This window comes from Salarias fasciatus, chromosome 23 (genome assembly GCF_902148845.1).
Source record: "Salarias fasciatus chromosome 23, fSalaFa1.1, whole genome shotgun sequence".
In the NCBI taxonomy this organism is placed as follows: domain Eukaryota; kingdom Metazoa; phylum Chordata; class Actinopteri; order Blenniiformes; family Blenniidae; genus Salarias; species Salarias fasciatus.
The window spans coordinates 2,899,647-3,015,507 of record NC_043766.1 but is presented as its reverse complement, the minus strand read 5'-3'; the positions used below and the strand labels follow the sequence as shown (position 1 = coordinate 3,015,507).

General features: G+C 44.0%; 3 protein-coding genes, 2 non-coding genes and 1 pseudogene across 5 annotated transcripts; 2 read left to right on the top strand and 4 right to left on the bottom strand.

Moving 5' to 3' along the window:
* The first annotated feature begins 569 nt into the window (after positions 1–569).
* Positions 570–18,767, top strand: slco2a1 (solute carrier organic anion transporter family, member 2A1). Its single transcript, XM_030082849.1, has 14 exons — positions 570–752; positions 9,278–9,415; positions 11,205–11,367; positions 11,876–12,088; positions 13,106–13,204; positions 13,288–13,427; positions 14,623–14,695; positions 14,802–14,966; positions 15,152–15,356; positions 15,500–15,647; positions 16,605–16,768; positions 16,942–17,006; positions 17,731–17,851; positions 17,959–18,767. The coding sequence occupies exons 1-14, from the start codon at positions 693–695 to the stop codon at positions 18,077–18,079; spliced, it is 1,875 nt and encodes a 624-aa protein (XP_029938709.1). The 5' UTR covers positions 570–692; the 3' UTR covers positions 18,080–18,767.
* A 1,956-nt stretch (positions 18,768–20,723) lies between these two features.
* rab6ba (RAB6B, member RAS oncogene family a) lies at positions 20,724–71,500 on the top strand. The gene is made up of 8 exons (XM_030082862.1): positions 20,724–20,879; positions 47,461–47,519; positions 58,554–58,607; positions 58,861–58,966; positions 59,871–59,982; positions 64,735–64,828; positions 66,569–66,635; positions 71,065–71,500. The coding sequence occupies exons 1-8, from the start codon at positions 20,810–20,812 to the stop codon at positions 71,127–71,129; spliced, it is 627 nt and encodes a 208-aa protein (XP_029938722.1). The 5' UTR covers positions 20,724–20,809; the 3' UTR covers positions 71,130–71,500.
* Positions 71,501–75,465: 3,965 nt separating this feature from the next.
* Positions 75,466–77,134, bottom strand: LOC115381465 (E3 ubiquitin-protein ligase SH3RF2). Its single transcript, XM_030082863.1, has 4 exons — positions 77,070–77,134; positions 76,112–76,572; positions 75,862–75,966; positions 75,466–75,778 (listed from the first exon to the last, which is right to left on the bottom strand). The coding sequence occupies exons 2-4, from the start codon at positions 76,459–76,461 to the stop codon at positions 75,733–75,735; spliced, it is 501 nt and encodes a 166-aa protein (XP_029938723.1). The 5' UTR covers positions 76,462–76,572; positions 77,070–77,134; the 3' UTR covers positions 75,466–75,732.
* Positions 77,135–77,385: 251 nt separating this feature from the next.
* Positions 77,386–77,457, bottom strand: trnap-ugg (transfer RNA proline (anticodon UGG)). Its single transcript has one exon. It is a non-coding gene; the product is annotated as a tRNA-Pro (tRNA).
* A 329-nt stretch (positions 77,458–77,786) lies between these two features.
* On the bottom strand, positions 77,787–77,858 carry trnap-cgg (transfer RNA proline (anticodon CGG)). The gene has a single exon. It is a non-coding gene; the product is annotated as a tRNA-Pro (tRNA).
* Positions 77,859–103,572: 25,714 nt separating this feature from the next.
* Positions 103,573–112,828, bottom strand: LOC115381977 (kinetochore protein Nuf2-like; annotated as a pseudogene).
* Positions 112,829–115,861: the final 3,033 nt, after the last annotated feature.

Sequence of the window (115,861 nt, the reverse complement as noted above, 5' to 3'; positions counted from 1 at the left end):
TCAAGGCCCTATCAGTGAGATGGACCCTCGAGGATGGATGGATGGATGGATGGATGGATGTCTGTCATCCTGGTATTTCATTATCATTAATCTGAGAATAAATATCTCATATCACATTGATTTCATAGCATGATAAAACCCAGAAGACTGTATAGTGTCACAGTAATGCTATATGTTTATTTGCTTATCATCTGATCGCTCTCCAGAGGTGGTTGTATCCAGCTCATCCGTCCATTCATCGATGAGGCTGGAGGGGAGGAAAACACTCCGATCGAGAGAGCAGGCAGTGAAAAATGTGCGGTGGGGGATAACTGGGTCTTGTGGAGTTTAAATGAGCAGGTTCGTCCATTAGCCGGAGCCTCTGCGGGCTCATTATCCCGCAGTGCTGCATACCGCACCTAATGAAGCGTTCAGGCGGCGCGAGCGGCGGGACGGGGCCGCGGGGCGCGCGCCGGCCGCCTGACTCAGCCGCGGTGACAGCCAGGTGAACACGGCGTCCGCAGGTGAGTGGGTGACTCAGCCCGTCCCTTCCCATCAAATCAAAACATTCGCGCGTGGAGCTGTGGGCTGAGTCCAATTACATCACGGCCGGCCCGCCTTAAAGCGCGCGCAGCGGCTCGCCGGCCCAGCACACGCGCCCCGGTGCGCCCCAGACCTGCACGCGGAGCCACGACGCCACACGGGCCGGACTCATGGACCTGACCGGGCACAAAGACACGAAGCGGACCGGCACGGCGCGGTACGGCATCAAGGTGAGGCCAGAACCCGACCTGCAGCGCGCGGCGCTCACCTGCAACCGCGAGACTATTCTGACTTCTGGATGATTTGGAGATTAAAAGGTCACTTTGGAGAAAAACTGCAGAGCTCAGACTTTAATCTCAGAGCTCCTGGAAAAAAACAACCAAAAAACTGTCTTTATAGACTCTTTGATGCAGAGAAAACCAAATGTTTCAGAGATGAACCTGGAAATGTGTAGAAGTTTGTTCCCCCTGTTTAATCAATGCAAAGCTCCTTGATTTAGGCTCTCACTTCACTGATGAAGAAGATTTACAAATTAAATTTGGCTCCTTTTTTAGGAGTTTAATGTCATTTAATTAATGCATAATTTTCAAATATTCAGGCGATGCTTTATTTCAAATAATATTCTTTCTTTCTCTCTTTAAAATATATTTATTGAAAAACCTTAAAACTCTAAATTATCCTCAGTGTTATTGGATATTATTATTTTTAGATAATTTTTAGGTCATCTATCGGAACATTTCTCTTATTAGGAATAGGAAGCTTCCTTGAAGACCTGCAGAAGGTACATATATATCACTTACTCCACATTAGTTAGCCCACTCAGTCAGAAAAAGTAATGTCATAATTGCAGAATACTTTTATTTTTTGGTTCTGGTGTCATTCTTGGAAAACGAAATGGTGTTTATGTTCAGATGTGTCAAGCACAATAGTTTCATAATTCCACTTAAGATATACTTTACCTGTCTCTGTACCTGCACCGTTTTTAATTAACTCATTATTGTTTTGAGATTACAGAAGGAAATGTGGACTTTGCCAAGGCCTGAATATGTAAATGTAGCCGTTTCAGTGGCCACAGGAGTGAAAATACAAGTAAATCAGGAAGATCTGGATAAATCTGACACACGATGATTCACAATAACACCCATGAAATGTGCCAAATATGGACATAGATGATCAGCCAGTCATTCCTGAACCGAATGTGCTTTTCAGCAACATGGAAGCACCTCAGGTAAAGCTGTTACTCAATACAAGACAAAAACATATAATTACAAGGAAGCAGCGTCATTTGCAGAACTGGGAAAGTAATCACATGCTAATGTGTGTGAGAGAAATTAACAGCAGAGGTGTGTACCTCCCAAACAACCTGTTTACCTTCAGATTCATTTACTGGCCTCGTCTGTGCAGCTCTGGGAGTTTTTATTGATCTTGGAGTGTTGACAGCTTCTCTCGATGGTTCCTGACTCAGGTTTGATGGGCTTTGGAGTCGTGGCCGGTTGTGGTTTTGGTTGCGTTTCCTTCAGCTGAGAGCCTCACAGCGCTGACTGGAGGCAGAAATGTCTGCCCGGCCGCTACGTGCCAAGAGCAGCAGTCGTACTTCGCTTGTATGGCAGCCATGCGAGAGAAACAGTTTGTTCCTGGGCTGTGAGTAATAATGAGGCTAAACTCCGCTTGGTTGTTCTCGTAACCTGCCGAGAAACGACACGTCAGATTCAGTGTGTGAACAGAGTGTGACTAACAGGCCCGGACAGAGGGGATGGAACGGGCCTGTGAGTTCGGCGGCGTGCGCCAGGAGGAGGCCTTTCTGGAGCCGTAACCCTCAGAGCGTCTGTGGACGGCCCGGCTCCTGCAGATCGCCTGTCTGGGTTGAAAAGGAGACGGGGTGGAGGATGACCTCAATTGCCAGGCCGTCCCGGGACCTCAGCCTCGGCCCATCCTGCACAGCGGGAGTGCGTCCAGTTTGTTTACACACTGGGAGGAGTTCAGAACAGGCAGAGGGAGCAGCGGGTGGGTTCTCCTCAGTACCAGGATTTCTGGATTCGCCAAGCAGCTTCACACTCAACTCGGCTTCAGCTGCAAATGACTTTCACACCCAGTTAGGTCTGCAAGTCAACAATGGCTTTCCAGGGAGCGTTCCTATCCATCCATCTCCTCTTGACAGTGGTACATGCTGTACAGCGGCCCGGCGTTCTGTTTGCTCGGCTTCAGAAGGACTTTCAGTTTGTTTTTCCCCGCCGCTCTGAAGTTCCCGGCCCCGGCCGCATGCGGGTTACACCATCAGATTGTCTCTGAGGGTATCAGGCACAGGCGGCCCTGCGAGCCAAGTTTTGTGCTCAGGGGCACGTTGTGTTTACATGCCGAGCAGCAGGAGGAGAAATATTTGAGGGATCCACACCTGGCTGCACATCTGACCTGGTGGATCACGCCTGTGGCAGCACCGCCGAGCACAGCAGCTCCAGCCTCTCCTGAGAGCGCTGGAGCAGCCGCTCTCCAACAGCTTAGTTTGTCCCACCTGAGAGAATGTTGAGGTTTAGAAAGTCCAACCTGAGTTGGAGACAGTACTTACAGTACTTCTATTAAAACATCTTTTTTTTCATGATTTTATCCAAAGTTGCAGCATTATAGCTCTGAAACTCATCCTGACAAGGTGCAGAGCTCCTTTATCTCCCATAAACAAGCCAGAGCATGAAGAGTAACACCTGTTTTTCATCAAAGCCAACATAATGCTTATTCCAAACATGAACTTCATGTTTTATACTGTCTAAACTTTATACTTTTTTGTAATTGCACGGCTACAGAGTGGAGTACTCAGGGCCACGTGCAGCCCAGTGGCATCCTGAAGAGGCCAGTCCAGTAGAATAATAAGCCATAATAACAATTCCAACAGTTTCCCTTTGTTTCAGCACAGGTACTTTATGATTCTCAGTGTTATACTGTGCAGCTCTTGACAGTGTTTCTTCTGAAACGAGGACGATCTCGCGCTCTGTTTGGATTTCTTCATTGAGACTGTCTGCCAGACGTCCAGCACTCACTGACACCTCGTTTCAGCTCCAGCAATGCTGTGATCCCCAATCAATGACGAGAAGCAGGTTGTCCCACAGCCTGGTTTACCCTTAAGCCACAGTTTACTGCATCAAAGATTATATTTAGGTTTACATACCATATATATATAAAATGCATATTCATGTACATATCAAACAAAGCAGTTTAGTTATTAATTTGTTTTATTTTTCGTGTACTTGTTCTCTGGTAGAAGGGGTGTGACGTTCACCACTCAACCACATAATTACAAGAAATACAATAACAAGCAGACAAACTTAAATCTTAAGCTCTTTACATTCTCAGCTTTGTTGTTTTCAGACAATAAAGCGAGATTAACTCTGCTGTTATTATGGAAATGTGTCATTAACCTGAGATAACAACCCTCATTAATTATGATTATAATGTGCATGTACGTGTTTGTTCACAGTACTTATGTCGTTGAATATCTTTGATCAAAGTTAGTGAATAAACCTGGTTTTAAATGACGGTTTTAAGTTCTTATGCCTCCATTTAATGAAACAGTGTGAACCTCAGTGGACAAATTACAAATATCATCAACTAAATGTTGGAGTTGATTTCTGTTTGGGACTGGTTTGTCTCCTCAGACCTATATGGCATTTGCCATGAGTGACAGTATCAAGGCGAAAATATATTTTCTTCATTTATTGAAGCTCCAGTCAGGTGGTTCGTTTAGCTTAACTTGACGTAAACAACAACATCCATGAAGTGGTACTGTAACAGTTCACAGCCTCTTAATGACCAGAAAGAAATGAGAGTGAGTTTGTCTTTTTTCTTATGAGGAATACAATCATTTCAAAGTGTCCGTTAACTCTTTTGTTCGAGCGTTGTTGTGCTGGAAACTTCTTTCATGTTTGTCTCACAATAAAGGGTGGTGGCCCAGCGGCTACTGCTTCTTTTAAGTATTCCTGGAGACTTCTTGAATTAAAACCTTTCCTTATTTTTTTCTTTATTTACACAAAGTAGGTCATTGATTTTTGAAGATGTGGATTTCCACACGACAGCACGTGTCCGTGAAGCAAAAGCATTGAAATTCAGTCGTGGACTTCCCTCAATTCTTCCCATCGCAGCAGGGTTCACGGCCCAGACTAAAGAGCTGAGCGTGATCAAAAAGGATAAATATGGACATAAATCAACTGTGCACAGCAGCTTTTCCTGCTAACAAACATCCTATTAAAGCGTCCGTGGAAATCACGGAAATTTCTCCTTGTACAGTCAGTCTGGGGCTTTTTCTTTGTGAGGATCTTATCAGGGTGTCAACACGGTGCAGCATTGCTTCATCCAGAGGAACTGACCTGCTGGATGTTACATTTACACTAATTAGGTGCAAGAAAACACTTTTTACCCTTTCTCAGGCTTTAATGGATTATGTGTTTCCAGCGTCTAAGCCAAAATGTCACAAAGCCACAGGATTGTCCCGGAACTGTGATCCCTTTCTTTAGGATTAAAGTTAGTCTGAAGTTCATAGGAAGCGTTTTGTATTTTTATAAAAATCAGTAACAGAAAAGGATCCCTGCCTGCTCGAGCAGACCATTTGGATAATTGCGGCTTGATAGATTGAAGATGAAGTATTAACGGTTGTGTTAAAAGCACCCATTGTGCAAGCTAGAAAACCATAAAGCCGAGCTTTAACGGGAGTATTAACTGTTCTGAGGCAGACGCAGGACTGATTCTCCCTCAGTCGACCTGGCAGCCGGTAAACAAAGCCCAAAGCCTGGACTGAGCTCTGTTTTCACAGTGAATTCACTCCTAATCTCCACACGTATCTCCAGCCTCAGCGGGGCGTTCAGGCCCCCCCGAGCGCTAAACCTGCCAGTGGCTCCTCTTCCAGAGCGCGGGAGGCCGTCCAACTTCCATCCAACTCAGCTCGAGGTGTGAACAGGCCCAGAGACACACACACACACACACCGAATGCACGTACGCACACAGTATCAGTAGAGAACAGGAAATTGGCCCAGAGGAATTTGCTCTGTTGGAGAAGGAAGAAATACATAACTAATTACTTTACTAAATCATGCCCTGAAACCAGAAGTGGCATGTTGTTACAGTCACTCGTCTTCTGCTCTGTCATTCCGCTGGGCCCACGTTTGAAAACACATTGTTTATTGTGTGTTTGTTTAAAGGTGCATTGAGGAGTTTGCACGTTTTATGCGAAACAGCGCCGCCTGCAGGCTTTGGGCGTAATGCAGCTTAGTGAAAAACTCGTCCCTGTGGCTCGCGTGCACGGAAGAGAGGAACTCCTTCCTCGCTTGTTTAGTAGCGCTCAAGTAAGATTTAAGTGTCTTCTCCCTGGTGGAGTCTGTGTGGAGCTGTGGCAGTGCTAGAAGCCAGTCTGTTCTGACTTTCTGGAAGCTCCTGCTCAGTTGTTGCTCACTAAGCATCTGGCGGAGTAATGGCGGACATAATGAAACCTAACCAGCTGGAGCGCGCATTACGTCATTCCTTTCAGATTCTCCCCAAAAAAATGCTGGTGCCGGACCGGCACTGCAGCTTTCAAGTGACACTTTAGCGCTGTTAGAGGTACTGGTAATGAATATGTCAGGGCACATTGTACACATCATTAAAAATGTGTAACATATTTATGGTGGAAAATAAGTATTTTTAAGGTTGTAAAACTCCTTAATGCACCTTTAAGACAAGTTTCACGTTTACATGACAACAATTTGAAAACATTGTCCATTTAAACAAAAATAGCATTAAAATGAAAATGATGTAGTAACATTGTTATTGTCATCTGCTGAACATGTGCAGAACGAGTGTTTACTACGGCTGTGGTGTGCTGTAGCGGCATTTTAGACAAGTTCTCTTATATGGGGAGGTGAATTTAATTTAGTTGGGAAGACTGGTCGTAATAGTAATCCTCATTTTACTTTACAGAACTCTGGATTTTGTTGTCTGTCCTGATCTGTTTGTGTTGTTGTGTGTCTTTGGCATGATGGACTTTTCTGAATGAATCACGGAATTAAACATATTTATTATAATTGGTGCATTTGTTTCCCTTTTTCACAAATCTGGGTTAAGTGTTCAGCTCTGTTTCCAGGTTGGTAAACCGGCTGCCGGCTCCTATTTAAAGTTACTGGACTGTCCTTAACCTATCCAGCAGTTTTCAGTGCTGCAGAAAGGTTTTTGACCAAAGCACATGTGAACAACACATTAAGATCTTAATGCCTTAAAATAAGAATCTTGTATATCAGGACAGTCCAGCATCCAGTTTTCATGTGGAGTAAAGAACTCACGGTGATGGAAGGACAGGTGGCCAGAGAAACTGCAGCTGTGATCAAGGTGTGTCATTCAGAACAGACTGACGTCACCTGAGACGTGAGTAATGAGAGTCATTCTGTATAATAGGTGGTTATACGCTGCATGACTGCTGTAGCTGTACTTTGGAGGAAACACTTATTCACTCAGGAATCCTCAGCATGTCACCAAACAAAGGTGATGTTCGTAAAAGGAGATGTACAGAGAGTTCAGTCATCCAAACGTTTTAGTACGTCCACCTTCTTCCCGGCTTGCTTTCAACATGGTGTCACACTGAAAGTGGTTTCATGGTGTTTTTAATTCGGAATTGGTTTATTCCGAATTAAGTAATTCCGAATTATATTCATGAGGTTGGAGTTTACATGGAAAAATCAAAGGATTAAATCCTCTCTCACGCCGGGGTCTGAGAAGCGTTCTGATTGGACGGGGCGGCCGTGACGTACTGACGTCTCCCGGAAGTAAACAGTGTTTTTCTCATCTTTCTTCTGGATTAAATTTGACGCTACAGCTTTGAAAATGTCCGTGTTGTTAAGCGCCCGTCGATCCGCTCGTTTAATTATATCCAATTCTTCTAAAACTGACATTGAATAGATCGTCTCCATACGAGTCAAAACGCGGACTGCGGGCCGCCATCTTGGAATATTGCGTCATCACGACGGGGCCTGCGCAGAACGACCAACTTCCACTTGAAGGAGAATAAACCCGCCGGTGTTTTTGGATTTAAAGGTGCTGTAGGCAGGATTTTGCTAGTCAGTGCTAATTTTTCTGTGTTTTCTTTGGATTAAATGTTAGAGTATCCATTGATAATCCTTTAGGAGTGTAGCATAACTGCACTACCGTGAGGGCGCAGCGTTTCCATCTGTCTCTGTTCTGAGCTGAAAAGGAATCTCGACAGCTCCAGGTATCTTTGACCAATCAGAAGAGCCCACAAGGCTCTAACCGTGATTGGTCGAGGGGCGTTCGTCGCACGTTCTTGTGGGAGGGGCTTAACTTGCGTAAGGGCGTGATGTCAGAGAAAACAGGACAGGATTGGCTGTGCTGGGTTTCAAATCGCCATTTTAGATGGGTCAAATCGCCAAGATGGCGGAGATGCCGAATCCTGCCTACAGCACCTTTAAACTTGATTCTGAATGAAGTTTTCAGGCGTTTACATGGTCATTTTAAAGCGGAATTTAGCTTTATTCCAATTTATACAGGAATAAAAAGTCCCATGTAAATGCAGGGAATATGAAGAACAGAATATATCCCCCGGAATGTCCTCCAAATCTTCTCAGAGGACCCAAAGCTGTTCCAGGACCAACTCAGAGGCATCACATCTTTTTCTCAGGTGTTTTTTTTTTTCTGTGAACTTCATGGCTCTCTTATTGAGATTGAATTTTTTTTTTTTTCAAGTGTGATGTAGTCAAGACCAGCAGCAGCGTTAACCAAGGATAGTTACAGACATCCATCAGATAACAGTTTCAGACACATGTCAACATGTCCTGGTCTTACGGCCATCAGTTGAAACATCTGCAGCCTGATGCTCCTTTCTGCAGTGCCTTCAGCCTGCTTTTGAAGAGCAGAACAGCTCAGCTATTCCTGCAGCAGGTTCCAGCCTGCAGCACAAACCTATCTGAATCTCTTTTTCCCATTTCAAGACTTACACTGCAGACAGAAGACATCGTGTCACCCATGTGATCTATTCACAAGCAAAAACCTTAGAGGTCAACATGTTTTGCATGAAAATTGCATAAATAAGAATTGTGTGAATCTAATGATTCTGTCTTGATCGAGCTGCTAACAGAGCCCAGAAATGAGTCTGTCGGTGCTTTCAGGTGTGTTCAGCAGCAAGAGAGATAAAACATGCAGGACAGAGACTCTCCAGAAAGACGATTGGCCACTTTGTGTTGATCCTCAAAGCTAAACCTTAAATCCAATCACTGGGGACTTTCACATGCATGCACATTAAAAATAGCCCTGTCATCAATTAGAGTTATGAATTTATCAGCAACTGGTCTTTGGAAACTTGGGAAAACTAGAAACAGATGGAAAAGGTTTCTTAAAATGAGAGCTTTGACGGTTTGAGAAAGGCGTGTACTTCATGGAAATGTTGAAGCGTCACTGTATCCAGGAATGAATCTGTGTGAAATTGCTCAGAAAGCGATGTCGAGATGTGTGACTGTAACGGCCTCAGTTTCCCATCAAAACCATGCTTTGACTCTGTTTCCTTCAAATTTATTTGCAAACCCCTGAAACTATTCCAGCCTCGCAGGGGGAGTGCTCACTTTTTGAATGTTGTTCCTTATCTTTTCTCAGGTCATCCAAATATCTTCTGCAGCTGTAGTTTTCTCAGGAGGGACACTATAACTTTTTTTCCCTTTCAGCCGATGTGGATTTGCCGCCGTTGGGTTCACCATTCAGCCGGTCCACGTCTTCTCATTTCATTTCCTGTGTGTCCTAGCTGTTCGTCCTGTGTCACGGCCTCCTGCAATTCTCTCAGCTGCTGTACAGCGCCTACTTCAAGAGCACCATCACCACCATCGAGAGGCGCTACGGCCTCAGCAGCTACTCCTCGGGAACCATTTCCTCTCTCAACGAGGTGCGTGCCAGAAACAACATGCCCCTCACACGCTGTGAGATCACGATAGCCTCATTTCGAGGGTGGAAGTGACAAAAGAGGAATTGGAGTACAAGCAACATATCAAAAGCCTGCTTCCTGAGAAGTCAAACGGGGCCGGAGTCGCTTTTGGAACGATTCAACTCCAGCCGCAGGGTCAGCAGCGACGAAGGAATGTTCTCTTCGTGCTCGCCTTGCAGGATGCTCAGCGTTTTAATGCTCAAGTAGGATTTAGAAGCATCACACACAGAAATGGTTTCCTGTAGAAAAACCTTGCATGACCTCAGGTCATGGAATGAAATCCCCGTGCTGACATTTGCTATCTCCTGGCTTTTGGCTTTGCTTCATGAAAACACCAGCGATAACACCAAGCTCGGCCTGAACATTGAAGCTGTGCCTCCGCTCCTCTGTTCGACCCTACTGGAGGCTGCAGTGAGCAAACTGACAGCAAATCAAATACCTGAGGGCGTTTTTAGAAGTTTGTTTTAATGCTAATCGTGCATCATTTCACCCATTTTTCAACACTAGTCAGTCAAAATGTTTGGTGTTGTTTGCCATCTGCTCACTTCTGGAATGTCCGAGCCGTGACGGGCCTGGATGGTCTGATCCAAATTTCCAGACAGCATTGATGACCGAAGAAAAGATGGCTGGCTCAAAGCTTAATACCTCGTCTTACAGTGACAGTATTGATCAATGTCACGTCACATGACACATTTAAACAAAACTGAGCCCACAGGCTTCACCACATTTCAGACACGAGACTGCATGAAAAGATGAAGGTGATTCCTCAGTAAGTGTTAAACTAACCTTCCTCAGTTTCCCCCCAGTGGATGCTGGGAGTTTAAATCTCTAAAGTAGCATTACTTTTAAAGGGATTTTAAAGGAAGAAGAGATGTATGTTCATGTTCGTGTTTTTAAATAGACAATATCTGAAACATGTTACTAAAAGTATCTGTCAGTCCAGAATATCATATTTTCACACGGATCAGGACTAATTCAGCCAGTACACCTTCGTTATTGGTGAGTCCTTCAGTTTTTTTACGGTACACACTCATAACTTGCATCAAATTGTATTATCTATATTCCAGCATAATTCACATTTTGGGTTTTTTTCCATCTGCTTCAAAAGCTGCACATAAGGATCAGAGGCTGTGAAATCCTGGAAGGACCAATCAGTCATATTTTTTAGCAGTGATTTGTGAACCACGTCGATGCTTTGATATTTCTTGTTTGGTGCAACAGAAAACATCTTCATCAGGGATTCAACAATACTATAGCATACTATAGTATACCAAAGTATGAACAGATGAAGACATTACTCTGAGATGGCACAGATGAAAAACCAGAGTCGTACTTGCTTTGCTCACAACCTGTCCGCAGCAGCAGCATATTCTACTTTATGTTTTCACAAGAACAGATTTAAATTGCTTAAATGAGCTTTCATTGTCATATTTCAACTATATTTTATGACGAATGCCATTCTTTCTTCTTTTTTTTGAAATGCTCGTAATGCAATATTTTTATTTATTTATTCAGATATACAAAGTACACCTGCACAGATATTATTACAATGTGTTTCCTAGTTCCTAAAAGACCTGCAAATTGCATTTATTTGAGGTTTTCTACTGGATTCTGCCTCCATATTTGGTTGCCAAACACTCGCGAGTGTTTGACCACCTGCCTGATGCAGTGTGTGTGAGACGATTGATTGGAAAACTGTGTCGGTCCCTCCAGGAGAGAATGATCCCTCTGGTTTCTGTATGTCTCGCAGGTCAGTAACAGTGTGCTGATCGTGTTCGTCAGCTACTTTGGGAGCCGGGTCCATCGCCCTCGTGTGATCGGGGTCGGCGGACTGCTGATGGCCGTCAGCGCCATGATGCTGACCTTACCGCACTTCTTGTCCCAGCGCTACGACTATGACTCCGTCTTGCACAGTAAGCCGTAAATAGGAGGCCTGGCAGCTGCTCTGACAGCTGATGGACCTCAGTCCAGAGCGGGGGACCAACAAACCGACAAATATGTCAAAGCAGTTAATGGGGCTTTACTCCAGAGCCCGATCTCGTAATTTATTACCAGCAAAAAACCCGGAGTGAGGAGTGAAACAAGTGTCCCATGTTTGGCTCTGCAGATGACTGATGTACCGCCGGCGGCGCCTCACCGGTGCGCTCCAGCTGAACTTTGGTATAAATCAGAGGGAAGCTGATAATCTCAGTGCAGTTGCTGAAAGCTACAGAGATTAGATTGACCTCTGGGACGTTTAATTTGCAAAAACAGCCCTCCCCTCCCGTCTTTCATTTTCCCTTGGCAAGGAGCAGGATGTCAGCGTAGGGTCAGAGAAGCTTCAGGAAATTAAAAAAGTGGAACCTCTGCGTTTCCTGTTCTTTGCCTTCATTGTCTTTTTTTTATTTCTTTTTTTCCCCCACCTCGCCATTTCACCGCCAGAGGACGACGGCATTTGCAGACCGCATCGCAACGCGAGTGAGGCGGAGTCCTGCGGCCGCGCCGACACCAGACGACTGGCAGACACCAACAACCTGTGGCTGCTGATGGCCAGCGCCCAGCTGCTGTTTGGCGTGGGCTCCGTTCCCATCCAGCCCTTCGGCATCTCTTACATTGATGACTTTGCTGAGCCTGGCAACTCACCAATTTACATCGGTAAATAACCCAGACACGGCTGCACAAATAAAAGGTCAGGATGTTGCGCTGGGCAGATTTTAAGAGAAGTGGGATTAGGGTTTATTGTTTTAAAGATTAATTCTAGTTTTTGAAAGTTAAATCTCAGGAATTCAGACCCTTAAACTGACACGATCAGACAAATTCATAAACTAGGGACTGAGGCCTGATGATTTCTATGCTCATAGCCATCAGGAAAAAGACTGCATGTGCTTTACCTGAGTTCAGTGGTACAGACGGCTGTGTCCTGCAGACAAAGGGAAAATAATCAGGTGGATAGGTGGGACCTGTTAGTGAGTTCAGGATGGATTGCACAACAATTAAACATCAGAAGTAAGCAGAAAAACGAATTAGAACAAGGATTTGAGCAGGTCAGGCAGGTGGTTGTAATGATATGGCTGAGCGGCGTATCTCAGCTCGCTGGCAGAATGACATAAGAATATTTATCAACTGGTTTCAATATGCGATCGTGAAAAGAAGTTACATAAAGTCTTGGTGTGTAAAAACCTTCAGTAAAACTTGATTTCTTGATTTATTAGCTGCTGCTCGGTATTTGAAATTACCTAACAGGACTGAGAAATCTCCCAAAGATGATCGAACAGTCCAAATAGAAAATAAAAGTTTCCTTCCTTTAGTTTGGCTCAGTGTGACTGAATGAGCTGTGAAAGAGTTATAAAGTGACAGAAACCCAGCTCAAACCAAACGGGGCTGAGCGTCAGATCACTGCTGGACGAGTCTCACAACATTTGCTTTGGAAATTACTTTGAAGCCATTTCCTCTTTCTCTCAGGTCAAACTCAATAACAAAGATTTGATTTACTGCACCTCGTTTAAAACCATGAAATCTGGGAATAAGCTTTGGGTTCTTTTCTCTAGTTGTAACTTCTCATTTAAACAGGCCGAACCTGTCGGAGAAGATGTTTTTATCGCGTTCATCACACTTTGACCTCTAAGTTCAGGTGCCAAAATATAAAATCTGAGGGTTTCATGTCGTCCACAGCCATCCTGTTCGCAGTGTCTGTCTTCGGGCCTGCCATTGGCTTCCTGCTGGGCTCGTTCACGCTTCAGATCTACGTGGACGTGGACCGGATCGGTTTCGGTAAGCTCCGAACCCGCGGGGGCTGAAGCCACGTCCCGCAGACGTCCCACCGTCTGATAAACGCCGTCCGCCGCTGTTTGCAGGAGCCGAACAGGGGCTGAAGCCCAGCGACCCGCGGTGGGTGGGGGCCTGGTGGATGGGCCTCCTCATCACCACCGGCTGCCTGATCCTCACCTCCATACCCTACTTCTTCTTCCCACGCAGAATGCCCCCGGGAGACAACGTGAGTGTCTCACTGAGGTTTTCACACGGCCATTAACAGCCATTAACAATGAGGCTTGCACTTGAGTGTGTTTGTGTTAATCACAGCTAAAAGTCCTGGCTCCACTGCAAGGCCCATGTTTTACTGCCATCTATTGGTTATTTGGCAGCACTGCAATGTTTTCTCTATTGACGTCTCAACAGTATAGTCTCAATACAGTCTCAATATATCAATGATTTCACACCAAAACGTGCACCTATATTGCTATAATAAAAGATATCATTATCAACAGCTGATTATTTTTGGCAATATGTGGTAATTAGTCAATTAATAGTCGACTAATCAGTGTGTTTGACTCGCATCATTTTTCCAAGCTGTAGAATCTGTGCTCATACTTGTGTGAAAATTTGTGCACTTCTCATTTCTCACTTTTCTCAAACGGGAGCGGGAACCAGTGTTGTACAAACTGCAGTTTCTTTCAGAGTTGAAGTGAAAAAGCTCCCGAGGGACACAAAGTGGAGAGAAACGCTCCATTATGTTGCCTGACAGCTCTGAGGGATCTTGAATGAGTGAACTGTGCTGCGTTGAGCTGTCAGCTCAGTCTAATGTTCGCTCGTCGCATGACGGCTGCATAAAGACAGGGCGAGGGGCTTCATTGTAGACGAGGTGGCGTGCAGGGAGAGAGACACGTTTCCTGAAAGAAGGACGGGACTGATGTGATTCACTGCCGCCCCTCCATCCGACTTCAAAATTGGTCATATTATCTGATGAAGGACTTTGGGTTTTTACTCTCTACACTCCAACACAAATATTTGCACTTTCCTGACTCATTACTGTACTTCAGATGGTTGGACTGATTTCCTGTGTTTCACAGCAAAAACATACTAATGTAACATGAGGCTGAAACTTTCAAGGGATTCAAGAGAAGCTTGTATTGAACTTCGTGGAAGGTTTTCATATTTAAAGTCCATATTCTGCATTCATTGTATATTGTTGTAGTTTTCAGTCGTGCTTGATCCGGTTCGCTGTTGTAGGGTAAAATCCCAGCTGACTGTCAGTGGAAGGAAGAGCTCAGCACACACTGAAACACACAATAACACACTCAGATTCACACTCACTGACTGATTTCAGCATGAGGACGTACAGGGAAGGTTAAAATTCTGATACGTAAATACCACTGTGTGCCTTTGCCTAACTTGTGTGTTTGTTAATCCAGGTTACCGGGAGTGAGACTGATTCAAACGACGACTTCAAGAAGCCTGAAATGTCTCTGCTGGATTTCCTGAGAAGTACGTTCTCCTCTATCATGCTGCTCAGGCCGATTGTGTTGTTGTGCGGCTGGTTGATTAAAGGAGAGCATTTCCGCTAACCGGTGCGTGACGCGTGTCTGACCAGTGTTTCCCCGGATGTTCGTCCACCTCCTGCTGAGCCCTCTGTTCCTCATGCTGGTGCTGGCGCAGTGCTGCTTCTCCTCGGTGATTTCGGGTCTGGCTACGTTCCTCAACAAGTTCCTGGAGCGACAGTACAGCGCTTCACCGGTCCGGAGCAGTCTGCTAGTGGGTGGGTGCAGCGGAAATACCCGGAGGGCCTCAGATTTAAAGAAGAGTTTGGTTAATTTCGCCGCTTGGTTAACTTGCTCATTTCAATCACTTTGGTCGATCAGAACTTCTAAGTCTGGTGTGAAAACAGTCGGTCATTCCACAGAACATGAACCAGTGGAATATCTGCTGCTTCGTGTCTTCCAGGCGCTGTGAATCTGCCCGCCGTGGCCGTGGGGATGCTGGCGGGCGGAGTCATCATGAAGAAGGTGGGCCTCTCCCTGAAGGCCATCCCGCGCTTCTCCGTCATCATGCTGACCACCTCCACCCTGCTGTGCATCCCGCTCTTCTTCATGGGCTGCCCCACGCAGAAGGTGGCGGAGGTCAACACCGGCCAGGTCGGACCGTACGGGTGAGCGAGGGCAGGGGGCTCCGAACGGCCGCGGTGTAGAAGGCGGAGGTCTGCGTTCTGTGACACTCAGAAGCAGCGGTCGCTCTCAGCAGGGCGACCGCTGCGCCACACTATTTAATTGCGTTGAACTCCTCTACTCGCAGGCCGCTGTCCAAGTGCTACTCGAACTGCTCCTGTCCCGCCGCTGCCTACAACCCGGTGTGCGGCTCCGACGACATCGAGTACCTGTCTCCGTGCCATGCAGGCTGCACCAACTTCACCAAAGACCCCAACAACACCCACAGGGTGAAGGTGAGCGCCTGATGGGCGGGCGGGTGTGTGTGTGGAGGGCATACTGCCCGTGGGCCCATACGGACATTGTGTCAAGTAAAAGATTCAGTTGTAAAACGACGGCCATCAAGTGAGTTAATCCAAACATGGATTTTTAACTCTGCTAAAACTGTGTTCCTCAGGAAAATATGGATTTTCCACACGAGTCTAAAGAAAATCGCAGTGGGTGATATTCATATTACCAGCTTTCTTTATTTTTAGCTGGTTGTTTATCACAGGCTTTCTGAAAAGGGTTTTACATATGAACATTTTCAATTTTTTAGAATATATTCCAGTTTATAGATTTCTGATTGTGAGATGAAATGACGAGGAGGGAGGCTTCTATAAATGTTTCTGTGAGGGTATAAATATCTTACTGACTGCAAAGTGCTGCAGGGAATGCATGTATAAAACGGCATCATCCATATATTTTATATTTGATTACATGACCTTTGAAATTACCTCCTAATTTCTGTCAGGCCACTCACATATTTTGTGTACCTGCATAATGTGTCTCACTGACAAGTAATTTCCAGATTAAATGCAGTTACAACATTCAGAGTGCAGGCAGTGCTCCTGACGGGACGCCAGCAGCTCGCGGTCGATATCTAATCAATGCTCATTAGTCACACAGCACGCTGAGGTGTTTTCGAGCGGACAAAACCTCAGTGGCTGAACGTGACAGGTTGTGAATAATCCTGCGGTGGGTGGACCGTGTGACTCCTGGTGGAGTATTAGTCAGATTGCCTCAGTGTTTAAACCCACTGTGGAGCAGCGAAGCACACACACACACACACACACACACACACACAAACACACACACAGAAATCAGTGTTTAATTAATTTCTCGCTTTAGATTCACATGTCCAAGCTTGGATGATGAAGGTGGTGAAATGAATAAACAGCTGATTGGAGCGCTTCCTCTCCCTGTGCATGCAGATGTATACAGACTGCAGGTGTATCCCTGGGGGCCAGAGCGAGGCCCGCCCGGGCCCCTGTCCCAACAGCTGCCCTCATCTGCTCGTCCCGGCCATGCTCGTCCTCTCTCTGGCCGCACTCATCGCCTGCCTCACCCACAACCCCATGTACATGATGGTGCTCAGGTGAGGAAGGGCAATGACGCAGACGCTCTTATTGTGAAAATCCAGTAATCGGAGCAGAGCCCAGCAAGTTTGTATGATTTGCTTGTTTTTGTGTTTATTCCCAGCATGTCTTAGGATTATGTGTACAGAAAAAGAAGGAGTGTCTCATTGGTCTTGTCTTGTGGTGATTTCAGATCCGTTCCCTCTGAAGAAAAGTCGTTTGCAGTGGGAATTCAGTTTTTACTCATGAGAGTATTGGGTAAGTCAACACTGAAGTTCTTTTGTGCTGTCTTGAGATAGAAAGTAATTACTATAAAGTTCATAAAGTGTTTCTATATTTCTTGAATTCATTTGTGGATTTTAAAGCCCGTCAATTTTTCAATTAAATTAAAAACAAGCAAATTAATTATTACTTTTGTAATTTTAGGAATTACTCTATGATTTTAGCATCTGTTTTGAAGTTATCACTTCATTTTTTTAGTTGTATTTTGAAGAAATGACTGGGGAAATTTTAGCAAGTGTCTTAAACACTGGTAGAAACGTAAAACAAATTGTTTGCTGGTTCTTGAATTACATGTAAAATTTGAATCATTGTACTTAATAGTTATTTCTCCAATTTGTTTTTCACAGTGAGAATTACATAATAAAGATTAAGAAAATTCATAAAAATGTAATGAAAATCCTAAGAAATTGAGTGAAAGAAAATTGTGTTATTAAATAAATGAATGGGACTCTCATTATAAAGAATTATTATTATGAATATAATGGAATAATAACTAACTTAAATTTGTTCTGATGTTTTTTGAATGAAAAATGCATCTTAAAATTGAAATATGGCGAAGTTTTTCTGCCACAGACAACCTTTTTTTTTACTCTCCTTTCAATCTTTCCTTTTATATTTGGTTAAATGTGAGTGCTTGAAGTATCACGCTTATGTTGGAAGAGTAACGTTTAAAAGCACACTGTTTCTTTGCTCCCGTCAGCCTGGCTTCCTGCTCCGGCTCTCTTCGGGACCGCCATCGATACGTCGTGTATTAGGTCGAAGTATATATGTGGAAAGAAGGCAGGCTGCGCCTACTACGACAACAACACCCTGAGGAATCGGTCAGGACGGGAACGGTTCAGCATATATCAGAAGATGCTCTGGAATGGCCACAGCACCGCTCAGCACTGCTGTGATTCGTCTCACCTTCTCCGCCTTCTCATTGCAGGTACTTGGGCTTACAGGTGGGATATAAGATCATGGGCATCGTCCTGCTCGTCATGCTGGGCTGGAAGGTGCAGCGGACGCAGGAGTACAGTCTGGAAAAGAGGCCCGAGGGACTTCTGTGATCCCGCCAGACTTTCCTTTGATCGGAGCCTCTCAGCGGGTGACTGTCTGAAGAAGACTGAGACTGAGCGATGTACGTCGAACGGAGGCGTCCGTCTTGAGGCCGCCGTCCGCTGACCTCAGTTTGCGTGGGCCCACACCTGCTTCCCTGGTCAGAGTTCAAATGTTCATTTTCCAGAGAGAGACATTCCGAATGTCCTCACGATTGGAATTATCACTTCAAGTTAAAACAGGACGGAAACGACACAGCGTGTGAAATCTCACAGTGGTTTGCATACATCCAAGAAAGTGGCGAGACTCTTTAATCCAACAGCAGTGAATTGTCTTTGTGTGTTGTGCGTTCCCTAAAAGGGAGGACTCTGTTGGGGCTTCTCACTCTCCCAATGGGAACATATTATGTAACTAATTAACTGCATAGCTTAATATTTAAGTTTATTTTTTATAGACGTTTGTCTCATACGCAGAGACATCTTTGATAACTGCGATACTCATTTCATATATGATCACATGTAACACGTTAATTGCAATTCTAATTTTTTTTTTTTGTATATATCAAGTATGTACACTGTTATGGATGAACTCAATGACATGAATTGACCACAGTTTGTGCAATCTCATGTGTCGTGTGGTTGTCAAGTGGAGCACATATATATGTAAGCACTACTGAATATTAAAAGAATATACAGTGGATCAAGTGGGTTTATTTTTCTGTATTTCATGATGCAGTGACAGCTGGATTGATGGATAGACCTGTAACACTGTGACTGAGAGGAGGGCGCTCCACCAACCCAGCCACCGCCGCACACACAGCCTTAGATAAAAGAGTTGGAGCAGCACTTCCGCACTTGTCACTGTTGCAGTGAAAATCTCTATATTTGCACAGGTGTAGGCTTTTGGCTGCACAGCAGTGAACTCTTGTGCAGCAGATAATACCATTTCTTTGATTTTTTTTTTTCTTGTTCTGTAAGATGAGCAGTGAATATATGTGTCTGTAACTAATTAGACGTCTGGAGCAGGTCCAGATCAGTTCCTGCACTTTTTGCTCTCCTGTCTTTGTATTATAAGCTGTTAATGTCTCAGCTGGTAAAAATAACACCACAGTTACCCCACATGCACCGAATGTCACCCACTACAAAGGACCAGATTGTTAAGGAATTTTTTAAAAACTATCATGTAAGAGGACATTTCAAACCATCTAATCAACATGTAATCTGTAACTTTGGTCCAGACAAGAGAACCAGACCATTGTTTTGCATTATCCGACATGTTTTTCGCCATAAGTCCAAAACATGTCAGCACCGGTCAATGCTCTCACCTCGCATATGGCAGAGCTGTCACAGCTTCTACAATAATGCTGAGTTCACTTAAATTGAAATGGCACTTAGAACTTGTCCTGGCATCCCTGGCTACGCACATGACACTTGGTAAAGCACTTGAGTCCTGCTTGCTTGCAACATTTTTTGGAAATGTATCTCCCACAGCACTGGCACTTGGAAGTAGAGGTGGTAGACTTGTATTTGGTGTGGTCATTCACACCTAATTCATAATATCTTTCACACTGTAAAATTTGATGGTTGATTGTACTAGCATTGTATATGAAAATTATGCAAAAATGTGCAATAAACACATCCTATACTTCATAGGATAACACTGGAATTCCAATTTAGGCAAAGGAATCTAGCCTATAATGGAATCTCTACAGGATTCCAATCTGGACCAGGTCCAATCCAGGCTAACCAGAATCAGGATTCCAATCTGGGCCCATGAGAGATTCCATATAGGCCGGCCTAGAATAGAAGTCCATTCTGGACCAGCCTGTTACCAGATCAGGCCAGATTCCAATCTGGGCTTCGACATATGTATGAAGGACAGGCAATAGAGTTGATTCATCTTAGATCACAGTTTGCTTTTTTCAAATTTGCAATAATAGGTAACAGTAATTAATAAAAATAATGGTCTTCATGTAAAGAAAAAAAAACACGGGTAGATTGTGCACCTTGACACATTCAATATAAATGAAAATAGTACATGAGTCCATTTATTTATTAGGATCACCAATCAACCTCACATGCATGTCTTTGGATTGTGGAGGACCGGGAGGAAACCCACACGTACACACACATGCAAACTACACAGAAATCCCGGTATTTGAAACCACGTCCCTCTTGTTGTGAGGCAGGAGCAGAAACCACTGCTGCACGGTGCTCATGCCACCAACCTGTTAATATTAAAAAAAAAAAATACTTATTGAATCTTTATCCAGTCTCCTTTGATCCTTGTTTCCTGTTCATTCTGTGTTCTGTTCAGTGAGCAGTGATGTTTCAACAGAACCCCTCCTCTGGGAATGATAATGTGTCCCTGTTCTCTTCTATTCTACGGATAAAGTTTAACTCGCAGGCTGCCTCGTGCCGCTCTGATTCACATGACGTCATTTTATATCGCGGCTGTCAGGACGCTGCTGCGCATGCGCGCAGAGCTTCAACGAAGGGGGGAAAAAATCCCCCCCCGGCATCACGGACCGGTGCAGGAGAGAGGGAGAGAGAGAGAGAGTGAGAGAGAGAGAGAGAGAGAGAGAGAGAGAGAGAGAGAGACGGGAAGGGGAGCAGCGCCGCCGCCTCTGATCAGCCAGCATCTCCTCCAGCCAGCACCGAGCACGAGTGGGAACTCCCCGGCACCCGCAGCCAGTCCTCCGCGCTCCGTGGCCCCCCCTCCCCGGTTCTTCCTCCTCAAACATGTCCGTGTCCAGCGACTTTGGGAACCCTTTAAGAAAATTCAAACTCGTCTTTCTGGGGGAGCAAAGTGGTGAGCACACGCTTCTATGATTCCGGTCTTCAGAAGTTCGCTTCTCCTGCCTCCCCCCGGGCGGGGGTCACGGTGAACCCGCTGCACCTGCGCGTCCTGGCGGGCAGTAAGTTCACGGCGCCCCCAGTCGGGTCCGCACGGCGCCCCGATGGAGTTCATCCTGCCTCCACTTGCTGAAGCGTGTGGTTTCAGGTGGTGAGAGTGAGGCGTCGTTTAAACCAGATCAGCGGTGTGGGGGGGGGGGGGGGGGGTCTTTGGGTCTGACGGGGCTCCACTGAGGCTTCCCAGCCCTCAGAGCTGGATACCAGGTTACACATCAGATGTCTTCCTCCAGGAGGCTGTGCCACTGCCTCGATGCTGCAACTTGGTGGATTTCCCTGTGCTGAGACACACCCAGGCCGTCAGTGTCGATGAGAGAAGTTCTGTTTCTGTGTTGTTCCAGTCTGCGTGCTCAGGCTCTCCAAGTTCTTGGTATTTATTTGCATGCTGACCTGCTTCGGGAATTGTTAGCCTACTGCTTACTTAGTCTGACATGACATGGGAAACTCGTCCCCCTCCTCTCTGTTTGTATGTGTTTTTAATAAATATCCCCTTCCCTCCATCCCCTTGTTGTTTCAGAGAAGGAGAGCCCTCTGCGATTTCTGCTGTCCTCTAAACAGGACAGCTATGTTTAATGGTCCAATTTAGAGGTCTTGAGAAGCCAAATGAAGCACTTTAGTCATGGGTCAGTCTGCCAGTCGCTCATATTGATCATCCAGTATATGTTTGGGTCAGGCATTAAGTTGAGTAACGGTTCATTTACAGCAGTGGGCTGTAAGTACTGTCTAAATGATGGCACATTTCTACTGTCTGCTAACCAGCCACATATATAACAGCACAATAAAGCGTCCAGACTGCTCTCAGGAGTCCGGAGAATGCTCGCTGACAGCTGGTAGTGTTTGTCATTGAAACTGGGGCTGAAACTGTTATTCGATTCAGTGATCCTGTCAGTGACTGGAAATTGAATGAAAAAGCACCAGTGATGGACTTGTGCAAATATCTACTGCTCTACTCTTTATCATCAGAATTAAAATTTATTTCAGTCAGTCCATCAAAAATGTATTTCTATCGCACCTTTTAGCAACCCATAGTTCGTACAGATTCGAAAGGAGCTCAGTCAGAACTGATGCATGTATCTGGGGCAGGTTGTGCCAGAGTGTGGGAGCAGTCTCAATGAATGTTCGATGAGAGTTCATATCTCGACACTGAGACAACCAGCATCAGCTGGCATTGTGGACATTTTCGTTGGTGTGTTGATCAGTGCTCACCCCTGCAACGGTTCGCGGTTCAGACTGGCCTTATGCCCTGCCTGTTTGGAAGTCACTGGAACCGTACCGGTCCTTTTTCTTTAACCGGTCCCGTCCAGCATGGAAGCAGCAGAATGGAGGTCTGGCTGCTGTTGTGTGCCCGACAGATTTGCTCTTCCAAGAGGAGCTTATAAGCATAAAGCTCCACTTGTTAACATGCTTTCTTACTTTATTCTATTTATTTTGAGTACTGATACATGATATTGCTGGACCTGACAGCGGGACAGAAAGCCAGCAAGCGCACTGATCCCGTTTTACCTTCAGTGCCAGTAAAAGTGTGTGCGGTTGCCTTTATTTGTGATGGACCTACAGTATGTGATTTCACTGACAAAGGTAATGCTTTCTTGTTGCATGTTCATATTAACTATCAGTGAGGCCAACCACACATTTCAATTTCTCTTTTGAGAATATTTGAGGCATTCAATTAGTTAATTAATTATCAGGTTTAAAAAAAAAAAACACTTAAAGACACAGAAACTGGCCTCACAAAGGATCAATATGGAATTAGGATTTTTTTTTCTTTTACTCTTGCAAATATTTGAAAATGATTGTAATTCAAATGCAAAATCTAATCAAGCTAAAGCGTAGGTATTTTTAAGATAAAAGCACTTGTTTGATTACAATCTATTTCATGCCTTTTTAAGGCTTATTTTTCTCTGAAATGTTCCTCTTCCCAACACTTCAGATCACTCCAGCTCCTAAAACTTCTCACATGTTTTGATTCCCTGAACGAGAGTAAATAGCTGCAGCCAACATGAAGCGCAGAAGCAGGAGGGCGTCAGTTGGCTTTTACTCTTGGGCTATTTTGCGATATTAAGTGCTAAGCAATAAGCCCAAGGGGATTTGGCAGCACAAACATAATATCTGGGAGTGTGCTGTATTCACCAGACCACAGAGCTGGCTCAGTGTCGCGACATTTTAATTTATGGTCAAAATGCGGCAGATAAAGACGTCCTCTTTCTTTCCCAGTTAAAACATCACTCTGGATTTATGGGATATAGAATAGCAGGGTACTGCAAACAAAGACATTTTTAGATTTGACTTTATTGTTAACAAAATGACAAATTTATCTCATTGGTTTAAACTAAGGGTTTTTCTATTGCGTTTTGTCGACTTCTGGCATCACAGCAGCACAAGATGCAACGACCACATTGTGAAGGAATATTATGAAAAATTAAATGTGTAAATATCAGATTCCATGCAGTAAAAACAATGTACAGCTCACCCGTTGTACTCGGCAGTGTAATTTCTGAGGGGATGCCGGCCACCAGTCGCACTCTGGATGAGTTATGTTTTCCGGTTTGACACTGTAGGCAGTGGACCGAACGGCTATGAGCGGTGATGGATGACAGTTTTTAAACCTTAAACACAACGGTTCATGTCAGTGATTGTCACAAATGCTTTTATTAGAACTGCACCAGCTCAGTTAACCCACAGTTTGACTCAACTTTGAGTTGTCAAACATAACTTGAACTAAATGGATTTCAAATGTTAATGAATTTCACTTATGTAGCACTTGTCCACCACTTGAGCGGTCCCCAAGGCGCTTTACACCGTCACTCACATTCACCCATACACTCCAGTCACTTCATCATGTGGGGATGGGGATTTGAACCTGCAACCTTCCAATTTTGAAGTAGTTAATTTTGCATGCTTCCATATTCTTTGGGGTATAAATTACTAAAAGCAGCAAAGTGTCTGAGGAGACTCGTAGCTGAAAGGAGTCACAATTCCCATTATAGACATGCATGTAATGAAGACAAAATAATATGTTACAAAAACAACTGACTTTGTCTTTCAGGTCTCTTGTTGTGCCTCCTATAATCCTCTTCTTGTCTGTGGTTTCCAACCCTACTCTGCTTGACTTGGATTGTAAAAGACACTCCTCTGATGTGTTTTGTTCACTCTGCCGACAAAGTAATTTAACCGCTGTGATATGGAGATAAATTTCATGCCCCTCATGACAGAAATAATTCATCAGAAGAAGGTGTTGCGTTGACCAGAGAGGGAGTCGAGGGTCCCAGTGAACTGGTCCCTGCAGCCCTGAATGAGCTCAGTGCTGGTTTGATGTCTATAAATATTGGTTTGCATATTAGAAACATTTCTATTGCCTCCACAAACTGTGTGCATTTGGATCATGACTTCCATGCTCGTTGATATGGAGTGACGCTGCTGAAGTGGGCCGTTGTTTATGGGCTCGGAGGGATGCAAAGCTTTAAATTGAGTTCATGACGACTGAATGATTTCCTTATTCAAAGCCAATAAAGCCTGGTTTGTATTGCGTTAATATTGATCACACGCCCCTGAATCTCCTCTTCCTGATGAAAGTGTTTACATCTTCATCAGTTTTACACTCTTCCCAGGTATTTTTCATATTTCTCTGTCGTTCATGATGCGTGCGTCTGGGTCTTTAATATTTGCCAGATGCGTGTGTACTATATGGACATAAATTAGTTCTAACTGACAATAGGGCTGAATTATTGATGAAGAACATTTCTCATCAGAAAGTCCTTTCTCATCATGAGCACTGTGGGCCTCGTGCAGTTATACTCAACGGTGAGGTGCAGCTTCTTTTTCTTGCATTCTCCTAAATCTTGCATTCACCTCTCATTAGTATCTGGCTTTAAACGAAGCTATCGCCGCGCCTCTTCAGTTTGCTGGGAAATGTAATCGAATGTCTATTCTGTTGCAATGAGGCATTTTTAATGCTTCACATGCTCTAGAACATTTTACATATTGATCTCATGACTCGTAATTAAAGATAGTAGATGACTCTGCTTTTGTTGTTACTGCTGACATCCTATCAGGTGGTTAAAGAAGACCAATAATGCTTCTTTTCAATATTTTTTATATTCTGAAAATCCACTGAAGTTACCATTCATGGACAAGTGATGCAGTGAAGTTTCTGAATACCTGAACAAAAGCATTATTTTTGGACGGTGGGGGGAAGCCAGAGCACTGACACATGCACAGTATTTACCCAGCCATCAAGTCAACTTAGGTGTCTAACTATGATAGTCTTAAAGTGTGTGACAGTTTTAGAATGTTTGATTTGGAGCTGAGTGATCTATTGAAATGTACAATTTATAGAAATTTCCTAACACTCCTATTAAAAAATACAACATTGTTTATATTGATATAGCTTTTTGCATTAAAATATTAGTTTTAAAGGACCTGTATCGTGCTTTTTTAGCTGGTCCAAACCCTATTATTGGTATTAACATGGTAATAGTTTATTTTTGGCGCTAAGGAAAAGTCATTTTGTGTTAAATAATGGATTTTCGGAGGTTAATTCTGAAACTCGGAAGAGAAAACGCTCAGTTTCACTGAAAATCCCGCCTCTCCCCCTGTGGACTTTGACTGACAGCGTACTTCAACCAATCGGAGACACGTTAGCGTCTCTAAAGGTTAGCTTTAGCTTTAGCTTCTCTACACGCAAAGACACGCGAAAACGTCTTTTCCTGTTAGAAACTCACCAAGCGCAGACCCTCCAGACCCTTCAGACCCTTCAGACTCTTGCTCTTGCTTGATTGTTGCTTTCAGACGATGGTTAAAGTTTATCTCCGTAATCGGAGATACAAAAAGCGGCAACGCTGATTGCCGAGGGCCTGCGGGGGGGGGGGGGGGGGGGGGTGTCTCCTCAGTGGAAAATGCGAATCAGCTGCTGCTGGTCAGAGGAGAGTTAGGTTGTCTGCGGGGGTGGGGTGGGAGAAGAGTGGTGGGAGGAGTTCAACTTTTGTGACGTACTTAGGTTTGAAGAGTTTCAAACGAGCTGTTTTCTACCCGAAGGGAGGGGCTGCTGTAGAGAGCAGCAGAAAGAGATTACTCAGACATGCGTGGAAGAAGGCAAATAACATTTTGGGGGTGGTTTTTACACTAATTCAACTTTGGGGCATGCTAAAAACCTTAAAAAAGTGGATTTTGCATGATATAGGTCCTTTAAGAGTTGCTAGGTTTCCCTGTCTTTCATTGGTTGCTCTTGCAAATCATCCAAAGGTGCTTCACAGAGGAGCTGGTGATTTCACCCACCTGGCGTTGAGCAGGAAACACAAAAAATATGTTTGGACCAAAAGTCAAACCCGCCGCTCCGGGGCTGTGCACCTCTGATGGGACGGAGTTTCCTTTATGCTTTATGTGTTTATGGTCAGCTCTGTGCAGGTAGCTGATTCATTGTTGCATTATTAGTGGAAACAGGATTTCAAGAGACGTTTGACTGCGTTTTGCACCAGGATACAAAGTTTATGATTGGGTATGATGTTGAAATTGTTCTTCTTTGGAGGATATCACAATTTCATGCATGTATTGTTTTTTTTTGCATTGAAACATTTGGATTTGTGATGTTTCCTGCATTACTGTGCTGTCATTTCACTGGTCTGACCTCCTGTAATTTCTCCTTGAGTTCGATACAGTTGGCTTAAACTTGACGAACATGGATTTTTTTTTTAATGCATGACACTTTTTTGAATGTTTTCCTTCAGAAACTGCAACACAGTAATGACTTTGATCCAGAAAAATGTATGGTAACATTTTATAGAGAAAAATATATATCGCCATATTGCTCAGCTGTGTTGATGAATCTAACTTTACCACTGTAATGATCAGATATCCAAGGAAACAGTGTTACCTCCAGCAAGGGTTTTGATGCTTTGGGAAATAATATATGATGTCTGTAACATAAGAAGTTTGTTGCGTCTTTGGTAAAATGGTCTTAGGTGTTGATTTTCAAGTGCTGAGTTGTCCAAGTGAAGGTGGAGCAGTGTGACGCCGTTACCGGAGTGAAAGGGGACTTTATTTGTCAGGCGTCCAGACGACAGAAGCGCAGCCTTGTGCTTGATTGGGTTGTCTCCAGCGGTGCTGTGCCTCTCTCTGACACGTCTCCTGTAATTGCAGCCGGTGCCCAGGCGGGCGTGAATCAGTTCTGTCACTATCATTTATTAATGTACACCGCCGGGCTCAAGTACGTCTGAAACAGGGCCATCAGAAAGTGCAGGAGGCTGCTGTTAAAAGAAACAAAGGCCTCCTGATCACCTCAGGTCTAAGAGTTCCTGTGTGCATCAAAAGGCCTAATGGTGGTCTTAAAAACATGTCCATGGAGGGAAAGTCAGTGCATTGTTCTGTTTTTCATAAAAGAATCGGCTAACGTCAGAGAGGTGGGGGCTCCACACTCGGTGGGTGGAAGCAGGCAGAATGCTAAATGAGCTGTCGGGAAGTTTCTCCCCTTGCATACTTTTCTGGGTGTTTTCTACACTCCCTCCTCAAAGAGAGCTGGATCAAGATTAGCTTGAGAAAGCTGAGGGCTTTAAATGTTCCAATTCTGTGCGCCCACGCTCCTGGTGGAAAGGAGCATTTTGCCAATTCGAGCCTTGAAGTAATCAACCAGGTTGTTGTTAGAACAGCTCTGGTTACTGCTCTGCATTCGTGGAGTCACCGGTGTTTTGCCACAGGCAAACTTTCGGTGGACTACAACTTGACGGTCCTCCTGTAAAAGCCAATTGTTTGGAGATAATCCAGGGATGCATGGTTCATTTCTTCTCAAACAGATGGGAATACATTTGGTAGACGCGTCCACATGAGTGTGGGGAGATTTTGCTCACTGAGTCAAAATGCCATCTCTCATTTCTCAGAGCACAGGAGACTACGATCTCACCAAACGACCACTGGCTTCAGCATACTGCTGAATCACCAAACCAGTATGCTTCAAGGCTTCAGCTGTTGGTCACACACCTCCATCAGCACCTCTCCAGGAATCAGCTTTTGAACCAAACGCCATCTGCTGCTGCGTGCTGCTAGCTACAGTGGTGAAAAAAAAGGGAAATTAAGGTTCTTAGGATTAAGGGAGAAAAAGCCCCATTTGAAAAAGTGTTTGCCCCAATGTTTAATGCATAACAAAACCGTGGTTTTGTTATGTATTAACAGCTGACCTTGAAAATGTGAGGGCACAAGGATTCTGCTAACTATTCAGCTACCTCTCCAAAACACTTTAGATGAAGCCCTTTATAGCCTGGTAAAGGCTATAAAGCTCTGGGACTCCAGAGAACCACATTATTCACAAATGTCCAAAACATGGATGGCAGGGGACATGCTCTAAAGAACTGACCTATCAGAACAACAAATGGTCCACGTGAATGAAATATTTAGTCGAATTTATTAAATCATTAAATTACAAACCCTCAAAATTAGTAGAGTCAATTTGTTAGTTATTCAAGTCCTCATGATCCTACCAAGACAGGGAATTCACAGGCACCGTCAACTTCACCGACTCCATTAACCCTCAACAATTATTTAAAAATCTTCAATTAGTTTGAACCTGTCAACTGAAAGTGTTAGTCTCTCAGCTTCCTGAGCTGTGTGCCTGCTGTCCCCACACTCTGCTGAAACTGAAGCCTTGAGTCTGACTGAGCTGACGGTGGTAAATAAACTCGCCTGGCCTTCAGATGGTAGGATTTTTAGAGTAAGAGACAATAGGCTGTCAACCCTATTGGTTTAGAATTTTGGGTCAGTGTGAGCATCCTCTTTGTCGTAACATCTGACAATCTGCATGGAATTTTCAGTTCCACGCAGGTCGATTGTACAAACAAACCAAATCCTTGTTATTCGTGTGGTGTAAAGGCGTCCTTCCCGTCAGCTGTCACTCATGTTTGCCCTAGCTTTAGTGTTTTTAGCACTGGGCAATGCCATGAGATGCTAGCCTGTGTTTTGAATGTGATAGAGAGGCGATACCTGCACGCTCCGTGGTGGAGGCTCATGCTCTCACTCAGATTCACAGAGACAGGACACATGCAGACATGCTGTGCATCCGTCTGTGTCCGAATGACTGCCATGCATGACAGCTGATTTTAAACAGTCTGCATACTGAGAGGGCTGATGCCAGTGCAACAGGAATTATGTTGGGGCGTGCCGACTGTTGCACGTGTGTTCCTTTTGATAAGACCATCTTTTTTGGTCCAAACAGAAAGAAACCAAGGATTTTAACATTTTCCATTTCAGTTAATATTTTTCTGATGCTGTGATTGCAGCCCAACCTTGTGCTGGCATGTTCTTTGGACTGGCCCTGTACAGTCCTTTTCATTTTTCATTGGATCATTGTTTGTTCTTGTAATGAAACCACACACGCATGGACACGGACATGGATAGACCACCAAGATGGACTGGTATTATTTTGACTCTCACCTTAGTGTTTCCTGAAAGAGTTGTTTTCCCCCATTTGTCAAGAAGTAGTAGCATTTTCAATGACCACTACTGTCCTGTAAGCAGATAACCAAAACACAATGGAAGTTTTGCTCTTTCACTTGAAATCTTAAGTGTAAATGGGACCTTAGTGTCTTTGACAGCATCTGGACGGTCAGTTACCTGGCCCCCCGCTCACCTCTTCTTTACATCTGATGACTGAATGTCAGGTCATCTGTTTAAGAAACATAAACTTAAGGAGTGACAGCTGACCTTGAAAATGTGAGCGCACAAGGATTCTGCTAACTATTCAGCTACCTCTCCAAAACACTTTAGATGAATGATAAACTCATTTCCAATATTTCAGTGTTTGGAATTTTAGCCTCCATGTGCTAATAGCATGTTTCTGCTTCATCATGCACAGTTTCCACTGCTCTGAGCACATGACATTGAGAGCATTGAAATAAATAAATAAATCTTGAAATCTGTGTTTTCCAGACTGGATGAAATATTGCACATATTGTTAGGGAGTCCTTTCCGTCCTGCAGGAGTCGGTTTGCAGCAAAGGAATACCAAACAGCGGCGGTGGCGGCGGCTCTGTGTACATATGCTGCACGGCTGAGTGGGCGTGTTCCTACGGGCCCAGAGGAGAGCACAGCCTCACCTCCACACTCTGTCCACAATTAAACAAATCTGTCTGTCTGCACACGCAGCGATGTAGAGAAGCTGTCTGACTCAGTTCCACCCACCAGCATGCAAGGGAAGAGATTTTGAAAGAAGCTTCTTATGACAGAGTTTCACAAAGAACTGGAATGAAACGGCGAGGGTGAGAGCCGATGTATTACAGATGTAACTCCTTTAACCTGTTGTTTTAAAGATCGTCTTAACAAGCGTTCAGGAAATCTTCAACGAGCCTCACGTCATTCAACCGGAGCGAGCGTTTCCAGGCGTTTTGCTCTGAATGGCGTGTCTCAGAAATAGATTTGGGATTGCTTAATGCAAACTCTTTGGAAGGAGAGATTCAGAGAATCCCATTATAGTATGATCCCAGTTGCTCAAACAGAACGGCTCAGTGAATGAAATCCCCTGCTGTGGAGGAAGGCTGTCATTTATCCGGCATGGGATGTGACACTTCACTGAGTTCAGCAGGTCTCTTCATCACTGTTTGCTCTGTGCCCCACATGAGCTCTCGCCACGGGGCTGCCGCAGCCACAGGACAGCTTCCTGGAACCTTCACTGCACCGATGTTTAGAGGTTCTTAGAGACTATGAGCTACAACTATTATATAAGCAACATTCTGACTTTAATCAAAATATTTTGTATTATTTATTTATTTTAAATGTTTCATGACCGACACTCTTTTCAAAGTTAAAGCTTCCTGGTGGATTTTTTTCCCCCCATGTCAATAACTTCCAACTTCATGTTACCTTCTCAATCCATCAAATTGCCACTAAGGAGACCAGGGGATCAGAGATGACCCTGTCCAGCTCATTCCAGCTACTCTCAGGGTGTAATATAAGCCATTTCATAGCCAGCTGAAACATGTAACTTCACCGGGGCGAGGGGTTTCTACTGTCCTGAGATCTTCCCACTTTATCTCTTTACCTAGGATGACTGCTCTCCTCTTCACACAGGATGTTTCTGGCTACTTTGGCAAGAAGTTTCCCTTCAGCTGCTTCTGTTCAGTCTTTTTGTGACTATTTGTTAGGGAAGGAATACAGACTGACTAGTAAACAGTCTTTGCTTTGGAGCTGTGCTGTTTAATTCCACCTTCATTATCAGGGTTCAGAGCTGTTACCGTAATAATGCTGCTGCAGCTGCTGCTAATCCATCGATCAACAAATTCCTTTGCAAGGGTTTCTCTACCCTTATTTGAAAAAGCCCCACCGTCGTTTTGCTTTTGCACAGATTCAGACATGAATACACTCCTGGACATACAAACCGCCTCATATTTGACTCCAGAACCTTAAACCAAAACAGGAGGATTTCAAATGATTGTGTTAAGAGTACAGTGCCATCTACAAAAAAGCGATAGCAACAGAATGTTCCCTTTTGACTCTGATGTGAGTCCAAACAGAAAGCACCGTCACTTCTGAATGTCAGATAGCTGTGGAAGTGACAGCTGCTCTACTTGGACACTGTTTGATTCAGGTGTTGCTGCCAGAGTCTGCCGTCTCGTTGAGAAGCTTGACGTATTGAGGAAACACTCATCTGGGGGATTTATGGAGCCTTGCTGAACATTATTCACTCAACTTTAACATACGTAGGGATTGAAGAAATGAACGACTTGCCGGGGAACGGGCAGCAGACACTCGGCAATGCAGGACCACTGAGACGCTTCGATGAACATCCACAGACTGAGGAACAGCTATTCTTAGAAGCATTTGAGCTTTTTTTTTCTTCCTAAATTTAACGAGTCTTTGCTGTCTTTCTTTTATGAAGACCATCTTTTCACTTTCTTTTGATTAACAGACAAGCATTTACAGGCATTGTTGTTTTTAGTTGTGTTCTACAGGTTTGTGTTTCTTAAAAGGTTCTCCACAGGCCTGATGTGTTTTGGCTTAAAGCGAGCTTTTTTTCTCAAACACAGTATTGGTTGTGTTTTTGCTGTGGATCAGAGATCTACAGGTAAATCGGTTGAGCACAACTTTTAGTCAGCAGTTCCTTGCTTTAGCGTCCGAGTGTTAAGTCTGGGTGTTCTTGCATTGCTGGTTCAGTGTCAACATCGAAATGTGGAGCTTTCCACAAAATTAGATCAAATTCCATTACAATTTAAAGAAGAAAAAACTATCATGTTTGAAGCAGCAGTGAATTTAAGTGTGTGAAAACAAAGCAGAAATTAAATTTTTGGATGACTGTACCTATTTGAGAGCCACTTTCGCAGTGAAGGTGTTCTCTCCAATAAAGACCAACAGATTGGTTGTAATGTCATACTGCCCATAAAAAAAGTCTTATTCCCTGTGTTGGCGTGTTATGGAGTCATATGAATTGTGCTCAGGCTTATTGAAGGAATAAAGATTATATTGAACCGTCTTTTCCTGTGAGCTTGTGTGGACAAACTCCACCCTGGTAAACTAGACTATGGGCTGTGGTCTAGGTTTAGGTTTACACTTTCACTTCTCACACCCAATGTTCTTCTTTCGCTCTACGTTAGATAACATTGGTTCAGTGTTTGGGTTGAGTTTTGTCCTCTGTTGCAGAATAAAAGTGATGCTTGACTGTTCTGCAGTTTAAGTTGTTCGTGAATCAAAAAGTCCTCTTGGACTTTTTACATTATACTGCGTTTCATTTTCCTTTTGCAGGTTTTTCAAAACTCTTTGCTGAAGAGCATCCCTACAGCATGATGCTGCCACTGCCATGCCTTTCAGAGAACTGTCAGTTGTACTGTCTGGTCAAAGAGATCAGTTTTAGTCTCATCAGACTCGTCTTCCAGGTGATTATAGAGGCGCTCCATCATGCTTTCTGCTCAAACTCTAAATTTCTTAAGATTCTTCTTCTCCTTGCTGTAGATCAAGTTTAATTTGCATGCATGCATACTGACCTGGTAGTTTGTTTTTTTTTGTGTAATGGTTTAGCATGCCACTGGAAACAGCCTTATAGTTTGTGAGCTTACACGGTGATAAAATGACCAAAATAAACAAGGAGGAATACAGAAAACGTACTGGTAAGTTTAAAATTAATTGCTGGTGTGTGTAGGGTGAGTGGCAATAATGTGATGCCCTGGTGAGTAATTAATAACATCTAATGGTGTTCAACCCGGGTATGTAGTGTTTACAGTCTCATGTGATTATAGATTAGACCCTATCCTCCAAAGTATGTACGGTAGTACGGTAAACATGCATATACAAACATTTGACCACCAAAAAAAGCTTTTAAAGCTGATTTGAGCTGCTTCCCTCCATGCTGTCTGGATTGGTTTAGGTCATTGACTCTACTGTTATATCATAAAACTTCCCCAATAACACTATCACTATGGAAATATGAAGTCCCGGAGAGTTTATACGCAGCTGAAGGTTTTCAATGCGAAACAAAATGATATTGAAAAAAAAAAAAAAAAAAGATTTCTGCAATATTTAAAAAAACTGCAATTAAAGGTATAAGAGAAAAAAGTGTTTACAAAAGTGAATACATGAATACATACATGTCGGATTATCATGAGTGAATTGTTGGGTGGAGCTTCTTCAGTTCCTTTAATGTGGACAGAACCTATTGTCTTCATTTTTTTTTTTTAACCTGGATCTCATTTGAACATCTTAAATGTGAGTAATGCTTTACGGCATGAGAACCGAGTGGAGACATCTCTGCCTGCTTGGACTTGTGCCAGTGAGCAGAACGCCGAGGTCGAGGCAGTCTGACCCTCCCGGGTTGCCGGAGCACTGTTTAGTGACTCTGGCCGTTTGCCAGGGTCAGAGTAATGGAGCTTGAAGACTCCAGCGGTGTTGACCTGTTCCTATTAGCCACAAGAGCTCGCAGACGTAATGGTTCTGTTTTGAAATGTGTCTGCCTCCGCTGTGAGGAAACGGCTTTATGCAGCTTCTGTAAGCGATTGTGTCAGAACATTTATTTCTCTTATTAACTCTGAACTGCTTGGCGCTCTTGCCTCATTAAAGCACTGCTTACAGAGCCAGACGTTCACTTACTAACTGGGACATTCGATCCTGGTTTGAATGAGCTTATTTATAAATCAATTAAGAAAACATATTAATGATACGTTTACTAGTTTTCCTGGAGAGAACTGATTCATGTGAGTGAAACCATACAGAATTCTTGTGCTGCCCTTGTTTTACTGTTGCAAGCAAAGGAAATTTGATCTCATGTACTTTTTAATGCTACAACATTGGTTCATTAGTCATTCAGTTTTAATCTGTGGCTGATTTACCGTTTCTGAGTCATGTGTTGAAGGGAATATCTATAAAGGTGGAATACACATTTTCTTCCATTTGACTGAACATTTAGAGTAAAACTCCTGCTGTTAACTGAAAGGTAAACTCGCTCTGCCTTTTGCCAGGCACAGTGTTGTGGTTGAAAGCCAGATTTTGTGCATTTTTAAGTTACGGCTTATCAAATGGCATTTGTTGATGGATGCTCGGGGTTTAAGTGAAAACTCTTCAATCAATACACATGAATCATTTCAACTCGTGTGTCTTCACCAATTCTCTCAGGCTTTCCTGCCTCTGCATGCTTCCCGCTGTCATCCAGTCAAAGAAATAAGAAAAACAAGCTGCTCTGTTATTATTGTAATAGACTTTATTCTGTTGTGACACCGAGCGATTAGGCTAGAATTGAAGCTGGGTTTTCTTGCTGTGAGGTTAGATTGCTATCCACTACCTAAACTTTGAGCCCAAACAAAAGTAAAAAAAATCTTTGAAGAAATCTAAAAAAAAAAAAAAAAATACACCTCTTGTCTATTTTGTTGCTGGGCTAAATGCATTATGGGATTACTGTGTGATTATTTGCTCCCGATCACGCAATAGAACCTTTGAAATTATATAAACAAGTTACAGCAGGTCACTGGGTGTTTCCCACTGCCCACATCGACAGCAATGAAGACATTTCACTGCTGATGTGTGTCTCCTGCGAAGGTTATTCTGTTAACACATCTGTGGTCGCTGCAGCAATCGTACTTCAGCCGAGCCACATCAAAGTTGCAGAAGCTGTTAATCACAGTGACATTCAGCCCTTATTTTAATGAGTTTTTCCTGCGTTAAAATATTTCACTCCTCATTTTCCTTTACATCGGAGACGATGAATCTTCTGCACACATTGTTGTGATTATCTCGTAAGCTTTGTACGCTCGGAGTTCGCTTCATTAATTCATTTTGTCATCTCCTCTGGCTGCTAATTTGAGCCCAGTGTAAAATGTAATCCTGCACTTTTTTGTTTTATTCCAAAAGAACACGACTTTATCAAACACAGTGAGCGGAAGTGATAGTTTTTTAAAAGACTGGAACTGAGGGCAGCGGCCCGTTTCTCCGGCTGTTTTCATTTCTCCTGCCTCCAGCCGCAGCTCTGCCTTGTGAGAATGAAATCTAATTTAAACATTAAAACGTCATGTTGGTCCCTCTAAAGCCCTCTGGCTGCGAACAGTAGACATATGACTTCTGTCTCCTCTCCTGAGGCAATCGCAGCCGCCACGAGAGTCGTATATCTCTGAAGAAGGCCTTGCACCTCAGCCGACACGTCATTGTGTTCACCTTGTATGTGTTTGTGTTGGTTTGCCGCCGTTGCTTTTTTGTCGAGTCAAACGCCTCATTACACTGCATAAGAGCTGGGATGGCTTTCTGAGTGCTTTATGCCTCCATGGGAGAATCGGCCTTTGTTGAGTTTGAAAGCATGTTCATAAATTATTCAGAGGTATTGGTAAATGGATGTGTCCTGTTAAGAGTTCATAATGCATCTTTTTCTCCTACAGGTGCAAAAGAAAATATCAATACTGAATGCCGATAACAAAACAGTAACTAAAAGTCACTTTTTTTTCTCTATATTTCTATTTTAGCTGTATTTTCACTGATTTACATGAGTAAGTTAATGACTTAAAGCAATAAAATGAATAAAGACTTGAAAAATAAATTGAATGCTAAGTTTCATAAAATGTTTGGGAGCTTCAGGTGAACCTTTAGGGTGTTTAATGATAGACAGTGAGCTTGTTTGCGCTAACCGCATATGTTTTCAATGCAGTGGCCATTAGCAGCTGACAGAGAATACAGTAGTTTTAATCGGCAGGCCGTTAGCGGATCATTAACAGCTGTCTGATCATGAACTTCAGGATGAGCCACGGAGAAATGCTGACGCCATCTTTACACTCGAGGCAAACAGATTGAGGTCAGCAAAATTATTGCTGCACATATTTCCAGGTGATTTAATTTACCCCAGTTATAGTCTATAAGTGGCTGTGAGGTTTTTTTTTTTTTTTTTTTTTTTTTTAAGGGAAACATTCACAAATCATGGTCCTCCACTAAAAAGCTTTTCACTTTAAAGGAGTGATTTAGTGAAATATCTTTTCTTCAGTGATTGACGGGAGTTAATCAAGCTTATGCTTTACGTTAGATTGCAGTTTTAAATCCATTGATTACTTTTTCCCCCTGTCAAACAATGAATGACACAACCTAGATTTAACCAGGACACTTTTATTTTGAAGTGAAGTCAAAAGATCGCCTCTTTCACCTTGGTTGACAACAAAGGAAGCTGTAGTTCTGTCTGAGCTGCTATGAGATGGGTTCGTTTTGCAGATTATCAGTAATGAAACTTTAAAGGTCACAGTCGGCCTGCATTTTACACCGGTGTGACTCAACTTTGCAGTTAATACATGGATATCTGTCACTTGGGAATTCAACCAGCGATGCTCCGTTTACAGCCACACTCATGCTGTTGCTGCTGCTTCCCTGTTTCAGTGGGACTGATCCTCCTGCTGGATATGTGCTCAGCTGACTCCAAGCCCATTGGCCCCCAAAGACTGATTGATAGATTGTTGTTGTTGTTGTTGTTGTTGTTGTTGTTGTTTTTTGCCTCCAGTTAGTAAAAAGTCCTCATTAAGTGGTTTGTCTCATCTTATCTGCATTGATAAAAACAGAAATCAGTTTTTGTTTGGAGCATTGTTGAGAATGTGATCACTGCTTCAGTCATCAATAAGCTGGTGAGCTTTTCAATAGTGGATGTGGTTTCTGAAAAACTGGAAAAAAAAATCTACTTTTTAAGGCTGCCTTCTGATGCTTGCAGTCCCAAATCATGAGCAGAGTGAAGGAGGTTGTGTTGTGCTTTGATTGGACTCTAGTCCAAAGTAACCCCATAATAACCTTTGAGTTTAAACTTTAAAGTTTTTCTTTGTTGTGGCACAAATGATAAAAATTTCTGTATTTTCTAGAAACAAAACAGTTTCTACTGAAATTGACTACCATCTCAACGTAAAACCAATTTTAATGAAACTTTCTGATTTAAAATACTACAGTGAAATATGCAAAACTTTGCTATAGCTGTTGCATTATGTACGTTTTTACAAACTCCTCCTGACAGTTTGAAGCCAGTGGCAACGTCACCAATATCTTAACATTAACAATGGGAGTATGCTGACGCTCGCATGCACACATGGCCCAGTTGGATTGTTATTACCGTGACTGTAAACTCAAAATGCAAATTTTGCATTTTCTCTTGAAATCAATGTGCAAATGGGGCCTCAGACAAAAGTTAGAGCTTAACCACGTACAAAACCTCACATCTCATCATGTTTTATTCACCAAAGAGCCGTGTTTGGGTCGTCTCCGTCTTGTTATCTTCATAGAGAGGAAACGGGGCGTCAACAAAATTATTTTGTCGTCATGGACTGAATTCTAAGTAATCCTGAACATTTTGCCGATAGCGAGTTCCTAAATCAGAAAGGGCCTCTGGTTGTCTCTGCATCCTTCAGTCTGCTGGGAGGAAAGTGGTTAAAATAGCTATTTTGTACATACACGAGAAGAGTAATTACCAGGCTGAATCAAAGCCACGCGGTGTGTTTTCCTCCTTACAGGGTTACAGACACAAGGCCTGAAATGTTTCTTTGGAAAACTGAACCCAAATCTGCAAGTTTCCATTAAAGCAGACACAATTTGCATTTGCCTCATGGATTAATTATTTACTGCATCGAATTCTTGAGGAGAGGGCTCATTAAATAAGCAATGCAGAATTGCATCGATGACCAAGTAGAGTCCAAGAAGAAAAACAAAGCAGCTTGAACATATTAACCCACCTGCAGCTGCACCCAGCTCGGCCTCTCGTTCTGATCAGCTCTGTGACGTTTCGATGAAGTTGAGTCATACAGCTTTCTGTGCTGCACTTTAGTTGGGTTGTGTTGGTTTCATTTAATATTTACTAATAAAAGACAATAAAACATTACTTAAAAAACAATAATGCCAGTACTGATAATAATAACAATCACATCAGTGGCTGAAGTTCTCTTCTCATAGACTGTTTCATAATAGTAACATTAGTATTAATGTTTTCTCATCCTTACCCATAAATCGAGCAGGTTCGGCATTGAAAGAACTGAAAACTCTTGAAACGTGGAGATTAGGTGCCAGTTTGGCAGTTGCTCGAGGCTGGCTTTTATTTAAGGCCATCCTTGTGTTTGAGGCTGGTGTTTATTTCAGTACGACAGTTATTGGAGATTTCTTCTTTCCTATATAAATAAAACATTTTCTTTCAGTCCGGTCTTACTTAGAGACTGACCTTTTTTTTTTTAAACCAACATTTATCCAAGGTTCAGTGGAGACAGGCTTATTTGTTACCAGCATTTTTAAAAGCCTTCTGCTTATTTAAGATGCTTTAATTTAAGATTTTTTGGAGCCAGCTGATCCTGCTGAGCTTAAAGCACCAGCATCTAACTAATTGGGACTTATATTTTATGTGAAGTTATGTGTCTCCGACATCCTGTGCCAAACCGCAGGGCGTGACTTTGCTTTTTTCCAGGGCTCAGACGTCGCTGGTTCCTGTTTCTTTGTTTATACATGTGTAATCTGTTATCTCGAACTGAAGGGAATTCATTTGGGGGCCTTCTGCTTGTTGGGATTCTCCTGTTTACTGGGACTGTGAATAAACACGTTCCGTGACGCAGGACTCGTTTTCCCTCATCTTCCTCAGGTCTTTCAGGCACTTTCTCCCTCCCTGCTGAGGACAACCATAAATAACTACTTACTTTCCTCTTTTTCTCCGTCCATTGATAAATATTAGATATCTACCTCTCTCCAGCGAGCCTCCCTCTCAACTTGGTGTCGTGCAAAGAATGACGGGCACGGTTTTATTTTTATCCCTGGCCTGGTGTGGGAGCCGGGCCCATGCAGAAAGCGGCGCCATGCTCTGATTGGCTGCCAAACCCCTCCAGGGTTTTCTGTAATGCCATCCGCCGAGTGACCGGCAGAGGTGTTACCTGGCCGTGCGACAGGCGGCTTCAAGGCTAAATGGACAACTTAGTGCATTATTCAGCCTTATGGAGCACGGAACGGGAGCTGCAGGTTTATCATCACATGCAGCAGATGAGAGATTTCTCCGGGCGTGGGAGGCTGAGGCCTCGCTGTGGGAACAGTTATCGTCTCCACTCCCAGAGTTTCACTGCTGCCGCTCCCACCTGCAGCTCTCTGCCTGGCCCCCGGTCCCACTCTTTAAAGGCCTTGGACTTCCTTTAGTAACAGAATTGTTCAGTTGAAAGTGTGAATTCATAGATTCGGCCATAGTGGAATTCTTAATATTGAACTATGGAGCCATTGTGCATTCATTGCTGCTGCCACTAAACTCTTGGCCACATTAGCCCCGGATATCTCACTACTTATGACGCAGCTCTTTTCAAATCCAAGCTCCAGATTCTTTGATTTAAATCAGCTTTTAACATTTAGTATTTTTTAATGTATTTTTCCTTTTTTTTTTAATAAATTCCCTTTGTTAGTATTATAATGCCCTTTTATTTTTGTGCATTTTAATGTGTTCTCCAGCTTTGCTATTCTGTTTATTCTGCTTCTTAGAGTACAGGCTATATTTCATTCTGTTTTTTGGGGGACTTAAAGTGCTTTGAGTAACTATAGATTAGTTGAAAAGGATCACCATTCTGAATTTTGTAATAAGTTTTCACAAAAATAATACACCAGACTTTGTTTTTCATCTTCAACGGACTTCAAATTAAATTCCATCCATCCATCCATCCACCCACCTTGTCGATGGCTGTTCCGTGGTGGACAGGAGAGCACTTCTCAGGGTAATTTTGAGGTTGCACGGTTCACAGATGACATGAAGAAGGTTGTGAGCGACCGGGAGGATGACTCCGATGCGAGTCCAGCTGTGCAAGACCTTTAAGGTGCGGTAAAATATCGCGTTGTGCTCATAAGAGAGGCCGGATGAAGTGTGCGCTGGCTGCGCTCTGCCGTGCCGCGGCGGTGGACTTGCAGCTTGCGTCTCAGCAGGTGCCGTGTCTCTCCCCGTTAATTGGCCCTCATGTTGTGGAGTCACTCTGCAAAGTCTTTGAAGCAACACAGTAAGCAGAGGCTCGGCTTCATTAAAACCAAGGCCGTAACTGCAAATCTGCCACGCTGGAATCCCTGATCCGTGTTTATTAAGACGTCTATGAGGTGGCTTCGTAGCGGTTAGCTCCCTCCGTGTGGTTATGAACTGTATTTGAAGGAATTTGAACCAGTCCTGCCTGCAGCAGCTACGCTTCCTTGCTGCTAATGCTTTGAAACTTAACTAATAATCATTTAATGCTGCTGTGGATTCATATGAAACAATATTTAGCGTCCCATCCTGTTGAAACATCGATCTGTTGGTGTCTGAGTAGAGTTTTATCTGAGTCCTGGGTTTCTGCTGCAGGATTTTCCATTTCATGTTTCCTTTCGGCGAAAGGTGAGAACTTCAGACACTTCGGCTCCTCTGCTGGGAAATCCTTTGTGATGGGTGCAGTGTTTGGTTTGGCATCGTCTTGCTTTGTGCGGTGAAATGTGTCCTCAGACAGTTGTTTCTGGAAGTGTCTTTGAATGCTTTCAGTGATATCCTGACGTTGACCATCACCCAGCTGGAGCCATTTCTGATGCAGAACGAGGATTTCCCTGACTTTTGGAATAATTGGATAACAGATTGAGAGCCTGTCTGCCTTTGAAATGCTTCTTTTATACACAGCCATGTTACTGACCTTTTTGCCCGTTAACCTTTTCAGTTGTGAAGTCTTCCTTCCAGTTGCTTTTCTTTTCTGCCAACTACTTTTCCAGTTGTTTGTTGCAACTGTTCCAACCGCGACGGCGCCTTGATGGATCGCCTGTTATCTGAGTGTGAGCGTAATAAATCACTGTATGTTTTCTTGGCTGTTGATTATCCGCATTGTGGAACGCCTGGAGCCAGTGGTCCAGAGAAGAAACCATCACTTCTGTTGGTGTCAGCAGCTTATTCTCCTTGAAGTCTGTCCAGTTCCTGCACCTGGTTTTCACTCGGTGTGGTTTTATGCTCCTCAACATCAGATGTTTCATCGACGTCCATCCTTCGTCACTCACTGCTGTTATTTTTGTCACATTGTTCCACGTTCCTGTCGTTTGAATTTCTGTCAAGCTACAGTTAAAAGAGAATGTGTTTGTGGTCAAGGCACACTGTTTGCTTTCAGCGGGAGGGTTTTTCTGCCGACAGCCAAGCTGGATCAAAAGCGGTCATCCGGTGGAAACTGGACTTTGTTGCAGGGCCATATTTCTGTACTTGGCCTCTGGGCAGGAAAGCTGTCTCTGTGCTGAATTGTGATGGTTATCACTTATGCCTCATAACAAGAAAACCCAGGTTCAGATTGGAGCTTTCTTGGGTCTGCATGAGTCGCCTCCAGGTCTTCTAGCTAGTCTTCTGCTGTCCAAATTTCTATCCTAAGGGTAAATGTGACTCGTATTAATGTTTATTTAAGGTGCTACAGCTCAGAAAAATATATCTTACATACATCTTACATTCTGCAGCACACAAAATCCATGTTCACCAAGTTTTCTGTGCAGCTACCGTGCAGACAGAAGTGAACCGGTCACCTCAGATGGCACGTTCAGTATCGGCGTCAGCGAGTGTATTTAATCTCTCTGCATCTTTAAATGGAAGATGATGCCGTGAAGTTCACACACAATGCTGCACGACCGCGTTAAAGTTTTATATGGCTTATGTAACCTCATGAATACATCCTCTGTAACCCCTGCCGCGACTGTGCGAGCACCTCGGCGACGCTTCGCCCCGTCACAGAAAGTCAAAGATAATGTCTTGAAGCTTTTTCTAAACGCTGTAAAGAAGCCTCGTAGCAAGTGCCAGTCAAATTAAATCTTCTTTGTGTCCTTTAAGTCAGTGTGTTTAATCAGAACAGTATCAAGAAAAGTTGCGTCCCGCCACAATACAGACAGGCACTAATTAAGGGCAACACAAGAGGAGGACATTAGCATGCTGATTTCCAGGCCCCTCTTTGGGTTGAGGACTTGAATGAGGCGGTCTTTAAAACAGGCCCTCTGGGTCTTCATTAGCAGGGCGGCTGGGGAGAGGCACCCGGCGGCAGTTTGCTCGGATTAGGCTGCTGTTGTGGGACAGCACGCTGTGGAAGGAGGGCAGGTTTTTCCTCCCATCAAGGCGGCGGTTCGCCTAAGTGGATACTTGTACACTTTATCCTGTTCAATTAGAGGGTGGTGGCGAGACAATAGATGCCGGGCGCTGGAGGAAAAGCTGCGTCCACGGACCCAAATGTCACGGTGAGACATTTGCATAGACGGGTTGGGCTTCCGGGGAAAGTTTGTCAAGCGAGCAAACGGGGTGCGAGCAGTAAATGTTGCAGCAGGGGTTTCACGTGGAAGAGACTCAGCTGTTGGTTTTGCACAATTCCACTTCCAAAAAAGACGTGACACCTGAACTGACACCATTCCAGCTATTGCTGAGTTGTAAAAGTATAAATCTGTAGCAATTCTAAAATATCTGGAAGCTTCAAAATTATGTTAGAATCAAGTCTTTCATTGAACTCTGATCTTTTGAAAGATCTACCAGAGATTTTGCTCCCATTGTTGTGTGTTTTCTAGTTGCCATATTGGGTCGCCAGCCGTCCTTTATTCTGTATGTTTTCATTTTTTTTGACAAATAATGGTTTCATTTGATGGCAGTTGGGACATATTGTATGCAACCAATCTCATTAGAATGTCTGTATGAGGCTTTTTAAACGCTGGCGTCTGATCGGACCAATGGTTAGACTGATCGTCTAATTTGTTGCAGTTGTGACCAAAAGGTTTAAGTTGTTTTAGGACTTTTGTTCTTCCATGTTTCAATTTCAATTTCAATCCCATCTTAAAGGCTGCATTTTAATGGGGACAAAGATGAAGAGTTTTTTAGGATGATAAAATCAGAAATTCAGAGCTAATTTTATACTGTAAACACAAATCTGCTCTCCTAATCACTTTCTCGATAGCCTAACAGAAAACTCACTAAATTATTGCAGCTGCGAGCGTAGCCATCTTCCTGTTTCCACCGCAGTTATTACTGACACAGAAACAGACTTGAAGTTATGGACAGAGATAGCCAGAGATGAGATAGCGCTCGCTCAGTGAAACCTTTAAATATCAGGGCAGCGCTGTAGGTTGGACCGCGATGAGTTTTTACCTCAGTTTCTGGAGATAAATCTCAGTTTATGTATGATCTATCCCTCTGAGCTGAATCAACATGTGCAGTGATGAACCCTCCCTCTTTGGCGGAGGCGATTTTGCCCATGCTGCAGTCTTTCCCGGAGCTCAGCCGTGTGAGAGGGAGGAGTGGGGACATGCTGTCTGTCCCCGGAGCGCTCAGCAGTCACACAGAGTGCCGTCTCATGGAGCTGAAGAGGATGACTCAGCCACAGAGCTGGATCAGACCAACGTTCTCTTATGAATACCGAGCGGAATCCATGCTGTGGATGTTGAGCAGTAACAGCTTATTCTCTTCAAATTAGACCTGCTATGGTCACGATTAATTGATTTATCCTCAATATTCCTGTGCTCTTCCAGCATCGCCTTCGCCAACTGCAGTTTTGGAGAGGGACTTTATTCATCTGATAATGTTACTAAGTGGGCACCAGTTCCAGATTTAGTGTCTATATCTTAAAAATAATCCTCCTCCTGAGACAAAATGTTCCTCTGATTGTCCACTTATTGATAAGCATTGAGTCTGCCAACATGTTTTCAGACACGTATGAAGGCAGTATATTCATAGTCGTCTTTATGTGATTTTCAGTAGAACAGTTTTGTGCTCAACCTAGAGTGTATATGTTACGTTCTGCTCCTTTGTCCTGAAAAACTACAGATTATTCAACTTCATGAACTCTAAATGAGATTCTTAGATTTTGTTCTCCGTTTCACTGTCCAGCAGCGAAACATGGTGAAACGGCGATGTCTCCAGAGAGGACTCCCTGTGGTGAGCGGGTGGTCCGTGTTTCCCGCTCTCCATTCTGAAGCTTAGCACATCTCATCTGCTATTATTTTTATGACTGTCTGAAATTGGGCTGTGTCAGAGCTTCAACTGGCATGTGAGTAACAATAACAGATGAAACAGCAAGGGGTGTTAAACAAATCAATACAATTATTTAATGCAGTTATATTTTTTAATGGCGTCTCGGTGCCGAATAAAGCTGCGTGAGTTTTCAATTGATTTTTAGATTTTGGCTCATGAGTTGTTTTATGATACGGCCATGGAGGGCTTCTCAGCTGGGTGTGCGTAACGGTGGCTGAAGAGTACAAGCCTTCTTTATTTTTCCTTGTTGAAGGCTGCCTGAATGTGTTTGAGTTGCACAAAATGTCTTTTCTGTGGATGTTTGAGATCTTCCTTCTGTTTTACTCCCAGAGCAGAAAAACCTGTGTTTGAGGTGAACTGGTCTCCCTCGTGGGTGTAAATGTGAGTTTCTGCGATTCTCTGGGATCGACTCTGTCCAGTTGCAGTATATGAAGAAGTACTGAAGACGGATGGATGGCAGCTTAAAATAGCTTTTAGTTTCACAAATTCTGATGGTCCGGGACTCGAGTGCCCAGTTATGCTGACTTTAAAGTTTAGAAAGCTAATAGGCAAAACGTAGCACCTCTATAAAGGCAGAGTTCCACTCTATCAGTGTCCAATGGGCTTGTAGTAATGGACCTCCACTGGCAGTTAATTTAGCAGGTATCCCACTGAAGTAGATCAGCTGAGCTGAGTAAGGCAGATCATGTATTTAGGAATGAGCATGAGATTATTAGCATAATCAGCAGCTGCAGTATCAGATCCTGCCTGGGAGATATGGTATACAGGCAAGAGCGCAGACACATGTAATTAGTCTCCCTGATTAAAACTGTCTCTGTAAACAATTGCGACCGGCTGCCCGTGTGATAAACTGTGAACAGTAAACGGATTATATTTGCAGAGCGAGCCTCGGGCTGCAGGATCGGGGTACACAGTTACAGTGTGGTTTCTCCTTGTGGGGATGTGAATAGCTGGAGCTCAGTTGTCAAGATTCAACAAAATGACCACGATGTGGCGGACGGCAAGGTCGCTGTCTGATGAGACTGAGCGGCTTTCAGGGATGTGGTCTAGCCGCTCTTTGCGAGCCGTCTGTAGACATGTATGAGGAGGTTGTTATTGATTCCAGCTGTTTTCTGTATTTTCTTTCCTGTGTTCCTCAAAATGATTAAACCTGTCCAAGAAAAATAAATAAATAAAAAAGAAAACTATATACACCATCCCTCAGTAAGTCAATCTATTCTAATCACCCAACATTTTGTCAGGTGATTAATTCTGGCATAAAGTGTCTCATGCCTCTGAAATGATGGATGGAAACGGTTTGAAGCCACACAGCTGGTTTCCAGTCATTTGTCAGTCATGCAACTATTGAATAAGGGAGTTTTCCTACCAGTCAAAGCTCAAGATTGAACTTGTAAGAAGTACCTATGGAAATAAATCCATAAGGCTGCTATTTTAATGCTTGTCATGGACTTTGTATATGTTGTTAAAGAGCTGTATTTAGAGCTGAATTAATAAGTTAATGAAAAACAATTATTCCTTGTGTTTCAGCTGTTTCGCAGTCAGAAATTCAGCTGATGCTTCAGAAACTTAACCTCATCAGACTTCCTGCAATATAAACGATGCACAGACATGTTTTTAAGCCACTTAAAACATGAAGTGAGGAGTTTGTGCAGATGTGAGGCATGTGAAAACCAACCGAGGCTTCAGAATCATTGTTTCTATAATACTGAAGATTCATCATCACTGTAATGGAAAATTATGACAAAAAGCAACAAATATAAACAACTCGAGTTCAGAAGTAAGAAAAATAGTTAATGCGGCAGTTCCTACCGCATTTGCTTCAAAAGTGAAAACAAAATGCATCTCTGTGTCTGTTAGTCTGCTTTGCTCTGTAGTAAAGAGTCTGGACCAGTTGAAGCTCGTAGCTACTGGAAGAAAATAAAGATGCTCCCGAGCCGTTCAGAAAGCTACGAACACCTGCGCTGGTCAACCGTCCTGTAGATCAGCATACGGCCCGTCTGTCAGGAACAGCTTTTACCCTGGAATCGCGCCTGGATACCTCCACACTCGTTTCTCCAGCTGCTTCTGCAGTATTTATGGTCGTCCCTCGTGGCAGCTGTGGCTTTCAGTCTCTGGGCTTTGACAAGCCCACTGTCCACGCCGCTGGTGTGGCCGCTGCGGTGGTTTGATCAGCATGGATGAGGGAGCTTTCTCTCACACTGAAAATACTCCGTTTAAAAAGATTCCACAGTCATTCATAAATATTTACAAGGTGGCAGACTTCTTCAGTGCAGTGGCCCTGAAGGATCCCCGGTAAGCAAAATCCAAAGCACAAATACAAAAACCAAACAGAAACGCTGCAACAGGAATGCAAAAATGCAGCAGTCACAGCTCAAGTGTTGCTGGTATGAACAAGTGATCAATTAATCAACAGAGCGGCCCCTGCAGGTACTCTCAACACTCTCTTTAAACATGTTCACGAGACGTAAATGGTACTGGCGAGTAAAGCAAGTAAGAACTGCAAAACAAAATCTAAGATTCATGAAGCTGGATAACAGATTATGATCTCAGGCTCAAAGATTTAACGTGTTCATTGGTTCATGTTTAGACAAATGATCTTCAAATGGAGATGATTTATGGCTGTGGCTGCTCTCGCTGCGAGAGGGATGCAAGAGAAAAGATGCCTTCAGTGACAGCAAAAGACCTCCAGAATGGTAGGACAGGAAGCTTTCAACAAGCCAGACATCCCTGCATGGGTGTTATTTGCCAAAGAGCGCTCCGATAATGCTTTGACGGGCTACCGGGGAATTGCTTTGTAGACTAGTAAAACTGGATTTTTTTTTTCTTGCGTCGTCCTTTTCTCTGTTTATTCCATGTAGCAGGACAGGGCTGCTGCTGGTTCCAGCTTCAGCAGCAGCCCTGCGATTACATGTGGCCCTAATGCCGCAGCTGACCTCCACGTCACCCCCACACACACTAATGAGCTCCCTGGACAGGGGTGACAGCCTCAGCAGGAAACCACCTCTGCTGCCTTTATTGGTTTTCTGAATGCGGCGTGTGTCTCGCCCGTCATTTAATCGTGTGTTTCCTCTCTCTTTGTCGTGCAGTGGGGAAGACGTCTCTGATCACGCGCTTCATGTACGACAGCTTCGACAACACGTATCAGGTAGGTGCTGCTGCGGTCAAAACAATTATCTTCCGGTGGTTAACGTCTGCGTTCATCTGTTTTCCTGTTCTGCCAAACCCCACCACACACACCATGGGTGTCCAGTGTTTCAACCCTCCTCTCCACAGCAGCCTAAACTCACTCACCGTCCTCAAAACCAAATCTTCTTTGTGCAGCTCGAGCTTCTCCGGGATCCTCGAGAGCATGAGGGCTGTTAAATAAAACCTCCAGCTTTTATTGCTTCATAAGCAGAAAGTATCAACTTACAGAGTAATAAAACAGGGATTAAAAATAAATCTCACAAAGCTGTGTGTGTGTGTGTGTGTGTGTGTGTGTGTGTGTGTGTGTGTGTGTGTGTGTGTGTGTGTGTGTGTGTGTCTTTCATCTCGTTCAGGTCCTTTATGTACTGTGCAGCATTATGAGTCTGTGTACTGTGTGTAAATAAAACAAATTAGTTTTAGAAATCCAGAAAAACTGCATTAGAATAAGAAAGAGAAGACCTGTAAACCTGAAAGGAAACTTTGGATTGTCTGGATGAACTTTGAGTGAGAAATAATGCTAAATTATTCTCTGAATATTGTTTTTCTTCTTATGATAATACCTCCTGTGTAAAAATGAATTACAATATTTTTTTAAAAAGTGTGTATTGGATGTGTGCTTCCAGCAGACCAGTGCAGGTATAAAACTGGCAGGCAGAGTTAATAATGTTGCTCCTCTTGGTTTTCAAACGTGAGACTGAATAACTCCCTCTGTTATTCTGCTCCTCATTTTCAATCATCTGCCGCAACCTCTGAAGAAAGCTTTTTTCCCTCAACACCTCCATCTAACTTGACTCAGCTCCTCTCTCTTCCATAATAATTTAGGATTTGCCGCCATGAGACAAGAGGTACTAAACCTTAAAAGCAGTTTTCCAAAACTGCATAATGAATGATTTGGTTTTATGGAGATCAAATATCTCAAAGTCAGAGTCACAAATAAACACAGCACCAAACTTTTACAGGGATCTATGTGGTGAATCTGTTAGAAATAGCACAACCCACTGCTTTCGTGTCCCCAATTAGCCTGGACTGTGATACTAAAGTACATTTTATAGCTGTGCAGCATCATAAATACACACTCGCTCTGTAGATTATAAAACTGTGTATCTTGCTGTAATTGTTCACAAACATCATATCTCATACAAAGAGATATTTATATTAATTCAAACTGGCCCTGGTTAGATTCACCCATCAAGATAATATTCATGTCGGCAGGTGGAGGCAGGAAGCTGGAATTCCTGTACAAAACAAAGAGTGCAGCTATCTAATCCATTGTGCCAATTGATGCTGATAATAGTTTGTTTTATTAGCATCTTTCACAATATTTCACTGCAGCTCCTTACCTTAAAGCTGTAAAAACCTTCCACTCGGTGACGGATGAGCCTGGAGAATCTGTCACTGCAGCTGAGCACCGCCTGCCTCATCCATCCTCGTCCGTCCTCATCCGTCCTCACCCGCTTCTCCGCCTGTCTGGTCCTCACCTCACGCCCTGCTCCGGTCCGGGTCGGCCCACTGCTCTCCACGACCCACGAGTTTTTCAAAACTGGAGCAGGTGTCGGTTCTGGAGGCGCCGTTATGTTTCACGCTGCTGCCAGCAGGGAAGTGTGTTGAAGGAGTTTGACATTTTGGAGAGAGCCTCTCCTCGCTGTGGTTTATTCCACTCTCATATTTGTCTTTTCAGTAGCTTGTCTTTGTGAACAATCTAATAAAAAAGGGGAACGGTTGCTCGCAGCCTGGTCTGTTCTCCCTGGAGTCCCGCTTCCTGAGTCCAGCTTAGCCATCAGATTTGCTCAAGGCTTCCCCAGATGAAGCTTGTCTGTCAAATGTCGAGTCACAGAGCAAACGAGGGAAAGCTAAAATTGCTAAATGTTTGGATTAACGGGGTTTCTGACTCCTGGTTTGACCTGACGCCACAGATTGATCGCCACAGATTCCCTCTGATTGATCCGTGATTCAGCTTTTGGCCCAGATGTGGTACTTGGATCAACCAGACAAACTGAACTTTTTCCTTTACCATCTACCTCGAAGTCCATATCATCTAACGTCTAACAGTAGAGGACATAAAATACCAATCGATGATACAGGTGAATCTGATGTCAGTTAATCAATCAGTCTGAAACATGATGGTATGGCAGTCATGTGAAACTGATTCTCCTCTTTTATGAGGAACTCAAACTATCTGAAAGTATTTATTTAAAGGCTGAATAAAGCAAAGGCTGCCAGCTTTTGATTAAAACAAAAAAGTTGTTTTTTAATATATAGTAAGTGTTTGATTCATTTTATTTTAAGACTTTATTTATCGTTGATGCAAAGATGAAACACCCAGAAGTTAAAAAGGACTGGCTTTTGTTTATTCAAATTAATTCCCTTGATTATATTGAAGTGAAAACTATCATTTGAAATGAACACACACCTCTAATGTTTCATTTATAATTAAACTATCTCCAGTTATAATATGTTCCATACTGTATTGCCATCAGTTTGTATGGATGAGTCCTGAGATTCATGGCCGGTAAATGTGATAATTTCCCACATTGATTTCACACAATAGCCCACTCCTGAGCGTCTGAAGTGAACGTGGGCATCTGTTGTTGCCTGCAGCCCTTCTCTCTGCGGCTGTAACTCCCAAACCTGAAGCGCAGCAGGATAAATCACGGCTGTGAAACCTTAACCAGAAGTCTGAGTGGCCACTGTATGCAGGGAGGGATGGGGGGGGGGGACGCCATCTTCCAGACAAATGGCTGTCTGCACCGAAGTCGGTGTGACGAGGCCCGGCGGGACAGGGAGCCTCATTCTGCTGTGCCCTCTCCTCGTTATTTATTTATCTATTTTTAACGGGGAAGACAGCGACGTTAAAGCGGACAGATAGCATCTGTTGATTTAATGAAGGCTCCATATGCGGCTCAACAGCAGTCTCTGCCCTGCACCCCTGTCGGGGCAGCAGCCAGCCAGAAATCGGCTAATCAAGTGAATGTATAATTTGGTTGCAAAATAAAAAACACCATTGCACCATTAAATATTAACTCCGGAAAAGCAGTATTTTAATTATGTTCCTGCGGACGCCTCTCTGTTTTCGCCCCTCGCAGCTCGCAGGTTAATGATTTTGTGACGAGCGCCGTGACCTCTGCTTTCTAAACACAGATCAAAAGCTCGCTGTCCTAAGAGGTGTGTGTTTCTCCTGTGTGTGTCTTTCATGCTGCCCTTTTCTGCCCCCGTGTCTGAATGCCATTTCTCCTCAAAACCCGCCTCGCTCGACAGGTAAGAAATGTTTCTGCAGCCTCCTCGAGGTCCCCGAGACCTTTGTGTATTAATTGGCATGCAGCCTGCATTATCGGCGTGTGAGTGTTTATGCCGTGGCTCAGCAGGGGGAAGCTTAATTTGCCCAGCGAGGGTGGAGAAGCGATACGAGCACAGCCTGCAGGAGACATCTGCCCTGATGAGAAGATTTATTAAGCCGTGCTTTCCAGGCTCACACACACACACACACACACACACACACACACACACACACACTCACACACTCACACACACACAGGGATGGCCACCAGTTTGTGTTTTCATGTTGCGTGAAGCCTTTCCAGCAGATGGAGTTCAGTTCTTTCTCGAGACGACCAGCAGTATATTTTAGAAAGCGGAGGCCATCAGGAAGATGAAGCCGAGCGTGGCGGCGGCTTCCGTCAGCAGGAGGACGCCTGTGAGGCGAGCCTCTGAAGCAGCGGTCGCCCATCAAGCAGCTACCCACCCGAAAGAGACAGAGGCGGGCGTCCTCGCCGCCTGGCGGCACATGCTAAAGGGCTCGGAGGCCTCTGGAGGCACGGCGCTTTTGTCAGCCGCAGCGAAGCTGTCAATCAGGCTCGGCTAGCAGACTGTGATCGCATCTGTCCGCCAACCCCCGAATCTCCCGCCGCTTAGCGCAGACCGCTGCTGCAGTCTGATGTCTGGGACAGTTCTGCTCAGCACTTCAGGGAAACCAGGTCTTCATCCTTCCTGCTGCACAATAAAAGTCATTGAGATATTATTGTTGGAATATCGACGTGAACAATTTACATATAACAAAAGATCAGGCTGCACGGTTTCTGCCTCACTGGCAGGCCGGGGTTTTCATGGCCATGTGGCAATTTTTGTGCAATTTTATACTTTTATATGTATATATGATAAAGCATACTATGTCTGCTACAGTATGTATAATATAGCGAATGCATGTTGGAATGAGTGGAAATAACCTGGTTATATGCTGCTACTGTTTCAGTAAACAGGCTTTAAATTTTTGATATGGCAACTTGGACGACAATTTATTTTTTAAGGGAATTTTATTTACCTTTAATGACCTGGAATTGGATGAACAGAAGGTCCCTTACTTCCATTTTGCTGTTGCACCACTTGTTTTTGACATTACAGTCATTTACATTCCTTTGGAAAAACATGAAAGTAAAATTTTCCCTCATTCTTCGTATCGTGGTTCGAACAACCAAAGAAAACACAGATTTAGACGTATTCTTCCTCCATTATCGAGATACAGGGCAGGTTTTTTTCACTGAGTACTCCTGAACTGGAAGTAAGTGGACATCGAGAACAGCGCCACCCAGTGTATGGGAATACGTTGAGTAGTTCTGCATCAATCTCTCAACTCAGATCAACTTCAGTGACAGACTCAGTCAGACTCCGATGAGCGAGTTTGACAGAAAAAATAAAGAATCAAACATCAGAGCAGGACATAATTAATTATTGATTTAATTTTTAAAACTTAAAATAGTTGTTTTTTTAATAAACTAATAAATCATTTACGTATTTAATAGATGACACATTTAAGTAATTATTTAATGATGTATTTATTTAATTTTGGCACTTTCAGCCCTCCATCGTTAACGTGCTTTAACTTCTTGCTTCATGTTGCACAAGTAGCTTTTTATATCTTTTTTTGGACGTCTGTCTAAATCTTCAGCCTGCAGTGGAGAGTCAACAAACCCTCCGTGCTCTGCAGCGTGCCAGTGTAATATTTCCTCAGTGCGTTTGCTCTGGCAGCAGTTGTTTGTGGCATGCTGGAATCGTAATGTTGCACAATCATCCTGAGTGCAGCCTGCTGTCTGATGGAGGAAAACTTGATCACAAACAGATTTGCTACCACTGCTATCAGCAGATTAATCACATTCTGTGTGTTCTGTCAAACACTGTGCTGTGAACAAATGCCAGTGTGCTCGCTGTGACTCAGGGTTTGTTGTTTTAATGGTGTCCCTGCCAGATTGAGGACCTTGAAAGGCCCGGCTGGAGCAGCACTAGCAGCAGCGCTCGGAGAAACAGACCGGCTTTCTGCTCACATTAAAGCAGAAATAGCTCTGGAGAAAGTATATGCAAGGACGTATTGACTTATGGAGCCCCATATCTGCTCATTAATTGGCATACAGACGAGAGCTCAAGAGAAAATTAAAGCTGCAAGCTGCGTTGAACCGGCCCTCGCACTTCTACACACACCACAAACACACCCTTAGACAAAAACTCACCATTGCCATCGGGGTGCCATTACCACACCCTTAGACTAATACGGAGTATTTCCATCACTTTAATCACTTAGCTGTATGTGCTGGTCGAAGGAGTGAACCCCGAGGAGGAGTTCACTCCTGAGTATGAGTTTCTAAGATCCTGCATAAAGCTTGTTGAACTGCAGACTCCTGCGAAGAGAGAAATTCACCATCGTCCCAACCGTCCATCTTCAGCTGATGTCTTATGTTCAGCCCTATAAGAAAAGAGTTCTTCAGCATGTTGTATTTCAGGGGCCGCATGCAGCTTAATTTCATCTGGAGTGAACTGCAGCGGTAAAATAGAGCCATGAAAATGACCTTTACACTTGAACATTTGAGTTTTTCTCTCTTGCGTTGCATAATGTAAATGCTAAAAATGTTAATATTGTTGGTGACAATCTCAACATAAAGCCCAACTTTTAATGAAGCCCTTTGGTGCGAAATACAGTGAAATGCCTGAAAAACTTCTATAACTGTTGCATTATGCATAGTTTTCAACCTCTGCGATCAGGAACAGTGCATCATATTTGAAAAATGGTTTTTAAGAATTGTCGCTCATCAACGTGAAATTTCTTGGCCTTAAATTTAAAAATAGATACTTTAAATTACAATACAATCACATTTCCCAGAATCTCAAATGCATCAAAGAGTCAGACAAACTGCAAACTGTTCTCAACTCTCCCAACATGAAAAATATGGAGGCTGTCACCCAAAAGGTGAGCTAGATTTCCTTTTCCAGTGGCTCCACCGCTGGATTCAGCAGTGTTACATGATAAGTTGTATTGATCACAAATAAAATATGGACACATAGAGACTTTCTTTAAGATTTAATGTGTCAAAATTGATTCTTTTTATGATTATATGCGCAAGAAAAACACAAAGTGTGCAAAAAAAGAATTGCACAAAAAAATGCCGCAGCTGAATAAAGTTCCTTCTGATGAAAACTTTCACACCTCATGTTTCAGTTATTTGCTTACAAACTTATCAGATCATTTTAGGACCCAACAATAGCCCTGGGTTATTATTAACCCACCTCATGTCCTGTGATGGATTTTTGTTATTGGATAAATCTTTCTGCAAACACTTAGCTCATCAAATCTCAAAAGTCAAAATAAGATGGGATCGGACCATGTTCAGGCTTTTTACACTGCACTTCCTGTTTCATGGCGAGACGTCAAAGTATAGTTATGCCCTGCCATTTAGTTAGATAACATAAATTTAAATTTGAATGTAAAATAGCATTATGTCCAGTTGCTGGTGTTAAACACCAGCTTGTAACAGGGTGTATTTATTCATTTATTTGGTGTTTCTGTCTGCGTGGCGTTTTAGTAAACTCATCAGAAACTCGTCAGAAGCGTCACTTTGGCTCAAAACAAACGCAGCCTGGAGTTTTCTGGCAGCGGTGCAGTCAAGGAGCGCATGTCCTCCTTCCTTTCTTTAGTTTCATACAAATGCAGCTACAGCTACAGGATATAATTAACTGTCAACTTATGAGGGATGACAAGTAATCGTCTGCACATCCTTCATTTATAACTCCAGAAAATGACCTAAGATAATGATTATGATAATGGTGCGAACATTAATATTGCTTTTACTGGTCTGACTCTTTTTCTAAGTTTCGTCTTCATCGTCATCATTTCCATAAACGCTTAAATGGCCTGAAAATACATGTTGCTCTCACAATCCAACACACGATAAATACACTTCAGCTTTCAGTGTGCTCCGGGATTTGTACTTCTGAATAACAAAGATCTTGGACCCAGTTTTAACCAGATGCTACTGCGTCATATTTGTTTTCCTTCTGAATGAAGTGGAATACGGTCGAGATCCGTCGGGCTCCCGTTGCATGAAACAGATATAATTTATCGTACGTCGGTCATTCATCTGCAACATGTGCTGTTTATTGCAAATGTGTCTTCCGTGCAGCTGCACCACACACAACACATGTCATCCTTGTCACTACAGCATCCTCTTCTCACTTTTTCTCTCTCTCTTTTTTTTTATACCAACTTCTGTTGTGGAAATAGAATATAAATCACCTCAATATTTGTATTAGAATGTCTATAATGCATAAAAAATGTACCAGGCCTGAACACAGTGATCTGTAAAGAGCATTTTTAGCCCTCGTTGGCAGCGACGCCAGTTTCCAGGGAGGTGTACTCTGTCTTCTAACGAGGTGCGCTTGTTAAAAATTCAGGAAGGATATTAATAATTTCTCTGGATCTAATCTGCTCATGCACAGTTGTCTTTGTGGAATTCTATATTTGAACCAGAGCCTGGATGAACCAAATGCACCTCCCTGCTTCAAACTGCATTAAAGCGACCCAGTCAATAATAATAACAATATGATAATGTAGGAGTTTATGAAGATTTTTCTTTTTGAGTAATTTTAACCTAACAGTGACAGACAGATATAGAGGGATGTTATTGGAAGAAACCTTTGAGGGAGTTCAGTTTGGAGGTGGAGCAGCGCAAAAAAAATACAGATTGGCATTTTTAAACAGCGTCACCTTCATTTAGCTGCTTTATAAAGTGAATTCTCCGTCTGACTCAGCCTCAGGGAGCATAAACCACGTCCTGTCCGGCAGCCAGGCTCTCTGCTCTGGTCCACCGTGCCGGCTGGCATCGTCACGGAAACCGGAGCGTGATCAAGCTGCTGATGCCCAGCCTGGCTCCAGTGGGCCGTGGGCGCCGCGCTGCGCCGCCCCCTGCACTCCGGCTCGGCGTGGAGACACCTGTAGCATGGCGGGCGTTTTCACACCTGTCGCCGTGAGCGGCGGCGCCGTGAGGAGGGGGTCCAGACTTCCTCCCTCCCGCCCGACGACTGCAGCTAGCATTTATACGGCTCAGACGGACTGAAGCAGAGCCCTGGTACCTCCAGATATGCTCAGGTGTTACAGCGTCACACTTCAGGTGTTCTGCCGACTATGATTCAGTACTCCACAACAAAATCAAAGAGTGACAAATAAATGTGTAAGGTGAATCAGGTTTTTATCCCCCTACGATAGCAGCACACAGGCATATCTGACTCATTCAGCCTTTCACTCCTACAAGTTTCAATCTAACGACAAGTTTTGTTTTTTGTTTTTTTTTTTTTAGGCTGTGCAGTGAAGTTAAACTGGAGCACAATCCATAGAGAGGTTGCTTTGGCTATCAGTACGTATGAGAGGACCTGAATCTTAGAAACGTTTTATATATGTGACTTTTAAGAGGCTCAAGCACAAATGGTAACACTTTACTTGAAGCACCCCTGTGTAACATATTATAAGTACATTATAGCACTGTATAACTGTAGTTATAAAAACTCATAAATGATCACAATGCTTTATAACATCAGGACCTAACCCTAACCCTAACCCTGTGCTGTATAGAGGGTTATAAAGCATTGTGATCATTTATGAGAGTTTATAACTACTTATAATGTGTTGTACTGGATGCTTCAAGTAAAGTGTTACCGCACCAATTATTAAAACAAACTGATCTCTTATCAGATGCAGTTTCAAAATGTAGGTGAGGTTTTTGGTGGTTTTAAAACTCACTGGCGTTTCTCTCTTGCTTTGTCCTGCATGAAATTCATAAAAGTCATATTCTGTGTTTCTTCAAACTCATTCGGCAACAATAAACAAACCTTGTGAGCTGCGTTGTGCTGCCGTGTGAACATGCAGAAATAACTAACTGTTAAACCGTTACAGATGTGATTCACAAGACGTCTGATAACGCCTTATTGACAATTATTTGTCACCTTTCAAGACACGAGATGAAATATTTTATTATGTCATGTTGAATTCACAGAGTCTTTAAAGCGGGGTGTTAAATGACAGCTGTTAGTGCCGGGCGGCTCGACCAGCTGCAGTGACTGCAGGGGTCTCTCAGCCCTTTGAGCAAACACCTGGGGACTGCTGGGTAATCCTGAGTCAGTCCTCCACCACACCTCCACTCATCTGCACGGCTACAGCCGTCCCCGGCAATGGGCAACCTGCCAGACCTGCCTACTCCTGCAAAATGTCACCTTCTTCTTATCGGTGGTTTCAGTGGAATCACAGTCAGAAAGTTCAGGAAGTGTTCCCAACTCAAAGATCCCGATCGATTTTATTCTGTTTGATTATAACAGTGTGAATGTTTTTCATGACTAGATTCTTTTCTTTAGGGGAAAAAAAGAAAAAGAAAGACGTCCTTGTGTTGGTGAGATGCCAGAGTTCACTTTCGCTCTTTAAAAGCAGGCGGTGAAAATCCAGCTCGGTAAACAAGCACTGAGCTGCAGTTTAGCGTCGACTTCCTGGTTGAGCTGGAGCACCTGATGCCGTCATGGCAGGAAGAGAAAGCAGAAAGCCGAGGGCTCGGCCGCAGAGAGCAAACACGGCCGCCATCTGCCCCGCCTCACAATGAGGGAGTGATTAATCTGCTGCGTGCTGTACGTTTGAATAATGTGGACGATTCACGATCACTAAGGAGCCGATTCAAGTGTAAAAATCCACCAGCGGCACACTGAACTCACACAGTGGCTCTGATTATTTAATGAACTTCTGTTTGCACAATATAGCAGAAATACTGCCGCTCCGCCGCGCGTGAAAAGCAGTCTGAAGATATTAGACTCCAGAACACATTTCGGTCAACAGTCTGCTCACGTTATGTATCAAATAAATTAGATCCTAAGTGAAAAGATAGTGTCACATTTTTATAATTACTCTGATCCAGATCGTATTCCGGATACAGAAGATAATTTCAGCTTTTAATATAATATGAAAGTTAAGGATTTTTTTTTAGCAGATTTAAAGGGCTGATAGGATCTGTGTCGAGGCAGAAGAGATTAAAGTTATTAAAGGCAGGACAGACAGAAAGTTACATTTCATCAGTAGAAAATAACTTGTAAGGCCGGTTTTCACTTTAACTGCATTAAGGTTGGTTTGAAAGCTAATAGTTTCCCTTCTGCACATCAACAACTATTTTCATATTACGTTCTCGGAGTTCTCCAAAATTTCCCACTTTCCCAGTGGGAATTCCTCAGTTTCACAGTATTTGGGTTTATTTTTCCTCCTCATCAGTGAGAACTTTTCCAATCACTCATGAAAGCAGCTTTTTCTTCAGTTGGAGGGACGGAAACTGATCAAACCCTGGCCTCCAGGGTCGTTTTTTGCTGAAGAAGTAATTGTAACAACTGTTACTGATGAAGCAGGATGTTTTGTAGCCTCACAGGAAGGTTTACAGCCTCTCAGTATCGTTCCACTAATTCTTTAAAGTGGTGAAGACCGGAGCAAATTAAACCTCTGAGTGTGTGTGTGTGTGTGTGTGTGTGTGTGTGTGTGTGTGTGTGTGTGTGTGTGTGTGTGTGTGTGTGTGTGTGTGTGTGTGCTGGCTTCAGCCTCCCGCTGTCCTCCTCACCTGTTGCATTTTGATGTCTGTCTTTGGGCTCCTCAGTGTTTTTATTTGTTTTCATGGCGTTCACCATGTTGATCTTTTGATGCCTTCTGTCTTTCATCCAGGCCACAATTGGAATCGATTTCCTGTCGAAAACCATGTACTTGGAGGATCGGACGGTAAGGATCTTTATCACAGCAGTCCAACGCGCCACAGAGATGCAAAATGTGCTTTTATTGTCTTAATCTTGCTTTCAGCTCATATTTTCCACCTTGGAATGAATGATGCCGTCAGATATCAGCGTTGTTTGTCTGTTTATCCCAGAGAATTTATCAGTTCAACCTTGGAAGGGAAGGTTCTGCTCGTATGAATAATGCCTCTTGATGAAATGTGAGTGTGTCGGGCTCGTCATCGTTCTGTCTCTGCACCCAGGTGAGGTTGCAGCTCTGGGACACGGCGGGCCAGGAGCGCTTCAGGAGCCTCATCCCCAGCTACATCCGGGACTCCACCGTGGCCGTCGTGGTCTACGACATTACCAGTCAGTGCGCCGCACCCTTCACCCTCTGCTGCCACCGCTAATGCTCAACTATAAGCATTTCCAAAGGGAATTACTACCAGTACATTTGAATCCACTGCTGAGAAAATGCACGTAATATGAAGTCGAACTGTTCAGTATTCCAGTGTTGCATGGATGATATTTACTAACAGCGACTCAGTGCAAATCCAGTTACAGCTAAACTTGAACTAAAATCATTAAATCAACTTGGGAAATGTGCCTAGATTCACTTCAACAACCTTAGAGATAACTCACATCATCCATCAGGAGCAGATAGAAAGACATTTAAGATGGGCAGAGCCATCAAATGAAAAACTGTTGTTGATGCTTTTGAACTGAGTAATTTCTACAAAAATGTATTTTGAAATAAAATACTCTCTCCTTTTCAAAAAAGCTTACAAAGAAACAAAAACAGAAACACTCACTGGCCACTAAGACATGAATTTCCCTCCTGGTTTCATGAACAAACACAGTTCAGCCTTCCAGCACTGCTACCCTCATCCTGCTTTTCACCTTGAGGCAGACGGGCCAGTCTTTCTTCATCAGATTCCTCATCTGTGAAAGTGATGCCGCTCTCAGTCTGCTCACCGGTGAACCTGAATATTCAGTGAACGAGGCGAGGTCGGAGGGATTTATTAAGACCTTTAGCAGGCTGCAGAGCTGCGGATGTTCGGCACCGCACATTGATTTATTGTGCATTTCCAGTACTGCGTGCATCACAGAGCTTCACCTCTTAAAGATAAGATCAAGAAGCCGGAATAATTTCAGACGGATTCACATTTTGTGAGAATCTATGCTGATAGACACACAACCTGTCATCTACTCATGAATAGATGATAAAACTTCACCTAAAGCATTACAGTGATCTACACCGACTTGTTTCCAGACGTCAACTCGTTCCAGCAGACGTCAAAATGGATCGATGACGTGAGAACGGAGCGAGGAAGTGACGTCATCATCATGCTGGTCGGCAACAAAACAGACTTGGCGGACAAGAGGTAAAGAAAAGGCCCGAACATTTTGCATCTTTCCAGCATCGCAGATCGTGTTTGTTTTTCTGCTGTTTGTTTCTTTGTAATATTGATCGCTGTCACTCACAGTTTCTGCCTGCTGCTGAAATCTCCTGTGGAAATCAACAACGTTCGCAGCCACAGTATTTTCATGGCCTGAAATGTATTCACGCTTTGATTGCACCACAGCAGATGATTTAATAGCTTTTATTCTAATGAATATTGAAAAAGGTACCTGCTCTACATTCTTCAGATGGCGACGATATTATTCTGAAAACAATAATGCATGTTTGATTACAATAAAAAATTTATGAAGCCGTTACAAATTCAGCGGAATATTTTGGTAAACATTACATTTTAATGCAGATTTAGGACGTTCAGCCCCGGCAGTCTGCGGGACGTCGCCGTGAGGGCTCTTCAGGACGGAGAGAACGCCCTTTAGAGGAGAACGTTTTGTTCAACCTGCCTCCTAAACTCGCGGTCTCGTCTCACATTTTGCCTTTCGGTCAGCCTTTCTCACTTTCCATGTCGGCGCCATGGCAACCGCGATGTGCCGAGCGTCGGCCTGTCAGTCATCCGAGCCGGAGAGCCGGGGAACAAGGCCTGATAGAAACATCAAACCCCTCCTGCAGAGACGACGACGTGATTAGATATTGGAGCGTCATGCTGAATAAATTTGTGTATTAATGAGGCGGAACTGATTGTTGTGGGACTAACGCAGCTTCATTTTGATTTAATATTAAGCCCATCTCAATGCTATAGAAAGACGGGCGTGAGAAATTAATGTTTGGTGCCTATAATACTTCAAACATTCGTGAATTCGCTCCTCGGGTTAGCCGTTAATGTGCTGTGTTCTCGTGATTATGGGGAGAACACTGTCGGCTCTGAAAACTGAAAATTATTGCTTACATGAGCAAGTTTTTCAGTTTGTGGAGGCGCTGGAGCGTCGTAGGCTGAGCGTCCGCGAGGGAGCATTGTGCTTTACGCTTCCGTACTGTACATGTAGGCAGATGGCGTGTCTGGTGCGGTACGATGAGAAAATGCTGATGAGACGGGATGTTTAATAAAGCCGAGACGGGGGAAGAAATTGATCTGAAGAGCGGCCGCTTAGAGAGAGACGTGGCGAAGCTGAAATGGCACAAAGCAGAAATATGCAGCACAGGAAGAAAGAGGAGAGAATAAAAGGGAGCTTTGAACCATAAAATTACTTGAGTCTCAGTGCCAAAGTGTATTAATGGTGCATAAGTACAAAATGTTGGCAAGAGACAGATATCAGACGTAAAGGAATCAGTGGAATATAAAAACAGGCCCACCTACTCTCCCGCTAATCCTTCCCCTACACCGCCTTTTCCCGATATCTTACAGAAGCTTTGAAAACTTACAATAACTCCCAAAAGTCCCAAAAGCTGGACAAAACAGTTGGAAATGTAAAAATAAATAGGTGATTAATGAAGACGGAGACCTGCACTCAGCGGAGTCGCGCCTAGGATGGAAGAGGTTCTGGGTGTGTGCTTCAGCCTCTGCAGTGCGAGGCAGCAGGTTTTAATGCAGCAGCCGATCAGTCTGGACGCCTCCAGACAGCACGGGCCTTTTCCTCTCAGAACGGCAGAAATGCCGGCGTGTTGCCGCTGTCGTCTGCGGCTACGAGTACCGACGGCGAAGAGACGGATCTCTTAATTTGGTCCAGACAGAAGCTGTTTGAAGTTGTGGTCCGTTTGTTTGCTGGAGACGTTTATGAGGATGCTCCTTTTTATTTTCTTACACAGATAAGGCCGACTTCCTCCTGTCTGCACCCATCAAATCTCCAACGCTCCACATTAAATGTCAGTTTCGCCGCGCTTTTTTTCCTCCCGGCACTGCTAGTAATTTAATTGTTGTTTTCTCCTGCCCAGTAACAATAACATTTACAGCAGCGGAGAGTAATTCACAGTTCACCACATGTCAGCGGCGGCTGAAGGGAAATGCCTGTGCAGACAGTTTTCAGGATGAATTTCCCCGGACTTCTCAATAAGAGTTCATGGCGTCTCGTAACAGAAAAGCGCTGGTTTCAGCCCAGTTTGAAGCTGTGTGGACAGTCACTCATCTCACACAATGCAAGTCTGAAAAGTGTTTGCTCATTTGTCCTGCTTAAATGTTCCAGATCATCAAACACATTTAAATATAAGACAAAGACAACACGCAAACACAAATTCAGTCTCTAAATGAAGGATTTTATGATTAAGGGAGAAACAAACCTGTGCGAAAATGTCTGCTAATTGCACTACGTCATTTTGGCTGGTCCAGTCTTGTAATGTCACATTACGCCTCAAGCTGGTCTAACAAATGAAGATAACTAAACAGAAAGCCGTCCGAACGTTGAAAGACATACCGTACCTTATCCAGCGTGTTTTAAATTTTAACTGAAGTTGTCAGTTCTCAGGGTTGTTTTTCTTCCTCATATCTTTTGTTTTCACCGCTTCATGCAGTGAAGTCTTATAAAGGAAATGTGAGCCTCCAGAAAAATGGTTGTAACTTTTCCCCTTTTTTAATTTGTGTGTAATTTACAGTCCCTGGAGCTTTTTGGCCCTCACTGTGGCCTGGCGGTTAAACCTCCAGTAAATGCTCCGCCGCTGCGAGGAAGCGGCAGCTTGTTTAACGCATTAATATCACCTTTCCTAATTTGCCCTCCCCTGAAGGTAAATCTGCCTTATTGCTGAGCACAGAGTTTGACAACTCGTTCCAGGAAAAACCCAATTTACATTTAACTGCTGCAGGTTTGCAGCGCTCCTTTTCAGAACGGCATCGTGTTATTCTCGACCTTTAAAACCTTAATTCTGTTATTTATTTTATTTATTTACTCGTTTTGGTTTGTTGCAGTCAAAAGAAATAGGGTAAATATGAAATAGGGTGAAGGTGAAATGCTGGGTAGAGCATTCCATGTCCGGCAGCGTCTGCAAAATGAGGTTTTAATAAAGCAGGCATCTGAAATATGATCATATGGATTGATCTTCATTATCAGATATAAACTGTGGGTCAGTGCAGATTTGCTGTGGTTAAACGAGTCAGATCTGTCTTGACATGCGGCACTGAAGTTTTTATTACTGGAGTGTATTAGAAGTGTGTGTGTTTACGGAGAGCCTCTACTTGAGATGAACTCCCCTCTGTGTGTGTTGGTTTATCCACTCGTGCGTGGCAAAGCTTTTCACAACACTCAGTACATCGAGGAGTTGATGTATGCAAAGTTTAGGCGCTGTACAGTCTGAGGGTCTGAGCTCCGGGGGAAGTGTGTGCGGCACACACACAGTAACACACCAGGCTCCGCTCGGCCGGAGTGCAAAACAACGGGAAGACGCTCGATGCAGCATTCGCTCTTAAAGCTACTGCATATATTTGTAATTGATAGTTGGTTTCATCGTCATAGTTCTGTTTCCCGTCCGGCCGTCCGTCTGAATGCGAGCAGCGTCTCCAGCTCCTCAGTCAGGAGAGCGGCTCTCGTCTGTTCTAGAAGCCACTAAATGGAGTCATGGCAGCATTTGCATAATTGGCCGTGTGCTTGTGATTGTAATCGACACTGTGGAGGAGAAGAACGGCAAGGGCTGAATATGGCGAGCATGTTAGGATCCATAAATCCCTGCCTGGCTGTCAGCCGTCAGGATCAACCAGCCGCTCTTCATTTGCAGTCTGGATGTGAAGGGGGCTTCTGCACCAGGAGGGGGCTGCAGGCCAGGTATGGCTGCCAGCACTTACTGACAGCTCCACACAGATAAGATCTGCTGTGAAATGTGTGATACGAATGAATGAATTAATGAATGAATGAACCACCCAAACACATTGTTTTCTTCTATTTTGTCAAGACGCTATGATCTGGAGTGGCTTGAAGTTTACAACACGAGCAAAAACAAATACTTCTAAAATTCTGGACCCTCCGTTTGTCCCACATTTCAGTGAAGCAGATTCTGCTGTGCCGCTGTGTATAAATGGGGCTGGGATGCCTCGTGCATCCGTTATGCGGCTGTCTTGCCAGCCGCCTGCGTGATGATGAAAAAGCCCTGTTATTGTTTAAGCTGGAACTCAGACGTAGACGTCCTGAAATAGCCACAGAGACACCGGTGCAGCTCCGTCACCTGCTCCTGTTACGTAAATACGTCTTCAACTGCAAGATTTTCCCAGCAGAGGGCTGATTTTCTTTATTTCCAGGCTCGGCCTCACGCTCGCTGCATGTGAGGCATGAATAATCCGTTTTATAGAAATGTGGCATTGCTGTGTGTGAAGTAACACGGCCATGTCGGTGCGCTCCTGCTCGCCGTGCCGAGCTGCTGACAGTGAAGCGCTTTAGAGGAGGTGCTTTGAGCAGAGCCGGGTTACGTCACCCTTTTCCCAGGGAGCGCAGGGCAGGTTGGTGTAAGCCCGCCGTCTTGAACCAAGCCACGAGCGGCGCAGGTCTGCAGAGTCAGCAGGACTGCGGCGATCTCTCTGTTTGCCTCAACAGATACCTGACAGGGTGACTGAGCCAAACAGCCGCCGCCAGGCCCATTGGCACGTTATGCAAATCAGCTGGTGTTAATTTCTCACAGGACGATGTGATTAACTGCTCTCAGACAATTAAACCTGGCGAATCCTTGCTGGAGCCTCGGCTCCAAACTGTGAGTTTTTGCTTGCAGGGTTTCTCGTCTGTTGGCACTTCGTTACGGGCAATGAGGACGGTTCCCCCAGTGTTTTAAATGTGCCGCGTCTCGGTGAAAGTTTACCCTCTCTCTACAGGCAAATCACCATTGAGGAAGGAGAGCAGAGGGCCAAAGAGCTGAGCGTCATGTTCATCGAGACCAGTGCCAAGACCGGCTACAACGTCAAACAGGTGAGTGGTTCCACAGACGTCCGCCAACATTACAGAGCGTCGGGGAGACTTCATGGTGGGCAGACAGACAGTTAATCAAGAAACATTTAGGTTCGGTAATCTTTATGGCCTGGATCAATTATTGACCTCTTCAGTCTGACTCGTAATGTTTATGTCAGGCCTGGTAAAGCGGAATATGAGGCAGTTCAAAGGCACTTTGTGCAACTATCAAACATGCAGAAAGAGTTTCTTGCCTCATAAATCATTTTTTAAATCCTATTTTTACCACTTGCAGTCTTCAGGTGACGTATGCTCCAACCAGAACCTCCCCACACCTGCCCTGTGCTGTTAGTGCATGGGCTGCACCATACATCTTCAGGAGCTGTCCTCAACCGACAATGATAGATGTACTTCCACTCTACACAGACATCGGCCTGGTTAGTGCAAACTAACAGACATATAGCTTGAGTGTAGCTTTTAGGAACATCTGTGAACCCCTTTCCAGTCTGTTGGAAACCACAGTCAAGCAGACACTAGTCCTCGTAGTTTTGCCAGTGTTTTGTGGAGTTGAATGACCAGACATAAATGAGTTACTGCTATTCACTGGGACGTGGCACAGTAGCCTGAAATTAACAATGTCACAATCATGTTTCAATCACGCATCATGGTTGCGTTACCCATCAGAAAAGGTTCATGTTTAAATGGCAACATTTCAGAACGACGTAAGTTTCCACAGAAATGGCAGAAACGCTGAAAATGTGCCCAAATGTTTTCAAAATGTAGCGTCTGCAGTTCCTCCAAGCCTTGTTGTCGAAACCCAAAACGCAGCAAAAGTTTTGTATTTTCACCTGAAAGCGTTGCTGTGTAAATGGGGCCTCAGGAAGCCGATAGCCACAGAACGTCATCCCTGAGAATCCACTACTCATGGGGCGGATTTCAGGGAATCACCAGTTAAATTCAAAGCCGGGCAGACTGCGGCATCTGTGTCTGCTTCTCCTAGTCAGGTAGCATTAGCATGTTTTCAGCTGGACGCTACTATTACAGGTCGCCGTCGCACACACGTATATGTGCTATGATTTATGAGTAAAAAGGAGAATTGGCTCATTTCATGGTACTCGAAGTTCACTCAAAGATGCCTCCTAATTTTTTTTTATTCAAAGCGTGTCTCATCTGTTTAGACAGAAAACTCAGTCACAGAACAAAACACTACCTCTCTATAATCAATTCAAATTAAAAGGCTACTCAACATGCTTTATTTCTTATGGCTAAAATAATCTCTTTTCTCTCCAAAAAAAACATAGGCCTGAATTTAGCACCAATGTTTTTGTGTATTCATTAAAAACCGACAAAACAGAAAAACATTTTGTTTTAAAAAAGCTCCGTGGGGCACCTTTTTTTTTTCTTCCATTGATTGTGACGCCATGACAGTGCAGAAAAGACATCTGCTCTCCTGCTATTAATGAGCTGTACATGTATTCATTGCACCCCGATACACAGAGAGAGGCGTCGCTGGTTTAAGACAAAGCTGATTTGTCTGGAAAGCAGCGGTTTGTCTCAAGCAACAATGACAGCCTGTGAAGTCAATAAGCAGGGAGATGAGGGCGCGCTGCGTTGTGTCTGACAGTGGATGTGTCTGTGGCGTTTGCCTCCCTCACGCCACTGCACGGCACAGACAGGAGGCCTTTCTTCACCTTGCTTCAGGGCGCTGGCGGCAAAACGCCAGGGCCGGAGTGACTGTTTTTCGGTGTGTTTCCTCTCCAGCTGTTCCGCCGTGTGGCAGCCGCTCTTCCCGGGATGGAAAGTATGCAAGAAACGAGCAAAGAAGGAAGTATCCTTTGCAGAAAGAACAAAGAAGAAACACTGCTGAAGGGTTAAACATCAGAGTTTGGTTAAGAGCTGATCCAGTTTAAGAGGAAGTGTTACAGTCCTGGTGTGATGGTGCTTTTCGCTGCTCCAGAGCTCATGGAGCAGAGCTGGCGGAGCACTGCCTCTGTTTGAGAAGGTGTCAGCTTGCTGTCTAATTAAGAGTGTTTTCAGGACGGCGGTTGGTTTGTTCAGCGCAGGTATCTGACAGGAGCGCGGCGGTCTGAGGTGATGGGGTCCGGGTCGCTGGTCACTCAGACGCCGGGCGCCTGTTGTTTTGTCTCGCGGTGGAAAAAGGCAGCTGGTTCAATCCGGGGACTGGAGTCTGAGCCACAGACCTGCGGCGCTGCTCCCGTGGCTCCTGCCGTCCCAGCATGTTTGATTTCTTCAGAAATTACTGCAAAACAGCCCAAATACTCCAGGAATATCACCTGATAGTATCCATAGTTTTCCAGGCTCATCGGCTGAAAACCCACCAGCCAGAATTTATTCACTTTGATCTCTCTGACAGAGCGATCGCTCCAACATGCTCATAATGGGAGCTGATGCTGGAGGAGGTAAATACAGCAACCCAGACAAATTCCTCTGTAATTTTCATCAATAACTAAAGCGAGGCCTCAGGCTGTCTGCGCTCTGCTGCTGCATTGATTTTCACATCTGTTATTGCATCTGATGTGATTAACAATGAGGGAAACTGTGTCACACGTTTGGATTGTAGTTTTTTTGTGTTTTTGTCATTTAAGACAGCGGCTGCAAAAGAGAAAGCCCAGAAAAAAAAAAAAAAAAACAAGACGAGGAAATGCAAATGCTGTGATTACAGGTAGTATCACACACTTATAATTGCAGTTTGTCTTGTAATGTCTTTTAGGGGAAAAGCTGCTGTCCCTCATGTTTGTTGTTGTGATTTTGCCTGTTATATTGTTTCGACATGCTGGACTATGATGAGACTCCAATAACCAAGTGAAAGCCAGAAACAGAACCTCAGCTTTTCCATACCATGATTTCCCCTGGATTTTCTGGTCATCTGGTCAGTCATGGCCTTCGATGCGATCTCTCCGTGGCTCTTGCTCGGAACTCCACAGAAAGCTTCACTGCCATCTATCGCTACTGACCCGGCATTGTTTTCACCGGCTCCTTTGGTTTTCATTGCAGCTTGATTTGATGCTGCCACAGCTCCACCCTGGCGGCAGTGTCAGTCCTCCACAACATGCAAAGCTGGTGCCGTCTCTATAGCAACCGTGGCTTCCTTATAAATGCTGCTTTGCCGCTGCTTCGTGTCTCCAGTAACACTGCAGCGTTTACCTTCTGTAACCCAGACGTGAATCGCGTGCCGGCTTCAGTTTCCTCTCTCCTCATCTGTGATTTCTGCCCACTTGTCTTTTTCTGGGAAGTTGTTCAGCCTCCGCCAAACTGCATGACCTCAATAGTAAACTCAGGAGTGGAGCAGTCCTCTCAGCGATTCAGCTCAGTCCCCCCCCCCTTTGTAATTTCACTCAGCGATATTTCCTGGTTGTGAGGCGTCACTCACATTCAGCCAATTACCTTTATCTCCTGTTCTGTTTTTCATCCCTGCCTTAATGAGACATAATGGATGTGGGAGCGAGGAGTGCAGTGAGGGCACGGAGGTGGCGGTGTGGTGATGGATGGTGGGTGGTGACAGTTCCTCGGCTGACACTGTCGCCTAATGGAGTGGCTCCTCTGTTGTGAATAGTATTGATCTCAGCAGCACCTGAGCAGAGAGAGGCTGAGTTCGGCACCCGTTAATGCAGGTGTGTCATCGTCTCCAGGCAAAGCCGGCAGATTAAAGCGCAGGCATGCAGAAGGAGCGTTGCTTCTCTTAATTTAAGCACATATTCTAGCCGCGCGTTCCTTGTTATCTTTTAAATTGCGGGTTTTAAGTTGTGAAAGGATCGGTCACGCTGATTTATGGGAAATGTCAAGGCCTGAGGGGCGCAGTCTTCTGCCTCTGAGAACAATTTCCTAGCTCATCATCATGTGTCATTACCTCTGCAGGTCTGCGCGTCGGCCGGCGGAGGAGGGTGCTTGACCCAGATCAAGTGGCGGGGTCGTCCATGTTAATAAGACCGAGAGTTGGAAAGCAAAATAAATCCCAACACAGACTCTCATCAGGTTGGAAGAGACAGGCAAAGAAAGAGTTTATTAGAGGTATAAAAAAAAAAATAAAAAAAAAGTGTTTTGACGCTGTTGTGTAGGAAAACAAAGTGACTTGGTTCATCTTTCAAGCTTTAGTGTCAACAAGGAGGATTCAGGCTGGCGGAGCAATCGTTTTCCTGTCAGTTCATGTTGTGTATATTAAACTGCAGCAGTAAGACAGTGTCCAAGGGGAAACCTGAACTCCATTTATCAAGTTAAGAATCAAAACTTAGACACACCAGTTTTTTACGCTTGCCTTTTCCTTTTTCTGACACATGATTACTCAAGACATCAAGCTCAGGGCTCAGTTTCATGTCCTTCACATCATTTCAGTTTTGTAGTCTGCAGTTTCAATTTTATATTTCTTTTTATGTCCGCTTAAGAGTCAAAGAAACTTCCAATAAGCACCATAAAACTGTAAAAGTCGTAACTTTCTAGCTTTGGATTGAGGAGAAGAAACGTTTTCAGGAGCTTGAATGTAAATTTGGGACACAGAGGAATTCAAAATTCATTTCAGTTTAGAAGAAGTTGGAAATCTAACGCTTGACAAGTGACATTATAGCAGAGATATAAAATAAATGAAGACAACTAATGACAAATTTTCTCTTTTTTGTGCAGAGAAGTAGAATAAGACATTAGATTGAGTGAATTCAATTATCAGAGCATTTGAATCATCTCAAAGACAGTTTTTCTTGCCTAGCCTAATAAAACAGGCAAGTTAACCAAACGAGCAGGTTGAAATACATGTTTTCACCACAAGGTGGTGTATTGTGTCGCTCTATGAAGCAGCTGGAAGAAAAGAAAACACAACACAGGTGCATCCTAAGTTATCAGCTGGTTGAAAGAAATGTAATGATTAATGAGAATCTGCTGCAGCTACTGTGAGAACAGTTATGCAAGCACTAATTTCTCCAGGAATCTCACGAAAACATAGCGATAGAGAGTGTACAGAGGATCGCTTATCATCTGGATTGCGAACAAAAACTCTGTTGCACACTATAGTCAGCATCTTGCATGTGGGACCAACTTCATTTCCCAGTTTTTCTTTCCCAGAAGAAAAAATTGTGAAGTTCCCTCGCTGTGCTGAATAACTTTAACACCATGCCATTTGAAGATTTTCGACTCACATTAAATTTCTGACTGCATGTTGCTATAAACCCTCCAGGAATGAGGAGTTTATTTTGATTGGAAACCAGAATGTCATCATGGGAAGTGGCTCCATCTGGTGGCTGGAAAGTCATACTGCTGTGTTTTTATCAATGCACAATCCAAAAGATGTATCACCTGTTCAAATATGACACCAAATTATAATTTGAGAAGTTAATAACTTTACACACGACACATGATGCAAGTTTGCTCTCAAGCTCTCGGATTCACAAGTCAATAACTTTTGTTTTTGACCCTTATTGATTGTTCCTGGCCAGCTCTCGCTAAAGCCAGATTTTATATAAACAAATCTTGTGTTAAACATGCAAATTACTATGAAAGTCAGGTAGACTCTGTTACAGGTTAAAAAGAAATGGAAACATCGGCTGTGTTATGTTGATTCCAACTGTTTATTCACAGATTCCAACCGCAATTATTCTGGACTCTAGAACATAATCTGTCCACACTTTTTATGTTTGTCTTTTTTTTTCTTCTTTTTGATAAAGTAAGCCGTCACACAGAAACAGTTTATTCGTTGTATTGCGCTCCTTAGATTCCAGCTGTCAATGTTTCTATTACACCTTTAGTAAATCAGTCCACATAGTTTTCTTTTTTCTTTTTTAATCATGTTATGAGCTCCTCTGGCTCTTCAAGGGAATAGAAAATGCTTCCAAAACACACTTTTAACTATAAGGCGAATAGATGTTATTGTGTAATCAGCAAAACCCTACTGAACTTTCCCAGACGTGCTTCACTTAAGAATTGACGGCACATGAAATGGGACATACTGTAAAGAGGAAGAAGCAATTTTTGGACAGATTATACGTGTATTTTTTGTTATATGTCCCACCTCCTTGCCTTTAAAATTGCAAAATATTTAAGAAAATAATTTTTTTTCAGAGCTGCTTAAGAATAGTCCTACATACACGGCCTGCATGAAGTAAACGAGAATGCTATAGGCTCTGAGGGAGTGAGTCCTATCTGGACCAGTGTCAGTTGTGATGGGAACATCCCTGCCACTCGCCTGCTGATGTGTTCACACTGTTCGGCATCGCGCAGAATGTGTCAGAAGCTTCCTTGACCTTCTCCTCCAGTGATCGACATCAAGCTGGACAAACCGCAGGAGCCCCAGACCACCGAGGCCGGCTGCTCCTGTTAATACTCGGCGCCCGCTCCTTCTGGAACAGAAGACGTCATTTCCTCCACCGCCGCCGCCACCGTGCTTATGTTATGTTGCTGCCGATTGGTTTAACCCTCACGTGACTTTGCACATGGACAATCTGGCCTCCTCACCTGACTGTCAGCAGTCAGGTTGAATTCCCAATATGTTAATTTGGTTGTCAAGCAACACACTTTGTTTGCAAAACTGCCAAGAAAAGAAAAAAAATAATCCTAACCAGAATAAGAAAAAAGACTGAAGTGTGGCAAAAGAAAAGTTTACCAAGTTCTGTATGTGTTTACATTTTTATAAGAAGTTTCCCCTCTTTTTTTTTTTTTTTTTTTTGTATTTTTGTATATTTGAGGAGCTCATTTTTTCATTTAAGAACAAACCCTTGTCTTTGAGAGCTTGAGGAGAGGAGGAGGCTGATTTAGATTAAACTTCTACACCATTCCTGCCCAAACTGTCACCACGCCGAGCAGCGCGTCTCGTGTAGAACGCTTCTCCTGTTTTTCTTTTGCAGCTTTCACATCTGTATTTAACCATGTGGAGACATGGCGCTTGCTGGGATCCTTGACTTTGCGTTTGTGGACGAAGCATCTGGAGTATCTAATGCATGCCTAGATTTGACGCTTAGGTACCGTCTCTGCCCGTGAACACCAGTTTGAATATGTCAATAGTAACATGACACCAGTGACCTGACGCACTCACAGGAGTCCGAGTCGCTTTGTTTATGAACTGGATTTGTATACTTGACTTTGTGTGTGTGTGCGTGTGTGCGTGCGTGTGTGTGTGTATATTTCTGTAGAGGCAGCGTTAGAATGCAGCCATGTAGACGACCACTGCCAGGTCGCCGTCGTTCTCGTCACTTCACAGCACCTTCGGGGTCACCGTCCGCTCACCCTCCTCCCTGGACAGTTGCAGGAGGGTTTCCCAGTCCGGTGAATCACAGACTGTAAAGCAGGATCTGTGAACAGAAACAGGCCTTTAACGTTGTAACGCAGCTTCATCCTGACTGAGAACTGATTCGCACATGTAGACCGTTCAGATGAATATGAACTTGTGATGATCGTCATTGTTGAATGTACACTCACTTAACTGAAGACAAAAAAAAGTATAATTGTGATAGAAACTGCCACAAAACACATTTCCACTGAGATGAAGTTTTCTGTGTTGTTGTTTGGTTGAACTGACGTTGGGTTTACGTGGCGGCGGCGCTGTGACCCTGTGTGAAGCCGCCTTTTTCAGGGCCGCACATCCTAACATACCCGTGGTGAAGACTGCCAGTGTTGCTGAGAACACTACTACTTGAATTTGACTCGTCTTGAAGTGAAATCTGTGCTCAGACAGTGTGCTAAGTCATAGAAACACACACAAAAAAAACTAATCATAACCCCAGAACATTCAGAGTACTGTGTCCTAGAGTAGAGTCAAAACATGTCTGAATGGTCCTTATGTATCCGTTACATAATGAGTCAGATAATAAAACTAACAATGAAAAGAGTCAAAGCAAAGATCAGGAGTCTGTCGGCCAGAAACCAATAAGAGGAGAAGAGGTTTTCCTTCATTCTGCAGATATAATGTTAACAGAAATGTGTTTACATATATTTATATCAGACTTAATGTTGATATGTCCTTTTGTGTTTATTTTGTCTTCAGCCTTTATAATTAAACTTCGTCCTTAAAAATATGTATTGAAGCTCATCTGAATTTCATCCTTAACATGACAATATGTTTATTTTACAGATTCATTCTGACCGTCTCATCCTTATGACTTTATTCTGAACACGACCCCATTATTTCTGTCTTTCTTTAATGTTACATTATTTATCTGTGGAAGGATAAACGTTCTCCTCTTTTTGTTTTTCCTGACGTAGCGTTGAAACTGGAGGACATTTGAATCCCTGGTGCTTGGCATGTATAGTCAGTAATGTACCTCCCGTCCCTTGTGTTCAGAATGGGAACAGCTCACACTTGCTACTGAGCGCACAGTCTTGTAAAGACAGCACTTTTTGAGACTCTTGATTTCGTTTTTGGAAAGTGGAACAAAGTGGTTGATGGGTAGGTATAGACAGACACTGATCTGCGTGTGTTCCCCTCTAAAGCGGACGTAGAATTCATCTCTGTTCCCCCAGAAATGGACAAAGTAAAGCAACAGGTGTGGGCTGAGGATGAGGAGGATGAAGAGAGGCTGAAGTGTGTTCAGTGTGTCACAGCTGAAACACATGTGGTCAACCCGGAGCCGGCTTGCCATTCACACTGTACAGAGATCTAGCATGTCTCTCCAAACGATTAATAAAGATGTCTTATTATTACCAAAATCCTGCCAGATGTTTTTATTTATTTGTTCGTGTGTCCTTCCTGAAATACACACGTCATTTATCACACTTACACCGTGCCCACGGGAATTCCTCCCTTACTAAATTGATCCTCCCAGGTTTCAGTCGGCAGTGCAGACTCATAGAGGCAGTGCATCGTCATAATGAAAATACCCGTCGAGCTATAGAGCCGTGGGAGTAATGTACAGTGGAGCAACAGTTGTGTCAAAAAAAGGTTGGACATGTTGGTAATCCTGCGTGTTGCGGCACGAAACAGTTCCAGCGTGACGAACGCAGCAGTTTCTGCTGATGCCAGGTCACAGTGGGAGTTTCAAGCTTTAAATAAGAAAAACAACAGTTTGACTGAGTGATTATTACAGCTTGCAGAATATCAGTAAGGAGGTGCTTTAATGCAAGTCTGAGACTAAACCTGAAACTCCTGTTAACAAGTTTGAATAGTGATTAAACATAATATGAAATAATTTCTCAAAGTAAATAAACTACAATGAAGATTCAAGTGTGAACAAATCTAAAAGAATGATAGCTTTTACTTATGATGTTTTTTTTTTCCATCATCAACACAGATGAAGCTTGATCTTCTTTGTCTTTAATTTGTTATAGATCCTTTGGTGGAAAATGCCTTGTGTCAGCAAATCAAAAACAAACACAATATTTATATTAATAGAGTAAAACACTAAAATATATATCCATATTCTGTGTGAACTTGATAAGATATGAAGCAAAATAATTACATTAAAATTGCACAAACATCTTTTTATAGCTCAGATGAAAGCTGTAATAATTGATTAATTGTTGTGTTTTGTTATCAGTTCAGTGGACTGTCTCGTCTTTCATGGCCTCTCTTTATAGTGTCATGCTGATGGTGGATTGTCTTCAGACTTGGTTTTTCCGGTTGTTGTCCAGCTGGAAAGGCCGTGGCTCATGCGGCAGTTTGATACTGGCTCGTTGTTACAGTGGTGTCCTGGTTTCTATGAATCCGGTTCACTGACACACTCACTGTATTTATGTGCTCCATGGGATTAGCACTAGTGAGGAAATGCTGTTGCACCATTTATTTTTTTTTGTTGCTGTTGTTGTTGCATAGATTAAAATATTTGTGTGTTGTCTGTTGGAACCACCTAACCCTCTTTGGGCCAAACCTGACGGAGGCCCAGATGATCTGAGGAACACATCAACTCTGAACTAAACACCAGAGTCTTTACAGTGTCCCGGATCCTTTGAGCCAGCCTGGCCAGTGTTTTGCTCTCCTGCAGGATAAAGCAACACGGGCAGGATCACAGTCACAAATCCAGACTTTTCATTCAGAATTTGGAGTTGGAAGATGATGACGCTCACTTTCATTAACTCTTAACAGTGAGAATGCCCCGACACACTCCCCACCCCCAGCACATGGCGGTGCTGCACAGCTCGAGGCAGCTGACCCAACCAGTGGGACGACTAACGACTCCTCACCGCTTCTCCACACAGTTTCCACACACCCGGATAACAATGGCCTCAATACCACGCAGATGCTGAAACACAGTCGACCGCAACCTCAAATTGGGAGTTAACCCCATTTAAGATCTCTGAGTGACACACGTGCTTTTTTTTTTAAACAACTGAACACAATGACACTGATGATCCACTTTTCTGATATTCTCCAACGTGAAACACTTGCCAGATGCTCCATGAGTGAAGTTTATAATCCTCTTACATGGTTGAGCGACTCTTTTGTGCCTGTGTTTTTTGCTGCACCCTCAAAAACAATATTCACATTATCTGATTCACAGCTCTCCTCCTGGATTCACTTCTTCTGGGAAAGTCTCTTAAATTTTTGAAGTGTCGAAAAGAATGAGCAGAATACTTTTACTTCATCAGTCTCAAACACAAAATGCAGACAATGAATCATTTCAAAAATACTTTTATTAAATACTTTGTCGACTAGCTAGCATAAATAAACAATACAATAAGGTATCAGTGTTTAGCAGATGAAATGCAGAGTAGACCATCTGTTATGAGGGTTTTTTTGGGGGGTCTTTGCCCCACTGGGACAGCTGAACTGAATCCCACAGCACCAGCTGGGAGAATTAAGCCCAGAATAAATAATGGGAAAGAGCGACAGAGAGGCGGGAGGGAAGGGGGAGACCTTTGGCAAGGACAAAACAGGGTCTTCACAGGGATACAAATGGATCCACGGCCCTCAACGGTCGCAGCTTCCCTCCCCGAGCTGAGCCTAGTTTTCCCAAACGACCTCCAGGGATCTACTGCATGTCATATCCGCCGCCTTAAAAAGTCTCTTCGGCCGAAAGCCTGCGCCAGGATTTCATTTCCCTGTAGAAACAGAGAAACAGAGTTTGAGTTCTCATTCTAACTTCCCCCTACGTCTGTTTGACTGTTTTGAAGAGAAAGCTTACACGTTGCTGCCCGGGATGATCCTCTCCTGGTGCTGCCTGGTCAGACTCAGCCTCCTGAGGAAGGCGGGCAGTTTGAGCTTTGCTCTGCTCAACCTGGAGGAAGCGCTGAGGACAGAGAAGGAGTGTCGCTCGGGAGTTACGGGCAGGAATTCAGCATTATCTTCTCAATGTTGGGAAGAAAAGAACTACATTTGCAAAAATGTACAGTGTGCCAAAATGCCAGTTTTTCAGGCATTGCATTGCAACCCACCACTCAGCCTGTAATGACGGCTTCTGCTGGGCCTGCGTCCTCGCCTCCCCAGCTCTGAGTTGGCACCCGTCCTCATCCCCGTCCTCCCCCGCTGCCACGCCGTCGGGGATCTGGTCCCACCGCTCGCTGTCGACCCACAGGGCCTCTTGCAGGCTCAGACCGAGGCCCACGCAGGTCACACGGCGGCAGAGTGGGCAGCGAACGTGCAGCATCCCGCTCCTGGCCTGCGACATGGTGTCCAGACACAGCTCGCAGAAGGTGTGTCTGCAGTGGAGGACACGCGGGACCCGGTCCATCCGGGAGTACGGCAGCAGGCAGACGCTGCACTCGCTGTCCTCGCACAGGACCATGACTGAACTGCACCACCAAGCGGGACGATCCAGAACAATGTGAGTCCACTTCAAGGACTGCGGTGGCAAGAGGGCTTGATGTATCCTCCAAAGGTTTGTGGTTGTGTCAGCCTGGAGTAAATATGAAACAACAAAGAACATAACAGACGGTGTTTTAGTAAGAGGACAAAACACAGCTGAGTGCATGTCAACAGCTGCGTCTTCAACATCAAACCTACACGTTGGGGGTAAATATTGCAAAAACAATCATGAAGGCTGCAAAATGCCACAAACAGAGGGTACAGTTTTGAGGCATTTCACTGGATTTTCCCAACACAGCATATGCTCTCTACTTACTTTTCTTTGAAAATTTTGAATATTTTGAAAGCATTGAAATAAAATGTTTAATTTTCCCACAGTGATCATATCTCTTTGCACTCAAACAAACTTCAGCATCTGACACAAACCACAAATGCTGGTATAAAAGGTATAATTTAGAGTTGTGTGTGACCCCATAAAGTTGAAATAAACAAAACAGGGAAAAAATATGAAATCCCTAAAAATGAATTGAATCAAGTATAAATATCTATTACAAATTAAAGTGAGAGTGGATGAGAGTGAGGACTTACGGCCAGTCTGTGCAGCTTGTATGAGAGAGACCTCGGAGTTACAGCCACTCAGATGGGGAGGTCCCTGCAGGACTGAGCTGCTCCGCCCCGCAGCGGTGAGCCGGCCTCGTCTACCGCCTGTTGGGAGGGTCTGGAGCGTCAGGGGGCGGAACATCTTTTCTCATAGCTCCAACAGCTGGGGAGGCAGAGCTGGGCGGCCTCTCTTTTGTTCACGCGGCAGGTGGGAAGTCGGGAGCGCGAGGGAAGGGGCGGCGCAAGCAGATAGATACAGATATCAGTGTAATCGACGGAAGGTTCACTGCTGTCTTGAAAAGACGGGCTCGTCCGGGATTTGAACCCGGGACCTCTCGCACCCAAAGCGAGAATCATACCCCTAGACCAACGAGCCAGCTGTGATCAGCTGATTCCACATGTGGTGATAATAATGCGAAAACATTATATGACACATATTTCCGTGAACATTACATTATTTTTTATTACTGTTGCTCACATCAGGGAAGAGTGTAGGCTTGACGCCATACGCCTACACGGAAGGCTTGATGCTTATAAGACAGCACAAGTTAAGGTATCGAATGCCATAAGTATAAACATTATAAGAGGAAGTGAACATTTTCTTATCAGTTGAAAAAAAAAACCCAGGACTTCCCGCTTTTTTGTTTTGGTGCGACATTTGAAGGCAGGTGGGAAATGCTAAACATACTTGGTTTCACAAAAGTCGGGCTCGTCCGGGATTTGAACCCGGGACCTCTCGCACCCGAAGCGAGAATCATACCCCTAGACCAACGAGCCACGTGTTCGACGCTGGCCGAACAGAACAAAGGTAAAGTATGACATCCACATGGCGCTGAGTATTTATTTTTCCCTTTTCTTGGTGACTGAAAGGTGACTGAAACCTGTGTCCCGGTCAGAGATACAGGAGGGCGTCTCATCAGCAGAGGACCGCCAGAGTTGGAAAACTGAGGAGGAAAACAAAATAAATCATAACCTTCTGGCTAGTGAATTGATCACAGTGAAGGAAATCAGGCTGTTTCGTGACAGGAAAAAGAAGGGAAAAAAAACTTTTTCAATAATTTATTTACAATTTACATTTCATACACTGTATGCAGTACTGTACGCAGTTTTTTTCGCCATACTGTAAACTGGAAAAAACATCAGGTACTTGTTCTAATCAAATATTGCTACAACTTATTGACTGAAAAGAGCAAAGCAATGGGAACTCAGGAGGTTTGCAGCCGACGAGGGGAAAGCAGTCTGTCAGTCTCCGGAAGGAGGGCAGCTGCGTTCAGGGTCAGGGTCAGGGTCAGGTTCAGGGAATAAAGATGTGCCAGCGGAAGGCAGAAATTCAAAATTATTAAAAACTTTCAAGCAGCCTGTACTTATTTGTCACATTATATTGTGAAGTTTATGTAACATGATAATCTCTGTAGTAATAACTGTGTCATATAGAGAAAGGTAACAACTGAAACCAGCGTGTCTATTATTTCTTCTGTCATCGTTTCATCACTTCAACTGGGAGAAGATTCTTTGAACAAATCACCGTTCCGTGACAGTGACGGACAGCGGGCGCACGCACACATGTACACATACACACGAACACACAGTAAATATACGTTCTATTGGTCTAAGAAGGGAGCTTACATTCCCAAGACATGAAAGTGATGGACAATTGATTCAGATGATTTAGTGCAATAAACTAAACCACTTTTTTTCTCTAAACATTTGTTATACAAGCCTGTTTGATTCTATGTTTTTGTTCCACTAACCACCTTTACTTGGTTGCAAACTACCTTTCAAAACTAGCATTTGTCATGGTGAAGGTTTCTGCCTGGACAAGCTCCATTGCTATGGCAGAAACCTACTGCAGCTGCACACGGGTAAGGTTCAAACTGATAGTTCTTGACTGGTCTGGCTTCAGGACCCACCATCTCCCCTGAATGCAACTCAAATTGATTGAATGACACTGCAGTGTAATTTCAACCTGAGAAAGAGTGTACAATCGCCGAGTGCCAACTCAAAATTAAAGTTTCACCAAAAAAAAGAAAAAAGAAAAAAAAAATAACTGGAGAGGGAAATATTCTATATCATGCTATATCTGTTGAAATGTTTATGGAGAAGCAGAAAAATACACTGTGATTTGCATTTCTAGAGTATCAAGTTCAAACATTGACTCATTTACCTTTCCAAAGTCTGAAGTCCACCTGGACCTCCTGCAGAACAAAAGAATAAAAGAGCTTTAATAAGTGTGATATGTACAAATGTAATATGAAATCCTGAGGGTGGGTGTCAAACCGCTTTACAAGGAATTATCGCCATCTACTGTTCAGCTATGTGAATAGACGTTCAGCGTTTCTCCCCCTGGACTCTATTTTCACTGGCAAACACCCACGTGGTCCGTGGCCCACCAGGTGAGAAATATTTGGGGAAAACATTTGGAATTGTCAAAAATAAAAATAAACATAAAAAAGCTTCAAAGCAAAGCTGATAATCGTGGGTGCAACTGTAACTGGTCTGGCCCACCTGAGATCAAACTGTTGTGGAAGTGGAAAAAGCATCTTTCTAACAGCATTCACCCCCACCAGCCTCATTACAGAGTCTCCCCTCTACAAAGGCTGAGATTACACTCAGGAGGGAGGAGGAATCTGTTTTTTCCAATGAAATGGACTTCATGTAAGAGTTATAAAAACTGTTGTCCATCTGAAAACGTCAATATCGAAATGAGCTGCTGTCAAATTCAAAGTTCACCCTGAAGAAGAGGCATGCATGCAGGAATCAGTTTTCTTCCAGATGAGCATTTGGAATCAGCTCTTATAAACTGTACTTTATGGATATGCAGCGTGGTTCCTTCACAAGCTGCTTCAGTCTGAAACCAAGGAGTCCCTCACTCTCCTGGATCCAGAAAAGGACGTGGGTGCGGGTGTCCAGGCGCCATCCTTGCCACTTAGTGACTGTGGTCCGGATCAGCGGCATCAGGTCTGCGTCAAGGCCTCCACCGTGTGGAGCTGGAGGCTGGCTGAGGCGCAGGACCAGCATTGATGGTGAGGGGTCCACAGACATCCAGTGTGCTGATTTTCAAACCTGTCCTACAGGTGCTGCTCCTCTCTGTCTTAAACCCCATGTCTTGATCAGAGGGCTGTCTTTCCGTGGCTGCTGAGGAGGGTTGAACCTCTGAACCAGGATCTCCATCCTCTATGGGTGGATGTACTGTCATCTGTTATTTCCTGACAGGGTCCCTCATGCATTCTGCTCAACACTTATGCAGCTGAAGCCAATGTCCAAAATCTGATTTAGAAAAAAAAGCGCTGGAGTAAAGCAAAAGTAATTCGTCCGCCAAGCAGACGAGCCCGTTGTCTCTGTGACCGCCGCATCGCTGTGAGTCAGCCGTCGGTCGCTGGGCTGGTTTGGACGGTCCTCAGGGAGCACACTGTCACAGATGGAGTGTCCTAACAGGAGAGAGGGCACAGGTTCTATCTTCATCCTCATGTTAGCCATCTTCTAAAGCCACAGAGGAAACCTTCCCCATAAAAGGCAGCAGTTCCTATAAATTCTCTCCAGTGCTCATGTGTTTGATGTGAATGTAAGATACCAAGAGCTGTTGTTCACATATTTTCTCTATGGATGCAGTGACTATTACAACATTTTGGGGGCCTGACTCTCCATGTGAATAGGGTGTGTAGTTCTTTGTCTCTGTTGTGAAGTTGTCCTTGTGTGTCTGCCATGTGTCCCTTGTTCACCTCCATTCATGTCCCCAAAGTGGCTGATGGGGCTGAGCAGACGGGAGCAGCAGGCCCCGGAGGAGAAGACACAGAGGTCACACATTCAGACAGAAGTCAGGGCTGAACCCTGGCGTCTCACCTGGAGCAGGTCCAGGAGCAGGTCCTGGAGCAGGTCCTGGAGCAGGTCCAGGAGCAGGTCCGGGAGCATATATATATATATATATATATATATATATATATATATATATATATAGTTATATATATATATATATATATATATATATATTTATATATATGTATATATACATCGGTTTAACTTAATTGGCACATTGCATAATTAAACAATACTCACGTGGCTGTGGTAACAATTACAACAAAAACAGCACTTTAAATAGTGAAGGAAAGCAAAACTGAAAGAAGCTGTCAATTCTCCTTTTTTTTCCATCTCCCCCTGTTCTCCACCTTCTTCCGGAACAAATTAAACTGACAATATTTAACTTACAAAATACTAAAGTACAGACGCTAACTCAGAAAAACACAAGGGCTCGTTAAAAACTCTGGAAACTCCAGCTTACGGAAGCCCGAGAGGCTCGAAACACAAGATCGAGGGCTTAACTCCCAGGCGCCACCTAGTGGTACATGACTGAGAGAACGGCAGCAGAACAATGGATACACCAAATAAAACACTGACGTGAGTGAAGCACGGAGGAGGGCGATTTCTGTTTGTTTGTTTGTTTGTTTGTTTGTTTAAAAAACCAAGAGAAAATCAACAGAAGGTGCGGGGTGAAGAGCAGGAAGTGAGTTTTTTCAATCGTCCAATCAGCTTCCTCTGACGGCTATTTCCCGTCATGCACCTGAACAAGTGGGAAAGAGTCGGTGGCATTGTGACCGGAACCGGAGCAGGTGAGCCAGACGATGTGAAATCTATGTCAGACTCCTCCCACCGACCTGGCAGGAGTCGGTTGGTGGGGTTTGGACCAACTTGCGATGTGGTCCCACCGGGAGTCAGAGGGATCTCCATTGTATGCAATTGAAATAGTGCTCAGACCCTATAGCATTTTGTACAGTGGTCGGTCTGGCTACTCGCGCTGGACGTGGTGCGGTAGCCGGACAGTATGAGCCTGTCTGTACGTGCTGGACGTGGTGCGCCAGACAGGACGATCATTGTACCGGGTGTGAGACTAGGTTGGGGAACCTGCTCGGGGACCGTGATCAGATGACAGGTCTCTTTGGCCCGTATCTCACACTTTGTTTTTTCAGTAAAATTTTTTTCAAAACTTCTTATTACGGAGATGTTATCATGAGAAAGAGAAGTTTTTTTCTTAAAGGTCTAATACAGGATTTTCTCGAAGACACGAAGCCAAACGTCTGTTACTCACTTTTTGAACAACGCGCATGCGCCAGACCATCCGCCCGGCTCTCCTGCTTCTCCCAGGAAACGCGGAAGCGTGCGAGCGCGATCTCCTCTTCTCCGGACGTGCACGGCTCTGTTTACAGTTTCTGCGATCGGCCTCGTTCATACATAAAGTTTGTTTTCCGAAACAGTTACAGTTTCATTATGTCAGACTCGCCATCGGTAAGTACCAGCTCAGAAGCTCACCGGCTACATAAACACTCTGAATGCGCATGCGCAAAAGGGAGAAGCTTATTGGGCGCAAGCACGTAGAACCGCCTTACGAAGCCAGCTCGTCAGAATGATTGACAAACAAACCCACCAATTATTTAGGTGATCCATCCCGAAATCGAAATCCTGTATTACACATGGCACAGCATGGAAAGAAATAGACAAAATACAGAAAAAAAAAACCTTTTTCAGGAGCCATTTTTCCTGATTGCACATTATTTGTATCCATTAATTTATACAGTTTCTTAGATGTAGTTATTATAAAGACAAATTTTGGATTTCTCAATGTTTTGTTTCAGCATTTAGATTTCCTGAGAGAATACAAATTGGGTTTGAAGTGCTACAAAGAGAATACAAAGAATAAAAACCTCCAGCAAGTCTATATTTCTGCCTTGATTATTGCAGTTATTACTCATTTGTATTTCTTTGAACTGAATGTAGAGACAGTCAGAGGATTTCTGTGTGATGGAGCAGGAGTCCACTCCTGGTCCTTGGACATGTCCTTGGTGGAGAGTCCGTCCACCACTGCACAGGGCTGGGAGCTGGTCTTGCTTCTTCTCTGCTTTTGAGGCAGGAGACAAACAAACAAATCATTCTGTACAGGAGGTGAGGAGCAGCTGAGAAACCTGTCCCTGCTCCTCAGAGACACATGTTTGTTTTCACTCAGCTTTATCAGGTTGGAAATGTCTTCTTTCAAGCTCCAGACACCGTCTTTGTCTTTCTTCTCCTTATCGTGAGCAGCATCGACCAGTTTCCAAGCTTTGTCCAGCTCCTGTAGTGGAGGCGAAAGAGTTCAGTCAAATCCCCACGACGTCTTGATGTTATTAATGTTACATTTTAACAAGGCTCATTAAAAATACAGTCAGTCTGAAAGCTTCTCAAGACACTACCAGTCATCTGACACAGAAACTACAGATTTTTTTACTTTTTTTCAGTCTAAGGAGTCTTCATTTTCACTCAGTAACAAAAGGTGCTGTATGTAAAACATAACTCATTGCTGTTTGGTGGATTCTGAATTTCCTTCCGTTTCAAGCTCTTTGTGCGTTCATGAAAGTAATAGGCAATTCCTGAGCTAAGAACTGTTGCTGGCAATATATATATATATATATATATATATATATATATATATATATATATATATATATATATATATATATATATATATATATATATATATATATACGTGTGTGTGTGTGTGTGTGTGTGTGTGTGTGTGTGTGTGTGTGTGAGGAGGACATCTTTGTGTCAGTGTGTATTCAGACAACAGACATGAAATGAAGCAAAACATTTAACACACTGTTACTGCACAGTGCTCAGTGTTTATTCTCTTTTTTTTTGGGGGGGGGGTTGCTGCGGTGACACTGCAAATTAATACAAGATATTCAATGAAATGTCTCAGTTGATATTTTTTCTAATAAGACAGCACAATAAAGATGCAGTAAAAAAAAGGCTTCAGTTATTGCAGTTCCAGTCAAGTCAGGCCTGCAATATATGGCTCTGGAGCTCAGAGAAGCTCTCAAAAAATGTAATATATAAGAACGTTTAAACTCTTCCAAACTTTTTATGTCAAGGTTTACTACGAACAGAAAAAAAAAAAATGAAAACATTATGTACAAGTGTGATATGTACAAATGTAAAGTGAAAGTTGAAATGTAAGTTTGACAGTGTGAGCATTAATGAAGAAGTAGGCAGTAAATGCAAGAATAAGATTTGCAAAGATCCCCATTTGATGTGAGTAGTCCATATGTGGTGTAAAATGAATGGTTGAATAGCCATGGTGCCAGACATTGTCCAAAAGTATTGAATTCTAAGAAGTAGGTGATTGTTTTTTCCGTTTGTGGTAAACGTTTTGAAAAGTTTAAAGGTGAACATTTGCCAGATCGCTGAAAAAGTGTGGGTAAAAAGGAATACCGTGAACCTTGACTACATCGTAGACCTCACCACACAGCCGCATGTTTGTGTGGCATTCTTCCATGAGCTCCCTTATAATGTGTGATGAGCTGAGGATCGGTGCGTCCCCACTGCATGTGTCTCTACCTGTTCTGTAGAGTTCAGTGGCTCCCTTGAAGAATCGTGGCAGCGCTGCCTCCAGGATCATGACGAAGTCCTCCAGCTCCTCGGTCACTCCTAATAACAGGTACTGGTTCATCAGGTTGTATTTCGCCTGTTCCAAAGCCCAGCGGTTGCCGACATTCCTGAACAAACAAAACCCCCAAAACCAAACAGCAAAAAGTAAAAATCAGTGTAGGAAATCATGCTTTTAATCAACTGTTGAAGGTATCTTCACAAAGAACTAGAGCTGCAGTGACTGCTCCAACCACAGAAAATGGACAGAAACAATAAGATCAGAGGGTGTTTAAGATTGTGGTTACGAGTGTCATTCAGTGTTCAGTGAACCTCCACAAAGCAATCAGGAAGCAGCCATGAGCAGTCAGTCCCGCTCTCTCACCAGCACTCTGAAACATGTCCGCAGAAAAAAGGGATCTGAATCCAGAGCATCTCAGGGTTACAGTCAGGCCCTCCTGAAGACACACACACTCACACTACAATAAATGATTTCCAAGAAAGTAAAAAAAAAAAAAAAAAAAATCTTATTTCAGGGAAATTGTTCTTATTTATTGTCTAAAAATTCAAATAATCTTGACAAGCAAGTTTTGCTCTAGAAAATTATTCTTATTTTGTGAAAATATATCTAACATTTTCTCAATAAGATACTACAGCTAATATTGAGCTAGAATTACTAGTAATGTGCTACAACAATGGTATACATGAAATCCCGGCAGGAGAACAAGATTTTTTTTCTTATTTTAAGAGAGAGATAAATTGCAAAAGTTCTCAAGTCAAGAAACTACAGCGATTCAAGTCTGAATTCACCTGTTTTTATGCACTGTCAATAGAACAGAACCAAAATCTGGTGTACCCTCATCTTAAGCGTCCTTTGTTTACAATTGGAGCGATAGTCTAGTGGTAGAGCATCTGCCTCTCAGCCGAGAGGTCGGGGTTCGCGTCCGGGCTGTCCTCGTGACAGAGAAACTTCCCACTGCAACTAGTGGGTCGATCCGTGTCTGCGACCCGCTAACCTTCGCCTTTTTAGACGCCTTTCCCACTGCCTGCAGACCTTGTCGGTTCCCGATCCGCACCCGGAACACGATCCGTACCAGACGCCTCTGCGCATGCGTCAACTCCCCGCACATGCGCAGAAGTGGGCGTATTTTACGACACTCTGCGGTGGGAATTAAATATAAAAATAGATATTTTAATTGCTGCCAACTGTCACGAATTGGCCGGATTCACGCGCTCCCACGCCACGTCCTCCATTTCTCCCGCTGAAATGTCTTTTCAGGGACTTTGTTTTAGATTTCGGCTCAAAAGTGATCTGTGATCTACCTGTTCAGCCTGTGAACTCGCGATCGTTTAGTTTTGTCTCAGAGGCCGTGGAGAGATGAACTAACGCCGTCAGGTATGTGTGTTTTCAGTATTTATGCTCTTAAAGTTATAATTACATTTTCTAATTCGTTTATGTGTGTTGTGAGAACATTTTAAGGCATTTTGAGCGCTTTGTGGACACTCTTCGGAGGGTTCCATGCTTCATCAGTGAAGCTGCTTCACTCCGTCCTCCCAGCCTGCTCCTTGCTACCATCTGGTCTGTATCGATGCTGATCAATCAGGGACTCCAGAGCAGGATTCACTATTGTTTATCAGTTTTGGGATACAGCTGTTGTTCTTATGAGTTCGTTTGCAAGCTGAAATGTGGTCAAATACAACTAGACAGACATATCTCTACAGTTACTATGCATTCAGTAATTCATGTCTATGTGTAGAACTTAAGAACAGTTTTATGGTCACTTGTTAACGATTTGTTTTCACATGTTAAAAAAGGGGAATTACAACACACTTGTTTGTGATATTAACCTGTTAGGAGACAGTCACTGGTTCACTCCTATAGCTTTAATAAACCAACATGAGGTTTGATAAGACAGGGCCAGTGGCAGGAGGAAAGAGGGAACAGGTTTTATCAAGATCAACAGAGCCTCAGGACGACAGAACAAGAACAGCTTTGTTGTTTGCTGATTCAGTGAAAGGAAAACAAGAAAACAGTCACATTTAAGAGCTGATTCCCTCTGTTCTTTGTCCAGTCTTCATAGATGATGGGGCTAAACCTGTCCCAGAAGTTTGCCACCATCACAGGGATGGTCCTGGTCCTGCCCCACTCCAATGCAGATGCAGTGTGTTTTCTGTGGTGGGATTAAACAAGACCAAGACCAGGAACAGCTTGGCTCTGGTTGGAACCCTGGAGTCCTGGATTCCTGGTGCCCAGCTTCAAGTGGGAGCCCTTCCCCTCCCCAGCATCTGGGCCTCAAAGACCACGACTCAGTACAAGAAGACTCAGAGCTTCAACGTTTTGACTACAGCATCCTTTATCCTTTAAAGTTGTGACTAGCGTTTTGAAGTGATAACAAATTTAGCAGGAAGGTTATTATTCATGAACCGCCTCAACCTATATCGCTGCTTGCCAGTTAGCTGTTAATCATGTCAGTAAAAAGTTGAATTGATGTTTGTCTCATGGTACATGGCAGAAGCGGACCCCCCTGGGAGATGTCTGCCTGGATCTACTGAGAAGCTCCCGGGAGGCCCAGAATCAGACTCCTCGCTGCGATCAGGTGTGGTGAAGCAGGACTGAAGTTCTCCAGTGTGTGTGTGTGTGTGTGTGTGTGTGTGTGTGTGTGTGTGTGTGTGTGTGTGTGTGTGTGTGTGTGTGTGTGTGTGTGTGTGTGTGTGTGTGTGTGTGTGTGTGTGTGTGTGTGTGTGTGTGTGTGTGTGTGTGTGTGTGTGTGTGTGTGTGTGTGTGAAAACCCCAGACCTAAACATAGAAAATCTTAATACAAAATCAGTTTAAAATATGTGACACAATATGTTTTCCAGGAGCTTTTCCGTCTGTGCAAGATAGCCAGAGCCTTCCCAGTGAGCAGTGCAGCATGTGAGCGAGCGACCTGGGTGTCCTCAGCATGTCCAAGCGTCTTCTTGGGAGAGTTTCAGCGCGGCGGACACTGTAGCTGAGGTGGATAAGTGTTCCTTTCTACTTGAACACTTTTAAGGTTTGAGCACCTGTGGAAGCACCATTTGTAGTTGTGGAAATTAAATTACTGAACAAGTTTTGAGCGCTTGTAAAAGCAAAACTTGAACCTGTGTGTTGTCCCAGGAGTTAAGCTGATGTATTTACGTCACATCTGTAAATAGACAAAAAAGACAAACTATGCATTTATGTTGTTTCTTTTTTTTTTTGACTGAAAATGTGATGTACTGCACCTTTAAACGCTGGAGTTTCATCTCCTGACATGTGACGGCCGTCTGTCCAGCAGAACACGACTCTGATCGGCGAAATCAACCAGCTGCGTCTGGCCAGGACCCAGATCAAGGACTACAAGACTCAGGTCTCCACGTTCAAAAGGTCCAGCAGGCTCCGGCCCGCCTCGGATCAAGGAGCAGCGGGGGGCCGAAGGAGGACGACCTCTGACCCCGTCAGCTCGGGGATCGGCTGAAGAACCAGCCTCAGTTCTTTTCTCTCCGTCGTCATGCAGCAGCATCAGCTTTACAGCGAAACCAGAGTGGAAATGTGTTTCTAGATTGAAGTCCAAAGAGGCTGGGCTGATCAGGAAAACAGAAGAGTCGGCATGTCGACAAACTTTTCATGAGAAAAATATGAACACAAGTGATAAAGAATTTTTCCCAACACATGGTTGACTTGGTTTGTCTTTATTAATCATTAGACAGAACACAAAACAGCATTAAACAGATGAGCTGTCAGACTGTGGAAGCCCCCTCGTCTGATCAGGCTCTGAAAGTGAGAACAATGAGAACAGTGAACAGGCTCAGATGTTTGCAGACATCTTGGCGGCGGCGAGCTTCAGGTCTCTGGAGTGATCCTCGATGCGCTGGTGGAGCTTGTCCATGGCAGCGGACAGGGTGTTGTAGATGGCCTGGAGGGGACAGGAGGAAGGCGTCAGCGCGGGAACAGGAAGTGGCCTGCTGCTGCTGCGGGAGGCCGCCGGTACCTGGGCTTTCTCCGTCTCCTCGCCGCAGACGTCCCTCAGGCTCTTGAGCTCGGCCCTCAGTGCTGCGTCCGGCCGGAGATCTTCTGGATCTTGTCGGCCATCTCCTCACGATTCTGCTTACATATAGTCTAGTGGAAATGTACTATAATATGAATGCATATAATCTGGCTTGTAAAACTGCTTGTGTAGCTTTAATCATAACCGGATGAGCCCCCAGAAACTGGGGACTGACTGAGCCACGAGGCTGGGAGTGAGGATGGCAAGGTCTGATGCTCAAGGTTTTGTCCACTGTAGGGACATTACTGTTGTGTTTCTGTGTATTTGTCTGCTGTGTTGTCCCATGTTTGAGGAGGATGGTAACTACAATGATTTCACAAAAGACTGTGTTGCTTCCATCATCTCCAGCTGCAATCTGATGTCAACGTACATGCAGGCAGTAACAAAATAACATATTGTGTAGTGGAAGCCAAAATTACCTTTCACAGTAAATGTCTCTTTTTATATTAACTATGTTATGCATTGTATGACATATAACAATCATCGCCAATTTCTTAAAACGAAATTAAGCATATTTTACCACAGAAAATGGACAGAAACAATAAGATCAGAGGGTGTTTAAGATTGTGGTTACGGGTGTCATTCAGTGTCCAGTGAACCTTCACAAAGCAATCAGGAAGCAGCCATGAGCAGTCAGTCCCGCTCTCTCACCAGCACTCTGAAACGTGTCCGCAGAAAAAAGGGATCTGCATCCAAAGCTTCTCAGGTTTACAGTCAGGCCCTCCTGAAGACACGCACTGACACTGCAAAAAAGGATTTCTAAGAAAGTTAAAAAAAAAACAAAAAAATCTTATTTCAGGGAAATTGTTCTTATTTATTGTCGAAAAATTCAAATAATCTTGACAAGCAAGTTTTGCTCTAGAAAATTATTCTTATTTTATGAAAATATATCTAACATTTTCTCAATAAGATACTACAGCTAATATTGAGCTAGAATTACTAGTAATGTGCTACAACAATGGTATACATGAAATCCCGGCAGGAGAACAAGATTTTTTTTCTTATTTTAAGAGAGAGATAAATTGCAAAAGTTCTCAAGTCAAGAAACTACAGCGATTCAAGTCTGAATTCACCTGTTTTTATGCACTGTCAATAGAACAGAACCAAAATCTGGTGTACCCTCATCTTAAGCGTCCTTTGTTTACAATTGGAGCGATAGTCTAGTGGTAGAGCATCTGCCTCTCAGCCGAGAGGTCCGGGTTCGCGTCCCGGCTGTCCTCGTGACAGAGAAACTTCCCACTGCAACTCGTGGGTCGATCCGTGTCTGCGACCCGCTAACCTTCGCCTTTTTAGACGCCTTTCCCACTGCCTGCAGACCTTGTCGGTTCCCGATCCGTACCCGGAACACGATCCGTACCAGACGCCTCTGCGCATGCGTCAACTCCCCGCACATGCGCAGAAGTGGGCGTATTTTACGACACTCTGCGGTGGGAATTAAATATAAAAATAGATATTTTAATTGCTGCCAACTGTCACGAATTGGCCGGATTCACACGCTCCCACGCCACGTCCTCCATTTCTCCCGCTGAAATGTCTTTTCAGGGACTTTGTTTTAGATTTCGGCTCAAAAGTGATCTGTGATCTACCTGTTCAGCCTGTGAACTCGCGATCGTTTAGTTTTGTCTCAGAGGCCGTGAAGAGATGAACTAACGCTGTCAGGTATGTGTGTTTTCAGTATTTATGCTCTTAAAGTTATAATTACATTTTCTAATTCGTTTATGTGTGTTGTGAGAACATTTTAAGGCATTTTGAGCACTTTGTGGACACTCTTCGGAGGGTTCCATGCTTCATCAGTGAAGCTGCTTCACTCCGTCCTCCCAGCCTGCTCCTTGCTACCATCTGGTCTGTATCGATGCTGATCAATCAGGGACTCCAGAGCAGGATTCACTATTGTTTATCAGTTTTGGGATACAGCTGTTGTTCTTATGAGTTCGTTTGCAAGCTGAAATGTGGTCAAATACAACTAGACAGACATATCTCTACAGTTACTATGCATTCAGTAATTCATGTCTATGTGTAGAACTTAAGAACAGTTTTTTGGTCACTTGTTAACGATTTGTTTTCACATGTTAAAAAAGGGGAATTACAACACACTTGCTTGTGATATTAACCTGTTAGGAGACAGTCAATGGTTCACTCCTATAGCTTTAATAAACCAACATGAGGTTTGATAAGACAGGGCCAGTGGCAGGAGGAAAGAGGGAACAGGTTTTATCAAGATCAACAGAGCCTCAGGACGACAGAACAAGAACAGCTTTGTTGTTTGCTGATTCAGTGAAAGGAAAACAAGAAAACAGCAACATTTAAGAGCTGATTCCCTCTGTTCTTTGTCCAGTCTTCATAGATGAAGGGGCTAAACCTGTCCCAGAAGTTTGCCACCATCACAGGGATGGTCCTGGTCCTGCCCCACTCCAATGCAGATGCAATGTGTTTTCTGTGGTGGGATTAAACAAGACCAAGACCAGGAACAGCTTGGCTCTGGTTGGAACCCTGGAGTCCTGGATTCCTGGTGCCCAGCTTCAAGTGGGAGCCCTTCCCCTCCCCAGCATCTGGGCCTCAAAGACCACGACTCAGTACAAGAAGACTCAGAGCTTCAACGTTTTGACTACAGCATCCTTTATCCTTTAAAGTTGTGACTAGCGTTTTGAAGTGATAACAAATTTAGCAGGAAGGTTATTATTCATGAACCGCCTCCCCCTATATCGCTGCTTGCCAGTTAGCTGTTAATCATGTCAGTAAAAAGTTGAATTGATGTTTGTCTCATGGTACATGGCAGAAGCGGACCCCCCTGGGAGATGTCTGCCTGGATCTACTGAGAAGCTCCCGGGAGGCCCAGAATCAGACTCCTCGCTGCGATCAGGTGTGGTGAAGCAGGACTGAAGTTCTCCAGTGTGTGTGTGTGTGTGTGTGTGTGTGAAAACCCCAGACCTAAACATAGAAAATCTTAATACAAAATCAATTTAAAATATGTGACACAATATGTTTTCCAGGAGCTTTTCCGTCTGTGCAAGATAGCCAGAGCCTTCCCAGTGAGCAGTGCAGCATGTGAGCGAGCGACCTGGGTGTCCTCAGCATGTCCAAGCGTCTTCTTGGGAGAGTTTCAGCGCGGCGGACACTGTAGCTGAGGTGGATAAGTGTTCCTTTCTACTTGAACACTTTTAAGGTTTGAGCACCTGTGGAAGCACCATTTGTAGTTGTGGAAATTAAATTACTGAACAAGTTTTGAGCGCTTGTACAAGCAAAACTTGAACCTCTGTGTTGTCCCAGGAGTTAAGCTGATGTATTTACGTCACATCTGTAAATAGACAAAAAAGACAAACTATGCATTTACATAGTTTTACGTTGTTTCTTTTTTTTTTGACTGAAAATGTGATGTACTGTACCTTTAAACGCTGGAGTTTCATCTCCTGACATGTGACGGCCGTTTGTCCAGCAGAACATGACTCTGATCGGCGAAATCAACCAGCTGCGTCTGGCCAGGACCCAGATCAAGGACTACAAGACTCAGGTCTCCACGTTCAAAAGGTCCAGCAGGCTCCGGCCCGCCTCGGATCAAGGAGCAGCGGGGGGCCGAAGGAGGACGACCTCTGACCCCGTCAGCTCGGGGATCGGCTGAAGAACCAGCCTCAGTTCTTTTCTCTCCATCGTCATGCAGCAGCATCAGCTTTACAGTGAAACCAGAGTGGAAATGTGTTTCTAGATTGAAGTCCAAAGAGGCTGGGCTGATCAGGAAAACAGAAGAGTCGGCATGTCGACAAACTTTTCATGAGAAAAATATGAACACAAGTGATAAAGAATTTTTCCCAACGCATGGTTGACTTGGTTTGTCTTTATTAATCATTAGACAGAACACAAAACAGCATTAAACAGATGAGCTGTCAGACTGTGGAAGCCCCCTCGTCTGATCAGGCTCTGAAAGTGAGAACAATGAGAACAGTGAACAGGCTCAGATGTTTGCAGACAACTTGGCGACGGCGAGCTTCAGGTCTGTGGAGTGATCCTCGATGCGCTGGTGGAGCTTGTCCATGGCAGCGGACAGGGTGTTGTAGATGGCCTGGAGGGGACAGGAGGAAGGCGTCAGCGCGGGAACAGGAAGTGGCCTGCTGCTGCTGCGGGAGGCCGCCGGTACCTGGGCTTTCTCCGTCTCCTCGCCGCAGACGTCCCTCAGGCTCTTGATCTCGGCCCTCAGCTGCTGCGTCTGGCCGGAGATCTTCTGGATCTTGTCGGCCATGTCCTCGCGCCTCTGGTGGATGTGGGTGCACTGGCTGAAAGAGCGGCTCAGGTCAGCGGGGGTGTGAGCGCGGTGGACGGCGTGCGGCGCGGAGGAGGAGCAGGCCCGTACCCGAGCACCTCCTTCACCTCCTTCTTCTGCTGCCGGATGTTCAGCTTCATGTCCAGAGCTCGCTTCAGCTGGCCCTCCTCCACACACAGGTTCTTCAGCTCCTTCTGCAGCTTCACACACACACACACACACACACACACACACACACACACACACACACACACACACACACACAACTGATAAACATAAGAAACAAATTTCCTTCAAAGAAAGCTGAGAAAAGAGCCACGCTCACACGCCTGCGTGTGTGTTTCAGTTTAACTATCCTTCCTAACCCTGTTGGAACCAGAGACCGGAAGACCATTTCCAGGACCAGGAGGTTGGTCCTGATCGCAATGAACACCTGGAGTAGGACGTGAATCTAGGATTTGTGGACCTGCGCTGACCCAAGAGGGGGTGGACAGAGGCCTGTTGGGACGGAGCGTTCCAAGTGACAGCCCGGACGACCCATGCTGTCTGACTGAAGGAGAAAGCACCCAAGTGGTATCACATCTGTCACACTCGCCTCTCTAGGTTGAAGAGCTCCATAGCTGGAGGAGAGGACACACCGGCCTCCTAACCTGAAGAGAGGACTGTGGGAAGTCAGTTGTCCACCCAGGCAGTTGAGTATCAACACTCATCACACCATTTTGTCTTAAGCTGTTGCTTGTCTGAACATTGCTTTATTTATTTATTAATTTATGTACTTATTTGTTTATGCACTTGGAGACATGCTTGCAGACCATGCAGAAATGTATGTTTTGCAGGAATGTTAATTTTGTTGTCCTAAAATCTGTTTTTGGCCAAGAGGGGGATTTGTGGCAAATCTTACATTTTATTTGAGTGCTTGCTTGCTTGCTTACATATAGTCTAGTGGATATGTACTATAATATGAATGCACATAATCTGGCTTGTAAAACTGCTTGTGTAGCTTTAATCATAACCGGACGAGCCCCCAGAAACTGGGGACTGACTGAGCCACGAGGCTGGGAGTGAGGATGGCAAGGTCTGATGCTCAAGGTTTTGTCCACTGTAGGGACGTTACTGTTGTGTTTCTGTGTATTTGTCTGCTGTGTTGTCCCATGTTTGAGGAGGATGGTAACTACAATGATTTCACAAAAGACTGTGTTGCTTCCATCATCTCCAGCTGCAATCTGATGTCAACGTACATGCAGGCAGTATCAAAATAACATATTGTGTAGTGGAAGCCAAAATTACCTTTCACAGTAAATGTCTCTTTTTATATTAACTATGTTATGCATTGTATGACATATAACAATCATCGTCAATTTCTTAAAATGAAATTAAGCATATTTTACCACAGAAAATGGACAGAAACAATAAGATCAGAGGGTGTTTAAGATTGTGGTTACGAGTGTCATTCAGTGTCCAGTGAACCTTCACAAAGCAATCAGGAAGCAGCCATGAGCAGTCAGTCCCGCTCTCTCACCAGCACTCTGAAACGTGTCCGCAGAAAAAAGGGATCTGCATCCAGAGCGTCTCAGGTTTACAGTCAGGCCCTCCTGAAGACACGCACTGACACTGCAAAACAGGATTTCTAAGAAAGTAAAAAAAAAAATCTTATTTCAGGGATAGTGTTCTTATTTTTTGTCAAAAAAAAATCAAATAATCTTGACAAGCAAGTTTTGTTCTAGAAAATTATTCTTATTTTGTGAAAATATATCTAACATTTTCTCAATAAGATACTACAGCTAATATTGAGCTAGAATTACTAGTAATGTGCTACAACAATGGTATACATGAAATCCCGGCAGGAGAACAAGATTTTTTTTCTTATTTTAAGAGAGAGATAAATTGCAAAAGTTCTCAAGTCAAGAAACTACAGCGATTCAAGTCTGAATTCACCTGTTTTTATGCACTGTCAATAGAACAGAACCAAAATCTGGTGTACCCTCATCTTAAGCGTCCTTTGTTTACAATTGGAGCGATAGTCTAGTGGTAGAGCATCTGCCTCTCAGCCGAGAGGTCCGGGTTCGCGTCCCGGCTGTCCTCGTGACAGAGAAACTTCCCACTGCAACTAGTGGGTCGATCCGTGTCTGCGACCCGCTAACCTTCGCCTTTTTAGACGCCTTTCCCACTGCCTGCAGACCCTGTCGGTTCCCGATCCGTACCCGGAACACGATCCGTACCAGACGCCTCTGCGCATGCGTCAACTCCCCGCACATGCGCAGAAGTGGGCGTATTTTACGACACTCTGCGGTGGGAATTAAATATAAAAATAGATATTTTAATTGCTGCCAACTGTCACGAATTGGCCGGATTCACACGCTCCCACGCCACGTCCTCCATTTCTCCCGCTGAAATGTCTTTTCAGGGACTTTGTTTTAGATTTCGGCTCAAAAGTGATCTGTGATCTACCTGTTCAGCCTGTGAACTCGCGATCGTTTAGTTTTGTCTCAGAGGCCGTGAAGAGATGAACTAACGCTGTCAGGTATGTGTGTTTTCAGTATTTATGCTCTTAAAGTTATAATTACATTTTCTAATTCGTTTATGTGTGTTGTGAGAACATTTTAAGGCATTTTGAGCGCTTTGTGGACACTCTTCGGAGGGTTCCATGCTTCATCAGTGAAGCTGCTTCACTCCGTCCTCCCAGCCTGCTCCTTGCTACCATCTGGTCTGTATCGATGCTGATCAATCAGGGACTCCAGAGCAGGATTCACGATTGTTTATCAGTTTTGGGATACAGCTGTTGTTCTTATGAGTTCGTTTGCAAGCTGAAATGTGGTCAAATACAACTAGACAGACATATCTCTACAGTTACTATGCATTCAGTAATTCATGTCTATGTGTAGAACTTAAGAACAGTTTTATGGTCACTTGTTAACGATTTGTTTTCACATGTTAAAAAAGGGGAATTACAACACACTTGCTTGTGATATTAACCTGTTAGGAGACAGTCACTGGTTCACTCCTATAGCTTTAATAAACCAACATGAGGTTTGATAAGACAGGGCCAGTGGCAGGAGGAAAGAGGGAACAGGTTTTATCAAGATCAACAGAGCCTCAGGACGACAGAACAAGAACAGCTTTGTTGTTTGCTGATTCAGTGAAAGGAAAACAAGAAAACAGTCACATTTAAGAGCTGATTCCCTCTGTTCTTTGTCCAGTCTTCATAGATGAAGGGGCTAAACCTGTCCCAGAAGTTTGCCACCATCACAGGGATGGTCCTGGTCCTGCCCCACTCCAATGCAGATGCAGTGTGTTTTCTGTGGTGGGATTAAACAAGACCAAGACCAGGAACAGCTTGGCTCTGGTTGGAACCCTGGAGTCCTGGATTCCTGGAGCCCAGCTTCAAGTGGGAGCCCTTCCCCTCCCCAGCATCTGGGCCTCAAAGACCACGACTCAGTACAAGAAGACTCAGAGCTTCAACGTTTTGACTACAGCATCCTTTATCCTTTAAAGTTGTGACTAGCGTTTTGAAGTGATAACAAATTTAGCAGGAAGGTTATTATTCATGAACCGCCTCCCCCTATATCGCTGCTTGCCAGTTAGCTGTTAATCATGTCAGTAAAAAGTTGAATTGATGTTTGTCTCATGGTACATGGCAGAAGCGGACCCCCCTGGGAGATGTCTGCCTGGATCTACTGAGAAGCTCCCGGGAGGCCCAGAATCAGACTCCTCGCTGCGATCAGGTGTGGTGAAGCAGGACCGAAGTTCTCCAGACCAAACACCACCCCCTGTGTTTCTGCGACGCCTGTCAGAATGACTGCTCCACGGCCGGGCTTCGCTCTCCACTCGTCCAGTTTCTGGATCTGATTCTCGATCAGCATCACGGCCACCCCGAACACCAGGACCGCCAGGAGGAGCAGAACAAAACAACATCAACCAGCATGTTACACCAATGCTGTTTGTGTCCATATGGGAAGAGCACCTGAGGCCCAGTCTGCATATCCGCCCGCGGACAATCAATCCCTGAAGTCCTGCATGGAGATTTATTAATATGAGAATAAAGTCAGAATTCTGAGTAACCTGTGGCAATCAGTACTGGTACAGTGGAAAGGTCAAACTCTGTGAAATAGAACCAAGTGTATGAGGGTAACACATGATGGAATTACTTATTGCTTAAAAGGCCTGATATCTGAAACGGCCACAAACTGAAAAACAAAAACTACCCAGTCACACTTGATTCATTCCCATTGGGAAATTGCTTTTTTCACATTGAGCCATCTAGGATTCTAGGGTCACAGTGAGGGAGCACAGGGAGCTTATGGAGGTCAAAGTTCACGGCCAGAGACCCACAGTGTCTGCGCCTCCTCCACTCCTGCCCAGCTCCATCGTCCCTCTTCTTCCTTACAGGGCCTGTGGTGCCTGAGCTGAAACCCGCTGCTGTCAGAATGGGCAGCAACACACACTGTACACCTGCTTCCATCGTTTGGTCCCTCCGTATGGAACCATTGCTCCACAGCAGGGCTGTCAAACACACAACCTGCAGGCCAAAACATTCAAACCACAATGAGGCATTGACTTTTTTAAGTTGTCAGGTGTTTTCACTGAGCCAAACCTGCTGATGAGGGGCGGGTGGGCAGGACGGGGCCCTCATTAAGCTATCCAGTATTTAAAAGCAAATTCAAACACTAACTGAGAAAATAATACATATTCAAATAATACATAGAAGCTCCTAAAATACCTTATTTTTCTTGGCATGAATGCACTGCTCCCGAGAAGTCCAGAAAAAGTCAAGCAGTGCACTAAATTCTACAGATGGGGTCAAAATAACCAATCAGAAATCCTGAGGGTGGGTGTCAAACCGTTTTACAAGGAATTATCGCCATCTACTGTTCAGCTATGTGAATAGACGTTCAGCTTTTTTCCCCCTGGACTCTATTTTCACTGGCAAACACCCACGTGGTCCGTGGCCCACCAGGTGAGAAATATTTGGGGAAAACATTTGGAATTGTCAAAAAAGAAAAAGAAAAAAGCTTCAATGCAAAGCTGATAATTGTGGGTGCAACTGTAACTGGTCTGGCCCACCTGAGATCAAACTGTTGTGGAAGTGGAAAAAGCATCTTTCTAACAGCATTCACCCCCACCAGCCTCATTACAGAGTCTCCCCTCTACAAAGGCTGAGATTACACTCAGGAGGGAGGAGGAATCTGTTTTTTCCAATGAAATGGACTTCATGTAAGAGTTATAAAAACTGTTGTCCATCTGAAAGCGTCAATATCGAAATGAGCTGCTGTCAAATTCAAAGTTCACCCTGAAGAAGAGGCATGCATGCAGGAATCAGTTTTCTTCCAGATGAGCATTTGGAATCAGCTCTTATAAACTGTACTTTATGGATATGCAGTGTGGTTCCTTCACAAGCTGCTTCAGTCTGAAACCAAGGAGTCCCTCACTCTCCTGGATCCAGAAAAGGACGTGGGTGCGGGTGTCCAGGCGCCATCATTGCCACTTAGTGACTGTGGTCCAGATCAGCGGCATCAGGTCTGCGTCAAGGCCTCCACCGTGTGGAGCTGGAGGCTGGCTGAGGCGCAGGACCAGCATTGATGGTGAGGGGTCCACAGACATCCAGTGTGCTGATTTTCAAACCTGTCCTACAGGTGCTGCTCCTCTCTGTCTTAAACCCCATGTCTTGATCAGAGGGCTGTCTTTCCGTGGCTGCTGAGGAGGGTTGAGCCTCTGAACCAGGATCTCCATCCTCTATGGGTGGATGTACTGTCATCTGTTATTTCCTGACAGGGTCCCTCATGCATTCTGCTCAACACTTATGCAGCTGAAGCCAATGTCCAAAAATCTGATTTAGAAAAAAAAAGCGCTGGAGTAAAGCAAAAGTAATCCGTCCGCCAAGCAGACGAGCCCGTTGTCTCTGTGACCGCCGCATCGCTGTGAGTCAGCCGTCGGTCGCTGGGCTGGTTTGGACGGTCCTCAGGGAGCACACTGTCACAGATGGAGTGTCCTAACAGGAGAGAGGGCACAGGTTCTATCTTCATCCTCATGTTAGCCATCTTCTAAAGCCACAGAGGAAACCTTCCCCATAAAAGGCAGCAGTTCCTATAAATTCTCTCCAGTGCTCATGTGTTTGATGTGAATGTAAGATACCAAGAGCTGTTGTTCACATATTTTCTCTATGGATGCAGTGACTATTACAACATTTTGGGGGCCTGACTCTCCATGTGAATAGGGTGTATAGTTCTTTGTCTCTGTTGTGAAGTTGTCCTTGTGTGTCTGCCATGTGTCCCTTGTTCACCTCCATTCATGTCCCCAAAGTGGCTGATGGGGCTGAGCAGACGGGAGCAGCAGGCCCCGGAGGAGAAGACACAGAGGTCACACATTCAGACAGAAGTCAGGGCTGAACCCTGGCGTCTCACCTGGAGCAGGTCCAGGAGGCAGGTCCTGGAGCAGGTCCTGGAGCAGGTCCAGGAGCAGGTCCTGGAGCAGGTCCTGGAGCAGGTCCTGGAGCAGGTCCAGGAGCAGGTCCAGGAGCACCTGCTTGATGATGACCTGGGACAATTTTCACCTGGTATAGAGTCTCACTGAACACTACTGCAACTACAGCAGTGTTTGTGCTCAATTAAAAAAATGTATATGTGAGGAGGACATCTTTGTGTCAGTGTGTATTCAGACAACAGATGTGAAATGAAACAAAACATTTAAAACACTGTGTTACTGCATAGTGCTCAGTTTTTGTTCTTTTTTTTTGGCGGGGGGGGGGGGGGGGCTTTGCTGCAGTGACACTGCAAATTAATACAATATTTTTGCTAATAAGACAGCACAATAAAGCTGCAATTTAAAAAGAAAGAAAAAAAAGACTTGAGTTATTGCAGTTCCAGTCAAGTCAGGCCTGCAATATGTGGCTCTGGAGCTCAGAGAAGCTCTCAGAAAATGTAATGTGTGTGTGTATATAAATAAATGTATATACATACATACATATATATATATATATCAGTTTTTGTTCTTTTTTTTTGGGGGGGGGGGGCTTTGCTGCAGTGACACTGCAAATTAATACAAGATTTTCAATGAAATTTCTCAGTTGATATTTTTGCTAATAAGACAGCACAATAAAGCTGCAATTTAAAAAGAAAGAAAAAAAAAGACTGCAGTTATTGCAGTTCCAGTCAAGTCAGGCCTGCAATATATATATATATATATATATATATATATATATATATATATATATATATATATATATATATATATATATATATATATATATATATATATCGGTTTAACTTAATTGGCACATTGCATAATTAAACAATACTCACGTGGCTGTAGTAACAATTACAACAGAAACAGCACTTTAAATAGTGAAGGAAAGCAAAACTGAAAGAAGCTGTCAATTCTCCTTTTTTTCCATCTCCCCCTGTTCTCCACCTTCTTCCAGACCAAATTAAACTGACAATATTTAACTTACAAAATACTAAAGTACAGACGCTAACTCAGAAAAACACAAGGGCTCGTTAAAAACTCTGGAAACTCCAGCTTCGGGACGCCCGAGTGGCTCGAAACACAAGATCGAGGGCTTAACTCCCAGGCGCCACCTAGTGGTACATGACTGAGAGAACGGCAGCAGAACAATGGATACACCAAATAAAACACTGACGTGAGTGACGCACGGAGGAGGGCGATTTCTGATTGTTTGTTTGTTTGTTTGTTTAAAAAACCAAGAGAAAATCAACAGAAGGTGCGGGGTGAAGAGCAGGAAGTGAGTTTTTTCAATCGTCCAATCAGCTTCCTCTGACGGCTATTTCCCGTCATGCACCTGAACAAGTGGGAAAGAGTCGGTGGCATTGTGACCGGAACCGGAGCAGGTGAGCCAGACGATGTGAAATCTATGTCAGACTCCTCCCACCGACCTGGCAGGAGTCGGTTGGTGGGGTTTGGACCAACTTGCGATGTGGTCCCACCGGGAGTCAGAGGGATCTCCATTGTATGCAATTGAAATAGTGCTCAGATCCTGTAGTATTTTGTACAGTGGTGGCTGCTCGCGCTGGACGTGGTGCGTGCAGCCGGACAGTATGAGCCTGTCTGTACGTGCTGGACGTGGTGCGCCAGACAGGACGATCATTGTACCGGGTGTGAGACTAGGTTGGGGAACCTGCTCGGGGACCGTGATCAGATGAGAGGTCTCTCTGGCCCGTATCTCACACTTTGTTTTTTCAGTAAAAAATTTTTAAAACTTTTTATTACGGAGATGTTGAAAAGACGATTTTTTTTCTTAAGTTTCGTGGCACACCGTGGAAAAAAATAGACAAAATACAGAAAAAAAAACCTTTTTCAGGAGCCATTTTTCCTGATTGGACATTATTTTTATCCATTAATAGGCTGTATGCCCGAGCTAGACTGACGTACTTCCGCTACATTCTCAGCCAGCGTAACTACTTCCGGTCACTCGTGCAGCAGCGGAGGAGACAGGCGTTCGTTCTTCACACGCTGGCTCCAGCACCGAGTAAAAAACCAAGGCATTCCAACTTTACGTTACAAGCTACATTCACAATTACCAAGGTAAAACCCAAAACCCGAAACTGTGTTGTTTTTAACCTGAGCTAGCATACGGCGGAGATAACACGGTTCAGTTCAAATGCTCCACATTTACAGGAAGTGAACGACAGACCAAAGACCTTCTGTCTTCCAGACCTCCAGAGACCAAGATCTGCTCTGCAAATCCATCTAACTTTATTACCAAGTCAGTATTAATGTCAGCTGCTTTTTTCTTGTTGTTAATGGGATGAAGTGAATATGAGACAGTTCTAGACTGAAGACCGGGGTTATTTTGCTGATGTGTGTGTTCAATATCTAGAACATGAATAAGATGTGTGTGTGTGTGTGTGTGTGTGTGTGTGTGTGTGTGTGTGTGTGTGTGTGTGTGTGTGTGTGTGTGTGTGTGTGTGTGTGCGTGCGTGCGTGCGTGCGTGCGTGCGTGCGTGCGTGCGGGCGGGCGGGCGGGCGTGCGTGCGTGCGTGTGTGTGTGTGTGCGTGTGTGTGTGTGTGCGTTCTCGTATTTCTATCCTTGTTGGGGCCAAATGTCCCCACAAGGATAGCAAAACGTGGAACGACGTGCCTTGTGGGGACCTTTTTCCGGTCCTAAGTAGGAGAAACAGTGTTTTCTTGACCATGTTGTTGTTACTGAAAAAAGTAAAAGTGCAAAAACATTTCTTTAGGGTTAGGCTTTATTGTGGTGTGGGTTAGGGTTAGGGTAAGGGTCAGGGTTAGGGGCTAGACATGAATGGGAGTCAATGGAAGGTCCCCACAAGGATAGAAATACAAGACTGAGCGTGCGTGTGTGTGTGTGTGTGTGTGTGTGTGTGTGTGTGTGTGTGTGTGTGTGTGTGCGTGCGTGCGTGCGTGCGTGCGTGCGTGCGTGCGTGCGTGCGTGCGTGCGTGCGTGCGTGCGTGTGTGTGTGTGTGCGTTCTCGTATTTCTATCCTTGTTGGGGCCAAATGTCCCCACAAGGATAGCAAAACGTGGAACGACGTGCCTTGTGGGGACCTTTTTCCGGTCCTAAGTAGGAGAAACAGTGTTTTCTTGACCATGTTGTTGTTACTGAAAAAAGTAAAAGTGCAAAAACATTTCTTTAGGGTTAGGCTTTGTTGTGGTGTGGGTTAGGGTTAGGGTAAGGGTCAGGGTTAGGGGCTAGACATGAATGGGAGTCAATGGAAGGTCCCCACAAGGATAGAAATACAAGACTGAGCGTGCGTGTGTGTGTGTGTGTGAAAACCCCAGACCTAAACATAGAAAATCTTAATACAAAATCAGTTTAAAATATGTGACACAATATGTTTTCCAGGAGCTTTTCCGTCTGTGCAAGATAGCCAGAGCCTTCCCAGTGAGCAGTGCAGCATGTGAGCGAGCGACCTGGGTGTCCTCAGCATGTCCAAGCGTCTTCTTGGGAGAGTTTCAGCGCGGCGGACACTGTAGCTGAGGTGGATAAGTGTTCCTTTCTACTTGAACACTTTTAAGGTTTGAGCACCTGTGGAAGCACCATTTGTAGTTGTGGAAATTAAATTACTGAACAAGTTTTGAGCGCTTGTAAAAGCAAAACTTGAACCTGTGTGTTGTCCCAGGAGTTAAGCTGATGTATTTACATCACATCTGTAAATAGACAAAAAAGACAAACTATGCATTTATGTTGTTTCTTTTTTTTTTTTGACTGAAAATGTGATGTACTGCACCTTTAAACGCTGGAGTTTCATCTCCTGACATGTGACGGCCGTTTGTCCAGCAGAACACGACTCTGATCGGCGAAATCAACCAGCTGCGTCTGGCCAGGACCCAGATCAAGGACTACAAGACTCAGGTCTCCACGTTCAAAAGGTCCAGCAGGCTCCGGCCCGCCTCGGATCAAGGAGCAGCGGGGGGCCGAAGGAGGACGACCTCTGACCCCGTCAGCTCGGGGATCGGCTGAAGAACCAGCCTCAGTTCTTTTCTCTCCGTCGTCATGCAGCAGCATCAGCTTTACAGTGAAATCAGAGTGGAAATGTGTTTCTAGATTGAAGTGCAAAGAGGCTGGGCTGATCAGGAAAACAGAAGAGTCGGCATGTCGACAAACTTTTCATGAGAAAAATATGAACACAAGTGATAAAGAATTTTTCGCAACACATGGTTGACTTGGTTTGTCTTTATTAATCATTAGACAGAACACAAAACAGCATTAAACAGATGAGCTGTCAGACTGTGGAAGCCCCCTCGTCTGATCAGGCTCTGAAAGTAAGAACAATGAGAACAGTGAACAGGCTCGGATGTTTGCAGACAACTTGGCGGCGGCGAGCTTCAGGTCTCTGGAGTGATCCTCGATGCGCTGGTGGAGCTTGTCCATGGCAGCGGACAGAGTGTTGTAGATGGCCTGGAGGGGACAGGAGGAAGGCGTCAGCGTGGGAACAGGAAGTGGCCTGCTGCTGCTGCGGGAGGCCGCCGGTACCTGGGCTTTCTCCGTCTCCTCGCCGCAGACGTCCCTCAGGCTCTTGAGCTCGGCCCTCAGTGCTGCGTCTGGCCGGAGATCTTCTGGATCTTGTCGGCCATCTCCTCGCGATTCTGCTTACATATAGTCTAGTGGAAATGTACTATAATATGAATGCATATAATCTGGCTTGTAAAACTGCTTGTGTAGCTTTAATCATAACCGGATGAGCCCCCAGAAACTGGGGACTGACTGAGCCACGAGGCTGGGAGTGAGGATGGCAAGGTCTGATGCTCAAGGTTTTGTCCACTGTAGGGACGTTACTGTTGTGTTTCTGTGTATTTGTCTGCTGTGTTGTCCCATGTTTGAGGAGGATGGTAACTACAACGATTTCACAAAAGACTGTGTTGCTTCCATCATCTCCAGCTGCAATCTGATGTCAACGTACATGCAGGCAGTATCAAAATAACATATTGTGTAGTGGAAGCCAAAGTTACCTTTCACAGTAAATGTCTCTTTTTATATTAACTATGTTATGCATTGTATGACATATAACAATCATCGTCAATTTCTTAAAATGAAATTAAGCATATTTTACCACAGAAAATGGACAGAAACAATAAGATCAGAGTGTGTTTAAGATTGTGGTTACGAGTGTCATTCAGTGTCCAGTGAACCTTCACAAAGCAATCAGGAAGCAGCCATGAGCAGTCAGTCCCGCTCTCTCACCAGCACTCTGAAACGTGTCCGCAGAAAAAAGGGATCTGCATCCAGAGCGTCTCAGGTTTACAGTCAGGCCCTCCTGAAGACACGCACTGACACTGCAAAACAGGATTTCTAAGAAAGTAAAAAAAAAATCTTATTTCAGGGATAGTGTTCTTATTTTTTGTCAAAAAAAAGAAAAAAAATCAAATAATCTTGACAAGCAAGTTTTATTCTAGAAAATTATTCTTATTTTGTGAAAATATATCTAACATTTTCTCAATAAGATACTACAGCTAATATTGAGCTAGAATTACTAGTAATGTGCTACAACAATGGTATACATGAAATCCCGGCAGGAGAACAAGATTTTTTTTCTTATTTTAAGAGAGAGATAAATTGCAAAAGTTCTCAAGTCAAGAAACTACAGCGATTAAAGTCTGAATTCACCTGTTTTTATGCACTGTCAATAGAACAGAACCAAAATCTGGTGTACCCTCATCTTAAGCGTCCTTTGTTTACAATTGGAGCGATAGTCTAGTGGTAGAGCATCTGCCTCTCAGCCGAGAGGTCCCGGGTTCGCGTCCCGGCTGTCCTCGTGACAGAGAAACTTCCCACTGCAACTCATGGGTCGATCCGTGTCTGCGACCCGCTAACCTTCGCCTTTTTAGACGCCTTTCCCACTGCCTGCAGACCCTGTCGGTTCCCGATCCGTACCCGGAACACGATCCGTACCAGACGCCTCTGCGCATGCGTCAACTCCCCGCACATGCGCAGAAGTGGGCGTATTTTACGACACTCTGCGGTGGGAATTAAATATAAAAATAGATATTTTAATTGCTGCCAACTGTCACGAATTGGCCGGATTCACACGCTCCCACGCCACATCCTCCATTTCTCCCGCTGAAATGTCTTTTCAGGGACTTTGTTTTAGATTTCGGCTCAAAAGTGATCTGTGATCTACCTGTTCAGCCTGTGAACTCGCGATCGTTTAGTTTTGTCTCAGAGGCCGTGAAGAGATGAACTAACGCCGTCAGGTATGTGTGATTTTCAGTATTTATGCTCTTAAAGTTATAATTACATTTTCTAATTCGTTTATGTGTGTTGTGAGAACATTTTAAGGCATTTTGAGCGCTTTGTGGACACTCTTCGGAGGGTTCCATGCTTCATCAGTGAAGCTGCTTCACTCCGTCCTCCCAGCCTGCTCCTTGCTACCATCTGGTCTGTATCGATGCTGATCAATCAGGGACTCCAGAGCAGGATTCACGATTGTTTATCAGTTTTGGGATACAGCTGTTGTTCTTGTGAGTTCGTTTGCAAGCTGAAATGTGGTCAAATAAAACTAGACAGACATATCTCTACAGTTACTATGCATTCAATAATTCATGTCTATGTGTAGAACTTAAGAACAGTTTTATGGTCACTTGTTAACGATTTGTTTTCACATGTTAAAAAAGGGGAATTACAACACACTTGCTTGTGATATTAACCTGTTAGGAGACAGTCACTGGTTCACTCCTGTAGCTTTAATAAACCAACATGAGGTTTGATAAGACAGGGCCAGTGGCAGGAGGAAAGAGGGAACAGGTTTTATCAAGATCAACAGAGCCTCAGGACGACAGAACAAGAACAGCTTTGTTGTTTGCTGATTCAGTGAAAGGAAAGCAAGAAAACAGTCACATTTAAGAGCTGATTCCCTCTGTTCTTTGTCCAGTCTTCATAGATGATGGGGCTAAACCTGTCCCAGAAGTTTGCCACCATCACAGGGATGGTCCTGGTCCTGCCCCACTCCAATGCAGATGCAATGTGTTTTCTGTGGTGGGATTAAACAAGACCAAGACCAGGAACAGCTTGGCTCTGGTTGGAACCCTGGAGTCCTGGATTCCTGGAGCCCAGCTTCAAGTGGGAGCCCTTCCCCTCGCCAGCATCTGGGCCTCAAAGACCACGACTCAGTACAAGAAGACTCAGAGCTTCAACGTTTTGACTACAGCATCCTTTATCCTTTAAAGTTGTGACTAGCGTTTTGAAGTGATAACAAATTTAGCAGGAAGGTTATTATTCATGAACCGCCTCCCCCTATATCGCTGCTTGCCAGTTAGCTGTTAATCATGTCAGTAAAAAGTTGAATTGATGTTTGTCTCATGGTACATGGCAGAAGCGGACCCCCCTGGGAGATGTCTGCCTGGATCTACTGAGAAGCTCCCGGGAGGCCCAGAATCAGACTCCTCGCTGCGATCAGGTGTGGTGAAGCAGGACTGAAGTTCTCCAGTGTGTGTGTGTGTGTGTGTGTGTGTGTGTGTGTGTGTGTGTGTGTGTGTGTGTGTGTGTGTGTGTGTGTGTGCGTGTGTGTGTGAAAACCCCAGACCTAAACATAGAAAATCTTAATACAAAATCAGTTTAAAATATGTGACACAATATGTTTTCCAGGAGCTTTTCCGTCTGTGCAAGATAGCCAGAGCCTTCCCAGTGAGCAGTGCAGCATGTGAGCGAGCGACCTGGGTGTCCTCAGCATGTCCAAGCGTCTTCTTGGGAGAGTTTCAGCGCGGCGGACACTGTAGCTGAGGTGGATAAGTGTTCCTTTCTACTTGAACACTTTTAAGGTTTGAGCACCTGTGGAAGCACCATTTGTAGTTGTGGAAATTAAATTACTGAACAAGTTTTGAGCGCTTGTAAAAGCAAAACTTGAACCTGTGTGTTGTCCCAGGAGTTAAGCTGATGTATTTACGTCACATCTGTAAATAGACAAAAAAGACAAACTATGCATTTATGTTGTTTCTTTTTTTTTTTGACTGAAAATGTGATGTACTGCACCTTTAAACGCTGGAGTTTCATCTCCTGACATGTGACGGCCGTTTGTCCAGCAGAACACGACTCTGATCGGCGAAATCAACCAGCTGCGTCTGGCCAGGACCCAGATCAAGGACTACAAGACTCAGGTCTCCACGTTCAAAAGGTCCAGCAGGCTCCGGCCCGCCTCGGATCAAGGAGCAGCGGGGGGCCGAAGGAGGACGACCTCTGACCCCGTCAGCTCGGGGATCAGCTGAAGAACCAGCCTCAGTTCTTTTCTCTCCGTCGTCATGCAGCAGCATCAGCTTTACAGTGAAATCAGAGTGGAAATGTGTTTCTAGATTGAAGTGCAAAGAGGCTGGGCTGATCAGGAAAACAGAAGAGTCGGCATGTCGACAAACTTTTCATGAGAAAAATATGAACACAAGTGATAAAGAATTTTTCCCAACACATGGTTGACTTGGTTTGTCTTTATTAATCATTAGACAGAACACAAAACAGCATTAAACAGATGAGCTGTCAGACTGTGGAAGCCCCCTCGTCTGATCAGGCTCTGAAAGTGAGAACAATGAGAACAGTGAACAGGCTCAGATGTTTGCAGACAACTTGGCGGCGGCGAGCCATGTCCTCGCGCCTCTGGTGGATGTGGGTGCACTGGCTGAAAGAGCGGCTCAGGTCAGCGGGGGTGTGAGCGCGGTGGACGGCGTGCGGCGCGGACGAGGAGCAGGCCCGTACCCGAGCACCTCCTTCACGTGCCTCTCCTTCACCTCCTGCTGCCGCCAGATGTTCAGCTTCATGTCCAGAGCTCGCTTCAGCTGGCCCTCCTCCACACACAGGCTCTTCAGCTCCTTCTGCAGCTTCACACCACACACACATCACCCGGTGGTGTCTTAGTGTTGCGCTGAACCGACCAGTTTCTGCATCTTCTCTGCAACTCTCTGGGTTTTGGTGTTCTGGAAGGAAAGCGGAGTGACTGTCAGCGCTTGGATCTTCAGATTTTCCTGCTGTCACGGCATTGGGCGATCACCTACCACTTCCTGGTGTTCATGCGCTGTGGTGGTGTTCAGCTCGGAGAGTGTGGCCTGCTGCTCTGGCGGGATTGTTCTGGAGGAAGATCAAAGCATCAGACCCAACGCTGCTGCGTGTCGACATGAGAAACCGGTCTGAACCTGCTCAAAGACTCAGGACTCATGTCAGCATCTCGATCTTCCTCTCGGCGTCTCTGATGCCGCGGGTGTGCGCCTGTAGTCTCTCCACGTCCGCCCTCTGACAACAGACAACCACTCAAATGTGTTTGACGGCTCTGGTTTCATTTCTACCAGTGTGATGCTGGCTGCTGTTTTCCATAACTTGAACAGACTTGGAAACTTTCAAAACGCTGTATTTTAGCGTAAATGAAGATGCCAGACTGTTCCAGACAGCTGCTGTGTTTTTCTCGTGGACACTCAGAACCTACAAGTCTGGCCTGCTTCTCCAGGATCATCTCCATCCGCTGCTTCCTGAAGTGAAGGAAGTTCATGATGGCGCTGAGGATGGTCAAAGTCCTCTGCTTCTCTGGAGAGGTCAGAGCGACAAGATCACAACAAGTGGAAACATGGCTCCAGAAAAAATGAGCTATGTAGAACATTCATTTTGGAAACGACTAGCAGAAAAAAAAAGGTTGTTAAAAAAACAAAATTTTGTCCATGAAAAGTAAAAAAAAAAAAACTTACTTGGATTCAGGAGGTCATTCAGTGAGAATCGTAGACCATACACACCGGCAGGAAGTGCTAAAAAGAAGAAGAAGAAGAAAAAAAAGGCCTTCTTGGCTTTTTGCCGTTTGTGAATTCGTTGAATTGTCAGATTTCTAATGATTCAGAGCAGGATGACATCTGATTTAACTTAATACAACACAGACTATTTCTATATTTGATCTTTTTCTGGTTGAACTCCATGCGGCTGCAGCAGCTTCAATCCTGCTGTTCGAGAAGCTGATGAGAGCGGCACCAGTGTTTGGAGCGCTAGTACCTGCAGTTTGAAATGTGTCTGTTTATGGACAGTTTGTTTAAATGCTGTGTGGTGAATACCTAAAAGAAATGACATCTAAACCCTCCAGCATCAGACATGCTCACAGCAGCAAACACACTCATGTTTCAATTCATTTTCAAACAGAGAAGTTCTACGACTGACTTGAATGTTCTGTATTGTGTAAGTCAGTCACTGGAGTCTTCACTTTTTCAGCAGCATGCTGAATGTTGGATGACAAAAAAAGAAATGAAATATTCAAACTGTTTGTGCCTTTTTAGGCTGAACACATTGAGAGAAAGATGCAGATCGTCACCATGCACGAAGCTAAAAGATTTAAAGTGTCCATTTGATTTAGTGCGAGTAAGAGGAATTAGGAACTCTCTGACTCTGAGTGAAACTCACATGCGAACGTAGACGCTCAGGATGGTGGTCGACCCCTCGTAGTAGGCCGGATTCTGAATGTTCTCCAGCGGTGGAACCTGACGGAAAATACAGTCATGAACACACACGGGGGACAGAAATGTGGAACATGCAGCCAAACCCACCAGAAGACACGATGGTGAGCCCGACAGGATATCACTGGGGACATTTGTGCCTTTTTCTTATGCTGTGACGATCAGAGGTTAAAACGTGCGGGGGAATGAGGCCATCTCCACAGAACCAGAGCTACATTACACCTCCAGTGTTTCAGGGATTCTCAATGATTTCACATGGGAAGATAATGTTTCAACAGATGTCGGCATCGTTGATCTTCTCCTGTGTGTTACATGGCTCCATCTGAAATATGGAGTGAGCCTCTATTGTCCATATCTCACACCTGTTGCAAACACCGTGTTTTCATTCTTGTGTTGTCTCTTTGAGAGATTTATTATTCTCGAACAAGGCAGCATTTTATTTCACACCCATCATTTTTGAAAGAAATTCCAAACCAATAATAAATTCATCCTGTTCTCCAGGATCCACACAAAAGGACTTCTTGTCTATTTTGCCCAGTAAATGGGCACGTTTAAGAATTTAGATCAGCGGTATGCGACTCAAAACCGACCCACAAAAGGCTCCAATGCAGCCCGCTAAACCACCAAAGCAATGGTCAAAATTTAAGGAGTGTGAAGTGATTTAGCTTTGAATGAGTGAATATGGAGGAGTACTCACCATGGAGTGACACTCGGGCTTGAAGCGAAAGAGGTGACGCAGAACCGTCATGTACAAAGTCTGAACCGTTTCTGCCTGGAAGAGAGAGCAGCAGTAGGATTAATGCTTTCAGTCTGAGGAACGAGAACTCAAAAAGCCTCTCTCTGTCTCTGTGGACAGATTACAGTGGAAAGCAAAACAAATCAGAGCTGTGTGTGTTATCCAATCCATCCATCATCGATGCAGCCTCACTCAGCACAGGATGATGGGCAGCTCACTCTCAATCCACCAAAATCTCACCCCTGCTTCTTTTGATCCCACCAACCTGTCGGCATTGGCTCCTCACATCACTTCAGTTATAAAAGATCTATTAAGTTTAAAGGTTCATCATCCATAAAGTTACGAGTGATATGGTGATGCTGATGATCCATGACAGTAAACACCCAACTGTCTCTGCATTTAGGTGAGAATATACAGGACTGTCTCAGAAAATTAGAATATTGTGATAAAGTTCTTTATTTTCTGAAATGCAATTAAAAAAACAAAAATGTCATACATTCTGGATTCATTACAAATCAGCTGAAATATTTCAAGCCTTTTATTATTTTAATATTGCTGATTATGGCTTACAGCTTAAGAAAACTCAAAAATCCTATCTCAAAATATTAGAATATCATGAAAAAGTATACTAGTAGGCTATTTAACTAATCACTTGAATCATCTAAATAACTCGAAACACCTGCAAGTGTTTCCTGAGCCTTGAAAAACACTCAGCTTGGTTCAGTAAACTAAATCACAAGTATGGGGAAGACTGCTGATCTGACTGCTGTCCAGAGGACCATCACTGACACCCTCCATCAGGAGGGTAAGACACAAAAAGACATTTCTCAAAGAGCAGGCTGTTCACAGAGTGCAGTTTCAAAGCACAGTCACAAAAAGTCTGTTGGAAGGGAGAAATGTGGCAGGAAACGCTGCACAACCAAGAGAGATGACCGCAGGCTGAACAGCATTGTGAAGAAGAGCCGCTTCCAGAATTTGGGGGAGCTTCAAAGACAGTGGACTGAAGCTGGAGTCCAGGTATCAAAAGCCACTGTTCACAGACGTGTCCGGGAAATGGGCTACAATAGCCGTATTCCCATGGTCAAGCCACTTCTGAACTCAAGACAACGGAAAAAGCGTCTGACTTGGGCTGTGGAAAAGAAGCACTGGACAGTTGAAGAGTGGTCCAAAGTCCTCTTTTCAGACGAAAGCAAGTTTTGTATTTCATTTGGAAGTCAAGGCGCCAGAGTCTGGAGAAAGGCTGGAGAGGAGCAAAATCCAAGTTGCTTGAAATCCAGAGTGAAGTTCCCACAGTCAGCGATGGTTTGGAGCCATGTCAGCTGCTGGTGTTGGTCCACTGTGTCTCATCAAGTCCAGAGTAAATGCAGCTGTGTACCAAGAGATTTTAGAGCACGACATGCTTCCTTCTGCTGAAAAGCTCTATGGAGATGATGATTTCATTTTCCAGCATGATCTGGCACCTGCCCACAGTGCCAAAACCACCAGTAACTGGTGTACTGACCATGGCATTACTGTCCTCGATTGGCCTGCCAATTCCCCTGACCTGAACCCCATTGAGAATTTGTGGGGTATTGTCAAGAAGAAGCTGAAAGACACCAGACCCAACAATGCAAATGAGCTAAAGGCCGCTATTGAAGCATCCTGGGCATCCATAACACCTCAGCAATGCCACAGGCTGATTGCCTCCGTGCCACGCCGCACTGATGCAGTAATTCATGCAAAAGGATTCCCAACCAAGTACTGAGTGCATTAATGGACATTTTCAAATGTTTGATTTTGTTTTGCTGTTATAATTCTGTTTTTTTACTTGGTCTGAGGAAATATTCTAATATTTTGAGATAGGATTTTTGAGTTTTCTTAAGCTGTAAGCCATAATCAGCAATAGTAAAATAATAAAAGGCTTGAAATATCTCAGTTGATTTATAATGAATCCAGAATGTATGACATTTTTGTTTTTTTAATTGCATTTCAGAAAATAAAGAACTTTATCACAATATTCTAATTTTCTGAGACAGTCCTGTATATCTGAAGGTAGCAGTACAGGCAAATAAGGCAACATTCACCCATAAACAATATGACGTGCGTTTTTTAAACAAATATTAACTTGATTAGACTAGTTGTGTGAGGAGCAGCTCGCTGGAACGACAACCTGCTAGTCAACTCGCCATTCTGCTGCTACGACAGGATATTTAATAACTAGCTGGTTACGGGGTGTATTGAGTAGCAGCTCGTGGAGAGGAGTTAACCAGCATCTTAACTAGCTGTATGATTTGTTATCGTGGGAGAGATTACCAGCTGGTCAACTAGCGGTGTGAGCCGTTACCTTGGGGGTGGGAGTCAGGTCGCTCTTGGTGAAGTGCTTCGCCTCTGAATCGGTCAGAACTTCATTTCAATAGAAAACCCCTATCCCGCTGACAGTGTGGAGTGGGAAGGCGTTTTCAGTCATGGTCGTGGCTGCACAGCGGATTGAGATGATAAAATCACAGAAAAATGGCAAAAGATGAACAAAGTTGCTGTTCGGCTCCGAACAAAATACAAAATTGGTGCCTGGAAATCCTTGTTTATGTAATCGAGGGAAAATTAAGAACAGCTCAAAGATGGAAACTGAGGCGGTTATGTAGAGAAATAACAATTATACACTACTGGTCAAAAGTTTTACAACACCCCAATTTTTCCAGTCATTTATTGTAATTCAAGTCACTCAAGTCCAATCAGTAGCTTGAAATGATACAACGGTAAGTGGTGAACTACCAGAGGGTAAAACAAAAAGTAAAGTTACCCAAAACCGAAAAACAGAGTACATTTCTGAACATCACCACAAAATGGGTTAACAATTGACAGCTGTCCTGCAGCAACGGAGGGTGACCAAGCCTTAAAAAGCTGGTGCTACTAATTCCCACAGGTGTTCCAAGTTCCCTTGATTACCAACAAGCCCCTCTGTCAGCATAAAAGCAGTGTTTGAACATAATGTGGTACCATACCCTTGTGGGCATCAGTTGAACACTATTGTACTGCAGAAAGTAGTGTGTTGCCACAGAAATGGCAAGAAAAAGGCAATTAACAGTGGAAGAGGGACAGACCATCATAACACTGAAAAATGTAGTTCTTTCCTACAGACAAATTCAAAGAAAGTCAAGGTGTCAGTGAGGACAGTTTCCTTCATCATCAACAGGAAGTCAGAAACTGGGGCAAACTTTGGCAGACCCAAAGCCACAACTGAATCGGAGGACAAGTTTCTGAGAGTCATCAGTTTGCGTGATAGGCGGCTCACACGACAACAGCTTCAAGCACAGCTTAATAGAGGTCGTAGTAAGCAAGTCTGTTTCAACTGTGAAGAGAAGACTTGGAGCTGCAGGTTTGACTGGACGAGCTGCAGCAAGAAAACCATTGCCAAGACGTCAAAATGAGACAAAGAGGCTTGCCTGGGCCAAGAAACACTGCCACTGGACTACTGAAGACTGGAAAAAGGTATAAAGTGAAACAGGCCTCCAATTTTCAATTATTAAAGTATATTTACCCGGTTTAGGAATCAGGGTTATCAAGCCTTGCTTCATGGTTGTCTCATTTCTTGTCTTTTTATGTATTCATTGTACATTAATAAAAGATGATCTTGAATTAAGTCCCAGAAACAGAGATAAAATTCCACTGTGAGACCATCACTTCCAGGTGATTTTCTTAGCTTCATTGCACAGCCTTTTGAATTTCTGAACCTAAAAGCTCGGCTTCACATAACTCTTTATAGTTTTCTGCCATCAAAGGTGTAAAGTTTTTTATGTGTCTTATAAATGTATCACATTTTGCTTGATTAAATTCAGATGTATATAAATTGCTGTAATAAGATATTGCAGCTGACTCAGTACACAATTCATTTTGTCAGACTTTTGCTTTTTTACTTCTTTGCTGCATTTAATTGCGACTTCTCTAATTTTAAATTTAAAGAATTCCCACTTTTGGATTGGATCAAAATCTTTTTTATTAATTATGTCTTTAGCGAGTAAATCTATGCCTTCTTTGAATTTTTTACCATCTAATAAATTATTATTTAGTTTCCAATAATCTCTTATGTTTGATTTTTCTCTAAATCCGCTCAATCTTAGACATATTAATTTATGGTCAGACAATGGAGCATAGGAATGAGAAATATCTGCAACAAACTGTAAACACTGCGATGACATCAACCAAAGGTCAATTCTTGACTGTAAACTCCTGCTAGAGTTAGACCATGTGTAGTCCGTGACATTAGGGTTCAAAAATCTCCACACATCTGTAAGCAGATAATGATCACATAGAAATGAAGTGGGTTTAAAGCCCAATAATGCTGCAATTCTTGGAGGGTGTCGGTCAATATACTCATCTGGAGCATCATTAAAGTCTCCACCTAAGATACTAACAGAGTCTTTATATTTATCCTTCAAGACATCCAACTTTAAAGAAAGTCCAGAGAATGTGTCCTTTGATTGAGCTGCTCTGTTTGGTCCATAAACATTGCAGATAATAAACAGCAAATTGTCAACCTTCAAAATTAAAACAATCCACCGTCCTTCATTTGAAACTGCATATTCCAAAATATCTCCATTAAATCTGTTTAGTAGTATTGCAACTTCAGCTGAATGATTTGAACCATGAAAAAATTATATTGCATCTCCCCATTGGGATTTCCAGAATTTTTCATCTTCAACACCTGAATGAGTTTCTTGTAAAAAAAGAAGATCAGCATTGCAATTTCTGCCAAATAAAAAAACTGCCTTCCTTTTTATGCTGTCACGTAAACCCCTTACATTAATAGAATATACATTCAGTGCCTTAAAACTAAAATTGAACATACTTATTAAAAAGTGATCTGATGCCTGAACAAATACACACTATACAAGGAATACAAATGAGATACTTACAAACCTTGAACCTCAACTATAAGTAGCTTTTCCTTCATGTAAAAATTCTAAACCAAACATTATCAACCGCTGCTTCATGTCATCTCGTTTGTCAAACTTCTTTGTGACAAACACCTTAATGAGTCACTTTTTTTCCTTCAATGTAGGCATTCAGACCTGGAAAGCCGGCACGCTTCCCTTGTTTTCTGGCTGCCTCCACAAGTGGCCACAGCCGGATCCTTTCCGACCTTTCAGCGTGTGTCAAATCCTCCTTGAACATCAGCTTCCTCTCTTTCAAGATCTCACTTTCGCGAGAGACTCTCCAGAGCTTATTTCTGAAATTTATCATCGTGAACTGAATGATGACAGGGCGACTTGCGTTGTCTCGGGGTGCTCCAACTCTGTGTACCGTGTCAACAAGAAAGCCGATCTTCTCCTTGTCCTTGGGCACAAGCTCCGCAACAAGCTTCATGATGTTGGCTCTGATGTTTTCCGCTGGTGTTTCCCTCATCCCGTACAGTCGTAAGTTCCAGCGCCGACTGTATCGCTCAGCATCATCACTCCGCTGCTGCAGTTTGTGGATTTGTTCCGATCACTCCTTCACATGC

Bases quoted from the DNA above. Each gene is read 5' to 3' on its own strand.
- slco2a1 (XM_030082849.1), top strand. From the start codon at position 693: ATGGACCTGACCGGGCACAAAGACACGAAGCGGACCGGCACGGCGCGG. The intron at 12,089-13,105 runs GTAAATAACCCA...TGTCGTCCACAG, and splicing joins CAACTCACCAATTTACATCG to CCATCCTGTTCGCAGTGTCT. The intron at 16,769-16,941 runs GTGAGGAAGGGC...TGGTGATTTCAG, and splicing joins ATGTACATGATGGTGCTCAG to ATCCGTTCCCTCTGAAGAAA.
- rab6ba (XM_030082862.1), top strand. From the start codon at position 20,810: ATGTCCGTGTCCAGCGACTTTGGGAACCCTTTAAGAAAATTCAAACTC. The intron at 59,983-64,734 runs GTAAAGAAAAGG...CTCTCTCTACAG, and splicing joins ACAGACTTGGCGGACAAGAG to GCAAATCACCATTGAGGAAG. The intron at 66,636-71,064 runs GTATCCTTTGCA...CTTCTCCTCCAG, and splicing joins AGAAACGAGCAAAGAAGGAA to TGATCGACATCAAGCTGGAC.
- LOC115381465 (XM_030082863.1), bottom strand. From the start codon at position 76,461: ATGGTCCTGTGCGAGGACAGCGAGTGCAGCGTCTGCCTGCTGCCGTAC. The intron at 75,967-76,111 runs GTGGGTTGCAAT...CTCTGTCCTCAG, and splicing joins CCGTCATTACAGGCTGAGTG to CGCTTCCTCCAGGTTGAGCA. The intron at 75,779-75,861 runs GTAAGCTTTCTC...CTGTTTCTACAG, and splicing joins ATCATCCCGGGCAGCAACGT to GGAAATGAAATCCTGGCGCA.